Below are 144179 nucleotides of genomic sequence, written 5' to 3' on the forward strand. Positions count from 1 at the left end.
GTCAGCCCTGTGTAGATGTGACACATTGTGGATGAGAAGAGGAACAAGCTGAGGAAGTACAAATGGTCACATGTGCAAAATTTTCCTCTCCTGCTAGTGAAAGGTCTAATTTACGAATTCTGTAAATCCTTCTGACTGTGGAAAGATTTGGCCGTACAGAAAGGTTCCCCACTGTTGCCTAGGCTATAGGGAATCTTTGTAACGGGTTAGATAGTCAAGGGGATTTGCAGAGATAAAGTCAGCATTGCACCCCTATGTGGTTTCTGTCACAAGATGCCTCTTATTTCTTTCTGAAAACAATTCCTAAGCATTCCTAGTAAACCTTTCTTTTAGTAACTAAAAAAAAGAGTCATTATTTTGTACAAGCTCTAATACTTTTTTTTTTTTAAATCACAACTCTCATTTCAGACAGGTTTTGCTTTTCTTGCTGTAAGCACGCAGAGAGAGACTAGTTTTCTTTTGGAGAGGTGTATGATTTAAATTTCTATCTTGATAGTTTCTACACTTGAAGGCTCTGATGTTGTGTGTATCCGTAAGCTATTTGTATGCCCTGGTGTATGCTTTGTCTGGAAATTAACAGAGGGCTCATTCAGGAATAAAGAAGAAAAATTGAGGAACAGTTCTATAGCAGTGATTTGCAGAAGCAATTGCCCCAGTTATTATTAGAGTGTAATGAATCTCCTTAAAAATCATTGCAAATAATTTACAGTTAGATTTAGGAGCAGCTCTGGCAACAGTCACTCTCAGTCACAAGGGTGTAGTTGGATATTGGCTAGGGCTGAATATTTGAGGTTGTTTACATACATGGGCTGGTAGGGGACCCTGGCTATTGGCCAGAGACTCATAATACGACATCTCCCACACAGCGGTATCAAGGTCACTGGAGTATTCACCCTGGGTCATTAGCAGGCATGTAGAATGAGCTTCTGAAGATGCCCCAGGGAGACAAGGCATAGGTTCTTAGCCTCAGCTTTGTGTAAATGGTTGCCTCTGCATTCTATCAGTTATAACTGTCCTCAAGTGAGTTCTGGATTCAAGGAGAAAGGACAGAGTTGACATGTTTTGATGGAAAGCATCAAAGGAAATTTTACTTGCTAGGCACATTCTTGCAAATGACCAGAGTCCATAGGGAATTAGACTACCTTTTCCATAATACTCAGTTTCTATCTTATTTTCCATGACTTTTTTTTTCTATCCAGTACTGAAGATATAATAGTTATCTCTTTATAATTATTTATTACATGGTATATACCGTTAAGCGACATCAAAAATCAATATTTGCAAATCAATATAAATAAATTTGCAAATCAAATAAACAGTTGAGATATACTGATTTGTAATTTATACATTATGTGCCCATCCATGGTGCCCACCCTCAGGAAACTCATGATGTAAGCAAGACAGCCATGCATTTTAAGTAGTTTTACGTGTGTGTGCATGCAACTTGCAAAATTAATGACTATCCTGGGCAAGAACAATGTTGTAGAAATTGGAAGGTGGTAGTTATTTTCGAGACTAGAGGAAGGAGGGTGAGGAGAGAATTTAAGGGCTGAAACACACACACACACACACACACACACACACACACACACACACACACACACACACACACACACCATTTAGAACCAGGTATTTGACATGGAGAAGGAAAATGTAGAGTTATGTTACACAACTTTTGGCTTTTTGTGATCTGTCTAGAGCTCTCCAGGCAGGGAGTGGATGTTAATAGACAGTATTTGACAAGAAAAGCAAGATTCAAAGTCTTATGAAACTATGAAGTGTTTCAAATGGACAGAAAAATGTCTTCATGTCTGGTTTTTGTTTGCCTTGTTAGTAAACCACAGAATATGTGATGAAACAAGTGAAATATCTGAAGTGAAGGCTGAGCAACTCAGGAGGCATTTCTCTTTTCATTTATTCATCTATGCCTCCAGTAGTTTACTACTCAGTAAACTCCTTCCACATTTCAGACACATGTTAAACATGGAAGATGAATTAATTACCATTACATATTGTATCAACCTTGCTTTTTTGGAACATAGTTTTATTTTGTATAAATAGGCTGAACTTGAAAAGAAAATGATTAGTATTCAACTCAATTTTGTAGTATTCACTGCTAAAAAAGAAGCTGATAGGCCTTCCACAGTGTCAAGGAATGTCAAACTCAAACATGCTAAGAATTACATACCAGAACCACAAGTTCAGTCTGATATTAGTGCTGATATTAGTGCTTGGACCACTGAGTCTGTTGTGGTCAGGATAGAATTTTGACTTTGGATAATAGTGCAAAGATCAGAAAGATAAGTAGTGTACATTATTAGTAACAGTCATGACAAGTCAACTAGCTGTTACTAGACTGCTGTAATTTTCTCCCTTAACACAAAATTTCACTAGGACTGTTCACTATGAGCAGAACTTCATGTTTTCCAAGAGATAAATCTCACTGTATAAAGAAATTATCAATGTCATACTCCCTATTACATACTCATTTATGTTCTTCTGATCTATCTAGTACGATCTCTCCTTTTGTAACAGATCTATCTAATCTAGTTTCAGAAGTATATTTTAACATTGTGTGCTTGTTCACAATTCACTGTATTCACTCATATTGTCTTAAAAATGAATATTCAGCTGGGCACCGTGGCTCACACCTATAATCCTAGCTACTCAGGAGGCTGAGATCTGAGGATCACGGTTCAAAGCCAGCCCAGGCACATAAGGACCTGAGACTTTTATCTCCAATTAATCTTTAGAAAATAGGAAGTGGGGCTTGGCTCAAGGGTAGATTAGTAGCCTTGAGCTGAAGAGTTCAGGGACAATGCCCAGGCCCAGGGTTGGGCGGTAGCCTTGAACTGAAGAGCTCAAAGACAGGGCCCAGGCTGAGTTCAAGCCCATGACCCGCAAAAAACAACAAAAAAAGACTATTAAAATCATTTTTTACTTGTAAGTCCTATGACAATTTTTTTAAAGGTTGGGTAGGTATGGAAAAAATGGAATTCACCCATTTATAAAAGAAAAAATACATCAGACTGTGGTGTAGTTCTGGCTTCTTTTTGTTTCTCTCTAAATACAACTCTTGTAACACTTATCTCAAAGTATCTATTTGTGGTGTTTAGGTCAAGTTGTTACCTGTTGGACATTAGGAGGAGAGGATCTTTTGCTGATGGAAGTTATATCTTAATATGACTCTTAGAGCAGCCTCATTCTACTCAAATCTTTAAAGTGCCATTCTGTAAACAAGGTAGTATAGAACAAATTCAGGTCTGAGAATAGTGGTTGTTTCGTTTTTGTTTTTGGTTTTGGTTTTCTTGGTGACAGTCCTGGACTTGAGCTAAGGGCCTGAGCACTGTCCTTGAACTTTCTCAAGGCTGGAGCTTTACCACTTGGGTCTCAGCATGACTTCTGGTTTTTGTCTGTGTATGTGGTAACAAGGAATTGAACCTGGGTCTTTGTGCATGCTAGGCAAGCACTCTACCACTAGACTATAAACTCCCAGCCCTCAGGTCTGCCAATGTTAAGGCAACTCTTATTTCCTGTGTAAAACGTCATTTAAGCTGGTCAAAATGGGATTTGTTGTCACTTGTATTCTAAATCTTTTGTAGAATGAAGGAGAAAAACAATAGATATGAATGAAAATTACATTTAGAATGTACTTCACAGGTTTGGTGAAGAAAGATTTGACAAAACAACCCTGTGGATAAATTGTTTATTTGTTTCGCAAAAATTAGAACAATAGTGTTGTCTTCCAGAAATTATAATACAAATTTATGCTTAGAATGTAATTCACAGGGTTGGTGAAGAAAGATTTGACAAAACAACCCTGTGGATAAATTGTTGTTTATTTGTTTGGCAAAAATTAGAACAACAGTGTTGTCTTCCAGAAATTATGATACAAATTGCATCAAGGGATTCTTTGTCTTCTGAGCCATGGAATGCTATTTACTGAAACACATAAGCAGTTGGATCAGACTTTTGTAAAGGATCACTTTCAAGAAAGCCAAGTCATGAGTTTCTTGTAGAAGGTCTATTTTGAACAAGGATAAGGAGGCAGGCCATTTATTGCTTTTTTCCCCCCCTTTTGAAAGAGGAATAATCTTTTAAGACTAATTTCTATCAGCTGCAAAATTCTAGACATTTTGTCAAAAATCAGTATTTTATCATCATGAGAACGTTACCTTAAGAACAAACAGCCTCTGCTCCAAGGTCCTCAGGAGAGATTTCTAGCCAACTTCATGTAGGCAAAAATAACACTTAAAATTTAAAGCTGGAGATATAGAAAGCAGCAAGAATGAACTACAAACACATGTAACACCAGGTATGTGGATTATTACTGATGAGAAAAGGTAAACATAAAAGAGAACAAATTTCCTATATAGACTTTTTGTGCCAGACCTGGGCTTGAGCTCACGGCCTGAGCCCTGTCCTTGGACTTTCTCAAGGCTAGAGCTCTACCATTTTAGCCACAGCACCACTTCTGGCTTTTTTCTATGTATGTGGTACATAGGAATTGAACCTGGGTCTTCTTGCATGCTAGGCAAGCACTCTACCACTAGGCCAAACTCCCGGACACCTATATAGACTTTTAAAGTTCAGGACAATGTGATCTATCATATCAGACATGAGGAAACTGGCAACATTGAGATACAGACAGAATGACTAGTAGTTGGCTGGGAATGTTCTGGTTATTTTTAATTTTAATTTCATGTTTATTTGTTTTTCGTGTATATCTGTTGGCTGCTGAGAATAATATTCTGTTGCTTTTGGGTAGAACATTCTTAAGTCAATTTGTTGTTTAAGGGTTATTGATTTTTTTGGGAGTGGAGGGGCACAGCGAATCTGAATGGCCTATTGGTGAGAGTGGGGTACTAAAGTTACCTAATATTATTTCATTGTAATATATCTGAACCTTTATGTTCAATAGTGCTTATTTTAGGCTTCATGGTTTCCCTCATCCGTAATAATTAGTATGCATCTAGGATTCTCCTAGCAGAGGATCACAATAGCTCAAAAATTTTGTACTAAGGTCATATAGGATGAGACTAAATGAAATGAACTCTAGGATATGGAAACAAGAGGTTTATCCTTGTGATTGTTGTTCTGGATGGACTGTGTGAAGTTATTTCTTTTCTCTTTTTTTCCCCTTATGGTTTATCTCATGCTGTTACTGTATCTGACTTTGTTACCTGGTATGTTGTATATATATTTATTTGTTTATTTGAAATAGGCTAGGGGAAAAACAAGATAATTGGGAAGGGTTGGGGGACAGAAAGTGGGACAAAAACATGAGAAGGGGTATCAGTGTTCAAGAAGTAATGTACCCACTACCTGACAAATGTAACTGTAAACCCTTTATACATCACCATGACAATAAAATACAATAATAAAAAAAGTTAGGTGCACTGCTATTTGGTGCAAATGCCTTTATAATCATTATGTTGTCACCGTCGCCGCCTTCTTCTTTTTCTCCCTTTCCTCCTCCTCCTCCTCCTCCTCCTCCTTCTTGTTCTTCTCCTCCTCCTTCTCCTCCTTCTCCTCCTCCTCCTCCTTCATCTTCCTCCTCCTCTTCCTCCCACTCCCCCTCCTCATTCTCCTCCTCCTTCTTCTTTGTGGGTGTCATGGAGCTCTTCAGCACAAGGCTACCACCCTACCCTTTAGCCAAGCCCCACTTCCCTTTTCTAGGTCTTTTTGTGCCTGGCCTGGCTCTGAATCTTGATCCTCAGATCTCAGCCTCCAGAGTAGCTAGGATTACAGGTGAGAGCCACCACGCCCGGCTCATTATGTCTTCTTGATGCAGTTCTTTTTATCAAAAGGTTATGATCTTATTTGCCTTTCTTGATTAATTTTGGCTTGAAGCCTATTTTGTTATATATAAGCACACTTGTATCTGCTTGCTTCCGTATTTCATGAGCATGGAATGACATTTTCTATACTTTCATAGATGACAGAGTGATCAGCTTACATTGATTGATTGCTACTATTTGCAGCTGATCTGATCCTATACTTAAAAGACTCTAAGGATTCTACCTACAATTTCTAGATCTGAGAAACACCTTCAACAATCAGGATATAATATAACATATACAAAACCCCAGCACCTTTTCTGTATACCAACAACAAACATGAAAGAGAAATCTAAGATCAATTTCACTTCCAGTAACCTTAAAAAATACCTTAGAATAAACTTAGCCAAGGTGGTGAATTTACAAAGGAAATTTAAGAAGGTACTAGGAAACAGAAAGACCTCCCATGGCTGTAATGCTGAAAGAAATGTAGATTCTGTGTGATCTTCAACAAAATCCCAATGTCATAAATAAACTTTACATAAATAGTTTAACCTTAAAATTAACATGGAAACACAACAGACCCCAAATAGTCAAGATAATTTTGAGCAAAAACAATGCTAGATGGATCAAAGTACTGGACCTCACATTATATTACAGAGAAAATAGTGATAAAACGAGTCTGGTGTTGGCACTAAAATACACACACATGCACGCGTGCACGCGCGCACACAGACACAATGGAGCAGAATAGAAGACTCAGAAATAAATGAACACAACTTCAGCTAATTGATTAAAAAACAAAGAAGCACAAAACGCACTTTTTTGGGGGAAAAAGACATCCTCTTCAACAAATGCTTCTGGAAAAACTTAACATTTACATGTAGAAGAGTAAAACTAGATTCCTATCTCTCACGCTATGCTAATATCAACTAAAAGCAGATCAAGGATAAAACAGAAGACCTGAAACTTTGAAACTAATACAAGCAAGTATAAAACATTAGAAGCTATTGCCAACAAGCAGAAACTTCCTGAATAAAATTCTAATAGTAAGTATTGACAGATGGAATTGCCTCAAACTAAAGAGCTTCTATATAGCGAAGGAAATAGTAGACTGAGGAGACAACCTACAGAATGGATGAAAATCTTTTCCAGCTGGACATCTGAAAAGGATTTAATGGCCAGAGTGTATAGGGAGCTCAAAAAACAAAAAAACTAAACCACCAAAAGAATCAACAACTGAAATAATGGGCAACTGAACTGAGCATATAAATCTCCAAAGAAGTACAAATGCTCAGTACATACCCAAAGAAATGAACAGTCCTGTTCATAAAGGAAATAGAAATAAAAACACTGAGATTGTATCTCACTCCAGTTTGTGTCATCATCAAGAATCCAACAGCATCAATTGGCAAGCATGCAGGGGGGAAAGGAGAAATGAACCCTTATATGTGGTTGGTGGGAACTAGTCCAGCAACTACGGCAATCTCTTATTTCCTAAAACAAACCAACAGACAAAACCCTAAAACTACTGACTGATTCAGGAATACCACACTCTGCCATTTTTCCCATGGGAATTGTAAACTGACCCTGAAAGGGTATCTTAGAAAAGGTGTAAAGTGACATTAGAGCTCTTGCTTGAAGCTGGCCTTTATATTGAGAAGAAGTCTAGGCTCCATCTGGCATAGTTCTACCACTTTCAAGGTGAAGGACACTGAGATCCAGATGTCATATGGTTTGCCAAGAGATAATGCCAGGAGAAAGGACAGAACTAGCCTTGGGCTCTCCTGTGTTTTTTTTTTTTTAATTCTACCAATGGGAGACAAGGGGAATGTCTAATTTCCCCAGGGTGTTCCTAGATTACCAGACCGTGCCAGGAGCCTCCCTTCTTTCTGTGGCACATTCTCACAAAGAAAGAAGGCTGACCTCCTAGTGGTTTTGGAATCTTGCCTTAATGTTCTCTGTGCCCACTCAAAGCTCTCTTTTAGAAACAGTTCTTTTCTCAGAACATTTCACAAGGAACAAAAGTACATGAATTGGCATGGAGTGGCAATCAGCAATCAGCTCCCTATTCATCCAAGCAGGTGACCAGGGGCACTAGGTGCTGGGTGACAAAGGTGACACACAGTTCCAGCGAGGCCTGGCCTCACCATTCCTGGCCCTTAGGAGCTGAGCACAATTCTTTCTCCTGAGGGTGCCAATCCCCAGATGTCGCTGAGATGATGCCTGTCGCTCTCTCTACGGTAAAGGGGGAGCAGCAAAGGTAAAGGAGGAATCAAAGAACCTAAACCTTATGAGGAAGAAGAGCTGCTATGCCCGACTCCCCACTGTTTTATCTTTTCCTTTCATTCTGCACCTCCACAGCAGATCTGCCGCCGCTTATCTACCTGATTGCAATCTGATGGTGCCCTCTGGAGGCCAGGGTAGGGAACTGCGTGACTCAGTTTTACAGCTACAACTGCAACTCCTAGCCCCTCTTTCCCCATCTTCCAGAGTTCCCTTTTCAGAAAACATCCCTTGTCTGTTCTGCCTATTCTCTAATATATATAAATATATATACACATATATACATTTTCTTTTTGAATTGTCAGGATAATGTATAGAGGGGTTACAGTTACATTTGTCAGGTTACAGGTGCATTACTTCTCACATGTTGATACTCCTTCTCACGCTTTTGTCCCCATTTTCCTCCCCCCGCCACTCCAGTCATCTTGTTTTCTCCCTTCCCTTTCCTATTTCAAATAAACAAATAAACTTATATACAATATATCAGGTAACAAAGTCAGGTAACAATATGAGAAAAAAGTAACAATATGAGGTTAACCACAAGGGCAAAAGAAGAAAAGAGAAATAACATAGTACATTAAGAACAACAATCACACAAGATGAAGCTCTTGTTTCCATAAATTATATACACACTTTCTTATATGAACACACACTAGGAAAGCACCCAGAGGCACACAAACAACCCCAACTCTACATCTAACAGTCCACTGAACTCTGCACTCTGCCTCTACCCCTAATTCCATTTTAAATCAGCCTGATGGTAACCCGACTCCTCTCCCATTAATCCTATTCCTAGCCCGACCCTAACACTAGCCCTTCCTCTAAATCTAATCCTAGTAAAACCTCTAACCTACTCTTATCACCTTAATGTTCCCCTTTCCCTTCCCCTCCCTTTCACCCTCTCCTCCGGTGGAGTGGGGCTTCTCCTGGTTCTAGGTGGTGCAGGTTTTGAGAGAATGAGAACATGTTTGATTGGAGGGTAACTTCCTTGAGGAAGTAGTGGGGTTTTGCAGGAGATGCAGGCTCAGGAGAACCTGCCTGTTTGTAGGAGGGAGAGTGCTTTGTGTGCAGAAATGGCTTTCATAGGAAGAACAAGGCTTGCTAGGAGGAGGAAGGTTCCTAGAAGGAAGAGCAGAACCCTGCAAAGATCGGGGGCTTTGAAGGAAGATGGAGGCTTTGGGAGGTGATACAGGGCTTTGCAGGAGTTGCAAAGCCATTTTGTTGCTCAGTGGAGCTCAGTGGGAGGAGAGGAGCTTTGTATTGAAGGCAAGAATGGAGGGGGAGGGGGAATTCATAGGAAGGGTACACAGGGATGAGCAAGGCTTTGGAGGAGGACTTTGTAAGACAGCAGGATTTGTGAGGAGAATCAAAAAGGAAGAGGCTTTCTAAAGCAGTACGGGGGTTTGCAGGGAGAGTGGGCATTTGTAGGATATAGATTTGTAATGAGGGCACAGTTTAAAGAACTAGGGTTGGTGTAGCTGTGCACTTCTTTCGAGACAGCAATTTTAGGGTAGCTATTCGGACATCTTCAACTCCGTGGCCAGGATCTAGATGCTCAGTAAGGTTTTACACAGCTTCCAAAAAGTTCTAACTGTAAATTCCCTAGCTATATGCATTGTTTTTTCTTACCAAGCTCCAAGTGAGAGAGGTGATCAGGGCTAAGCCTGGGCTGACAAAACCTTTTTTCTTTTTTTGTCAGTTGTGGGGCTTAAACTCTGGGCCTGGGAGGCCGTCTGAGCGATTCAGCTCAAGGGTAGCACCCTACTTCTGGGCCTGGGCGTTGTCCCTGAGCTCTTCAGCTCAAGGCTACCATCCTACCCCTGGGGCCTCAGTGCCACTTCCCATTTTCTAGTGGTTAATTGGAGATAAGGGTCTCATGGACTTTATTGCCTGGGCTGGCTTTGAACCTTGATCCTCACATCTCAGCCTCCTGAATAGCTAGGATTATAAGCCTGAGCAGTCATGCCCAGCATGACAAAAAACATTTTTTAAGTGTGATTCCTGTTTTCCTGCTTAGGACAGGGTTTTACCATTTCCTCCAGTTTTTTTCGCAGTAGATCATGTTCTGTTCTGGCCGATGACATGTGAAGAAGATTGTGTGCTACATCAGAGAGCATTTGCCTACAAGGAAAGTACCCATTCTGCAGCAAGCTTGGGGAAAGTGCAGGTAGGAAATAGGAAAGTGAGTCCTGCTGGACTGCATTGCACAGAAGGGCCTACCTTCAGGGCCCACCAATATTGTAACAGGATAGACTCATTACAACCTTCCACACAGGCCTTAGAGGTCCTGCTTTAGCAAGTGGGTATGCAGTATGTAATAAAACAAAGTCAAGTCCTTTAATGGTTGAAGGAAATGTCAATCAATTCATCTGGGCCTTTCTCTGGTCTTTGCTTTGTGAAGATCCTTTGGGTTTGATTAATCTAATACAATCAGAAATTCTTCTACTCTGTGTGTGTGTGTGCACGTGTGTGTGTCTGTGTCTGTGTGCACATATTTACCTAAGGTGTTCATTGAGAGGTAGTCTATCATCTCAGAACCGAATAGCTCAAGACTCTATATATCAAATATTCAATAAAACTTGCTACGAGAATACTACTTCAAGGAGACATTGTAAACTCCCATTACAATGTCAGGTTATTAATATTAAATAAATAACAAAGAACGAATTATGCAATCAATTTTAATAACAAAGATACTATTTTTAACATGGTCAAATATACATGGCTAAGCCCAGATTAAAAAAAATGTATCTAGCCCAACAGTGCAATCATACAGCTTTGTACAGAACATTCCATAGATCAAAAGAAAATACATTTGAGCACAAAAATAAAACATATGTAAAGAGAATCTCTAAGCAGCATTTTATTTCTGCAAAACAGACATACATTTTGTACTGATTAAATATCTACAAGTGCTTTCCTTTACAAAAATACATATATTCTTAATAGACTAAGTCATTAACAATGACCTGGGAATTCTTTCACTTCAATTTGAATGATTTATAAGCTAAGTTTTACAACCACAAAAAGGTTTTTATTTGTATTAAGATGTTACCACTTTTGACAAAAAGCTTAAAATATTTTGTATTTCAAAGTAAAACTAGCGACATAACTTTACAACACAGTCTATCATAGCTTTATGTATTAGGAGGGCTACTCTTTGTTAGAATGACCACTGGTATGCCATGTTGCCAGATTCAGGAAGGCAGCAAAACACTGGCACTTTCTCCGTAGCTCTCTGTGGTGGACCACACCTGCATTAAGGACACTTAGACCCCCATCCCTATTCTAAAAAGACAGAGCAAAAGAAAACTGCCCCCAAATAATGGTACGCTGATACTACCGCATTTTAATGTGTAGAACTCCTGCTCCAGTAGACTGATGAAAAGCTAATTACATAAATGATCGGGTTACTATCTCTATGTTATTCTAGATTAGTTTCTTATTCTACAAAGCTCTATAAGATCAAAGAAAACTATACTCAGTTTTTCACATGTATCTGTTTCACTTCATTTTAGATTTAAAGATAAATTTCAAAGAGTATTTCTGAAAAAATCAGTCTCCCAGTTTCAAATCATAGGAAAAGGGGGCGGAAAATCATAGAAAATGACTATACAGACACATCTGCATGAATATTTAAAGAAATTATTTTAAAGTTAACTTTAAAATTTCCCGAAGAGGAAGTGCTCAAGCATTTTAATTTTATTTGAACAAAACAACGACAGTAAGTAAACAAACTGTGAAAACTGTTACAGGAGGAGAGTCACTTCGGAATTACTAGAAATTAACGTTGCTTTTAAAAAGCCAAAAATAAGAAACTTCTGTACCAAGTACATTTTAATGATCTTTCAAACTCATGTTTTCCATGAAGATATACTGAACTAGGTCTATCAAGTCAGTCCAGAAACGCCTGCATGTTTGTGCTTCAAAAGGGCTTCTGAGCCATTAGTGTATTAAATATCTTTTAATTGTTCCAAAAACCACATCTAAGATACATGCTGTACCTTAAAATAATGATAACAGCAGTTTAGATATTTCGTGTTTCAAATCTAGATAAGATTTGGCAAATTCACCGTTTTGAAATTCCTACCACCAGCCAGCATCTCACTGTTAATGAAGTTTAGTTTCTTAGAAAACCCCCTATGATAGACCAGAGTGATGGGCTGAGTATGTAGCCACTGACAGAGTACTTGTTTGACCTGGGTATGCAATACAGTGCACTGCCATTTCTATCCTGTGTGAAGAGGCTCACCCATGACCTGCCTATCAGACAGACTTTGGGACAAAGATTTAATTAACCTTAGTAGTGGCTAAGACTTTCACATAATAGGACATCTCTCTTGATCTTGTTTTGTGATCCAGTCTGTCAAATGTTTTTGGCTCTAGGGCTAAATTCTAATAACAATAAAGTCACTAAAAAGAAACAAATCAGAGTTATTTCTTAGGAAAAAAAATCCCTACGACAATTTTGCTTTGGAATATAGAAAAAGCACTTAATGTAAATCCTTGCAAATGGGTTACGTTCTACACAAGGAAGAAGCATGGTAGCATGTTCATCAAAGTCTCTCTGCAATAAAACGTCTCATATTATTAAGAACACAGGATCTAAGTATAATTTATTTTATACTGCCTCCAGAGAATAAAAAAACTTCGTAAAAATTAAAATCTCAACTCTGATTTTGTTTAAAAATATGTGCTTTGCCAATTTTTTGTTTAGTTGCTTTATTTCTTTCTCTTTCTCATATTTGAGGATTTCCTAAGACTTATCAGATGGTGCGGAAACAGTGAACATGTTTGAGAGGAAATGTGTTCTGGGGACTGCAAGGAAAACCTCACTTCAAAGTCTTTCTTTGGTGATATTTTAGCAAACAATTAAGGTTTTTGCCTAGCTAAACATTAAGTTGTCATCTAAAAATTTACAACCGCTAAACTGTTAAAACTGTCTTTCTGACATGGTTATTAGTTTACAGTAAAATGTCTTTGGTGATTATCTATGTTCTTATGAAAATCTTTTAAAAAGAGATCACTCTAACCTGCAAGTGCTTATTTAGATACGCAACCATTCCTAAGTGATAGGTGCAGATAACTCAAAAATTTGTGTAGGAAGTCTAAAACAGAAATGCACTTTGCAATGAGGCACTTCTTTTAAATATCCAATAAAACTAAACACTTTTTACAATATTATACGACATACATTTTTCTCAAAGAATCTGTTTAAATTTAGGTAACATTTGAGTGTATAATATAGTTGAGCAAACTCATTACATTGATAAAATGTGGCACATTCCTGTAGGACAGATGTTCAATGAATAAAGAAATAATATTTAAAAACTGTTCAGAGACAATACCTAAGTTACTCAAATCCCATATTGAACATCATCTCATCAGTAAATCTTTAATTTCCTCTTACTGCTTAAGAAGTGTCTTGTTAAATTAGAGAAAGGCCTTGTCTAATTTTCCTATTAATTAGTGTGATTACTTCAGTTTAAAGTGATATGTAAAAACCATAGGCATTCTTATATCCAAGATTTCTTCACCCTTTTATATCTGAGTTTTGAAAAAGATAAAACAGATAAAATCTTTTATGGACATAAAGTTCCTTCATTTTATTTCTTAAGAAACAGTAGATGAAAGAATTGCTTAATTTTATGCTTATTTCTGATTTTACAGATTTAGATAATTATAGGTTCCTTATATGAAGAAGGTTTTTTTTAGCATTATATACTTAAAAAGCTAATCATAAAAGGTATCTATACATTTTCTCTATACTAGCTTCTTATAAATTCTGTACCTGATGTGAAGGATAATTGGGTGGGAATTTAGTGTAGGACTGCAGACAGAAAGCAGTCCCATTCTGAGAAACTCACAGTTGACATAACAGGTCAGTCACTTCAACGAATCTATGCTTCTGGTAGCAATACCACATTGGTCAGAACAATCGCAAATAGTGAACCTTGCCCAGTGATGACTGATACCTTTATTTGTCAGCTTTTCATGTATTTTGGCACATATTCCATTGCACTTCAATAAAATGTTACTAGCATTAAATAAAGGAAATTTATTTCAAACTCTCCTTAATTTCGAACTATTTCCTACATTTTCCCTTGGATAGTAGTGAAGTTACATATGATTGGGCAAATAGGCTAAATTTCAAGTAATCTTACATGCAAAACTCATTTATGTCCACAAGCTTTGGCAAGGTACTGGTAAAGGAGCCAGGAATCCAAAATGAACTTAGTTTTTAAAGTGTACTCTTAATATGTTTTGGGTTCAGTTAATTAAAATTAACTTCCATATGTAGAACACAATTTTATGTGATAGAGACAAAATGATAATAATTTAAATTCTTGGGAATGTCTACAAACTAGGTTTAACAGCAAAATAATTGAGTTTTAAAGAGCTAATGAAATTTGCCTTTAAAATTTTGGTTGTGAGCCCTTTCAAGAACACATAATTTAACAAAGTGAGGTTCAGATTGCACTGCCATATCCTTCACAGAAATCAGAATAGAGAACTGCAACCTTTTTCTGAATTGAAAAAAAAGAAAAGATCTTCCTAAAATTTCAGCCTTTTACATTACAAAATACATCAAGACTGAGCTGCATATGTATGTTTTACAATGTTTTATTTCTATGAAGCATCTTGAAATTCAAAAGGCATTAATCTGTGATACATTTTACTAGAGAATGTAGCACAGTGCCATGTATACAGTTGTCATTGTGCTCATGTCAGATTTCTAACGTAAACAATTTTTCCTCATTTCCAAGATTCTTTTCTAAGCTTCAGAGGTTAACTTGTTTCAAAGCAATTGATAGAACAATTTTCAAAGAGGGCTTTGAAAACAACTATACATTTTAAGAGGTTTAAAATGAAGTTTTTCATATGATTGAAAATAATAAGACTTTGGCTTGCAGACTAATTTCAAAATGCATGGAAGACAACAAAATCAAGGACATTATCATAGCTCTGATATTTAATGAAGCCATATGTAAAACAACAATCCCACTTTCCCCTGATTACTACAGTATCTAAAATAAAGTACTACCAAACCATTAATTTGGGTTAGTATATTCATCTACTATGCTGCATTTATTCTGTTTTATGCATATGGTTTGGAAATGTGATAAGTAACAAGTTTAATCTACAACTGCTTTGAGACTTTTGAAATCCACAAAATAGCTAATGTTATCTGCTCTAAAAATCCTAATATTTGAAAAACCCTTATACATCACCCTCTGCATGCCACAAGGACACACACCTAAGGCCAACTTAAAAACAAGGTATTCGTTAAGTGACAGCAACAGTGTAACGACACACCCATAAAACAGGCTGTACAGTGAGGTGCATGGAAACAGCACCCGCTTGTCATAAGGCATTAATGAAAGATTAACCTTTCCTACAATATAATCAGCTGCCAACATTTCAAATGGTTGTGAATCTAGTGTCAAGTGTACAAGAAGTCACACCCCATTTTCTACCCGGAGGGCTCACAGGCCTTCCTTGTGCAATTAGTAGACTACACACAGAGAAGCTTAGAATGTGTACAATAATGATGTGATCTAAGGAATAACTGGGATTCTTCACGAAAAGAACTTGAACACTTAAGAATGAACTACTTCTTTTTTTACATGAAAAGCTTACCAAGAATAGGACAGTGGCTCAGAAACCACTTTTCTTAATGTATTTCCATACAAAATATTTTCCAGATATAATTAGGTTCCTGTACAGTTCCTTTATTCTATTTAAACAAGAATTAATAAAATAGTTAAGTATGTGAAAAGTGCAACACCACAAAGATTGAGCCATTTCACTAGTGGAACTCAACATTAGAACAATCTTGGAACGGGCAAAGCAAAATATTCAGAAGGCTGAATTACGGCTGCACATCTGTCCAATTTCAGCCATGACTGACACACTGTGAGACAACAAAGTATCTTATGCAGATGGTTCAGTAGCAGAATGGCACTTGGTTTGCATTTAATAGAAACACGAATGCAACTGACAACTTACACAGACAATGGCCTTATTTGCATGCCGAAAATCTGATTGTGTCCCTCCAGTCCACACGCCTGTTTTTCACTGTGCAATCTGTTGACGAGTAAACAAATAGTGCAGTATTCATTTCGGTGAAATCTAGGCCCCTTGGTCTAACCGAAATCAATTCTTGGTCGATACTGCAATACCATAGGGTATGACTACAAAATAAAGACAGACAGTGAGTAAGACCGTGTTCACATAAAAACAATGCAATTTACATACAGAAGACATTAAGAATTTGAGGTTCCAATTTATAATATTCCCAGGTACTAGTAATGATCTTGACAGTTTAAAAGATTTAAGGTGTCATTTAAAAATAAAAGGTATTATTTTTTTCTTGAATCACTCAAGTTTTCACTAATATGAAATAGAGGTCAAGTTCAAAAGTCTACAGACTTCAAGCACTGAGAGATGTATGTGATCAGTACCAGTACATTCAGGGGAGGGGTTATGGGGAGGAAACCACAAGATATCTGCACTCCTTTCAGGCTTAACAAGAGAACTGCTGACATTCATGGGGGACCTATTTGCAAATCTGTGAAACTGGAGTCTGCACAGTGCTTACAATTTGTTTTTGCATTTAAAATTTATTTCAATGGTGTTTTAAGGAAGTATTAAAATACAAGTAACTGTTACATGAAATGGTTAGGCCCTTGCCTCTTTTCAAGAGGCGGTTGATATCATTAAATGTTGAGATCCCTTGTATCGCATAATTAAAAGGTCCATATCATCACTGATTTTGGAGGAAAAGGTATCATAGATGCACTACTATGTGCTACTGAGTTCTTTATGAACTTAGGAGGAAAGAGCTTTCTGCAGGTCTGTCACATGACCTCTGCATCTGTTTTGATTTCTGCTTTCCTTCTTCTATACAGGCCACATATCAGTCAGAAAGGGTCTGGAGAAGCAATGATTTTCCTTTGCTTAAAGCTGCAGGTTCTCCTTTTAAAATCGATTTTGAAGAGCTTTTCTGGCATTAAAAAAAAGGCTGAGCTCTTCCCCTGATGTTACTGAGTTGCATGAAAGCTCCAGTGTGTTCAAGATTTGGCTTTGCTCCTGCACAGAGCAAGTTATGACTTCTGGAACTATAATAAATGTAAATACTGCTTTACAAAAGGGGCTGAAGATCATACCTTGCTTGAACATGATGGCCTAGCAGCTGGAGTTCACAAAGCTGCTGGAGCCTTAGACAAGTATCAAGATCACCCTCCCTCCCTGGTTCTAAGCTCAGGCTTCACGCTTGCTTTGCTAGTGTCAGCTGGTGGTCTGCTATCCTAAGCCAGGTCTCCAGCTCAGTTTTTTTTTCCTGGTACTAATGAACTTCTTTGCGTTGGCTTCAAACTGTTGATTCTTGTGGTCCAAGTCTTCTGAGGAGCTAGGATTACAGGTGTGAGCCGCTGGAACAGGCCCAAGGTCATCTTTGTGTTCATAATGGAATGGTCATGAGCCTATGTATGTCAAATGGAGGCCTTTTGCTGAGTCTGAATTAATAAAGTTTGATGATAAGAGGAAATGAGTGGCTTATGTAGACTTTTGCAGAGCTGATTGAGAAAAAACTCTTTGAAGTGTTGCAGCTATGTAATGTTTAAGGATTATGGCAAAATCATTCAGGCCTAGGATGTCATCAAAGAGTAGGTAAAATACATAAAATAAACATAAAAATTTGGCTCATTTAAAATGGGCAGGCAGGCTGGTGACCTACATCTGTAATCCTAACTAACTCAAGGGGTTGAGATCTGAGGACTGTGGTTCAAAGTGAGCATACGCAGGAAAGTCTGTGAGTCTCATCTCCAATTAACTATCAAAAAAGCCTGAAGTGCAGCTATGACTCAAGTGGTAGAGCACTAGCCTTGGGTACAAAAGCTCCGGGACAGAGCCAGGTTCTGAATTCAAGCCCCAGACCAGCAAAACTAACAAGAAAAAAGAAAGGGGAAGGGGCTCAGATAGCCACTGACTAATATATCTTAAGTGCAGGTGAATGCAAACATTTAGTAGGGTGAATTTCCAGTTCTTTCATATAGTTAAAAGGGGCAGACTGAAATTCTAAAATCTTGAACTTACACACTGAGCAGACTCAATGTTTCAGCTCAGAACATGACTGGAAGGTAGGAATAATGACATGCTAGGTCAACTTTGCCACTACCTGTTTTCTAAGGGCTACAGGGCCCCTCCCCCCAAAAAAGACTTTATCTCAAGAGTTCCATTATCTTAATTTATTCTGGTTTTAATTTTATTAATTTCATTTTACTCCAGCAGAATCAGGTTATCTAGAAGTGAGGTACATACAAATGAAACTTTGCATTTTATAATACTCTCTGGGTATTTGTGAAGCTCAGTGATCTGAGACCACTAACATACCTATAACTTAACATAACTTCACCAGTTATCATTCCAGCCCTCTCCAACCCACATATGATCTGACAATCTTTCTTTCAAGCTTTGCTTCATGTTCCTCATGATTGGACTTGTATACTTTCTGCAACTAAGCAACTTATTTATGCTAGAAAATATAAATCACATACATGGAAGTATCTACCTCCCATTACATACATAAAAAGAGGGAAGTCAAATGACTTGGTTGTCACTGGCTGGAATTTTCTGTTTTTGACTAGGATAATTTGACATAGATAATTATCTCTGTTTCTTCTATATGTACTTATGTTTAATTTTACTGAAATGTGGCAGAACACTGAAAACTCTTAAGATATACTTCAAGTTTTAGTTACTTTCTGAAGTAAAGGAACAGCATTTACTATAATGGAATACGCATATTATTATCTCTGCATTAAGTAAATGGACCTATGTTTCATAGAGTTTCTTTGTCCTCAAAAATCTCATTATGTAATAAAAACTAAGGATAGATATTTCAAAGTATAAAATTCAAATATGACAACTGTAGGAGATATTAAAAATATCTTGTGTTTCATTTGTTTTCCAGAGTCTCACATTAACCTTCTATCTCTACCTTTAGAATAGTTGAAGCACAGGCATTACCTTCATACCCAGGCCCTTCTAACACTTTTATTTACACAGTGAAAAAGAACAGGATTCGTGCTAACACAATGCTTGGAAAATAATTTGTCCACTTGAAATTACAGAGATGTATTTCCACACCTTTTAATGCACTGTTGAATGATGATGTATTTTTTTGTAATAGATAATGTCAATTTTACGCAATAGAAAGGTAATAGGTTACACACACACACACACACACACACACACACACACACACACACACACATATATATATATAGTTTTTGAATTTCCATACACATGTTTTTTGTTTGTTTTTTGCCAGTCCTGGGCTTGAGCTCAGGGCCTGAGCACTGTCCTTAGACTTTCTCAAGGCTAGAGCTCTACCACTTTAGCCTCACCACCACTTTTGGCTTTTTTCTATGTATATGGTACCGAGGAATCGAACCCAGGTCATCGTGCATGCTAGGCAAGCATTCTACCACTAGGCCAAACTCCCGGCACCTCACATACAAGTTTTTTAATGGCTGCATATTATGTTCTTAAATGAACTGTATGTAACTATCTTTTTGCAGCCTACTTGAATTTACTCTATTTTTTATAAATTGATGTTGATCAGTGATCAAGAGACACTACTAGTTCAAGCAGCAGACTCCTTTATAACAGTTTTTAAGTAAACACTGCTGCACTGACTGTCAGAAAATATTCTCTTCTTTTATATGAGTGCCTGCTACTCTAGTGCCTTGTCAGTAATGAGTACTATTATCACACTCCCCCTTAACTTGGCAACTTAGTAAAGAAAAATAGTATTTTATTTCTTTTTTTCAGTTTTGGTTTCTAAAGACATTAAACATTTATATATGCTCATTAGCTAATTGCATCTCCCTTTTAATGGGGGGGAGAGGTAACTTGCCTGGTCATGTGTTGTTCATTATTCTGTGCAAAGTTAGGCTTGTCTGATAGATTTAGATAAATTCCTCGTTTTAACATCAACCTAACATATACTGCAAATATTTACTTAGGAGATTCTTACGTGGTACTAATCAATATGAACCATTAATTCAGTCTTTTCCATTAAATGTGAAATACCACACCCACTACAAAATCAGTTCCTCAACTGTATATTCTTCTTGATCTTTTATGATTTCATTTTCAATATACACTACTTTAAACCAACAGAAACTTGTACTGATGTATAATGTGAGGCACTGGTTGGTTCTCTTGCCACAGTTTTAGTACAATTCATGAAAACAAGCTCAGAATTGCCTTTTTTATGGTGTCTACCACCCCCGGCCTCCTTGCCTTTCTCCAACTCACCGCTGAGGGCCTCTGCAGAATTGTTTTCTTGAGTACCCTATAACCATACATTCACATGGCTACATCTCTCACTTCCTTCTGACCAAAATCCACCATACCCACCATATCCAAGAGGAAAGACTTCCTTTGGCTACCTTATAAAATATTTACCTCCTTCAAATTTTCTTCCAATAGTAACGTTTACTTGTCTGATTTTGTCTGCTACAGAGTGTAAATTCCACAAGATAAAAGACTTACACTTATTTTTATTTTTACTTCTATAACCCTTGGACTAGAAAGATGGACCAGTACTTGTTAAATGAATTTTACTCCATTAATATATTATCTTTATAGACTCATATATACATTAGAGGTATTTCTACTAGAGGTACCAGTAAGCTATTCTTTATCCTCATATGTCTCCACTTAAAGTTTGTCTCTGATATATATGTGTGTGTGTGTGTGTGTGTGTATTGTCAGTCATGGGGCTTGAACTCTGGGCACTGTCCCCGAGCTCTTCAGCTCAAGGCTATCTTTCTACCACTTGAGCCACAGCGCCACTTACGGTTTTCTGGCAGTTAATTGGAGATACGAGTCTCATGGACTTTTTGTGCCTGGGCTGGCTTTGAACTGTGATCCTCAGATCTGAGCCTCCTGAGTAGCTACAATTACAAGCATGAGCCACCAGCACCCGGCTAGTCCCTGATTTCTAACTATAATAATACAGCTTTGATACATGTACCCACTTATCAAAACTTTAAAAATGCCTTTACTGATGATCTTTAGAATGACTTTTTTCAAGTCAAACAAGAATCTAGTAAACATGTGTTTGGATTTACAATAAACTAAATAATCAAGAGAATTAACATCACTATACTTTTCAATATACTATTTAAAATTTTCTTATGTATGAAACAGAATTTTGCACATACACCATATGTTTGTTCTTAGGAAATATGTGCTAAAATAACTGGTCAGTTTTCCTGATATGTTATCTATTTTTAAATAGCTTCACAAAAAAAACCCCCAACCTAGATACATATAAAGAGCATAATAAAAGTAGGAGCTAGCAAGAGGAAGAAAGGGAAAAGGAGGCAGAAAAAGTGGTGAAATGTTAAATAATCCAGGTAAAAATTATTTCTTGAAATAATTGCTTCAACCTTTTTATTGTTGTTGTTCCAAAAAAGCTCCAAAATAACAAGATGTTAGAAAAAAATCAGTACTCAACACTGAATTTTATCAAGTGCCTTTTCAGAATTGAGTGGTGGTTTTTATTGGGTGTGAATAAAATGTGGGGCTATGTCTGTCTGTCTGTCTGCCTGCACGCCAGTCTATCTGTCTACCTAACAACCAACCTTCTTATTCATGCACAAAATTAAGCCATTCTTCCGTTTCTGATAAAAATTCTGGTAGGTCTTGTTTTGTTGTTACTATTATTATTTGTTGTTGTCTGAGAATAGGACTTGAACTTGCTATCTGATGTATGCTTTTGCTTACTGGCTGGTACTCTCTATGTCACATCTCCAACCCCTGTTATTCTTTTAGTATGTTAGTATATTACTAATCATCTTTCATTTACATCCCAATGAAATTTAGTACTAGTTTTTAGTTAAGAATCTCTTAGTTTTTTCTATCATACTTAAATTATCTATGTGAAATGAATTTGGAAGAATTTTAAGTGCTAAGTCACTTTTCTTACAAGACTATTATCCATAAAAATTGTTGAAAACAAAAAAGGAAATTAGGGTAAATTTGAAATTTTGTCTTTATCCAGTTGTTCTTTAATATTAGGATCAGCATTTAAGAACATTTTTATTTCACTATCCACAAATACATGGGTTTATCAGTACGATTCACCAATCCATAAACCAGGCATGAAGCTTACATAAGCTGTACAGAACTACTACTGCTTACCCTCTGCCCTTATCTGTGTAATACAAGGAGAATGATATTCTTTCCTAAATGATCTTCTCTTGGGCTTTGTAGTTCTTAGTTTACTCTGTTTCAAAGAAACTAAGACTTAAAGAATATATATCAAAATATATTCATTTTAATGATACATTCTCATATGACCAAAATATTGAAAGAAATTTTAGACAAACTGGTAACTTTTTTTATTAATTAGCTGAAGTCTTCTTTTAATTCTAAAGTAGATTAATTTTATCTGAACCTACAAACTACAACACTCAAGTTTACTAGTTCACAATTTCTTACTGGTTACAAGGAAACAGGACAAGGACTGTCTCAATTTCTGGAATAAGAACAATGGATGAGGGGCTGGGAGTTTGGCCTAGCGGTAGAGTGCTTGCCTAGCATGCATGAAGACCGGGGTTCAATTCCTCAGTACCACATACATAGAAAAAGCCAGAAGTAGTGTTGTGGCTCAGGTGGTAGAGCAATAGTATTGAGGAAAGCCCTAGGACTGGCAAAAACAAAACAAAACAAAATAAAAAACAAACAAAAACAAAAATAAGAACAAACAAAAAACCCACAATAAACAATGGATGGCAGGGGTGGGGATCTATTTTTTTTTTCTGCCAAGAGCCATCTGGAAATTTATAACATGATTCAAAAGCCATGCAAAATAATCAAAACAGGCAGAGCCATTCAACAAGAAGCTTACTGAGAAGTCTGGTGACTGTCCAGTTACACAGAAAATGATCCACAAGCTTTATACTGTGTATGTACAGCCTACAGAGTTTATAGATCATTTCTGTACCCAACAAAATCCGTACTATACTGTACTTATCCCAACTTTCCAAACAATAATGTACTTTTATTAGATAAAACTTACTTTAGACATACATGCAGGTTTTCCTGGTATATCACTAAGTAGTTCTTTTTAAGTGGCAACCCAAGTCAAGCACTTAGGGCTCACAATTTATCTCCTGCTGCTCCTTCCAGCTAACTAATCATGTTCTTCATCTGACACTGCTGGAGGAGAGACTTACATGAAAAGTATTTACACAAAGAAGATAACCTAATCCAATACGGCTCGGAGGTTTCTCTGGGACTGAAATCAGCAATTACTGTAAGTTCTTTAGTAATGGACTTAACACATCTAAGTTCATTATTAACTCAGTACAATTAATTAGTCAATTCAGGAGAACTATTGGGGAAAAAATAAAACCGACATTAATTTTACAGAGTGACATGCCTGCAGAACTGGAGTCTGGGGTGAGCGCAATCCCTGCAGGTCTGGGGATGGGCATATGTTCCGTCGTGAGTGCCTCTTACCTGATACAAAGGGCCATCCTGAGAGCAGACTTGCGAAGCTGAGCAGTTCACACACCGAAACTGCGGAGGAGATGAACTCATCAGATAAGAGGCATCCACAACTGGACACATATTTAAAATAGTTTAACGTCAAACATAAGAGTTAACATGATTAATTTTAAGAAACATTTTGAGAAAATGGTAGGGTTTTTTTGGGGGGGGGAAATAGATTGGTTGAATGAATTTTAGCATCTAGCTATGGGTTTTTTAATGTTCTGCATACACCAAAATAGTGGCTTGCCCTTTCCACTTCCTTGTCAAATATCACTTCCCAGGAAATCTTCACCTCTTTGTGCACTGGGACACCTGTTTCTCTTATCCCTTCCTGAGGTCAATTTCTCCTATGTTTTTCTCCAGATTACCTATGAAAGAGGACTTATTGTTCAAGATTAGAGCTCTGGGCAGGCATAAAATTCACTCAACAAACTATAAGGGATCCATTTTCCATTTTAAATTATGTTCTTGATATTGCTCAGATTCAATTTTTAGTCTCCATATTGATTTATTAATAGCATTACATAATAAATCCCTGGAATCTATTACATAGTCATATAATTTTATTAGTTAAGGCCCAGCACTAGGAAATGGTAGCTATTCCATGAGTATTTTATGAGTAAGTCAATGAAGAAATATATGTTAACACTACTAGGAAGTTTCATTTGTAAATTAACTGCCTTTTAACAATTAAACTACTCACATTAAAAAAAAATCAACCCTAATCCTGATTTTTAAAATAAGCCGGACACTTGTTGATTTAATTATAATGAAACAACAAAATATATTTTAAGTTTTTTTTCACACTCTTCAAACTGGAACAACAATGAAAAATTAAATGCATAAAAAGTGAGCTGTGACTATTTACCATAGCAAAGATATGGAACCAACCCAGATGCCCCTCAGTTGATGAGTGGATCAACAAGATGTGGTATTTATACACAATGGAATTCTATGCTGCTGTCAGAAAGAACAACACTGCCCCATTTGTAAGGAAATGGAAAGACTTAGAAAAAAATCACATTAAGTAAGGCAGACCCCAAGGAACATATGCTCAATGGTTTCCCTCATTTGTCATAATCAGTAGAAACCTTGGGCTCTCCTAGCAGAGATTTAAAATAGAGCAAAACCTAGATACATAAGGCCATATAGTATGACGCTAAATGAAAGGACCTCCAGGATATAAAAACAAAAGCCATATAATGAGTGATTATTGTCCTTAGTGTACTGTCATCTCTTTGCTGTCCCTTGGTTATCTCATATTGTTACAATATTTCATCTTGTTATCTTTGTTATCTTGTTATATATTGTATATATGTTTTTTTTTTTTTTTTTTTTTTTTGCCAGTCCTGGGCTTGAGCTCAGGGCCTGAGCACTGTCCTTGGACTTTCTCAAGGCTAGAACTCTACCACTTGAGCCTCAGCACCACTTCCAGCTTTTTCTATATATGTGGTACCAAGGAATTGAACCCGGGTCTTCGTGCATGCTAGGCAAGCACTTTAACCACTAGGCCAAACTCCCGGCCCTATTGTATATATGTTTGTTTATTTGAAATAGGATAGGGAAGGGGGGAAATCAAGATGAGGGGTGGGGGTAGGGGGAGGGAAATGAGGACTAAGATATGAGAAAGGGTATCAAGTATGTGAAGCAATGTACCTTCTATCTCCTATTAATTACAATAAAAATATATGGGAAAAAAGTGAGCTGTGAATTAACCAGGAAATTTCTAAATTACCAGAGTAGAGTTTAAAAGATATATGTTGAAACAGTATACTGTATTTCCTTTTTATCCAAAATACTTCAGCATTTTTGTCTAGAAGTTAGTCCTTGATTTTTTTTTTTCTTTTTTAGTGGCCATGGGGCTTGAACTCTGGGCCTGAGTGCTGTCCCTGAGCTCTTCAGTTCAAGGCTACCGCCCTATCCCTGAGCCACAGCCCCACATTCTTCTGAGGCTGGGCTGGCTTTGAATCTTGTTCCTGAGATTTCAGCCTCCTGAGTAGCTAGGATTACAGGCGTTGAGCCACTGCGCCTGACTTAGTCCCTGATTTTTGTGGCCAGTGCTCATCCACAAGCCATAAGCCATGCCCAGCACTGATGCCTTTCAGTGACTTTTCCCACTCTTTGAAGAGTCCCTCATCTCTGGCCCATCAGAGTTGGCCTAACTATAAAGTTGCAGTAAACATTCAATAGGAATACAGAAATAAGAAGGAAAGAGATAATCCTTCCTTTCTTCCTTCTTTTCTTTTTCTAATAATCTCCTTAAAGTCAGTCAAGAGTCCTTTCCAAAGTGGGATATGGTTTATTTTGCAATCCTACAGCCTCATTAGGTATCTGAACAAGTCATATAATTGTCATTAGTGACTGACTATGTCTCCTAAAACTCTGTTATTCAAAGATCATATGCATTGCATCTCTGGGAAATTTGCTAGAAATACAGACTGATGGGCTTATGAAGACCTACTGAGTCAGAATTTTATTTTACCAAAATTCCCACATGATTTGTATTTGCATTGAAGTTTAAGAAATAGTTTTTTCCTTTTTCTTTTCTTTTTTTTTATTTTATTTTTGGTTAGGCTTCAACTCAAGGACTGGGCTCTGTCCCTAAGCATTTTTTGCTCAAGGCTAGTGCTCTACCACTTTCAGCCACAGACCTACTTCCAGTTTTCTGGTGGTTAACTGGAGATGAGCATCTCATAAATTTTTCTGCCTTGGCTGGCTTGGAACAGTAATCCTCAAATCTCAGCCTTTTCAGTAGTCAGGATTACAGGTGTGAACCACTAGCCTCTGGTGAGAAATAATAGTGTGTGTGTGTGTGTGTGCTTTGTCGGTCATGGGGCTTGAACTCTGGGCCTGCAAGCTGAGCTCTTCAGCTCAAGGCTACCATCCTACCCCTTGAGCCACAAAGCTACTTCCAGTTTTCTAGTGGTTAACTGGAGCTAAGAGTCTCATGGATTTTAATGCCTGGGCTGGTTTTGAACTGCAATCCTCAGATCTCAGCCTCCTGAGTAGCTAGGACTACAGGTGTGAGCCACCATGCCAGGTGAGAAATACTACTGTTAAAGTAAGTTTTCTTCCCCCTCTTACTAATAAGCAGTAAGTCAATAACAACTTTGAGCTTAAGAATAGTGAAATGGCAATAGTTACAAACTAAAAAAAAGTCTTATTGTTTTGATTCCTAAAAATATAAACATTTTTTCAATATTGTACTCTGATTAAGACTCAGGCCCAGATAGGGCAGGGGACACATAGACAAGTAGCCAAGCCTACAGTGGCACTAGCCTAGGATAAAAGAAATCAGTGACACAGAAGCTAGATGGCACAGTACAGATGCTTCAATACTTGAGAAGTAGGAGCAAATAATTCCCCTGGGACTCTCAAATAGGAAAAGGAAAGATCTAAATAAGGAACAGCTTTTTCTGAGGTGAAAAGACTCACAGGGTAGCGGTGGTACCCAAAACAATGAGTAGAGAAAACTGCGGGTTGACTCAGTCATAGTTGGAGTGTGGAACACAAGACAGTGCACAGAACTGAGTAGTAGGAAAAACTGGAAAGAGCTTGGTCCCAGTCCAGTGCTCACCTTGTCCTCTCACATGAGGTTTTCAATCCCTTTACCTCTCTTCCCTGAGTGGATTTCCTTTCACACAGTACCTAGACCCTGCTATCCTTCACATCTCAGCCTAAGGATCACTTTTCTGAGGCACTTTCCATGACCTTTATGAATGAGCCAAAACATAACTGATGCTTTATTGAGATTATTATAATCATTCCTGCTATGTCAGATCTTTGAATGACTATACTTGGTTTAGATCTTTTCCTTATAATAATATAACTCATAAAGCATTTCCTCTATCCTGTTTGCTACTAGTATGTACCACACCATTATTACTAGTATTTAACATAACATTAAAATGTTTAGCACAAGTTTCAGACATCCTTTTATCCAAAAAATATACTTCATGTTTATACTGGATATAAATATACCCCAAAGTCAATGATCTCATAAGTGAAAGTACAGAAACATACATTTATATCAACTTACTGCTGCAGCAGTAGAGTATCTTATAACATAACCAAAAAAAACTTTGTATCCTTTGCTATGGTGCTTAGTAACCCTGGTTTCATGTTGGAATCATGTGCTCAACTTAAAAAACTGTTTCCAGTAGGTTCTCATTCCTTGAGGCTTGCCTGGAGTACAATGATTAAGGCCAATAGCTTTTTTCGGTAACTGACTCCATCGGCCACTTTCCAAAGACACCATGGTGATGGGTGATGGAGTCAGTTGAATAAAGATTCGACTAAAACTTTAACACTCCAATAAGGTCGAACTGAGAGTTTAATAGATTGTCATTTTCTAACATTTTTTATTGATTACATATCAGGAATTATCACCTTAAAAAGTCAGGGTAATTCCAGATAACTAACATGACAGCTTCATACATTAAGACATTAAGTTAATTTCTTCAAGAAAACACATAACCTACTTTATTAATTAATGCCTTCATTGTTCTAAAACAGTAATGCCACTGTGATCAATGTTTTTATACTATGTTCCATGGGATTAAAAAAAATTGAGACAGAGACAACGATATAGCTCAATGACTACCCTAGGCACTGGTTTTGGTTCCTAGCACCACAATAAAAGAAAAATAATAAAAGTATATAAGAAAAAAAAGAAAAACTGCAAAGATACCAATTCTAAGCCAAAGCAACCTATAAATATAGTGCTACACAATCATGATCCCATTCAAAAACTCATCTGAAAGTAGACGCGTCAGCTCATCCAGGGAGGCTAAGGTGTTAGGATTGTGAGTTCAAGGCTAGCCTGAGGTGCATAGTAAGACCTTCTCTCTCTCAAAAAAAAGAACAACAATACTAAATCAACCAATCTCAAACAACCAAAAATGAATCTAGAAGAATGGGTGAAAATAGCCAGTTAATAATATTTTTTTCCTCAATAGTCATTAAGACACATTATGACTCAACTGAAAAGGCACAAATATTTCTTCATAAGAAATGTTAATTAGGCTGGGAGTTTGGCCTAGTGGTTAAAGTGTTTGCCTAGCATGCATGAAGACCCGGGTTCGATTCCTCGGTACCACATACATAGAAAAAAGCCGGAAGTGGTGCTGAGGCTCAAGTGGTAGAGCTCTAGCCTTGAGAAAGTCCAAGGACAGTGCTCAGGCCCTGAGCTCAAGCCCAGGACTAGCAAAAAAAAAAAAAAAAAGAAATGTTAATTAATGTTAATTTATGCAACTTATCCTTCCCCAAATGGACAATAGCAGAATTACACAGGATTTTGTATGAACAAATGTTCATAAAAGCTATATAATATATAATGCATGTATATACGATATTTGTAGATAATAGTGACACCTCAAAACCTTGAGATAAAGTGTAGAACAACAAATTATATTTCAGATTACAAGGACACTAGGACAAATTAGAGTTACTGTTGTGAATATATGTGAAAATAAATCTATCTCAAGTGGGTTAAACTATTTAATATAACAATTACTAGAGGAAATAAAAATACTAGAGATAGTCATAAATTTAGGAAACAAACCAGCCCAAGCCCAGGCAGTTAGCTTACAGGCAGACATTCTAGTCTCTTGTTGGCAACAGATGGCAAAGGTGGGAAAGGGATGTGATCACACAAATACGCTAAGACTTGCTTATCAAAGAAGATTGTTTTATTACTACTGCTGCAATTGTCCATGTCAAGCCTCAGCCAGAACCATGCAATATAATAATCTGTACTTACTTGAACCTGAGCCAGAATTTTAAAAAATAATGAAAAACTGAGATTCAAATGAATAAAATTGTCTTTAGGGTGTATTTTGTGTTATTATTTTTAAGCAGAAAATTTCCACTAAATCTATTTTTTTTTGGTCAATTGTGGGGTTTGAACTCCACGCCTGGGCACTGTGCCTGAACTCCTTTTGCTCAAGACTAGCACTCTACCACTTTGGGCTACCACTTCTGGTTTTCTGATGGTAAACTGGAGATGTATCATGGACTTTCTTGCCTAGCCTGGCTTTGAATCACAATTTTCAGATCTTAACTTTCTGAGTACCTAGGATTACAGAAGAGAGGTACCAATGTCTGGCTTAAATCTAATGTTGAAATAAAGAGTGAATATTTGTTTTGGACAGGCTCTAGCCACTAGAGATTCATGAGTAAACAAGTAAAATTTTAGTTCGGGGATATGTAACTCAGAGGCATACTGTGTTATAAAATATGAAATACTGTGGAAAACAGAGAGGCAAAAAAAGGAATTAAGGATACTGTTGGGAATGGGGTCGTAATTTTAAGGGACATCAGAGGCTTTCTGGAGAAGATAACACAGAAGCAAAATTACTTAAGTGAAGGGGGTATAGCCAGCCAGCTGGATGAATAATTCAGGGAAGGTAGTCCAGGCAAGGCACACTTGAGAAAGCTTCATGGCCACGATGGCTGGAGACATGAGCCAAAGGGGAGGAGAGAGAAGAAAGAGAAGGGGAAAGAGAGGGAGAGAAGAGAGAGAAGGAAGAAAGACAGGGGAGAGAGAAGAGAAAGGGGAGAGAGGAAGAGAGGGAGGGAGAGGGAGGAGGAGAATGAGGGGTGAGAGGGGGAGAGGGGGGGAGGAAGGGGGAAAAGGAGGGGGAAGGACAGACAGAGACAGAGACAGACAGAGGAGAGAGAGAGGAAAAACAGACTGTGTGTTATATGTATGATACCAGGTCTTATGCTTTCATTCAGCTTTCTTGCTCAGAGCTGGTGCTCTACCAATCGAGCCATTCCTCTAGTCCAGAATTTTTCTGGTTAATTTAAGGGATGGAGTCTCCCAGACTTTCTGCCCAGGCTGGTCCTCCAGGTCTCAGCCTCCAAGTTGGCAGGACTTCTAGCTTCTAGCTAAGTGACACTGAACTCTACTGAGATTGGGCAGAGGAGTAACAAGCCTTCTGGCTGTGGAGCAAAGCACGGAGAGCAGCTGAGGAAGGATGCACCTAACAGGGAGACTTTCTGGGTGTCTAGGCCCAGAGCAGCAAGATTGTGATGACAGCACTTGGATCTTCTCTTCTTTTTCTCCCACGCCCCTTCCTTTCCTTTTTCTGTCTCCCCTTCCCCTTCTGGTGGTACCCAGGATCTTATCCTGGGTTTATGAGGCAGGTGCTCTGTCACTTGAGCCATGCCCCCAGCCTGGGGCAACCAATCTCAACACACTGAGACTAGGAAGACTGGCCCAAATAGGACATCTAAAACACAGAGGTGCCAGGCCAAAAGAGAAACAAAGAATAGATGAATGGTTCATTTTACACTTACATTCAAGGTAAGAGGTGGTAAGTTTTCTTAGTACACATTCCATTTGAGCATAAGATCTATAATGAACTTACAATTACTGAGTCAGTTTTTGAACTAATGAAGTATTTTCCCCCAAGAAAATTAAAATTGTTCAAAAATGTGATCAGAAAAGCAAGCTAGTGACAGGTGAGTTAACTGGTAGTCTATTAAAGAAATACTCTATGAACTAGGACTTCAGTGGTTTGACAGTAAAATGACAAGGTGGGCAAATTTTCAGCAGGGACCTGGAGAAAGATAGGTGAATCCTGGCAGGCGTCAGAGTGATGACTCTGTTCATCTCTTGAATCTTTAGGCAAAACTACTCAATGATTTCCCATGAAACACACTGAAATGCTATCAAAGAAAGCTAGAATTACATTCACTACAATGCTAATCTTTACATGAAATATTATAATATCTACTTTCCCATCAAGTTTAATCTCTGAAATTTGTACTTGGTACCTGAAATATTTTGGTTGTAAAGATTAAATAAGAGTGATATATGTATATATACACATATATACATATATATATCCCATAGTAAACTATAAAATACAGCATGTGGTTATTTACCAAATACAAGTGTGTGTGTGTGCGTGCGCGTGTGTGTATGTGTGTGTGTGTGTGTCATAAGGATTGAACTCAGGACTTAGTCCTGGAGCCACTTTGTGCTCCAGGCTAGAACTTTACTAATGGAGCAACAGAGCTACTTCTAGCTTTTTCTGAGTGGTTTATTGGAGATAAAATCTGACAGACTTTCCTGCCCAGGCTTGCTTCAAACTGTAGTTCTCAGACCTCAGTCTCCTTAGTAGCTAGAATTACAGGCATGAGCTATCAGCATTGGTGGACAATTATATTAAGGAACAAAAGTCCTAAAAAGTGATTTGATGAAATCTTCTGGAAATACAACTAGCTGGTGACAGAAACTAGAACACAACTTTTCCTTCCTGGTATTGCTAGGGACTAAAGCCTTTAGCCTCACAAGTAAGCCTTTACTCACAGAAGACTCACACGAGGAAAAACTGAAGTGTTAGGTACCCCATTATTATTATATACATCAGAACATTTCTTCTGAAAAACAAATATTTTACCACTGAATGAAATAAAATTTTGTGACTTTAAAACAGTTTTATAAATGTTTACATTCAGTGCAAGTATGTTTTTGAACTACTGGCAGCCCTCATACTACTCATATTCAGTACTATGTATTGGTGTGAGAGGTAATATTTTTGAATTTCATGTGGTATTTCAATCAATGTACACTTCCAAGACATGCTAAAAATGTTTACTGAACAGGAGCATTAAATTACTCAAGATTTTGTGTGGATATGTATCACTGAAGTTTAACTCTTCCTATAAGAAATAAGCCAATTAAAAAAAAAACTTCGTGTTTAAACTATGACCCATTGCACCATAAAAACCATAGAATCCTAAGTCTAATAAAGTAAACTCACAAGTTCTCTAGTTTGAATTTCTAGTAAAATTTATTCATGCACTCAGATCATGAGGAAAAATTTTGGAAGCATTCCTACAGTATTCTTTTCTCTTGCACATGTAAATCAGATAATACCTGTGTCTCAACTTTCTCTAACATGCCAGGCACCTAAGTCAGGTATGAACAACTTCAGGTTAGCAGGGCTAGAGATACAGTGCACAGTAAAAAAAAAATTCTGTTTTTAAAGTTTTTTTCTTTTGAATACTTTCTCCTATGTTGCTAGAACTAATAATCAATTCTGCATCAGAAACTCCTGTTAACTTCACTTACCCTTCGGCCTAATTTTACATTTTACACCTTCCGATGTAAAAGAGGTACCTAAAAAAAAGATGATCCTTAGTCTAGCTTATCTGTCTCCTCTGTCACAGCCCCAAATAAGAATTCTACTTACCATTAGTGATATTAATCAGGGGAGAACTTAGTGTCCCCCACCTCCATTCCATAGTCTTTTAAATTTCTATTAGTTACGGGACTTTAAAAAGATGCGTTATCTTCTCTGTCTTGATGTTGACAGGATCCTGAACATACTTTGATAGACTTCAAATTTACCTTTACAAAAACAAAACCATACTTACTGGACTAACTGTACATGGACCAATTTTCAGGGTACTATAAGAAACCAGGGATCCAATTTCTTTTCCTAGGCATGTTAGCTTTATGTTGTTGTTAATAGTTGTTTTATATATGTATATCTGTACACATATACATACACATATATAATTAGCACAAATAAGTGGTACATATGTAATTATATTCAAATAATGTCATAGTGTACAAATAAATATACACATAAGTAAATAAAAAAGGCAATTTACGTTTTCTCCTCTCAGTCGCCATCTTGTCATATAGATGAATTCCATAGTATGATCTTTTCCCATAATTTCACCATTGCACAGAACATCCAACTTAAAAAAAAGTTATATTAATATAAGTAATTTCAAATTCATTGGTATCTTAGCATTTTTTCCAAAATTCAAAAAATCTAAATGGTTACAACAATATAAGTATTTTTCATTACTCTAAAATACTGCTGGAAGTATGTTTCTTTTTGCATAGATTAACAATTTAGAATTAAGTAACGTGAAGCATTGTCCCACATACATTTCAAGTTCATCTACTTAACGTATAAACACAATATCTACCTTTTTAGTCCATGTCTTAGTACAGCTTTCTCAACCATAATTCTGGGACTGCTTCTTAGTTATTACTGACTATAGTAAAATCACAATTCCTCACAGTTCTTCTGGCTTCTAAATTTGCTTCTGAATTTATCCGTCAGAATTCTTTTGAATTCCTAATATGGAATTTTTCTCATTAGTTTGAATGCAGAGAGAATAATGAATATGAATGTGGTGGTTTATGCAGCCTTTGAGAGACACACATGAGGATGTTCAGTAGTTACTAGTAGCTAAGCTGACCTTATGAGGATGAACAGGTCTGTGTATTCTAGGCTAAGTGGTCTCTCTAGATTGCTTGTGTGGTAATGTGCTCAATATTTTCAGGACCTTCTTAACTTGAAAGGAACCTCAAAAAAGTTGTACTTCTAAATATCACTTTGCTCTTGGTCATGAGAACCAAACAAATCTTTAAGAAGGCCACAGATACTTTGGTTACAATTCACTAATTTGACAAAACATTTTTAATAAGTTCTATAAGTAAAATATCCAGCTATTCAAAGTAAATGATAAAATTTCATTTCAAGTTTGGAGAAAGGAAAAAAAAGTAAGTTTTAAGTTATTCTGGATCTGGCCAACAGATTAGAGTCTTAAACTTTTTTTTTTTTTTTTGCCAGTCCTGGGCTTGGGCTCAGGGCTTAAGCATTGTCCTTGGACTTTCTCAAGGCTAGCATTCTACCACTTGAGCCTCAGCACCACTTCCGGCTTTTTGCTATGTATGTGGGATACCGAGGAATCGAAGCTAGGTCTTCGTGCATGCTAGGCTACGCAAGCACTCTACTACTAGGCCAAACTCCCGGCCCCCGAGAGTCAACTGTATCAGGCATATGAAACTAAATTATTTATCTTCTAATGAATTATGTTGCATTTGAACTTCAAAACATTTCTCAGATATTATTTTAATAACTCTTAAAAGCAGTGAGTAACTTCTTTTTTCTTTATCTTACCTATACATTCACAAGCAAAGAAGCAAGGGTACTTATTTACTTACACTGAGCTTTGATACTTTTCACAATTTTTTCCTCATATAAACAAGATGATTAGGAAGGGGTGAGGGGAGGGAAAGTGGGAGAAAAACATGAGAAGGGGTATCAATGTTCAAGAAGTAATGTACTCTCTACCTGCCGAATGTAACTGTAGCCCATTTATATGTTATCCCCGACAATAAAATACAATTAAAAAATATGTTGATGTCTTTTGGGTCTTTTAAAATTTGTAGGTACAAATGGTAACAAAGAAGTTCAACCTAGACTAATTAGTCATCTGAGAGTTTCTTTGTACAGAAAACTAGTCCTGGATTTGCTTTTTCAGATGTTATTAAACCCAAGGGGATTGAAGTGGACAGTAACACAAGTTTTAAGTTTGCCATCTGGGTAGGTAAGAAATGACAGACACATTTTATCATTATTATCACTAGTTTCTTCACTAGGATCATAAACCTTTCTTGAAATGTTTTTGTTATGATCAATATCAGAGCAATTTGCTTCTCCAATAAATAAAATGGAAAACTGCATTTGTGTAGATGACCTAAGGCTTTCCCTAGGGCCAAAAACCATACTTTTTGTACAAATGGAACTATATATGAACTACCTATGCATTTTGAAGACATCTATATAGAATTGGTAATAATTAGCTGAGCGCTGGTGGCTCATGCCTGTCATCCTAACTACTCAGGAGGATGAGATCTGAGGATCACGGTTTGAAGCCAGCCCAGGCAGAACAGTCCATGAAACTCTTATCTCTATTAACCACTCAAAAACTGGAAGTAGAGCTGTGGCTCAAAGTGGAAGAGCTCTAGCCATGAGAAAAAGAGCTCAGGGACAGTGCCCGGGCCCGGAGTTCAAACCTATGAACAGCAGCAACAATAACAACAACAACAAAACTGGTAATAATTGTATGTATGTGGAGACATAACACAATGAAACCTTTTACTCTGTACAACTGAAACATGCTAATAAATTAAGAAATTAGTAACTGACATCAAAAGTCTCATATAAAAATGATATATTCTAAGGCATATTGGCATTAAAACAGAGAATCTATCTTGGATATTTGTTTTAGGGGTACTATTAAGTTCTTCAAATAGTTCTTTTAACTAAAACATCAAATGTACTAATATCATGACTTTCTCAGGATAGATTAAGAAATCCATATAAGGATTACCTTAAACTTACAATATTAACATGAAAACAGTCTGTACACATCTAATTTATACTCCATTTTCACTGCTTGTTGACAATTTTATTTCAGATCATAATTATCAAAATGATCATTTAGATACTATTTAACTTACCTCATAAGAACTTGGAAGTTTTAGTTTCAAACTTAGAAATTTTTTAATAGTTCCCACAGTTACACGTGTAGAACATCGAATAAATTTCTTCATTAGACCCTAAGTAAAATAAAAATAAAAGATCTTAGTTGTGTGTGTGTGGGTTTTTTTTTTTTTGGCCAGTCCTAGGGCTTGAACTCAGAGTCTAAGTTTTTCTTGGGTTTTTCTCAAGGGTAGCACTCTACCACTTGAGCCCAGCACCACTATTGGCTTTTTCTGTGAATGTTGTACCAAGGAATCAAACTCAGAGCTTCCTGCAAGCTAGGCAAGCACTCTACCAATAAGCCATGCTCCTGACCCCAAGGATCTTAGTTTTAATTAAACCTTAGATATTATTTCCACTATCATTATGAGTATTTTCAAAATATAAGACTATATCAACTTATAGAGTTTTAGTACCTATAAGTGAAAATCTCCCTAATGACTGGAAAATTAATGGCATTTTTCAAGACATATTATCATGTATCTTAGGAAAACCTTGAGAATCTGTCTATGTCTAAGACACTGTCATAAAACATACCATGAGGTTACGAATAATACAAGAAAAGTGACAAAATGCATACATAAGTTATTATACACGATCACTTCTGCAATCTTTAGGGAATATTTTCTAAAACATGATGCCGTAACTACTGAATAATTTGGCAAGAGTAATAATTTCAAGCAGGATTCGGAGGAGCCCTAGGCTACAATGGAGAGAAGCCACTTAGTCCACAACGAGCCTCAGCAACCAAAACTTATGCAGTGTGTACTTTATGTGAGGGAAAATAATGCTCCTGAACTGGACTGTAGCAGCACTTCTTTCTCTGTAAGAAAACAAAGTTCTGTGTGCCCCGATGTGAAAAATGTGGAGAGGTACTAATTTACTCTTCAAGTTTGGATATCACTGTACTAAAATACAAGAGTTAATTCAGAATGAATGAAAAATGAAATTGATGATGAACACTGATATTGGCGAACCAACATGTGAAACAAAATTACATTCAACAACCTGAAATAAAACAAAAACTCCAACAGAATGTTAAATTTAGTAAACTAACCTAACCTTCTTAAGAACAGGAAGTGAAAAGTAGAACTAGTTAATGTTCATTTCCTTGGAAATAGTATTTTCTCACAAAAATTAACAGAAACAAATCTGGATACTTAGTCACAATTCAAATGGTGAATTAAAAGAAAAAAGGTTAAGTTACTTCTAGTTTGGCACTGGTGGCTCACACTTGTAGTTCCTGGCTACTCAGAAAGCTGAGATCTAAGGATCATGGTTCAAAGACAGCATAGGCAGAAAAATCCAGCTGTGGCCACAGTGTTAACACTAGCCTTAAGCAAAGAAAAAAAAAAGCTCAGGGACAGCTCCTAGTCCCTGAGTTCAAGTCCCAGGACCCCAGGACTGGCACGGACAGATAAAATAGTTATACTTAAAAAGCTGGGCCTGGTCCTATCGACCTGCAATCCTAACTGCTTGGGAGGTAGAGATCAAAGGGTTATGGTATGTGGCTAGTCCTGGCAAAAAGGTCATGAGCTCTCTCAATCCGGGCAGAGTAGTCTGCACCTGCTATTACAGCTTCAAGGGAGACTGAAATCAGGAGGATCATGGTTCCAACCAGAGTAAAATGGCTCATAATATTTTATCACAAAAATAACAGAGCAAAACAGGCTGGAGGGACGGCTTTCCCCCAATGAAATGTTACATTTACAGGAAAATCATACTCTATAATTTCAAACGGAAGGGAAATATTCAAGACTGCATGAAGACAAAGGTCCACTTTCCCTCTTATCTGGTCATATATACCAACTACCCTAACTAAGCTTTCCTATCTATTTTCTTCCTGCTCCAGACAGCTTATAAAGTTCATCATGGGACTGTTTGCTTGCTTGTTCCAGTACTCAGGAGGCTGAGATAGAAGACTGTAAGTATGAGGAAGCTTGAGCTACATAAGAAGACATTATTTCATAAATAAATAAATATATAAATAAATTCAGTACTTTCATACTAGAAATCATGTGGAGAAATGAACCTCACATATATTTATTAAAAGATCTTCAGCCTTTTAAAATATCGATTTAACTTTTATTCCATGATCACAGATCATATATTAGAGAATAACCACAATATCTATTAAAAAGCAGCTCCTCAAAGTGGGCAAGGAGAAACAGTTAACACAAAATCTGAGCAAAATAACTTATGAAAATGGAGAGATGGAGTACCATAACATACAAAACAACAGATGAGTATGCAGAGTTTTCAGTTCTTCAAAGGTGAGTACAAGACTTTATTTACATGTTTTGTCCAACTAAACCACCTTAAGAAAATCAGTTATCTTACTGTATTAATACTTTTTGTTGGTGTGTGTAAAAGGTTCTTGAATGATACCTGTTTCCTTTTTTTCTTACTAACTATATCATTAGCATGCTCACATATATTCTTGGTTGCAAGATACTGGAAGAACTTAATCTGAATTGAAATAGCATTTTTTTCATTTCCTAATAGGTAGAAAGCCACCATTAAAGTACCAAAGACCAAAGAAAATTAGTAGGTGAGAGTAGTGTGTGTCAAAGAGTCTAATAAAAGATACTGATAAAGATGTGGCCAAAAGGGACACTACAACACTGTTGATGGGAATGCAAACTTGTTCAACTGCTGTGGAAAGCAGTATGGTGCTTCCCCCCAAAGAGTAAACATAGAGTTCCTCTAAGACACAGCAATCCCACTTCTAGACATTTACCTAAATGACCACGAATGAGGCAGCACTAAAGCCACCAGCACAACCATGTTCATTGTAGCACTGTTTACATAGCCAAGATATGGACCCGGATGGATTAAGAAAATGTGATATATGGGCTGGGAGTTTGGCCTAGTGGTAAGAGTGCTTGCCTAGCATCCAAAAAGACCCGGGTTTGATTCCTCGGTACCACATACATAGAAAAAGCTGGAAGTGGTACTGTGGCTCAAGTGGTAGAGCTTCAGTCTTGAGAAAGCCCAAGGACAATGCTCAGGCCCTGAATTCAAGCCCCAAGACTGGCACAAAAAAAGAAAATGTGGTATATATAAATTGTGGAATTCCATGCTTCCATCAGAACAAATGATATTGCACCATCTGTAAAGAAATGGAAAGGCTTGGAAAAAAAAAAAACATTAAGTAAGCTAGACCCAAAGAAACAGGTTGCATGGTTTCCTTCATTTGTAATAATGAGAATGTGCCCGTAATTTATAAGTAAACACACTGGATGTTAAAAGAAAAAAAAAAAGCACACTTGGACATGGTAAGTCATACAGGACTCTCGATAGTCACACAGTGGACCAAAGGAGGATATTCTTTGGAAAGGATCACAAGGGTTTGATAGCTATAGGCATAGGATCGTATAAAATGATGTTTATAGAAATGAACTCCAAGAAACGGAAACAAGAGATTTTGTTATTTTGTTTTTTGTTTCTTTTTGTTTTCTTGTCACATTTTTTTTATTTCTGTAATTTTGTTTTATATATAAGTTTATCTGAGGGAGAAATGGTGTGACAGAAATGGTATGACAAAAGGTAAACAAATAGAAGAGTGATATTTATTAGACATGATACTGAAAATGAACATTACATCAAGGGGAAAGTATGTATGGAGGGAAAAACTAGGATAAAATGAGGGAAGAGGTGACATTGTTCAAAAAGAAATGTCCTAATTACCTGACTTATGTAACTATAACCCTCTGTACATAACTGTTACAGTAAGATTAAAAAGAATACAATTCATAGAAAGAAAGACGGTAACAGGATTAGAAATGGAGAAACTATAAAAAGTAACAGAGAGCCTTTAAGGAACTTGAAAATTTGTAATACTTTGCACTTTACTTCTAAATCAGTTGATTGTAATATTCATAAACATATTAGCCATGATTTTTACTGAATTGCAAACAAAAGTAAAGCCATGAAATATAACATTTAAAGCTTAAAGGGTTAGGTTAGAGTCATTGCTTCACATGACATTACTTGAGTTGAAAAAAGGAAAAACCAATGTATGTGAACTCCAAGCAAGAATATAAAAGGAGAAATGTAGCTGTGATGTTCCATACTAGCCACTAGATGGTAGGATTGGACAAGGATGCTTGGGAATTGGGGTGGGAGGAGACCAAACAAATGCCAAGAATGACATTCTATTAGATTTGTTAATAAAAGTTTTAGAAAGACAACATTTCACAACACCATAAGAAAATTCAATAAAGTAGCAAAGATTTACTAATAAACTGGTATATAAAAAACACTTACCTTTACTACATTGTCCCCTGATTGTCCATTATTTCGTAAACAATCTAGACAGATAGCAATCTGTGGGTCACTTCTATGGTAGTCTTTATCATCTTGATTTTCATCACCTTCTTCATCTGCTTTTGGTTTGTCAAGTTTTGAAGTATCATCTGTACAATTTAAACAAAATGGAGATGTAACGCAAAGTTTAAAGTTAAGCAAAATACATTACTTACCAAAACATAATAAACTTGGAGAATACGTCCTCAAAGATTTAAGAATAACTTAAAATTTTAGTATTTTAACTACTTTAACTAGGCAATGAAAGTATTTTTGAAAAAATATCCATCAAAAACTTAACATTAAGATAAGGATGCCCACTTTCTTCACTCCTCTTTAATATAGTATTAGAATTCCTAGTCAGAGCAATAAGACAAGAAGCAAGCATCAAAGGGATCCAAATAGGGAAAGAAAAAGTGAAACTATCCCTCTTTATAGATGACATAATTCTGCATTTAAAGAACCCTGTAGACTCCACTCCCAAGCTGCTTGAGCTGATTCAAAACTTTGGCAAGGGAGCAGGGTATAAAATTAACCCTCAAAAATCAACTGCCTTCCTATATGCCAACAATGAGAGGAATGAGGCAGCAGTCAGGGTAGCAACTCCTTTTGTGATAGCCTCAAAGAAAATAAAGTATCTAGGAATTAACCTAAGTAAGAATGTAAAAGACCTTTTTGATGAAAACTTTAAAACTCTGAAAAAGGAAATTAAAGCAGATCTGGGGAAATGGAAAAACCTCCCATGCTCCTGGATTGGAAGAATTAACATCATGAAAATGGCAACCTTGCCAAGGGCTATCTACAAATTCAACGCAATACCCAATTCTTTAAAGAAATACAAGAGACAATCCAAAATTTCATATAGAATAATAAAAGACCCCGTATAGCAAAACCAATTCTCAGCAGAAAGAACAGCGCAGGAGGAATACCAGACTTTGGACTCTATTACAGAGCTATAGTAACCAAAACAGCTTGGTACTGGCACAAGAATAGGCCTGAGGATCAATGGAATAGAACTGAAGACCCAGAAATCAACCCACAGACCTATGGCCACCTAATCTTTGATAAGGGAGCAAAAAAAAAATAGAATGGAAGAAAGACAGCCTCTTCAACAAATGGTGCTGGCAGAACTAGTTAAGCAGAAAACTAAAAGTTGGATTCTTCTTTGTCACCGTGCACCAGGATTAACTCCAAATGGATCAAAGACCTCGAGGTAAAAGCAGAGACACTGAAAACTTTACAAGAAGGAATAGGAGATACACTAGGCCTCCTTGGCACAGGTTGAAACTTTCTTAATAAGGATCTAGGAACACAACAAATCAGAGAAAGTCTGGGTAAGTGGGACTGCATTAAACTGCAGAGCTTCTGTATGGCAGAGGACATAGCTAGCTAACTAGAAAGCCTACAGAGTGGGAGAAGATCTCCACTAACCATACAACAGACAAAGGCCTCATACCTAAAATATATCAACAGCTCAAAAAATTGGATCACCCCAAAACTTATCTCCAAAGATACAACCATCCAATTAAACGATGGGCCAAAGACTTAAAGAGAGTCTTCTCTTTAAGAAATAAGAATGGCTTATAGACACATGAAGAAATGCTCAACATCTCTGGCCATAAAAGAAATGCAAATCAAAATAACTCTAAGATTCCACCTTACTCCAGTTAGAATGGCAATGATAAAGAAATCTACTAACAACAGATGCTGGAGGGGATGTGGCCAGGAGGGATCACTACTACACTGTTGGTGGGAGTGTCAACTCGTTCACTCACTATGGAAAGCAGTATGGCGGTTCCTCAAAAGATTAAACATAGAGATCTCCTATGACCCAGCAATTCCACTACTTGGCATTTACCCAATTGTCCAGAAACAAGGACATTCTAAATGCACTAACACAACTATGTTCATTGCAGCACTATTTACCATAGCAAAGATATGGAACCAACCCAGATGCCACTAAGTTGATGAGTGGATCAACAAGATGTGGTATTTATACACAATGGAATTCTATGCTGCTATCAGAAAGAATGACATTGCCCCATTTGTAAGGAAATGGAAAGACTTAGAAAAAATCATATTAAGTAGGCCAGAACCCAAGGAACATAGGCTCAACGGTTTCCCTCCTTTGTCATAACCAGTAGAAACCTTGGGTCTTCTAGCAGAGATTTACAATAGAGCAAAACCTAGATACATAAGGCCAGATAGTATGATGCTAAATGAAAGGACCTCCAGGATATAGAAACAAAAGCCATATAATGAGTAATGATTGTTGTCCTTAATGTACTATGTTATTTCTCATCTCTTTTGCTATCCCTTGGTTATCTCATATTGTTACAGCATTTTACCTTGTTATCTGATATATTGTATATATGTTTACCTGGTAATTTGAAATAGGATAGGGAAGGGGGAAAACAAGATGAGGGGCAGGGGTGGGGGGAGGGAAATGGGGACCAAAATATGATAAACGGTATCAATGTTTGTGAAGTAATGTACCTTCTATCTGGTGAATATAATGTAACCCTTCCATTAATTACAATAAAAATTATATGAAAAAAACTTAACATTACCTATGATTTCTAGGTTTATTGGGGGCATCCAAGGGAATGATTCTAGATTAATTATATTTGTTCACAAAAATGAATGCAATTACAGATTACAAAGAAGGCAGCCAGCAAAGATACCATCAAATGCAGTAATATAATTTTTGTTCTCAAATTTAAAACCAAGTAACTCACTGTTTAGATTATAAAATATTCTCTTTATATTTTGAAAATTTCAAATTATTAAAGATACATAAAACCAGGTAGAGAAAATGGGACTTAACTGGTAATTTATTAATTTATATGCATGTTACTAATGCAACATTACTAATGTAACAATTATAAAATATTATGTTTCAAATTATAATTAATTGCATTTATGTAGCTATGGAATATATTATAACTACATTTAAGAATGATGACATATTTTATAGTAAAAACAAAGATTTTTTAACATGTTACCAGTGGCCTATAAACAACGCAATTTATTTATTGACTGATATGATCATTTACTTATTTCATACCATTAACCATGTGTTAGATATGCTTTCTGCCAGGCCTGAGGGGACAATAATGCAACTGCCTTCTCTCATGGTGGTTATTAGAGTACAGGATAAATAAGCTGCTGTGTAAATACTCACATACACATGTATATATACATGTCTGGAGAGGTAAAGTGAACTGTACAGAAGATGCAATGAACTCAGGTTTGGGGAGGTGAAGCAGATTCTGAGAGGTTTTTCAGATGGATGATCTTCAAGCTACTTCTTGAAAGAATCAGAGCTAGGCTGGTATGACACTGTACATCCTCTCCCTCCAGTGAAGACCTTTGGAGAGGGGAGGCAGGCTCCTTCTTCTCCATGTTCCTCCCTTTCCTCTCCACAGTCCCAGAGAACTCATTTACAGAAAAGCTGCCCTTACCCAAACTTCTAGCTCCAACTCCCCGAAAAGATCCAGATTCTCTACCCAAACTAAAGACCAAAATACCCAAAGTCTATTAAAGTGGAAGCAATGAGAAAAGGAAGATAAAATACACAAACCAGTTATAAGCCCTTCATAAGTCAATCTATGATACAAAAGAATAACACAAAAAAACCATAGACTAATTTCTGATGACAATTCCTATGCTCCTGGACTCTTGAACATTTTTATATTAAAAACTGAAACATTTAATTAACTTTCTATTTTCTGTATTTTACTATAGCACTGCTGTCTAGTTTTAATGTTAACTTAATTAAAACAAGCCTTCAAGTTAAGTCATTTTAGCTTCTTTGCCATGTTGTTTCTTAACATCCATGCTATTTTTAATATACTACAACACAATGGGCAAATAAGGCAGCTAGAATTAGGCCTTATTCTAGTCATGAAAACTATTCTCATCTTCCCTCCCCACTTAGGAAACAGTCTAGTTAAATCTCATGAAGCCACAATCCCCATTTTATAGCATTTTCTTATCCATCTTGATGTTTATTTTACTTGCCCATTCTGTAATCGTACAAGAAAACTAAGGGTGTTATAAGTCTGTAAGGATACATACATGTACTTGAAGTTCTCATTAGAGTTTGAGTGAAAATAATTAAAAAATGTGAAAACAAAACAGAAAAGTATACCATTTAAGATACCTCTTTATGTGGATAATGTAGATACTTAAATTCATTTCTTAGTCAATAATGTTGGCTAAATTATTTTAAATAACCTGGTACCCAGAGGAATTTAGACACTTGACACAGGTGATGGGAAAATACCAATAAGCACATAAAGCTTTTTTTTTTTAAAAATATCCTGAATAGGTAAGTCCATCTAAGCTTAAATCTATGAGAAACTTCATTCTGACTACCAGAGCACAGCAAAATCCCCTGATCTGGATTTCAGACACATTTTGCTTCTCTTTCCTAATAAAATGAAATTATAAAATAAATAAGAACTCTCTTTAGTTGCAAGCTAAGACTTTTTAATGTGAGATTACTTTTTCTCTCCAGATACTATTACCTATATATACCTAGTCAGCGATAATTACCCATTCAGTTTTTTCTTTTCTCACCCTAAAGTCCAATTCCCTCTTTCCAATTACTCTCAACATGGAATACCTTCAAATTTACATAGATTTAGATAAACTCTTAAGGGGGTACATGAGTTTTACGTAGGTAAAGTTGTGACTTTGAAGACATCAACCAAAAGCCAACCAATTTGACATACTGTCAGACATAGACATAGAAAGTTACCTTGTCCATTTTCTTGAGGTTTATTTTTCTTCCAAAATTCAGATTCGCGCTCAAGTTCTTCTAATTAAACAATAAAAAAAGAGTTTAAAATCCACAGATTTTTTAAAAATTAGAAATATTTCTTAAAGTACAGAAATTTAGAATCTAAAGAATAACTTACGTTCTCTTAGTCCAGGTACCAGTTTAAATATAATTTCCTCCAAGGTATTATCCAACCTTCAGGGGTGGGGGAAGGAGAGAAATACTAACAATGAAGATACCAAAATGTAACATGCAAACGGTTTGAGCTTTCTACAGTGTACTTATTACGAAACAGAGAACACACATGATTTTGCACACCTACTACACCAAACCCTTCAGCATCCCAGCCTTTCCCAGTGAAGAATGAACATCTGGTCTCACTTCCACCTTTGTGGGAACATGCCTTTGTTGTTGTGATTAGAGGTGGAGTGAAGAATGCTGGGAAGTTCCAACCCTGAAACTATAAGCTGAGGTCCTGTGCAATTTGTAGATCAAAAGAATGTTGTACAGGTGACTGTGTGCTTAGTTCTGAGCCTGAGTCTCAGGAGGCATCCCGGGCTTTTGTTTTCTCTTTTGCCTCCAGAATCTGTAAGCAGAACCAACCCCAGGATGAGAGGAATGCCACACTGCCCTGCTGAGGATCAGTCCCATTCTTAGATGAGTCACTCCTCACACACGACTGAATCCAGGCAAGAGCAGCAAAGCAGCCTCCTGGATAATGGACGGTACAGCTAACTACAGTTGCAAGGATGAGGCCAGCCCAGCTGAGAACCAACTGCTAAGCCAGGCAGTGGTAAGAGAGAATGCGTACTTCTCAAGAATTAATTTATGGGTTATGTTATGCAGCCTAACATAACGAATGATATACCCCCCTTCAAATTCTCTACTACAGCTCTGATCTCTAGTCCTCTTTTTGGACCATCTTGCCATTCTATCTTCCTGGTTCTCTTTTCCTTCTGTGTCAACCATCCCTCCTCTCCAATCCCCTCCCCTTTCCTCCTTCCCTTCCTTCCTTCTTTCTTCCTTTCTTTCTGGGGCTTGAACTCTGTGCCTTGGCACTGTCCCTGAGCTCTTCAGCTCAAGGTAGTGCTCTACCACTTGAGCCACAGCACCACTTCCACTTGTCCAGTAGATAATTGAGATAAGAATCTCATAGACTTTTGTGCCAGGACTGACTGGCTTTGAACTGTGATCCTCAGACCTCAGTCTCCAGAGTAGGTAGGATTACAGACATGAGCCACCCATGCCCAGCTTTTATTTTTAACTTTTAATAAAATACTTAAGTGAAATCAAAGTTTTTAAAATGAAATATCTTAAAATTCATAAGATCTAAAATATCTGAATGAAAACATCAGAAAATAGTATGTTGCATACCAAAGAATTAGGAGCATATAAAATGAGTCTAAATTAGACAAGCTTTAAAATACATTTTCTTACCTCAACATTTCTAATGGATTTGTTTCATGAACTTGGTTGCCACACCTTGGGCAGTCATTGCTATCTTCAAAGTGTTGGACAATGCAAGTCTTACAGACTAAAAAGAAACAATAGACTAGGTTAAAATGCATCACTAAACTATCACTGATGCTTAACATTTAACTGTAACCAGAGATAGGCCTTAAAAATGATCTACTTTAGAAGAATACTGTCGGAATCAAATTTTATGGAACCTTAAAATTACTCAAATAAAACTCAACTGAAATGAAAGTCTATTGTTGCTAAATAAATATAAAAAGCATACAGCCAAGAGTCTGGCCTAGTGATAGAGTGCTTGCCTAGCATGCACAAAGACCAGGGTTCGATTCCTCCGTACCACATATATAGAAAAAGCTGGAAGTAGTTCAGTAGCTCAACTGGCAGAGTGCTAATTCTTGAGAAAGTCCAAGGACAGTGCTCAGGCCCTGAGTTCAAGCCCCAGGACTGGTTAAAAAAAAAAAAAAGCATTTTACTTTATTAATACTTTCACAAACTAATTATCACTCTATACTCCTTTTGAAAAGTGGAAACATTTACATAAAAAAGGCATTTTTCTCATTCAGAGAAGACAGAAAAAAGTAAACGCTGTTAAGTTAGCTTTACTTTCTGCTGAGGATTTATTTGGACACAATATAAATGGTTCTTAATGAAATTTGGAAGGGCTGGAGGTGTAGCTCAGCCTTACTGAGAATACAGACCTGCCCTCTGGGACTGAGGCACTGGGTTCAATACCAGTGTGAGTGGGGAAAGGAGGGGAATAAGAAATTTCAGTATTTGGGGGAGACTTTTACTAGTGAGCAATGTACTTCTGGGATGAAGTGGGAGAAAACGTGGAATTCTTGGCCCTTCTGTACTCAAAGGTAAAAACATTTCACATAATTCCATAATTTCCACAAGGTATGGGTAATGGTTATCTAGCTGGACAAAAGTATAAGAGGTCGACTGGAAGCATGACTGAAAAGCTGAGTTTAATATTTGAACTCTGGGCCTAGGTGTTGTCTCTGAGTTCTTCAGTTCAAGGTTACCACCCTACCTCTCTGGAGCCACAGCACCACTTCTGGTTTTCCAGTAGTTAATTGGAGATAAGAGTCTCATGGTCTTCAGTGCCAAGATCCTCAGATCTCAGCCTTCTGAGTAGCTAGGATTACAGGCGTGAGCCACTGTGCCCGGCCGAGTTTAATATTTTAAAGAAAGATCACAAACACAGATAATGGAATTATGATTGGTGAATCTGGTGCCATAAACCTATATAATCCCACATTTTCTCAAGTAACATGAATCTCTCTGGTTACAAATCTCTTCCATTTTTCCCCCATGATCTATTATGCCAATTTTTTTTGTTCCTCAGCATTACACACATAGCACTTAACCATATATAACTGCAACCCAATTTCCTATCCTGATACCCATTCCTTTATTACTATGTGTAATCTGTCATTTTCTCTGCATATAGATTTGTTACTTATCTTCTTCTACCACTGCCTTCTATAGAGCTCCTCTTCCTCCCCTCAAGCCCACACTATTTAAAAAGTGAAAGTGTATCTAACTTGGTCAAGAGCAAACACTAGGTTCCCTACCACTGGAGGTAGGTATGAAAAGTCAAAATGCATCTCAAAGAGCAAAAATGGTCAGAGAATCTAAAATTACCAGGTATGTAATTTCAGAATCACTGTGTAGACACAGAAAATAACACCTTAGCATTTCTTTCACTTATGGATACAATGGTTCCATAACATGTACTGAATGTCAGGCATTGTACTAGGAATGCAGAGGTGCACTTCCTTGTGTATTCTATCTAGAAAGACAAGCAGATAATTTTAATTAATGACAGATGATATCTTTATGCCATCTGCACCCCACAAGGTTAGAGCCAGAGTCCTGGGGTCTAGCAGCTACTAGGCAGAGTGGCCAAGGTAGGCCTCCCTAAGATGGTGATGTGGGCAGGTATTCTATTGGATGAGTTCCCTTGAGCATTTGAACATAGCTATTTAGGATGATACCCTTCTGGCTGTTCTCCTAAAGTTGTAGTGAACAACAGAAACAGAAAAAAAAACAACAAAACAAAACCAACCCTGTTTAAAAGCTTAGTTGTGAAATTACCCCCAGTGTTCTTGAATGAATAATGATCCTGCCTCCCTAATCTTTTACCCCCCAAGGGTTTCTAAATGTCTCTTTTCCCCAGTGCTGGGGGGGGGTAACCCAGGACTCTGCCCATCACATGCCAGGCAAGCACTCACTATGGGCTATATCCCTGGTCATTTAAATGTCTTTATAAAAGTCAAAATATAAATTTTCAGAGAGTTGCCTTGTTAAGTCAAGCTGAAGTAGAAAACAAAGAAGCTACTTCCTTTAGAAACTTGCTGGTATCTGCTCTTTTTCTAGGTACATTAGATAAGTCTATGAACTTTGGAAAACTTGGGAAAGAAGCAAAAAAGTACAGACAAGAACAAGAGTGAAGGGGCTTGACAAAGTTGGATCCTGACAGGAGCTCTGAGCCTTCTGGTTCCAAAGCTTTACTACACTCAGTGGATCCATTAACCTCTAGTTTTCTACTAGCCTTGACCAAACAAAGAGGTACATATGTCACCAGAAAATCCTCATGTAGGTCAGCTAAAGCACTAAGTGCAGGACTCTATCCTCCCAGGAGTAAAGGTGCTAATTGAGATTGCCTGATAAAACAGATGTAAGGCTCAAACATCAAAGCTTTAGTAATTGTTACAGACCAAAACAGGATCACTACCCAGAACAATGACAGAGAATATTAATGTACATCCTAGATCAAGTGTCATGCCTCATGCCTGTAATACCAGCCACCTGGTCAGCAGATATTAGAAGTATTACAGCTTGAAACCAGCCTGCACAGAAGGTTAGTGAGACCCCATTCCATCGCATCCAAACAAGCCAAATGTTTACCAAGTACCAAGTCCTAAGTTCAAACCTTAGTACTATAAAAACCATTTTCATAGCAACATTTGGTATACAGTATATTATTCCACTTTTGAAGATGAAAAAGAAAAGGTTTCTGTATGTCTGGTCACCTGTCTAGCTGGTGAGTGGCAGTACAAAAACATTTATTAAATCAAAGGTTTCTGAAAAGAAAGTTTTTAAAGTGTTTTTCAGGAGTTCAGGTACAAACTAGTTTTTACTACTTCTTTTTTCCCTGTACTGATGGTCAAACTAAAAATATACAAGGTCTTACATATGCTAGGAAAGTGCTCTCAACTTGAGCTATGCTCCTAAACCCCTTTTTGGTATTTTGTTTTGATGCTACCTTTGCCTGGGCTGGCCTCCCTCTCAGTCCTAAACCACGCACTGTAATTCTAGCTATTCAGGAGGCTGAGATTTAAGAATCAATGCCTAGCCTAGGCAGATAAATCCCAGAGACTTTTATCTACAATTAACTAGCAAGAATCTGGAAGTAGAAATGTGAAAATGGTGGAACTAACTTTATAGCCATATATGAAAACAGAACTGTTTTAAGAAGCTGGGAAGGAAGATGAGGGAGAGAGATGAGTTTCGTTGGAGTGTATCATATGTATGAATGGAAATATCACAATTAACTCTACCTGGCAACTAACATGTGCTAATTTAAAAAGAACCCTTTTTCACTAATAGGAAACTGACCTTTGAGTCTTAGTTTATAATCTAAAATCTATCTTAGTGGTATAGCAATTAAAAAATGAATAGCAACATCTCTAAATGTTCAGCTGCTATACTGCTTAACTCAATTCTCTTAGTGATATTAAAAATCCCTAGTGTACGTTTGGCTATGTATGGAAACAGACTAGAGTCCCCATTCTCATCCTTCACTCTAGAGATAAGATGCCACAGCCACATGAAACACCTGGTTCAGAAATGGAATTAGGCTCCCCAACCACATCCCCAGTTATGAAACCACTTAAATAACCAGTGCTAACATTTCTATAGCAGTAACCAAACATGAGGTCTGTTACCAGCCCTCTTTGGTAAATGAAGAACACAAACTCAGTGTGCTGGATTTGAGAAGGAGCTGCATAGCTGCCAGGCTAGGCTTAAAATTGAAGTCACTTTGCAATGTACATTGGAATGGATAACATTAAGCCCCTTGTATCAAAGATTTCACATATATATTGTGATGCTAGAGACTGAACCCAAGGCCTCATGCATAGAAGATAAATGCTCTGAGCTGTATCTCCAGCTCAAGACTTCATTTCTTTTAACTGATCTTTAGCTCGTCACAAACTAAAATGAAGTTTACTTCTTAGATCTGAACAAGGTCATTATACAAATTAATAGATAAATGACCACTGTGTCATCTAAAGTAGTTTTTTCCACCTCAAATTTAGAAACAGGGCTGGGCAGGGCATGGTGGCTCACGCCTGTAATCATAGCTACTCAGGAGGCTGAAATCTGAGGATTAAGGTTCAAAGCCAGCCTGGGCACAAAAGGACTTATCTCCAATTAACCTCTAGAAAATGGCTCAAGGGTAGGACGGTAGCCTTGAGCTGCAGAGTTCAGGGACAGCGCCCAGGCCCAGAGTTCAAGCCCCATGACCCCCTCCCCCCACACACACAAAAATTAGAAACAGGCATCACAATTACCATTGAGTTTGTAAAGAACCAGCTTTGCAGGTCCTCTCTACACCCACTAAATCACAATATCTAGGAGATAAGCACCAGGACTCTAACTCTGCAGAGTCCTCTCACTGATTTGGCCAAAAGATGATTGGGAAACACAGGCCAGGGGGAGGCCAGGAGTTGGTCAGAAAGTATCTTTGTGGCTAGCACCTGTTATGTTTCTCCATTCCAGGATTTGTATCTCTGATAAAACATAACCAGAAGTCATATTTTATTATTAACAACAGGAAATCAGTGTCGCAGGATAAGATAAAAGCAAAAAAAATGTGACCAATGTACCTACATAGCAGATTTTGTATGAGAAGCTATGACAGTTTAGCATGGCTATTCTAATCTGGTGACAGACTGCCTGTACCTGAACCAAACTTTGCCATTAGGCTTATTATTCATTCTGTGCCTCTATGTGTAAGGGATATAACAAAGGTATTTACCTTACAAGGTTCTTATGGAAATTATATGAGACAATACATGTGACAATTACCACGTATAGTGTCTGTTATTATTATAAATTATATTGCTGGTTGAGCATAAAATCACCATAAGGAAAATCAACATAAGGTATTGAATGGCATTGTGATGTGATTAGTTTGATACAATTATCTTAAATAGTAGAAAATCTTGTTAATGGAACTTGAAATGTTTATTGCTGTTGGTATTAATTCCCAGCAGCTATTTCCACATCTGTGATGGACTTGTAGTTCAAGTATGATGTTTTGTTTTGCCTCAATGGGATCTGCCTATCTTTGTATATAGATACTTCTTTTCCTTATTTGAAATAGAGTTGGTGGGTTTGTAACCAACCTGACCAGCACTTCTCCATTAGGCATTCTTCATCTTTAATCTAACTACGACATAGCTCTCCTTGTCTAGAAACTAGCATATTGTCTCTTTCTGATCACTGAATAAACCTGTTCTGAGGCGCTGTTATGTATGGATTTGGTAGGTGTACAATCAAAGCACTATCCCACTTCAGTACTGTAAAGTTCTTGGGGACTGTTTGGCAACAGGTGCAAGGCCATCTGTTGTTGCTATCTTGAATGTACCAGCCCACACTCATTTCTTATGCGGCACAGAGACAGAGTATCTCAACTGTGAAAGTACAAAAGAATCTACACAGGATTCTCTTTTTGAGCACCAATTCTGATGATACTGATAATAAAACAGTAGCAGTTGCGCAGGTCCTTTGCACTGGCATCCATTAATAATGCTGCCTACTACATGACCAAAGGTGGCTTTCTTTGTTAAAGTCATCTAGTTGAGTTGGTTTTATCTGTTGACTTAGAAGCATGGTTTGTTTGGGTTTTTTCCCCCCATCCTTTCTTACTCATCATGCATGACATTTTTTTTCTTGGCAATACTGGGGCTTGAATTCAGGGTCTCTTGCTTACTAAGCAGGTACAATCACTTGAGGAGCCACATCCTCAGTTTCTTTTTGCTTTGGTTTTCAGGTACGTCCTCAGGCTTTTGCCCAGAGCTAACATCCAGACAGTAACTGTTTTACTTAAGGATTTCTGCATAGTTAGAATCATAGGCTGTGCCTGGCTTACTGGCTGAGACTGCGATTTGTATTTTTATTTTTTGCTATGCTGGAGACCAAACTAAGGATCTTGCACATACTAGGCAAGACTTCCACCATGGAGCTATATCCCTACACTCCCTACACTTTTATTTTTTTTTTGCCAGTCATGAACTCAAGGCCTAAGCACTGTTCTTGGACATTTTTTCGCAAGGCCAGAGCTCTACCACGGGAGCCACAGCAACACTTTCAGCTTTTTTCTATGTATGTGGTACCAAGGAATTGAACCTGGGTCTTCGTGCACCCTACTCTTTACGTACCATTCTTGACAATATTCATTCTGTATCATCAGTCTATATCATTTCTGCCTTGAAAGCTTTACCTAGTAAGTTTTTTTCCCCCCAGTCCTGGGCCTTGATCTCAGGGCCTGAGCATTGTCCTTGGGCTTTTCCTCAAGGCTAGTGCTCTACCACTTGAGCCACAGCACCACTTTTGGCTTTTCTATGTATGTGGTACCAAGGAATTGAACCCCGGTCTTCGTGCATGCTACTAGGCAAGCACTCTACCATTAGGCCAAACTCCCGGCCCACCTAGTAAGTTTTATAAGTAAGCTGTGATCATGTACAAAAGAAATATTATCATTATATATTATATATGAAACTAACATTTATTTTTAAAATTCCAGAATAGCTGTAATCTGCTTCTGTGACTGCATTCTCTATTTTATTAATGAAAATCTAATCTCTTATGCTGTTATACATGTAACAATATAAAGCAGCATCATTTTAATTGAGTAGAATGTTGAATAATAACATAATTATTGTATTATTTTGGCGTGGACAAATAGTCTTTAAAATAGAGGTTTATGAATAAGACAGACCTTGGATTTAAGCATGATCTGGGGAAGATTACATTGAGCAAGCAGGAAGATGCTGATATCTTTGAAGGGTGCCTAGTGTGATAAAAGTAGGAGGTGGTAGGACCTCGGAGATACAAAATGAAAAGTTGTGTGCAATTTTGTCATGTATTTTGTTTTTCTCCCAGTGATACTTTTGTGCAATGAAAAAGTGAATACACCTATCTTTTCCCTTAAAAAAAATACTGGGGCACCAGTGGCTCACGCCTATAATCCTAGCTACTCAGGAGGCTGAGATCTGAGGATTGTGGCACAAAGCCAGCCCAGGCAGGAAAGTACATAAGACTCTTATCTCCAATTGACCACCAGAAAACCAGAGTGGTGTCATGTCTCAAAGTAGTAGAGCACTAGCCTTGAGCAAAAAGAGCTAAGGAACAGCACTCAGGCCCTGAGTTCAAGGCCCATGACCAAAAAGAGGTTTGGGTGAGGAGCCTAGTGGGAGGTACTTGGGTGGGGAGGGGAGTGGTTTGGGGGGAAGGAGTGGGCAACTGCCCTTGATCTGTTGGTAGTTTTACCTAACAAGACAGTTTAATAGGACCAATCTCTCCCCCTCCCCTTGTTTGATTTAAGATATGACTTTCTGCTCCTACATATATTTAGCTATGGTAAGAAGTTGTCTGCAGGTATCACTAAAGGCCAAACCAATGGGAACACTCCATCTTGAACTTTGAACCTGTAGAATGATGAGCTAAGCAAATGTCTTTTCTTTGTGAGTAACTGTTCTAAGGCATTTCATTGTAACACTGAAAAGCTGGAGTAAAATGGTCTCTCTTCTTTGGTCTTACTAGCTCAGTTCAACTAGAATCTCAAAGCTGGATACTGTAGAAGAAAAACATGCAACCATGGTGGTCTCTCACCTTAAATTCATGACCATGAACCTCATGAAGTGGGTTTTTCATCTGCAAGGCAGTCACACTCAATGCCCCCAAGTCCATTATTCTCCTTGCCAGTACTTCTCCTCTCTCCTCCAACCCCCATCAAATCCTCCTCCATCCTCACTCTCCACTGAAGACCTCACTCGCTATTTTACTGAAAAAAGGAAAAAAGAAAAAATACTGAATCAAAGAGAGCGTGCACCAACACACCTGTTTACCTGCCAGAATCTATACTTTGTGTTTCCTGCCTATGGAAGTTTTCAGAATTATTATACCTATCTCAAGTAAATCTCTGTCTTGCCCACTATTTCCTTATCATGGTCTACACCTAAGTACCTACTAAAGATTCTTTTTAGCACTCAGCATAGTTTCCTTAGTGTAAGACAAACACATTTGTGGACTTCACTTCTAATGTCAGCTGCTACTCCATTACTTCATTTTCCTTGGCAGTAAAGTTCCTTGAAAGAGTCACCTATACTTTACTAAAATTCCTTTCTTCCCACTTTTTTTTAACCCTTTGCCTTTATTAAGGTTAAAGGCAGTGTTCTGGATATAGCTCAGTGGTAGAAAATTTGTCTTGCATCTGTGAGGTTCTGGGTTCAATCTCCAGTACTATTACTGCCCCTCCCCAATAAGTTAAATTCTTATATATTCATATGAAAATGGTGAAAACTAGGAAATTAAAAAATTTGCCAGATTTCCTCATCTATCCAGACATTCACCCTGCTATTCCACAGAAACTTGGCTAGCTAGAGAGACGGAAAGGATGACACAGACCTTCTACATTCAGACTTTCCAGTAGCATATGTTGATATTTATGGTTTCTCAGGCCAAAAATCTTAACTTGACTCCTTTATGTTTTCATGATCCACAAACTACAAAATGTAACACTGCTTTCAGGAAATGGCGATTTTACCACACTACCACTACCACCTTGATGAAGTCATATTTATCGTAATGGGCTCCTAAAAGGTCTATTTCCAAGAGTAGTCCGTTCTTTTCAAACGTAAGTAGAACCATGTCATGCCTCTCCTCAAAACTGTACTTGAAATGAGTCATTTCTTTCAGAAATTAAGTCAAAATCCTAAAATGTTTCTGTAAGACTTGTGCACTATGTTTTGGGCTGCATACCCATCCCCAATACTAATACTTCCCAGCCCTCTCCTTTACTCTCTTTCTGTACTGACATAAGGACCTCCAGGCCATTTCTCAGACACATTCCTGCCTTAGTCTTTCTTCCCCCTGAAACACTCTTCCCTCAGATATCTGATTGGCTAACTTCTTGGCCTCAAGTCTGTTCAAATGTCACTCACAGAGGCCTTTAACACAGGCTTACTAAAAATTGTAGCACCAATTTCCCTTTCCCAGCTTAACTTTCCCTCTTCCTACAGTATTTATCACTCCAATACATGCCAAGACCATGTTTCCAGAGCCTAGAACAAGACCTGAAAGAGGAAATGTTCAGTAAATATTTATGGCTCCCTTTAGTATTCATAACAAGAAAGGATAAGTACGTTTTTTTTTATTATTATCTACCGTGTGTTGGGTACTATTCTAGACACAATCTTTGAGTTTGGCAGGCTTAAAGAACAGCAAGTCAGAAGGTTATCACTACAGGTCCTCAACACTAGAGATCTTCAATCAAGGTAAGAATAAAATGTGAGATGGAGATGGTAAGGAGTGTTTGGACTAGTTGTTTGGAAGAGCCAAAAAGAAGTGGTTACTACTGGAATGGGAATGCTAAAAGGAGCCAAGTCTGAAAGTATAAACTGTTAGTTGAAGAGACACTAAAATTTTGTCTAGTCCAGAATGGTGTTCTTGAACTTTGGTCTATCACAGAATCTCCTGGAAGGCTGGTTTAGCCGATTTCTGTACTTCTCCCCAGAGATTCTGATTCTATAGATTTATGAGGAAGCCCAACAATTTCTACTTCAGGAAGTTCCCAGGTTCCCCAGTGATGCTGTTACTGATGGGTGATGCTAATCTGAGACTATAACTTAAATAGCCTGAACCTTAAACATTAAATACCAAATAGTCACAAGCTCTCAGTACCTTAATGAAGTAGTCATTGTGTTAATATCTGTTCAATTACAACAAATGGTAGTACATATATTTTGCCATTTTATGATTATGTCTACATACAGCTACATAAAATCACCAAGCCTCCTAATCTTAAAATCAATTATATTTAACAACTAACCATTCTTTTCCTGGATAATTTAAAAAACAAAGCAATATGTTTTTCAAGGAATTTATTTTTAGTTAAGGGATAACTGTTATAATAATGTCTGAAAGGACAGAAAAAAGAACATTTTCCTTTCTGTACCACAGAATTATGTCTGTAAACACTTTTTTTCTTTTTAAAGAAAAGAATCACCTTATTCCTAAAGGGACCTATTTAAAAAATGTTTAAGAAATGATGGGAGTTTGGCCTAGTGGTAGAGTGCTTGCCTAGCATGCATGAAGACCAGGGTTTGAAAAAAGCCTGATGTGATGCTGAGGCTCAAGTGGTAGAGCTCTAGTCTTGAGAAAACCCAAGGATAGTGCTCAGGCTCTGAGCCCAAACCCAGGACTGGCAAAAAAAAAAAAAGTTTAAGAACTAATTGCATTGCCTTCATCACATCTAAGCTACCAGGACAAATCTCATAGGTTCAGAAATTTCTTAGGACCTGGGACAAGAGAAAAAGCACCCTAAATCCAGGACCACTAGCCCCTAGTCCCTAGAAGTTCATCCTATCCTTTCTAAGACACAGGCACCTAAGTAGATTCTAGAAGACAGGCTTTCTAAATTCCTAATTCTTATCCAACACTGCCTACATATCTTTCAAATTACCACTATGTTTGAATATCTGAAAGCAATAAAATAATCAATGAGCCATTTATTTCTTATGAAAGTTTTTATTGAATATTCCCATACTAGATAGTAAAGAGACATGTAATCCAAATTTGTGTGGGAAGCAAATTTATAGCACATCTTGAAAGGAATGAGTTTTAAAGGCTATGTAGCTGCTTAGCAGGGCCTACAGGAAGAGAAGTTCAGGTCTTGTAAACAGTTGAACATGTTGCTTCTGATGTACATGTTAAATGGTGGGGAAGGAGAAGATAGGCAGAAACCAATCACAATGAAGTAGCTTTAATTTATCTTAAGGGCAACAGGGTACCTTTAGGAAAGTTTTCAGCTATCTGAAAAGTGAGAGTGATAAACCCTATAATCTGTTTTTAATTACTGCCACAGGTTAAAAATGTGCTACAGTGGCTCAGGGAAAAATAAATAGAATCTGAAATAGTAATGGGGATAGAACTCGAGGAGCAAATGTGAGAAATACCAAAGAGAGAGAGAGAATACAGGATTCTGATGAGAGTCTGTTATGAAGGTAAAGAAAAGTCAGGATTTTCCATGGAGCAAATTTCTAGCTTAAACAACTACATTCCATTTATTCACTCTTAAATATGTTGAGTTTCAAGTATGTTCAAGACATCCAATTGAATATCCAGTAGGATTCTGAGGCCAATAAGGAAAGTCTAAGCCATAAATAAAGATTTCAGAGATAACAGCATAGCACCAGAGTAGAAAAGTTCACATGGACAAAAAAAAAGATACTCCCAAGTAAAACACATATTAGAATTTCTTCTTGGTTTATAAGAAATATTCTTGATAGAATACAAGTTATAAGTTTACATTATTTACATTACTCAACTTTCAGTGACTAGAAAAGTACTTGAAATGTAATTATTTATTCCAAAGATAATTTTCGGTGAATATCTTTTCCTGAAATTAAAATTGCCTAACCATGGTTAAAGTGGGTATAATTAATCAAGCATTAATTAATTGCTTACAACTAAAATTTATTTATATTTTAAATTTTTAGTCTTGAAACTTTATTAAATGCCTTGGCTTAGATGTGGTAGTAGTAAGTGACATCTGAGTCTAGTTAATGTGTAGTTTCATAACCCCCTTTTTTAAATCTTTTTTTTCAGGAGCCTAGAATAAAGATGCTATGCCATTTGAGCCTACTCTTTCCTACTGAAGACCTTGGTTTGCCCTGTTCCCTTTCTCCCACATAACTGCAAAGCTTTAGGCAGACTTCCTGTTCATTCTGTGGCCTTTTGTCCTATGGCCATAGGACAGCCAGGCAGTGTTAGCTCTAGAATTTCTATATGGAGGAATACAGGTAGTGGCTGTCTATCTGGCTAGAGGAAAAGAGGTAAGAATTTTAGAAGCATTCTTTTGCATTCCACTCAACTTCAATATCTTAACACTTAACTACTATTATAGCAAACTGTTTTATTATGTCTAGTATACTTATTAGCATCTAAATTTATATATTTCTTAATATTATTAATCTTTCTTCACTTGATTAGATAATTCAAAGGGCAGATTCTATGTCTACATTGGTCATTAACAATACGGCTTCACTTATATGTTACTCACTTGAACAGTAGGAACAAAATCCTTATATGTAGATAAATGCTCACTTTTTCTTTACTTGATTCATTCTTTATTTGGGGTACCATAAGACTATTAGTCTTGGTATAATTATTTTAATATTCTTTTTATAAAGCTAAGTCAAGATATAAAAATAGCCAGGTACCCATGGCTCTTGACTACAATCCTAGTTCTCAGGAGGCTGAGATCTGAGGATAGGGGTTTGAAATGAGCCAGGACAGGATAGTCCATGAGAGTCTTATCTCCAACTAGCCATCAGAAAACCAGAAGTGGTACTGTGGCTCAAATAGCAGAACTCTAGCCTTAAGTACAAAAGCTCAAGGAGGGCACCAAGACCCTGAGTTCAAGCCCTATGACAGACCAAAAAAAAATTATACATACTATCAAGTAAATCCACATAATTTCTTAATCCTTGCCTTTCCTCCTTGGCCATCTCGATTTTATACCCATCCTAAATCATAGTACCACTATATCTGTCCTGTATTATATATGATAACACATGAGAAAATCTAGAGCATCCCCACATGTTAAAGACTCATCAGATGGTGAAAAAATGTCTCTCATTATCATTTATGCTATCAATACAAAAACAGTTACACTTGCAAGAGAAATAGTCCCCCCCACATAGTCTCAATATAAATAAAATCACAAAGTACAATACAAATCCAAGAGCCTGAGAGTTGGGCTAAATACTTCAACCCAGCATTTACTGTTTCGATTCTCTGCTGATGATAAGGGTCACATTTCTGATTTAACATTTTATTTTAACCACAGTCCTGCCATGTTCATTCCCTCTCAGTGAATGGTAAATGGGTTCCCAGTTGCTGAAAGATAGGAGTTTTTTCAGGCCAGAATAACTTGTGGTAAATTGTCATTTACTTCTTTAGGCTTTACATCGCTATTGAGAACATAAAAATAATCTTTTCTTATAAGTGGATTTTATGTACATCTAGAACTCTTTGTTTCTCTTTCTGAAGAGGTGACATTTAATTTGGTGTTTCAGTATTTTTCTTCAGAAGGACACATACTAAATTTTTACTACATAGAAACAAGGCAGTCTGTGCTTTCTAACATCTTTCAGAGTTGGTAGTTTTTGCTAGAGATCCAAATATCAAGATAATGCTCAAATTTTAAAGCAGTAAAACAGAAAAGAATGTGGATCATGTCCAGGTCCCAAGCTTAAGTATAGTGGGTATACAGAAGAATAGGCTGAAGTCTCCAGTCTTTCACATTGGCTCTGTCCCCCAAATACCTACAGCAGAATCACTCTTCACCACCTCCATCTCATGTTTTACTACCTTGGAGGAGGACTGTGTTCTTCCATCTGAACTATAATGACAGCCTTCTAACTGACCTGCTGTTCCTTAAGCCTGGCAAGCAGATTCCTACCTCAAAGGTTATATCTAGAACAGCACCCAACACATAGTAGGTAATCAATCAATGTGTGAATGACAACTGATTATTAACTGTTCACTTTAATAAGAGAAGGCAATGACAGAGTATTCATTCAAAATGTTTCACATTATTGCCCCTAAAATATATCCATCATTACTGGGATAGCTCTTCTGAAATGTGTATGGCCAGACATTCCCATAAAATGTGGCATAAGCATAAACCCAGGTAGGGTTCCAAGCACAATTTTTTTCTAAATTGTGGTAAAGTATATGCAACATAAATGTTTCCACTTTAACCACTTCTCATTCAACTTTATACCCTAGTTTAAAGCCGCTGGCATACAGTAGTATATCACTTCGGCTTAGGGAGAATAACTGAAAAATTTACAAAGTAAATAAAAACTCCACGTTATATTAGAAAGAGCAGGGGGTTTGGTGTCATTCCATTAGGTGGGAGATGAAGGCAGAGTTAAACTCTTAGTTTCCATACCCATAAAATGAAGACAGGAAACAAAAAATTGGTGTAATTCTGACACAGAGTCTAGAAAAACATCTCCTCCATTTCCAATGTGGCAGGTAAGAATGAAATTTGTTAGGAGTTAATTAGATATGATAATACTGGAACAATGATTCTCATACCTGAACATGCTTCAGAATCACTAGGCAGGCTCTTTTAAAAACAGACTCCTTGGGCCGGGAGTTTGGCCTAGTGGTAGAGTGCTTGCCTAGCATGCATGAAGACCCAGGTTCGATTCCTCGGTACCACATACATAGAAAAAAGCCGGAAGTGGTGCTGAGGCTCAAGTGGTAGAGCTCTAGCCTTGAGAAAGTCCAAGGACAGTGCTCAAGCCCTTAGCCCAAGCCCAGGACTGGCAAAAAAAAAAAAAAAAAAAAAAAAAAAAAACCAGACTCCTGCACTCACCAGCAGTAAGTCTAAGGTGAGACTGATACTCTTCATTCTAATAAGTTCCAAGAAGATGTCAGAAACTGGTGTTATGTTTGGGTTATCAGTGAGTTAAATAAAGTATGTACATCCTTTGTAACAAAGCTTCTGAGAACATTAATTCCTTTAATATAAAATTTTAAATTAAGAAACCAGAAATAGCACATGCTTTTACAAAGTATAACTGGTAACTTGCTTTTTTTTTTTTTTTTGCGGGTCATGGGGCTTAAACTTTGGCAGGGTGCTGTCCCTGAGCTCTTCAGCTCTAGACTACCACCCTACCCTTAAGCCATGTCCCACTCCCATTTTCTAGAGGTTAACTGGAGATAAGAGTCTCAAGTTCTTTTGTGCCCAGGCTGGCTTGAACCTAGATCCTCAGATCTCACCCTCCTGAGTAGCTAGGACTATAGGCATGAGCCACCATGCCAATCTTTTTAAGATTTTAAAAAATTTTACAAGAGCCATGTAATGTGTGATTCTTGTTCTTAATGTACTATATTATTTCTGTCCCTTGGTTATCTCATATTGTTACAGTATCTTACCTTGTTATCTGATATATTGTATATATGTTTGTTTATTTGAAATAGGATAGGGAAGGGGAAAACAAGATGAGGGGGGGGGAAGAGGAGGGAAATGGGGATAAAAACATGAGAAAGGGTAGCAATGTTTGTGAAGTAATGTACCTTCTCTCTCTGGTGAATATAATGTAACCCTTCTATTAATTACAATAAAAATATATTAAAAATTTTTACAGTTTGATTTTTAAAAATCAACTATGTATTGAGCTTTAAGTAACAGAGAAGTTTCATGCTACTGCTGTCCCAATGACAAAGGCTCTAAATACTAATTCAAAGATAAGACTAATTCTTAAAATATTCTTTACATTTATGTGTGTGCCATTACTGAGGCCAGAACTCAGGGCGGGGGTGCTTGTCTCTTAGCCTTTACATTCAAGGATGGCACTGTATCACTTGAGGCACAGTTTCACTTCTGGATTTTTGGTGGTTAATTGGAGATTAAAAAGTCCCACAGACTTTCCTGCCTGTATTCAGTCCTCCTAAGTAGCTAGGATTATAAGGGTGAGTCTCTGGTGCCTGGCAGAATACTCTTTTTAGTCAAAATTGAGAAGGAAAAATGAGACATAACAATTTACAGGAATAAATACAGGTACAATTTTTGCTGAGTGGGTGTCATACAAAAGTACGAAACAGAGTACTTACAGGTATGGAGGCATTCTGTCACTGTGGTTGGCTTGATAAGATACCCTTTGCAGATATAGCAGGTAATGTAAGGATTGAAATCTTTCACCAAGTGTTTCCTTTGGGTAGCCATTCGAGGTTAGCTGGCTTTAGTAGTTCAAAGAGTGGTAGGTACTAAGTGGATGAAAGTCTTGTCCCAGGAGACGATGTGGTATTCCCAATATGATGTCTTGAGGCATGAGAACAAACATCCAGATTTATCATGAAATCACTAATCATCACTCCTTTTGGTGGTTCTGCTCTTCCATATCTGTTCCACAAATCTTTTTTAAAAGATGAGAGATAACATGTCAAATTCTTCAGACTGGATAATATCATTAGATGAACAACAAATAAGGTATGGCCCAAATTGGGTGACTAAAGCATATCTTTTTACTGTATAATTAACTTGCAAGCCTGCTATAACAACAATAAGGAGCCTTAGCAATGGGTTCCACACTAAAGACAGGCCAGCGCTATCAATCCCAGTTTGCTCTCCTTACTGATGCATTTTAACTATCCCCATGATCACTCCATTAGGAATTCCAACAGAAGTTAAAAAACAAAACAAAACAAAACTGAAACCTGAAGCATTATCTTTCCTTCCCAGCAAAACACTCCTATTTTTGTTCTGTACTCTATATAGTTAACAGTTAAATCAAGATGTTATTTTCCACTTCGTGCATATTACCTCTCCACCTACAATCTATAACATAGTCTACCAGGTTTATTTTCAAATAATGCCAGTGTCTCCTCCTTACAAACAGAAAACCTTCCCCAATTTGTCAGCCTTCCAAGTAAGTTAAAACTCTACACAGAGGATGACCTTAACACATCTTTCCTTCTTCAAGTGAATGGAGAGAATCTCTAACCTTTTATTATTAGCTCTCCTCTCCAGCAAGCCCCTCCTCTCCTACCCACCCTTCAGAACCCTTCTCCAATGCTATCCTCCATACCCAGCTCCTCCCTCCTCCTTCTACAACTTTGCACTCTATTACATTTTCTTTTCATTTTGATTTATAGTTATAGCCACTCTGTATATCTCTTCTATTAGAATGAAAAATCCTCAATAGAAACTGGTCTTAATAAATATATAATCTAGGCAGTGTTATTTTCTGCTTTTTTTTCTTTGTCTTTTTAAGCTGCAAAATGAAAAAAAAAAAAAAGACCAGCTCCTACAGTGGTGGGGATTACATGAGACAATATATACACAGGGCTAGCACATAACACTGAGTAAATATCATTTTTCCCACAGCTTTTAGCACAGGCCATACACATATCTGTATATACATACACATGTGTGTGGGTATGTACATATGTGTGTGTGTATATATATATATATATATATTTATTTATTTCTAGAGTTTCTTACAAAGGAGGTTTCCTCTCAGAAAAACACAGCATGAAAGGGCTGGTGTCACCAAGTTCCTATCTTAACGATGAACTCTTAGCCAAGTATAAGGTAACCGGAAAAGTAAAAAGCATCATTCCATCAACACATACCCACTGTGCTGGGCTCTGCACGGAAACATCCTATCCCTCTCGGGAAACCGTGTGGAGGGAGGGACGAAAAGTAGAAGGAACCGGGACGTCAGGGCCCTGGGCTCTGCATGACCTTCAGCGCAGCCCTCGCTAGGGCTCCTCAAGTCCCTGCCTGTCCCATGGGCTTTGCCACGAAGCTCCCAAGTCAGAGAAAGTCCCCGGAAAGAGGAAAGGGCAGGGTCGGGCCAGGCGGTGCTCCGATCCCGGGGCAGAGCTCAGGGTGGCCCAGCCGGCCAGGGAACTTTCTGGGTGCACTGATCCACCGGTTCGCCCGCTCCGCAGGTGCTCGGGCTGGGCGGGCCCCGGGAACCCCGGTTCGGGCCCGGGCGGCGCAGCGCGGGGCAGGACGAGCCGCCCCTCTCCCTGCCCTCCCCGCCCTCCCCACCCCGGGAGGAGGGCACGGCCGAACCCCTGTACTCCCGCCCTCACCCCCCACCCCCAGTCAGTCCCCAGGCTGGTGGGGCCCCAGCAGGTGTCTAGAGGCGCAGCTCCCACCCAGGGCGCACACTTGGGCGGGGAGCTCGGGGGAGCTGGGGGCCGAGTCCCGGATCCTCCCCGGCCCTCCCAGTACCTACCCAGCGGCCACAACCGCCGCTCCTAGCCCGCCAGCGCGCCGGCTGCCCCAGGAAGGAAAGTGAAAGAGAAACAGCGCCCGCCGCGGCCTGGCCGGTCCCCTAGCCCGGTCCGCCCTCCCCCTGCCGGCGGGGGCGCGCCGCTCCACTCCACCGGGCCACTGGGCTCGGCCCGATAGGGCGCGCCGGGCCTCGGGGGCCCAGGGCCGGTGCCGCCTCCAAGGGCAACTCCACCCCCTTCAAAACGGCCAGCCCGAAGGAGGGGAGGCCCCGCCCAGCGCAGGCCCCTCCCAGCGCAGGCCCCGCCCCCGCCCCGCCCTCAGGCCGCGCCCCGCCCCGCCCCCTAGCTTCTTGCAGGTGGCCAGGCCCTGGAGCTGCTACTTCTCTGAGTCGTACATTTGGTCAATTTTTTTTTTTTTTGCCAGTCCTGGGCTTGAGCTCAGGGCCTGAGCACTGTCCTTGGACTTTCTCAAGGCTAGAGCTCTACCACTTGAGCCTCAGCACCACTTCTGGCTTTTTGCTATGTATGTGGGGTACCGAGGAATCGAACCCGGGTCTTCATCCATACTAGGCAAGCGTTCTACCACTAGGCCAAACTGCCGGCCCACATTTGGTCAAATTTTATCTCAGTTTTTTCTTATCCAGGTCACCACCTCCTCCCACTTGTTGTTTTCGTCACAACAATGACTGGAATGTTTTTCCAATGTGGACTCCGAGTCATCCTGGGTAAGTTACTTCTGCATCTTTCTCAAATCAGTCCCCACCCAGCAGCAGACATCTCTTGAATTATACTGAATTTGGAAAAACAAAAACCCAACAACAACCAAAAATCCTCTAGCTAACTCATTGCCGTAGGGTGAGTCCAGTCCTGGTGACCATTACCAACTAAAAACAAACAGGAATACTGTGAGGATAGGGGTGGTAATAGGGAGAGGTTCTAAACAAATACCACCAGTGCTCTTTCTAGTGAACTTTGGAGCTTTACATGAGACCATACACTGCAGAAAGACTCAATTTATAGACCTGCAGTCAAGGAGTTCTCATTCAATCCTAGCCAACTATGTTCCACAAACACAAATTTCTACTACAACCACGACTGTGCAAAGTACAAATCAGACCTGGTCTTTACTTCTTAGAAGACTGCAATCTAGTAATCAATGTAGTCTTTGCTAATGAAACAAATTTGAAAGAAGCATTCAAAAAAGAGTTGCTGAGGGCAGCTTTCAATGTTGCCAGAGCGAGAGTGGCTGCAGAATTCACAGTTCATACAAAGCATTTGTTTTTCTTCATACTGACAAAAGTCACCTTCTAGCTAGGGTGACAGATTGTGAAGATAACTCTAGTGGTGAGTCAACAAAACTAACCACTACTGCATTCATGATGGCTACGTCTACACAGGTATCCAGGGATATAATGCCAAATTAAAAGGCACCAAAAGTAGATCAAACCAGTTTTAAAAACTATTTTATAATAATTAAGCTTATATAAAGTACATATAGTAAAACAAATGATCATTTTAACATCACAGCAGGAACAATACATTTTCTAAAAACAGCTTTAAATGAGCAAATTTATAGCCCCTTGAAGAATCATTTTGCAATACTATTATATATGTTAGTTTTCAAACTGGGATTGACTTCAGTAAGACATAGTCATCACAGTAAGAAAAAGAAAACAAGTTAAATAACTTTTATACTGAAAGGAGATAGATTCATGTCTTGTTACTATCTACATGAAAAGACATGGTTATTTTACATGTCAATGTGATAAGTGAGACCAATTTCTAGTGTACTTAAAACATTCAGTGGAGATCTAACTTTATACATTGCAACATATACAAAATAAAATGACTTGGTATGCTTCTCTTTCGTGTCTGAATCCATTTGAAATGTGTTTTTAAAGAATAACAGTTCATGAAATCTAAGAGGGAATGAGTGTTATTGGTAATGATAGGTGGAGGAATGACAGGAAAGTAGCTGTTAGGACATATGTTTCTATGGAGGAAAGGATTATAAATAGGCTACAGAGCAGCACCTGAGACTGTAGATGAAGGTGGTGCTGCATGGTATGTGTATATATGTATGCATGCATGCTTGCATGTGTGTACATATGTTTATCATGAAATGTTCTGTGACATTTCCTCTCTTTAGCAACCACTTTACTTTTTCCATGTCAATGAATAAAAATGTACATACACACACACACATAAAAAATAGCACATAAAACCCTCAAACATCTGTTCAATTAAGAAAATAACAAAAGCAACAGAGAGAGGAACTACAAAAGGACAACTTCCCTGAGATATTCAGGCAAGGAACTTTCAGCAGCACCGGCCTTCCCCAACCCCCTGTCTCTATCTCTTCATGGTGGTTGCTCCTCTATCTGTTGGTTCTGCCAATCAGAGTAAGAAATAAACCTTGGAAGTCTCAGTATGAGAGGTGGCTTTGAAAATAGACCTCAAGCATTGTAGGACTTCGATGCAAGCCAAGGCCTGGATAACTGGATGTGGAAGACCAGGTAAAAGAAAAAGGAATGGGGGAAAGAAACACAGTTGGAGTCCTCGTATCAATAATCTATCTTAGCCTTCTCATTTACAGATGTAGAAACCAAGACTGTGAATAGCAAATTTCTAATCACAGAGCTGAATTTGGTGGAGCCAATATCAAGGCAAACATGTCAGTTTAGCTTAATTTACACCTGTCCCACTAAGAGCACACATTTAAGAAAGGTCTGGTTAAAAAAAAAAAACTACAACAGCAGCAACAAAACAGTAACAGAAACAAATGGAGGAGAAGGGGAGAAAAGGGAAGAACAGATAACAGAAGGGGATTGCCTGGATGGTACACAGATGTGATTGTCACTGGTGATTCCCTATTAAAAAAAGCATAACCCCAAAGTAACATTTTGTTTCATTTGATTGTTAGCCCAGGGACTCTTCTAGGGAACTACAAATAGTTCTTAATTGGAACTATTCAGAGTTAATCTGTATATCTAACCAATGCTTCTATTGTTTTATGTTTTATGTCTAGATTTTTATTTCATTTAAGGATGGACAAGTAGTTCTATGCTGAAAAGCTCATTTTCCTTAACAAATTTATAATCAATTAATTGATTTTTTTCAATTAATTGATTTTTATTGTATAATTTTCTTGTTAAAATAAGGTGTTCATATTTCCAAGAAATGTTAAATAAGATAGCTTTTTATGATAAATTATTTTATACACCAAAATATGCTGATTAATCCTTTAAAATGGAGAATTTTTTTGCCAGTACCTGGATTTGAACTCAGAGCCTTAATTACCTTGACTGTGGCTTTACCAGTTGAGCTACACTACCATCCTAAGATTTTGCTGGTTGTTTTGGAGATGGAGTCCTACAGATTTTTTTCTGTCTAGGATGGCTCTGAATCACGATCCTATGGATCTTAATATCCTGAGTAGCTAGGATTATAGGCATGAATCCTTAGAATGGAACACCTTAACAGATATATTACTCTCCATAATTGGAAAGTCTCCTTGCAAAGATAACAGAAAAATAGTTAAATTTAACATTCCTACTATACTCAAGTGGGGTGTGTGTGTGTGTGTGTGTGTGTGTGTGTGTGTGTGTGTGTGTGTGTGTGTGTGTGTGTGTGTGTGTGTGTGTGTGTGGTTTTCTGCCAATCCTGGGGCTTGAACTCAGGGCTTGAGCACTGTCCTTGGGCTTTCTCAAGGCTGGCATTCTACGACTTGAGCCACTACACCACTTTTGTTTTTGTATGTAGTACTGAGGAATCAAACCCAGGTCTTCGTGCATGCTAGGCAAGCACTCTACCACTAGGCCAAACTCCAGGCCCAAGTGTTTTTATTTTATAAGCACATATAACTCAAAATCAATGCCTGTCTGAAATCAGTGATGGTGGAACTGAGGAGGGAGACAGTCAATTTAAGGCTTCATCACCTTTGATCCACATCTCTATTTCTCTGACTCTACTCATCTCTTACAATCTAGTAATTTTCAAGGACTTCCTCTTCTACATGTCTCTTGAGTATTCAGATCACTATCAACTCTACCTTCATTACTCACTGGACTATTAAGAAGTCTCTTCTCTGCCAAACCATCTCCCATAGCACACACAGAGGTCTCCTTCTAACTGTAATTCTGACCAGGTTGTTTCCCTGGTTTGATTATGCTGTTTGTCTGATTTTTAAACCAAAATTATTGTTCTTAAGATAATGCCCAAACACTTCATAAGGCCATTCCAGATCCTGTCAATTCTATGTAGCTACTTATTTGAATTCTAAGATCCAACTATTAAAGCAACACCAACAACAACAAACCAAAACAACCTCACTATAATTCCCTCTAGCTAAACAGAAGGGTCTTCCTTGAAATGGATATCCAGAAAAAAAACCATTTACACTTCCCTATCCAGGCTAAATCTAGCCAACCTTTATTATTCTTTGGTATCAGCTGACTCAAAGGTCAACTCCCTAGACACTTCAAACTTGCTAAGGAGCATTCTCTTTAGACACAAACCATATAGATACCTGACAAGTTCTTGTTCTCTAGAGCACCTTTCTCTGTCTTAAGAGTCTCTGATTTAATAGTCTGAACTTACTAGAATGTGAACCCCGAGGACCTGTCAGCTGACTATGCATCCCTAGTGGAGTCGACAGCATATGGTAAACATATGAATAAACATTTACTGAAAACCTGAATAATTAATTGCACAAGACAGATGCTGTATATTCTTGTGTTTCTTCTTGGGAGCATCTTTTCAAAGGATATGTAAAAGTATAATATCCTATCCTCTAGGACTATTAATTAAAATCACTCCAGTGAATACAGACTTATCCCCAAGAAACAATCTTAGAGAGATATAACAAGTTTACTAATAAAGTATTAAATGGAACATGACCAAGTGGTTAGACCCCAAACGAAAGCGGCACCATAGGTAGTTTAAAAAAAAATCGGGCCTATGTGCTTTCCCTGCCAGTTACAAAGACTACAAGGTACAATCCCCAAAGTAAAAAGCCAGAAAGAAAGAGAAATTAAGTCAATATATTAGCAATGAAGACAGAGAAATAGATGAGGTATAGAGACAAGGTTAGTCTGGGTAAGACTATGAAACTAGATAAATACCTAAGTGCTTTTATCTGTGTGTTTTGTTGGTTGTGGGGTTTGAACTCTGGGCCTGGGCACTGTTTCTTCAGCTCAAGGCTAGGGCTCTATCACTTGAGTCACAGCACCACTTCTTCCTAAGTTAGTATCTAGCTAGAGCAAATTTCTATCATATTAGAATGACAGAAAGGAATCCCAATAGGCACAAAGTATAAGAGAGAGCTGGATGTATTTCAATCATTAAGACTTCTTGAAATATTTACAAAACTATAACTGTTGCCGAGCCAGATTAAATTCTCAAGGATCAAACTAATATTAAGCAAATGGCTTCAAGGCAAAAACCAGGAAGAATCCATCAAATCTGAGAGTAAATCACTCTAAGTAAGGGGGCATTGTGAAACTTTAGAAACATAAACAGCCAAATACCAAAAAAATTTTTAAAAATGGAGAAAATGTCCTGATTTTATAGATAGTTGAGGTTCAGAAGAAAAGACACCAGGTCTAGAGCCAGAAGAAACTGGTTCTTGGCAGGAAAAGAAATTACATTACCCTCAGCTTTATTTTTCTCTAATAAAAAATGGGCACTATATCATCACTCCCGTAAAACTAAGAATATACAGGGTAAATTCTCTCTTTATGTTTATGTGTTGTAATAAACATGCAGTAAGACAACAGGTGAGAATTTTCATTTTGGGAGAGGTAGTATTGGGGATTGAATAAAAAAGGACTTCAAATCATGATCTTTTTGTCTCCAATTCCCAACACAAGACATGTCTTTCACATTGTAAGCTATGAAATAGCACTGTAAGAAATCTAAGGTATAGGAGTAATTTTGCAAACACCAGAAGTTGAATAGCACCTAATAATGCCATTACAAAGGTTCAACAATGTTTGGACATTGTAATATATTAAAAAATGTTTATGGAATGAATACTTCGAGCCAGTATAATGAATTAGTACACACTAAAAATGCAATGGTCAGCAAGTACCCCTTTCTCTAATTTCCACATTTATCAAATTCCAAATTTAAAAATGAAGGGGGAAACCAAGATATTTTGGTAAATTCAAGTTGTACAAAGGAAATCAGTTCTTAGAAGATTAAAAAATTAAACTCGTAATAATTGCACTGAAGTAGTACATAAAAATTATTAAGTCCCCTTTAATGAGGGGGTTACAGAATTTTTTCCATTAAAATATGTTTTCCATGCTGGATTCTAATTAATACGTCCTCAGTTATCTGTTCCCAGTACTACAGGGAATTGCAGCATCCTTAGTCCAAAGAGAGAAAGGCTAAAGGTTTTAGTTATTAGTTGACACTTTAGCAGTGTATTTACAGTAATTCCTTGCTGGCTGAGAGGTGGAGAGATAAAGAGAGGAAGCTGACAGTGTTAGAGAAGGGTAAGACCTTTCCCTTCTACTTTCTAATTCTAATTTGAGCCTCCTCACAAAAGAAAAAAAAGCTGAAAATAAAAAAGGTAAACTATTGTACTTACTCTATCTTCAACTATTTAAGCAGGTAAGGACTAGTGCACTCATGGACTTTTCCCGGGTTTGTGGCAAACCAAAGAGAAAACTGCCTTAATGAATGCAAGGAAACATCAACTAGACATTTCTAATTCTTGACCTTCAGGGTGATAAGCCTTACACAAATCTTAGAAGCTGTTACCGGCCCTCATTAGTTCAAGTGGAAAGAAACTGCATCTGTCTTAAAGCTTACTTCTGTTGAAAAGGGGTTATCTCAGCTGACTTGAAAAGATCCTTCCAATTATAAAACATTTGATACCTGATGGATGAGGTAAAAAAGTATGATCATTAAAGCATTTTAAGTTAGATAACAGAAAAAATATAAGATGACTGTGAAGAAAAGCAGTAACAGCATAAACTTTACAAGGGAAAACGTTGGTCTTAACTGCTAACTACTAGAACCAAATCTAAAACATAACAGGTTGTGGTTCAATGTTTGTTGAATGGATCGATAAGTGAATAAACAAGTAGATATAGTGTGTTTGTCTTTCCATGTAAGGCTGCTCACGTTCAAATTTGGACACAATCTCTACTGGCTTAATGTTCTGGTGTAAGCAACCAATCTCTGTCTCTGTTTCTCACCATTTAAATGGCCACAGTAAAGAACATAATCACACAGGCACATTTAATGATAATTAAATAAGATAACCTAACGTTTACTATATATTAGAGCCACAAGGCACTTTCTGAATTAACTTTAAGAATCTCTTATCTATACTCTTCCATAGTATGAAATATTAAGACATAATTTAAGACTTGATGATAAACAAATAATTAGACCAAATACCTTCACATAACTACGTGCTTGCTTTTATGATGCCTTAGACAAAAGCTAATTGTTTAATTCTGCTTCAAGGTATTGGTTTTTTACCCTATAGAAATGTGAAAATAAGGTTGCTTTCTATGAGGTAAATGAGTGAAACATGAAAGCAATGAATTAAATTGGTCATATGAAGATGAAATTAGAAAACATGTTCACAGAAAGCAAATATTCAAAACTCCACTGGAATGACTTGGGTTTAGTTTAGGTAGGGTGGACTGGCAGAAACATGGTACATTTAGTAAACCTAAACATAATCAATTATATCTATTCTGTCTAGAAAAAGTTAATATAAACAGAAAAAGAATGATTAGCATGGACTACAAAAAGAGCAATTTAAAGAGCAGTATCCTGGCTACATGTTAGCAATGCTGGCTAGCACTGGGAATACTGGTTTGAGCTAGTAACCAAAGAAGTGTGTTTTGATGCAACTCAAGATCCATTTATTAGATGAAATTATCAGCCACCATTTTAAGCTCTGGTTCTACAAAGTTACTTTCTGTTTTTGTTGTTATTGTTGATAAAGTTTATTTCATATTGTAATGTATAGAGGGTTACAGTTATATTCACCAGGTAGTAGGTGCATTACTTCTCACACATTGACACCCCTTGTACAAAGTTACTTTCTGGGTTACAATTTGCCTTCTCTATACATATACATTGGAAGCAAATACTCTGAACTGAAAAATTATTATTCTGTGGCTATTTCACTATGAATTTAATTTTTTTCCTTTTAAAAATAGATAAAAGAAAATCTCCAGCCAATAGTGAGATCCCTCCGGAAGTTACTTCACAAAGTGACTTGAAATACAAAATGGCTTTAGATTTGGGATACAAAATCCCTAAGGGTCCTTTTACATACTCAATTATATCATTGTCTAATCAAGAAGTAATATCTAGAGCAGGCACTGGCAAATTTTATCTCAAAGAATATATGGTAAATATTTTACACTTTAAGTGTCAAATAGTTTCTATGGCAACTACTTAACTCTGACCAAGGAGGGATAAAACTACCCAGGGAAGGGTGGAAAACAAGATGAGGGTTGGAGGTGGGGGGAGGGAAATGGGGACCAAGACATGAGAAAAGGTATCAATATTTGTGAAGTAATGCACGTTCTATCTGGTGACTATAATGTAACCCCTTTATTAATTACAATAAAATATATGGAAAAAACAAAAAGAAAAAGAAAAAAAGAATTTGCACACTAATGAATAGCCATATTCCAAGAAAATTTCATTGGAAGAGCTTCTGAGAAGTTTCATAGCTTAATATTGAATGGTATCCTGCTCCTCCTCCTCATCAAACAGTCTAGGGACTCAGAAAAATTTTGTGATTATTATTTTTTTTTTGCCAGTCCTGGGGCTTGAACTCAGGGCACTGTCCTTGGGCTTTGTCAAGGTTAGCATTCTACCACATCGGCACTTCCAGCTTTTTTCAATGTATATGATACTGAGGATACCAGGGCTTTGTGCATGCTAGGCAAGCCCTCTACCACTAAGCCATGTTCCTGGCCCAAATTTTGTGTTTTTGAGACAGGGTTTCATGGTGTGACTTAGGTTTGTCTCAAACTCATGATCTTCCTTGCCTCAGTGTTACCTAAAGTGTTGGCTGTAGGGATGTGCTACAGTACCTGGCTAGAAAATACTCTAATTCTGTTTTATAAAAGATTACAGTAATTTGACCTTTCTCCTACATCACCATGGAGGAAGGCTTTTAAGAAAGAGAAAAGGAATGTTAAATAAAAACTTTAGTCGAAGAGCAGGCATGGTCGCACACTTGTGACTTCCAGACACTACATAGTCCTTGTGATATTTAAAGAGAATGTATTTCCCCATTCTATCTAGAATTCCCAGGTGCTGACCTCAGAGAAAGAAAGGCTTCAAGCTATCAGCTATCTGCTTGCATACTTACGGAGAGTGCTGTAAGCTGACCTGACCTCAGGAAGTCATGCTGGAGTGTGTTATCTGTGAACTCCAGCCTCACCATGGCCAGCTTCAGCAGCCTGGATCCTGGCCCTGAAGAACAGGGTGGTGAGAGCCCACCATCCCATCACCTTTGAAACACAGCAGCTGCAACAAGAGAGGGCACATTTGAAAATAAGAACACTCCAGCTGTGGCACCAGCTCTGGTTTGATTAGCTTAAGGCAAAGGAGGTGTGCTTTTATTTAGATGATGCCCAACAAGAATATTTAAGATGTAGATAGATACTTGCAATATCCATCTTTTCAGATTTGTGTGTGTGTGTGTGTGTGCGCGCGTGTGTATGTATGTGTGTGCATGTACATACGCACCAGTCCTGGGGCTTGAACTCAGGGCCTGAGCACTGTCCTTGAGGTTTTTTTTTTTTCCTTTCAAAGATAGTGCTGTAACACTTGAGCTACAGCTCTACATCCAGCTTTTTTGTGTGTTCAATTGGAGATAAAAGTCTCACTAACTTTCCTGCACCAGCTGGCTTGAAACTAGGATACTTACATCTCAATCTCCTGAATAACTAGGATTACAGGCTTGAACCATTGGAATAGGCTCCTTTTGGGGATTTTTGTTTTCTTTTAAGGTGGCTATAATATGCAAATCAAGAAGAATCTGTAAACAGGGGGAAAGGATTTCAAGGCACTTACCATAACAGTCACCAAGACTGAGGCCCACTGAGGCCCATGTAGTACCTATATTTTTGTTGAATTGTAAAAAAGGATACGTTGACATCAGATCATTTAAATATTAAAATAACTGTCAAAGGCATTAACAGAAGCAAATATATGTACTCTGAAAGCTTTAAGAACTGTTGATGCTGATTTGAACTTACAATGATACTTCACTTTCTAAAAATGTTAGAAGGATGGTGCTTATCACAAGTACTGCCAGGAAGTTTAGTGGAATTAGATGATTATAAATTGGTAGGTCACAGTATTTTCTGAAATAATTTTTTAATCCTTTTTAACCCATGAAGTCAGAGGTTTTAACTTGAACACCAATTTTTACTAGAAATGACTTTCTGTAGTCATAAACTAAACTTATAAACACAAGCATGAGTTCTTGCATGAAATCTTTTTGCTTTGGATAGGGTTGGAATTCAGCCTCACACTCACTAAAAGTACTCTACCATTGAGACATATCTCCAGCCTAAATGAAGTCTTTGGGTCAACTAAGACATCTCATGTTAAAAGTATCCAACAATAAATAAGCCATTTACAAAACCAACTAGTAAAATTCTGCTTTTAAAAGTTGGCATTTATGGAAGTGGTGCTGAAGAGCAAAGGGACAATGCCCAGGCCCAGAGTTCAAATCCCATGACCACCACCAACAACAAAATGTTGGCATTTATAATATTCATGCTTGATAACCATGTAAACAATTCATTTTTTATATTTTGTTTAGTAATGTCATCATTTTAATGTGCCACTTTAAATGTTAAGTATCGTCTATTAAGTACTGCATACATTCATTCTAAACACCTGTTATGAGTTGAACTGTGTGCCCCCTGAAAGAAACCTTGAAGTCCTAAAATCCGGTATGAGTAAATGTGATTTTATTTGGGAAAAGAGTCTTTAAAGGTGTAATAAAGTTAAGATGAAGTCACACTGGAGTACTTGGACATTTAATTAGAAAGCTGATAGAATGAGATGTACTCAGTTGCCATCTTTTCTTGTTTTGGATCATCCATTCAATAAAGATCTCCCATTCTCTAATGCATGTTAAACACTTCTGGGTTCTGTGATGGATGCTGACACTTCTTCTAGGTTTTTGGAGGATCTTCTGAGAATTTTTAGTGTCACAAAGAATGAGATATTCTACCCTTCAATGAGTGAACGGATAAAATGTGCCCTCTTGTTTTCTATTAGCCAAAGATTTCATGTCTTTTTCATCGATTATAAAGAAATATGGAAATGTGAGCTAGAATATGAAATATTTGGTTTTGTTTAAGGGTAGCTCATGGAAGGGAGAAGGAGGAACCAAACAGCAGAAAGCAGGTGTGATTTAATTGGTACCAGGTGTCTAGCACTAGAGGCACTGAATAGCCTCTCTGCTCTTCACAGGGCTGGGCATTCAGCCATGGGCGAGCCCTAGAATACTATGATGGTGGACTGAAAAGACTAGAAGTTCCGTGGTCCTTGCTTCTATAGCAACAACTGGGCCTCTATGGGACAATGATCTCTTACAAGTTTAAGCCAATTATACTAGAAACCTTCAGGTGACATCTTCCAGCAAAGAGAGTTTAAAGGTATCCACTTGCTTAAGCAGCTTACCAGATATTAGGTTAGGTTTTAGAGGAGGTATTTTCCTTATGTTGCTATATTAAACACCCCTCTATTAGACATACATTATTGAGGGAGGGAGAATAAAATTCTAACTACTGTTATATTAACAAGTGAGCTTTCTAAGTATGTGCTGTGATCAAGGGAACAAATAACCAAAGCTATAGTGCTCTCTCACACAGATATGGGCTATAGCAGCAGGTAGATTCTTTCACTGAGAGAAAGAAATCTAGACTCTCTTTTTGGGATGCAAAGAATGAGCAGCTAAGAGAGAGCACTGAGATCTAAGAAACTAGGAGTCACTTATGTCAGAAACTGACCAATCTTTATAGAAATCTGCTGCTATTAATAGCTATCTTATTTAATTCCAAGAAACAGCAAAGAACACAAATGGTAGAGATCAAAGGAAGGAAATAAACAAAAAGTGAAAGCACTCATTTTGGAAATCTTTCAAATTCTGTGAATTGAACTGACATGTATAAATTCCTTCCACATTCATTCCTTTTCCAGTTCCTACTTGTGGCCAATGAACTACATGGCCATCATTTTATATTAGCAAATGTCCTCTGATTTCTCATGTATTCTCTAATCCTTTTTCTAGGGGAGTCCCTCAGTTATAAAGTTTCTTTCTTCTATAAGGAAAAAACATTATCAATTCTTAACAGATTGATACAAAAAGAAAATACATGTCCAATGACAGATGGGAAAATGAAATTGTCAGAAAAATAAACTAAACAAGGTTATTGAGCAATAAAAAATAACATGAATATTTGCAATTTCTATGAATGTAATGTTTACAAATTACAAATGACCAGAGTACTGACAATAATCTGTCGAAAAATGAGTTTTAAAGAGCAATTATTCAACAAAGCGATACTGAAATCTGAAAATGGCAGTTACCTCATATTCCCAGAACAAAAAGAACAAACTTCCTTTTCCTTCTCCTTGTCCTCCTCCTCATTCTTTTTCTTCTTCTCCCTAAGCTTGGCAGTACTGGGGTTTGAACTTAGGGCCTCACACTGACAAGGCAGTTGCTTTTATCACATGAACTATGTCCTCATTCCCAAACTTGAGGAGTAGTTTACTTTTCCTAACTTTCCTAAATATCAATAAAGTTGGGTCTGACTAATGAAGAACAAGTGGTAGATTCATATCCATTACTGAGAATGTCTCTATTTCCATAACCACAGATGCCAGAAGCTGAAGCCACCTTCCTCAAAGTCAAAATTTCAAGACAAATGTAAAATCAAGCGAGAATGTGGATCCTAGCAATTCTACTTCCTGGGGATCAAGCAGGTGAAGTGTGCCTCTTTCTCACAGTGCCACAGGAGCTCATGAATTTGCAAAAGATCATTCTCTGCCATGCTAATGAGGTAACTCTTATAGGAATACAAAAAAGCAAAAAAAATCCACATCTTTTTTTCCCTTTATTAACGTTGATTTTTACATCATATTTTAAATGACAGGTTTAACAAATGAGTGTTCAAGAAGGGAATCTCTATTTACAATCACTGGGACTTAGTATTTAGAACGTAATCAAAATTAGGCTAAGGGTTTGTATGTCATAGAAACATTAATTTTAGAAAATAAAACATTATGTCTATAGAGTCATAGGTTTTTATATCTATATAGTTATGTTTATATTTCCATTACCATGTCCATAGCATTGGGTATGCAGATATAGAGTCCTCGCTCTTGTACTCTTTGGATTTAATAGCCACATATTAAGGATACCATGCGCCTGGAGGTTTCTTAAAGAACTGAAAATAGACCTTCCCTATGATCCCGCCATACCACTTCTGGGCATCTACCCTGGACATCATAACCCAAGATATGATAAGGACATCTGCTCAACTATGTTCATCTCTGCACTATTCACAATAGCCAGGCGATGGAAACAATCCAGATGCCCTACTGCAGATGAATGGATACAGAAAATGTGGTATATATACACAATGGAATTCTACATAGCCAACAGACAAGATAAAATAATGGCATTTTCAGGGAAGTGGATGAATCTAGAGCTAATCATGTTGAGTGAGACAAGTCAAGACCTAAGGAACAAAAATTAACATCTTTAAGGTCAGCCAAGAGTATCAAGTGGCTTTGATACTTTCAACTGCAATCCATGGGCCATCAGCCTTATGAGGGAACTTGACAGAAGGAAGAATCTAGGGCCCAAAGATCTTCATGTGCAATTACAATTCGAGAAATACTCTGAATAGACAAAATATGATTCCTCTATGCATCAAGGATGTGTCTCCCTCATTTGGAGAAAAATCTTAGGGGTCAGTGAAGTTACACAGGCTGATTATAGTATAATATAATTATTACAATGAATGAGAGCAACTGATTATATGATACACTTAAAGAAAATAATCCTCAGTCAATATTGAAAAGCAAGCAATCAGGCAAACAAACACATGGGAAAGAGAAGCATCTTCTCTTCAATAGGATGCCAACTCATGTAAGGAATGAGTTACATAATCCATCATTTTGCCAGGATATTGTTTAATTGATTCAGGCAATGATTTCCAGGGATCCTAAGACCAGGAGTTTAAAAAGTTGTTAGGGGAAAGACAAACCCTTTTTTTTTCCTTTAAAAGCTCACTCTCTCCTTTTTTTTTTAAACAGCATGATAGGCCATGTTCTCAGCACTGAAACAAGGCAGGGAACAAGACAGAATCATTACTCCCTACCAGCTTACATTCTAATAGAAGAATACAGGCAGTAGTCAAAATAAGTTAAGTCCGACAGTACTAACAGCTATCAAGGAAAATAAAGCTCAGAGAAACTTCAGGGCAATGGTATTTAAAACAAGGAGGTTAGAGAAAGACTCTACGCTAGTGACATTTAACAAAGACTTAAATGAAGCCAGGAACTCAACCGTACAGGTAGATAACTAATGAAAGAGTGTACCAACAAATGCAAAGCATGTGTAAAGGCACCAATGCAGGATCTGATAGGCTACAGTGGACAGAGTCAAGGGATGAACATAAGGGATAAAATGCAAGATCATGCAGCCACTACTTCAGGGCCATTATCAAGACTTCATCATTTACTCACACAAGCTGATCACTGTGTCTACCTTTTCTATCTATTCAACATTGTTTCTCCAGACAGATTAGCAGTCCCATAACTAGAAGACTGTCCTGGGGAAATGTAGCCAAGGTTGCTCCGGAGAGACATTCCATTCTGATGTCCCCCAGACATCTCGGATAAGTGAAGCATTAGTTATACACACACTTTTTTTTTCTTGTCCATCATGGCAGGTAGTAGAGCTATTTATATAATGGCAGATAGAAAGCATAGAAAGGACATATAGGAAGGGGCCAGGGAAAAATACAGTCCCAAGTACACATCCCAGAAATCTACCTCCTCCAGCCATATTATAGCTCCACGTTTACCTTTCACTACCTTCCAATAGTAATCTACCAGGGGATTAACTCAATAGATCTGAGACTTTATGATCTAATAGTCTCTGGAAATGTCTTCATATATAAATACACACACACACACACACACACACACACACACACACACACACACACACACACACACACAAACATCCTGGAAGTCTATTTTGCTAATCACCTAAGTATTTTGGGTTTTTTTCTTTCTTTCTTTTCATTTTTGTACCTTATTTGGTGGGGATTGAACTCAGGGCTACATGTTTCCTAAGCAGATACTCTGCCACTTGTGATATTCCTTTTTGTATCAGGTGTTTTCCAAGTACTGTCTTGCTTTTGTGTTCAGGCTGCTGTAGGCTGTGGTCCGCCTGTGTGCTTCCCTATATCACTGGGGATGACAGGGACATGACTCTGTACCCAGCCATTGCACCTCCCTAGTACCTAGGCTAACTGTAAGGAGCACAGTGCTCAGCTATTGTTTAAGGAGTCTTGTGAACATTCATGCCTGGGATAGCCTTGAACCATGAATCCCTGTTCTGTGCTTTCAAAGCAGCTAGGTTTACGGGTTTGAGCCAATATACTCAGCTTCTCTAAGCAAGCTGGAAATAAAAATTAACCACAAGTCTACCCTTTGCCAACTTCACAATGTAACATGGGGTTTTAAAACATAACATTCTACCAGCATCCCCCACAAAGAGTTATGTCCATTTCCCAATGCAAAAGGTTTAGGACCCCTTGCCAAGACTTATTATAGTCCTAATAATTCCAACACTGTTCCAGTTTCAGTCCACAGTTTCCTTTGGGACTCACAGCAAACTCAGCTGTGAGTTTCTATAAAATAAAACAAGAAAGTGACATTCTTTTAAGATACAATAGTAGGGAGTAAACATTCCATTCCAAAAGGAGAGATGGAAAAATAGCAAGGAAAGATCAAATTAAAGCACATCCTGTAATTCTATATCCAGCATCCAAGGGCACACTATGGTGACATGATGTGAGCTCCAATTGTCTGGGGAAGCACTGCCCCTATGGTCTTGCTATTTGCAACTCCCAAGGCTTCTCTCTCATTGACAGTCTCAGAGTCTCAATGGCTTTACTCGTTGACAGTGGGTTTTTATTTTTTTCTCAGCAGATATTTCATATTCCTGCTATCTTCCAACATCCTGGGATCACCACTCTATCTGTGGCTTAACTTTCACAGTATTTCATACACTGCCTTCTTTGAGGCTCTTTGCAAAAGATATATGATCTTGCTATAGATTGTGTGGCCTCCTAGGCCTTCCTTTGAAATCTTGGTGGAACCCTCCATGGCCCCTTCACTCCTAAATTCTGCATATCAAGAAAACCAGTAGCAAGTGAATGACATCAAGTTCTGCCACCAGGCCTGCTTGGATCATGACTGCAGTGGCTTATGAGAGCCTGAGCAGTTGAACACAGAAAACAGTTTCCTAGATGGCGCTCAGAGAGCAGAATATATCAGCCTCCTCAGTGGAATGGCTTCCAAATGAGTTTACAATGTATATACTGGAGTCTGGGATAGGAGATGTCTGGCCAATTCTGGAGATGCTCTCAAGATTTCTTTCTTGGGTCTTAGTGTATATTTCTCAGCTTCTTTTTAAGGGTGTTAATCTCTTTAACACTTCCACATCCACAACTTCCACCTAGCTGCCTTTCTGGCTAAACAGCATGCTATGCAAGTCATTCTACTCTGCTTTAATTTTTTTTTCCTTTTTGCTCCTGAATATCATTATAAACCTGGCTTAAAGAAGTCAGTGATATCAAATACCACAGCCTGAATACTAGATGGTCTTCAAATTTTCTCTGCCAAGTTAATTTTTCCATTGCTTTTGAATTCGGCCTCTCTCAAAGTTTGAGGATATGGTTAAAAGGTAGGCAAATTCTTTGTCATAATGTAGTACGGAGGACCTCTAGTCCAGTTCCTAATGAGAGTCCACGTTCCCAAGTGAAACCTGCATCCCTGCAGACATTGTCATCACTACTGGAATTGCCCAATAAGCCCTGCTTACAGCATGTAGGGCTTTCTAGCCTGCTTCCCTAACTCTTTCACATTCTACCTGAAAATCGGTTCCTGAGGCTTATTAACTACATAGTCAGATCTGTTCAGAACAGGGCCCCCACTGCTCTGTACTAATTTTCACTATTAGGACTTTTGGGCAGTTGCTGTGATGAAATACCTGACAAAAGCAATTTAAAGGAGAAAGGACTCATTTTGGAAAGTGGTTAACATGGTGTCCAGGAAGCAGAGAAAAGGGGATTCCTGCTGGCTTTCTCTTTTTTTCTATCTTGGCCCACAGTCCATTGAAAGGCACATGTAGTCTGGGTAGTTCTTTCCGCTTAGTTAATACTCTCGGGAAATGGCTACAAAGACACAATCACAGATGTACGTTACTAATCTAACTATCTTCAAATGTGATCCAGTTGATGAACACAATGATTTCCCTCATTTGTAATAATTAGTACAAACCTTGGACTCTCCTACCAGAGGATTACGATAGCTCAAAACCTAGATACATTAGGCCATATAAGAGGAGGCTAAATGAAAGATGGAAACAAGAGCCATATAATATGGGATTGTTGTTCTTAATGTACTATGTTATTTCTCATTTCTTTTGTTGTTCCTTGGTTATAATCATATTGTTACAGCATCTTACCTTGTTATCTGGTATACTGTATATACGTTTATTTGTTTATTTGAAATAGGAAAGGGAAGAGGGAAAACAAGATGAGGGGAAGGCGTGGGGGGAGGGAAATGGGGACAAAAATATGAAAAGGAGTATCAATGTGTGTGAAGTAATACACCCTCTATCTGGCGAATATAACTGCAACCCTTGCATTGATTACAATAAAAAATTTTAAAAAATTAAAAAGAAAAAAATAAGAGAAATAAAAAAGTAACCACCACATAATTGCACAAATTAAAGTTCCAAATAAAAGTTATATTAACTAACACTAATATAACATTATTTTGGAAATGTATCTCTTACTGAAATCATTATGTTCTCAAAAAATAAGCAACCTAAAATAAGCAGGTTAAAACTCTGAATTACCTATACTTGTTTACAGAATGCCTACCTTAAATTAATATAAGATCTACTCCAGTTTCAAAATCAAACAGAATGCAAACAAAACATGTTAGAGAAAGCAGGAAACCATAAGAAAGCAATAGTTTTTAGGAAGAGAAAAAAGATGATTTTTTTTTGTGGGTCCTGGGGCTTGAACTCTGGGCCTGGGCACTGTTCCTAAGCTCTTCAGCTCAAGGCTACCATCCTATCCCTGGAGCCACAGCCCCACTTCCCATTTTTTAGTGATTAATTGGAGATAAGAGTCTCATGTTCTTTAGTGCCTGGACTGGCTTTGAACCGTGATCCTCAGATCTCAGCCTCCTGAGTAGCTAGGATTATAAGCATGAGCCATCGCACCCAGAAAAAAAAAGATGACTTTTATACAAATATATATTGAATACGTGTAAAAATTTTATTTGGTTCATGAAGAATCCAGAAAGATGGCCATTTGGTTCAGTGAAGCACAGTAACAATCAATGTAAGACAAAATAGTGACATTAGATTGCTAATTTCGTTATAAAACCAGTCAATGTCCTATATGGCAATGAAACAAACTTTTTTATTTTTATTGTAATTAATAGAAGGGTTACATTATATTCACCAGATAGAAGGTGCATTACTTCACAAACATTGATACCCTTTCTCATGTTTTGTCCCCATTTCCTTCCCCTTACCCCCACTCCTCATCTTGTTTTCCCCCTTCCCTATCCTATTTGAAATAACCAGATAAACATATATACAATGTATCAGATAACAAGGTAAAATGCTGTAACAATATGAGATAACCAAGAGACAGCAAAAGAGATGAGCGATAACACAGTATATTAAGGACAACAATCACTTATTATATGGCTTTTGTTTCTATATCCTAGAGGTCCTTTCATTTAGCCTCATCATATATGGCCTTTTGTATCTAGGTTTTGTGCTACTGTAAATCTCTGCTAGGAGAGCCCAAGGTTTCTGATTATGACAAATGAGAGAAACCGTTGAGCCTATGTTCCTTTGAGTCTGGCTTATTTCACTTAATATGATTTTTTCTAAGTCTTTCAATTTTCTTACAAATGGGGCAATGCCGTTCTTTCTGACAGCAGCATAGAATTCCATTGTGTATAAATACCATTTCTTGCTGATCCACTCATCACTTGAGGGGCATCTGGGTTGGTTCCATATCTTTGCTATGGTAAATAGTGTTGCAATGAACATCGTTGTGCTGGTGGATTTAGTATGTCCTTGTTTCTGGACGATTGGGTAAATGCCAATTGCTGGGTCATAGGGGAGGTCTAGGTTTACTCTTTTGAGGAGCTGCCATACTGCTTTCCATAGTGGTTGAACGAGTTTGCACTCCCACCAACAATGTAGTAGTGATCCCTCCTGGCCACATCCCCACCAGCATCTGTTGTTATTAGATTTCTTTATCATGGCCATTCTAACTGGAGTGAGGTGGAATCTTAGAGCGGTTTTGATTTGCATGAAACAATAACTTTTGCAGAATATTTTCTCTATCTCACAGAAATCATTTCCAAAGTTCATATCTACAAATTAACATCTAGCTTTACAGAAGTAGGTCTCAATGAACAGAACAATACAGTGGGCTACACAAAGGCATACTGTCCTAAAGAATTCTATAATCTTCGGCTAGGTGTGTCTGAAAATGTGCCTGGATAACAATTATCCTTATGCCTCATTCTCAGGGCTAGACAAATTTCCAAAACATTTTATTTTTTAGTTTTATATATTTTATTGTAATTAATAGAAGGTTTACATTATATTCATAAGATAGAAGGTGCATTACTTCACATACATTGATACCCTTTCTCATGTCTTGGTCCCCATTTCCCTCCCCCCAGCCATATCCCTCATCTCCAAAACATTTTAATATGCAACAAAATCCTGGCAACATGAAACTCTCATAATAGGCTATTACCCTTAAAATGCTTACTTTAGTGCCAGCTTGTAGATCAAGGCTGAATATCCCCCACCTCAACAAAGCTGTGAAATCACTGGATTGCTATTGTTGTTTGCTTTCTTGCCTTTTGGGGGGGGGAAGACAGTTGGTCTCTATTCTGCACCAAAAAATTTTGCTGCCTAATCTGTGTTTAGTCATTTCCACCAACACATTTCCTTACTGTTTTTCTTCCTTTGCAAAGAATTCATTCATATAAACACTCATCATGCCAACTTTTACAGCAAAGCATGACCTAATTCCTTCAATATATATGCATCTGGAAGTTTTGAGCCATTGTTCAATATTAGGTATTACATAGTATCCTTTGTCCCAATATTACTTCATATTTAGAATCAGTAAATTAATAATCTCTATTAACTGAATCCAATTAAGTAACAAAACAGGAACTTTCCAAAGACTTCAAAGGAGTCAGATACCTGGACGTGGGTCTTAAATCCAGATTGTTTTGCTTCACAGTTCATAGGTTTAATCATTATGTTATATTAATAAAGACAGAAAAACTAAACTACAAGGAACAGTGCCATTAAGTGCAATCACCATTAATTACACCAACCACCACCACCATCATCATCATCACTGTATGTACCATTTTTATATGAGGTATTATTCTATGTAAAAAACGTATGAGAAGCTAATTTGTTTCTCATCATAATCCTATTAGGTTAAATATTACTATTATTCTCAATTTATAGAAGCAGAAGTTGAAACAGAGAGGGCAAATACTCTTGCCCAAAGTCACAATGATAGTAAGATGAAAGGCTGGGATGCAGCCTGGGCAGCCCAGCGTGTCAAGAAATCCCCCCCTGTTACTCCTCACAATTCCTTAAGTACCGTGAGTGTCAACTGTCCTAACTCTCCAGAGTTGGAGAGTATCACATTAAAGCATATAACCATAACTAAATTCTCAGTGGTACAATTAAAAAAATCACCAAGAACAGTTTAAAAGTTTTCACTCAGCCTTGTTAAGAAGGCAAAAAAGTAAACTTAAGCAAAAAAAAAAAGTATACTTCAGTAAAATTTCACCCAAGATGGATTTCTTTAAAAACACCCTTCTATAGAAAATTGTTTTTGTTCTTGCATTCTTGGGGTTTATCAGAGTACTCTTGAGACTGTGGGTGGTTAAAGGAGAGGAGAGGATCCTGGATCTCCACCTCACTTTCAAATCAGTATTTCTATTTATATATTTTACACATTGGGTTTCCCCAGAAGTGTCCTCTTGACAAGAGTCAGGCTCTTATGAGAGTTTCATCTATGTAGGGAGCCCTTTACACCAGTGTGTGTCTTCCCCATCACTTGCCAGCCGCTAGGGAGCTCATCTTCAAGCATTTCTCCTTTTTCTTCATGAATTTTCTGTTTACCTAAGCCCCAGCCATCCCCTTGCCTAACTGCCTCTATTCTCCTCTGTCAACAATAATCACCACCATAACTGTATACAGAACTCCTACATGGAGGCTCTGGATTAAAGGTTTTTATCTCAATGGCTTCAGGGAGTGTTCTCAACTTTCCTGAATTAGGTTTTACTACTTACCCATTCTACAGAAGAGGAAACCTAAGGTTTAGTTTGCCCACTGTTTAATCATCAGCAGGCAGTGGAGATAGGATGAAAAACTAGTTATCTGATGCCAATCTTGTTTCAATTTCCACCAAGAATTTATTCAATAAACAATATCTTATTGAGCTTAGGGTCTTGTTCTTACTACTCTGGCCCTTTATCACTTGAGCTATACTATACTCCTAGCCCTTTTTGCTTTAACATTTTTTTCAGAAAAGGTCTGTTATTTTTTGCCCAGGTTGTCCTCAAATTACAATCCACTGGGATTATTGGTAACCGCCATTACACTCAGTTTCAAGATTTAATCTCTTCAAATTTTTTTTTGATGTGACAGAGGGAGAAATGGGAATATAGTGTAAACATATGTGGAGATGTAACAATGAAATCTTTACCTTATAAAACTCATATAAACTAATAATTTTAATCGGTGGTACTGGGGTTTGAATTTAAGTTTTCACAATTGCTAGCCAGGTGCTCTACTGCTAAGCTATACCGCCAGTCCTTTTTGCTGTTGTTGTTTTATCTTTGAGATAACCTTTCCTGCCTAGGTTGGACTAGAGTTGTGATCCTTTCAGACTTAGCCTCCTGTGGAACTGTGATGACAGGAGCATGCTACCATGCCCAACTACTGGCTGAAGAGTCTTATTGGTATGACTTCACGTTATAATCCTTCTAATCTCAGCCTCTCCAGTAGCTAGTATTACAGGCATGAGCCATAGGTACCTGGCAAGACTCAACTGAAAAGGAAAAAAAAAATGAGAAACACTTTTCCTTCTGTAACAATCCTTACAGCAGTTCCTACACACTTATGTATGTTGTACACAGCTCCTACTGCATCATCTGACCATGCTAAAGCAAAAGCCCACTAAAGCTCTTGGTCTTGCAGGCATGTATGTATGCATGGTCTTCCAATTAGATTGTCTCTCATGAAAGGATCACCTCTGCTGCTCCGTCTATATCCCTACTCTCTCTAAGTAGAAATATTTAGGGCTAAGAATAGGGCAAGGCCCAATAACTGATGTAAAGAACATTGGCCAGTATATCCTAAGCCAGTAAACTTGGGCTACCCATGTTTAGTTTGGGGCAGTCTTCTTTCTGTTCCCTCAATGGCTCACCTCTCCTTGCTGAAAGGAAGCTTTCTTAGACACTTGGGACTTTTACCTTGGCTCTGGGAAGGGGATGAGCCCACTCATAGAGTGAGGAAAAATGTAAATGGGCAGTAGATAAGATAAGGTCCTAGTTTTCTTGCACTTTGGTTAAGACACCCCTAAAGTATGTAGCAAAGTTCCTGGAGTTTCTGAAAGACTGAGCTCTATTCACAAAACCCTTAGTAGTTCATACAAATGTAGTACTCCTCCTTTTCTTTTCCTTTCTTCTCTCCATCCTTCCTTTTAATAAAATCTAACATACACCGTTATTCATTCAGTTACTTCTGCCTTAAGTCTTGGGATGAGTGCTGAATGAATAATTATGTAACACAGAAGATGCTGCAGGCATGACCTCCACATAACTTCAGGTCCATACAACTTCTTATATTTGCTAGAATGCCTCTGGCCTCTGCAGTAACAATGTCAGCTACAGAAATCCTCTTTGCCTGAGGTCCTTTTTGTCAAGATGGTCAGCATGCAATAACTGAAAGGCTGGGGAATAAAGACCTGGCCATCTCAGCTGATGTTAAGACAATTCTAAAGGATTATTAAAGCTCCACGTGTCTTCATGAGGCTGACCCTGTGGGGTCAACTCTTCCTCTGCTCCCTAGGTTTCCTGGCCATCCTCTGCTACACAAAAATATCATCTCAGAATCTTCCCAGGAAATCCAAACTCTGACAAGTATATTTTACACTCTGTTTATGAATGCTACCAAGTCCACATACTATGGTACTTTACCTGTGGAAACAGGAACTCTCTTTTGATGTTGCAAGACCAAGATGTGAGAGAGCCAGAAAAAGAAATTAAGGATCTAATAAAATGGGGATGAGGCAGGTACCGGCCAATTGTATATGAGATGCAGTTTCAGTTTCTGAACAAAACAAGCAAAACATAAAAGGTCAGCACAGCCAGTGAAACTGAAAGCTGAGAAGACAGATGTGGTAACTACAGAAGATGAGGAAAGAGAAACATATTAGAAAGAAAACAACAGTGGCCTTGCTGAAAGAAAGAAGCAGACTGAACAGACTGTACCCAGCCAAAAACCATGGAGCAAAATCAGCCATCTGAAAGAGGGTCTACTATCCCAAGAAACTACATGCAATACACCCAAGCAAGTCCACAATCTGGAAGAAGGGAAAACAAATAGCATACTGGGAATTCCCACAAAGTAAGCTCAAGATTGAATCAATGCTACTGCAGAAGACAGGGAGATTCCCACGGTATTTCCACTGGGCAGGACCTTTACTGAGAACTTTCCCAGCAAATGAAAGCCAGACACAGCTCCTACAGCTATGCCTCCTAGAGAAAAGCTAGAGGTGCTCAGCTCTGTCCAAGGTTATTCCCAACAGAGCTTCCAGTCATCTCTTCTGCTAAGCTTTCACTTCCAGGAGAATAGGAGTGCTTAAAGTGAGGTAAGGAGGGTGATTGAAATTTAAGACAGCTCATGAGAAGAGGCACTATAGAGAAGATGTACCTGAGAAAGACCAAAAGGCTGTCAGAAGGCTCTGTAGGAAGGATTACAGGGATCTGAAAAAAAAAAAAAAGTAGAGAGAAAGGGAAGTACCATGGAGCAGGAACAGGAGGATGTCCAAAGTTGTTTCAACCAGGAGGCAAGTGCAGCTGAGGATGAGAGGGGCTAGATCATATAGGAAGGACCTTTCTGGGCTTCTACTTGTAGTAGAGGAGAAGCCATGGAAATATGACTGAGTAGAATGATATGATCTAACATTCCTGTTCCTTTCCTCAGGATGGATATTTTCCTCCACAGTATTTACATGTTGTTACATATGTTTATTTATTATCTACCCCTTAGGGTCAGAACTAAAATGATTTATGCTTTCAGCACAAAAAAGAAGTAGGAAAAAATCACTGAACTATAATAAAACAAAATGAAGATACGTTGATACTGGAGGGAGGGGAAAGGAGGCAGTGTGTGTAGGGGGAGTGGAAGCTGCATGGCAGAGGAGCAGTAAAGGACCGTGGTTCTGCTTCTCTGAATGCAATGCTCTCTCCCTTGCCAACATCAGACCTTTCACCAGTAAATTCAGAAGCCCTGCGAACTTACACCAGTCCAAACTCCCTGAATCTCCCTTATTTCACTGTAAAAATAGGCTATTTACAAATCATACCTTCCAGAGGTTAGCGACTAGACTACCTTCACTGCCTCTGCCCAATACCTGGATCTCTGGGGCCTCAGTGACCCTCAGCACTCACTGCCATGAAGACACTGCCTGTGGAACTCTCGTTTTCTGCAGGTATATATTGCTGCAGCCCTCCTTGTAAAGTAATACTCATGGAGAGGTCACATGGAGAGGGCTGTGGCCAGAACCCTGGGTGTCTCAGATCAGCATGAACCATTCTTCAGATGATTCAGCTCCCAGCTTTGAGCCTACGTTGTGGATAGGTTAATGGCAACAGGCCAAACAATCCAGCGGATGCCGGATTTTCTACTCAAGAAACTGCAGGAAATAACAAATAATTATTATTTTAAGTTACTAAATTTTAGGATGGCTTGTCACTCAGGATCAGACGATCAATCAGACCGCTGTCACTGATACACTCCTGTCTACTTCTAAAGGAAACATATCCAATTTTTCTGATTTAAAAGAAGTAAAACCAGGAGTGGTGGTGCACCCCCGTAATTCTAACCACTTAGGAAGAGGCAAACGTATCCCAGGCCAATTGAACATGAGATACTGTCTGAAATAAACTAAAAGCAAAAGGACTGGGGTCCTTCCGCAAAAGCTCAAGTGTTGGATATGATGTCAACCATTAGTATCACTAGAGAAAAGAGTGTTTCTATTTCTTGGATATGGCACAAGGAACCTGGAAATTTCCACTTCCCCACAGATTGTGCCTCTTGAAGGGAGGGGCTGTAGCTTGTCATCTAGTGATTCATCCCCATCTCCCTTCACTCCACCTACCCACCTTATCCTCTCTGCTCTCTCAATGATTGCCATAATAAACTATCCTCTCTCCTCTTAAATGGCCCTACTCATGTTCTATACCATTAAAATATTTCCCAAGAAATTCTCCACGTGTCTTTTGCTCTCTAGTAGATAATTACCATTAGCATACACATACAACCTAATTCTGTCTTAAGAATAATGGATTCTGAGCTGGGTGGTGGTGGCTCATGTCTATAATCCTAGCTATTCAGGAGGCTGAAATCTGAGGATCACTGTTCAAAGCCAGCAGGGGCACAAAAGCCCATGAGACTCTTTTTTTTTTTCCTTTTTTTTATTGTAATTAGTAAAAGGGTTACATGATATTTGCCAGATAGAAGGTGCATTAATTCACATACATTGATACCCTTTCACATGTCTTGGTACCCATTACCCTCCCCCCCCACACCCCCCACCCGTCTTGGTTTTCCCCCCTTCCCTATCAAATTTCAAATAACCAAATACAAATAAATTCAATATATCAGATAACAAAGTGAGATAACCAAGGGACAGCAAATGAGATGAGAGACATCGTAGTACATTAAAGGACAACAATCATTCGTTATATAAGCCCATGAGACTCTTATCTCTAATTAACCACCAGCAAACTGGAAGTGGTGCTGTGGCTCAAAGTGGTAGAGTGCTAATCTAGAGCTGAAGAGCTCAGGGACAGCATGTAGGTCCAGAGTTCAAGCCCCAGGATCAGAAAAAAAAAAAGAATAATGGATTCTACTTTTCTGATAGATGTCTTTGTCTTTGTTCTCATTTGCAGCTATTTTTTTCCTTAGTATCACCTTACTCTTCATCTTACCTAGTCTAATGACAACATCTTCACATCCAACCACCCTCTCTCTCTTGATGAGCTTTCTTCGTGTGCCATCAGAATATCCCTCTCCCCCTTCTCTATTTCCTCCAGTCCTCCAGTCCTTTGGTTTACAATGCTCCAAATACTTTAATATTTCCTTCTTTCTGCCTGACCTCTTGATATTGGTGCCAAAGGCTTATTCCTGGTCCTCTTCTTCTTTCTACTCATGCTACTAGTGAGCTCACTTAGTCCCTGAATTTAATTGATACCTTAATAGTTTCAAATTCCAGAACCCTCTCACTTGCCTCTAGACTATTTTATACAACTGTTTGCTCTCTAAATCTTCCCACTATGTCTGCTATAATTAATTACCACAGGCTCAGTGGCATACGATCACACAAATTTATTACTTTATAGTTCTGTAGGTTAAATAAGAATTTTCCTGGGCTAAAATTGTCTATCTTCTATTCTTTTTTTCTTTTCTTTTCTGTTTGCCAGTCCTGGGCTTGACCTCAGGGCCTGAGCACTGTCCTTGGACTTTCTCAAGGCTAGAGCTCTACCACTTCAGCCTCAGCACCACTTCTGGCTTTTTTTCTATGTATGTGGTACCAAGGAATCGAACCTGAGTCTTCATGCATGCTAGGCAAGCACTCTACCACTAGGCCAAACTCCTGGCCCTCTATGTTCTATTTTTGGGGCTTCAGGATGAAAATCATGTTCTTATCATGCATATCCATATTTCTTGGCCCATGTAATCCTTCTTCCATCTTCAAAATCACAATGTCATATCTCTCTGACCATTCTTTTCATAGTTACATTTGGTTCAGACTGCCATGGGAAAGACATTCTAGTTGTAGGGATTCATGGAGATAGGTTGAAGGAAAATGTTATCTCAAAGTAAACTTCACAACATTTGTCAAGTCCCTCATGCCAGCTAAGATGACATGATAGGTTATAGGGACTGGAATGTAGACATCTCTGGGGGCCACTCTTCTGCCTACTACATTTTATTATTGTCAGGTCCGCCTGAACGAAATGACTTCTTCCCTTGGCTCTCTCCCCCTGCACCCTGGAAATCCCCACCCAGCACCTGTAATCCTGGCAACTGGCATGCCTGGGGACAGTGGGAGGTCCCCACTGAGGTATTTCCCCATCCTCTGAGATCACATCCACTTCCGCTGTGCCTATGCCCCTACCCCTATATAATCACTCACTTCCCACCCTAAGCTCTCTTGCTCACCCGACTCCATCTTGGGCAGCAGGAGTCTGCTCTTTCCTCATGCAATAAACCCTCTTCTCCTGAACTGCGTGGAGTTTCCTTTCAGCAGACCTTACAATTATTATTATTTTTTAGTCAGTTGTGGGCCTTGAATTCAGGGCCTGGGCACTGTTCCTGAGCTCTTTTGCTTAAGGCTGTACTCTTTTAAGTGCTTAGTTGGAGGTAAGAGTCTTATGGGTACTTTTCTGCCCAGGTTGGCTTGGAACCATGATTCTCAGATCTCAGCCTCTTGAGTAGCTAGGATTACAGGCGTGAGGCACCAGCACCTCACCTGGCTACTACATTCTACATCCACAGGTGATGTCTAACAGAGGAAACATCTTATACTCAAATGGGCCTCCAGTTCTTCCACCACAGATACATCCACGTGCAGCCTCCTGCATCTTAGCTGACAAAGAACTCCATCCTTTCAGGTAACAGTACTGATCCCATAAATCATCCAACCTCCCAGTGATATGACATTCTGGCTATCAACTATTGTACTACATTTCTACTACCTCTATAGCCTTTAAGACGTTTCTTTAATGAGATGATCTTCTACTTCAAAGGGCTGGATCTAGTGCAGATGTGCACACATAGGGAGATATTTCTTACCAGCCACAAGGCTTGTCTCTACTAGAGCAAGATGTTTCACTTCAGATGGAAGATTCTGGATAGGCAACAATCCCCAAACATTACTGCCATACATCTTGTATCCTCAGAATGATTTTCAGAGGGCTGTTTGGAACATAACTGCACAAAGGACAAGCTTACCATACAACACATCATGACATCAAAGGGCCCAATGGGTAAGAAGTGAAGGTGTCTAACTAGATTGCCTACATGTTAATAGAGAAAAATAACTACCAACACAAGGATCTTGACAAAAACCTGTATTCACAGACATGGATTTGTTGCCAGCAGAAAGGCAAAAGGAAAGGACAGCATATTTTAAGAGAAGATAAATTATTTTGAATGAGGCTCTCACACAAACACAAAAGACAGCAGGATGTGAAGTGAAATACTTTCTAAATTTAGCAAATCACCACCTTCTGGGTTTTTTTTTTAATACCTACAAATGAAAAACAGCACAATAATTCAGATCCATATTTAAAACTGAAGCAAGTACTCATGTGTTGGGTATTTCTTAAGACTGTCTTCCATTCATTTGTGAGCAGCTGGCATCTCAAAAAAAATCACAAAATTGGTTTATTAAGGCAATATACACAGAGTGACTTATTCAATAAGAAAGCATCACAGTTACACAGAAGGAGAAAATAAGTCTATTTTTAGGACTACCAATCAACTTCCCTCACCATGGTTACGGGCTATGTCTCATAACTTTCTAGAATCACAGATGATTCAAAATGACCTTGATAGTAATTTAGAACAAATGTCACCTTTTATACACAGAGGAAGGAAAGCTTAGAGATGTAGGGCAGACTTCTGACATCACAAACCTTTAGTAAAACATCTAAGACTCCAGTCTTAAATTTCCTCATACCTAAAGAATAATTTAGGGGCTGGAGTTTGGCCTAGTGGTAGAGTGCTTGCCTAGCATGCATGAAGCCCTGGGTTCGATTCCTCAGTACCACATACATAGAAAAAGCTGGAAATGATGTGGTAGTTCGAGTGGTAGAGCTCTATCCTTAGGAAAGCCTAAAGACAGTGTTCAGGAGCTGAGTTGAAGCCCCAGGACTGGCAAAATAAAAAGAAAGACTAATGTAGTTATTATTTTTTATTTATTTTAAAAACTGGTGTTTGAACTTGGGGCTTTATGCTTGGTAGGCAGGCAATCTATTATACAAGTCATACCTTTTGGATTGTTTGTCCCCCTTTTTCGGTTCTTTTTTTCATGTATTTTTTATTGTAATTAATAGAAGGGTTACATTATATTCGCCAGATAGAAGGTGCATTACTTCACATACATTGATACCCTTTCTCATGTCTTGGTCCCCATTTCCCTCCCCCCACCCCCGCCCCTCATCTTGTTTTCCCCCCTTCCCTGTCCAATTTCAAATAACCAAATACAAATATATCCAATATATCAGATAACAAAGTGAGATACTGTAACAATATGAGATAACCAAGGGACAGCAAAAGAGATGAGAGATAACATAGTACATTAAGGACAACAATCACTCATTTTATGGCTTTTGTTTCTATATCCTGGAGGTCCTTTCGTTTAGCGTCATACTGTATGTTTGTCCCCTTTTTTGCTTCAGTTATTTTTTGGATGGGGTCTCACATTTTTGTCTAGAATTGGCCTTGGACTATAACCCTTTTATCTATGGCCTCTTGTGTAGCTGGGATTATGAGTAATGAATCACCACACTAGGATTATTTGCTGAGATGAAATCTGTCTTTTTGTCCAGGCTGGACTCAAACTGCAATCATCCTCATTTCTGCCTCCCAAATAGGTGGGATTACAAATATAATCTTATAATCCCTGCCTTATACATTGAAATCTTAAATTCCAGTGTGATATCAGGAGAAGTCTTTGGTTCCTTTTGTGGAAGAGAACCAGGACAGCCAGCTAGTTCCTTCTCGTGAATTCTAGAAACCAGACAGCTACTGCTCATGAGATACCAATTTTCCCATGCCTCAGTCTTGGCCTTGTCAGTCTCCAGAAGTATGAGAGATAAGTTTATAGTCTCTTCAGTTATGGCATTTTGTTATAGTTTCCTGCATAAGCTATCACAGTTCTTTAGCCTGTATGTAATTTTTTCATCAGTTAACTTTTCCATGTGTTTCCATACGACTGAAGAAAACCTTTTAAACCACATTTTTTTTTTTTTGGTCAGCATTGAACTTGAACTCTGGGCCTCAGTGTTGTCCCTGAGCTCTTCAGCTCAAGGCTACCGACCTACTCCTTGAGCCACAGTGCTACTTCCAGTTTTCTGGCGGTTAACTGGAGATGAGTCTGATGGACTTTAGTGGCCAGGCTGGCTTTGAATGCGATCCTCAGATCTCAGCCACTGGGCCAAGCAAAAATGTGCTATTTTTTTTGCCAGTCCTGGGACTTGAACTCAGGGCCTGAGCACTGTCCTTGGGCTTTCTCAAGACTAGGAGTCTGCCACTGGAGCTATAGAATCACTTCTGGCTTTTATATGTGGCACCGAGGAATCAAACCCAGGTCTTCATGCATGTTAGGTAAGCGCTCTACCACTAGGCCAAACTCCCAGCCTCAAACCACTCTTTTATAGTTAGTTATGCCTTCAATGCAACTTGAGAATGTAGGTTTATTCTGTACTGGTCTGCGTGTTTCTTCAGTCTTTAATCCACATTAGAAGGCCCATCTAAAAGATGATAAATCATGTACATTTTGTATGCCTCTATGAAGTTTGTTATTACAGATAACTAATGATTATGAAGTGTTTTTTATCATTTAAATTACCCCTTTTATTGTATGGTCCTAAGTCTTAAACTCAAGGCCTGTCCCTTGGAGCTTTTTTGCTCAAGTCTAGTACTCTACCACTTGGGTCATACTTTTGAACTATGATCCTCAGATCTCATTTTCCTGAGCAGTGAATAGCTAAGATTACAGTCATGACCCATCAGTTGCCAGCTCCCTTCCATTTTTATATAAATGGGTAACTCTACACACACACACACACACATATATATATATATATACACATGTGCATATACATGTATATATATCTACATGTGTTGGCATATATATGTATATATGTGTATATATACATATATGTGCAAAGTTGGAACAATCATTATTAACTTGACATCTGGTAAGAGTATATCAGTATAAAAATGGGTAAAACATGATTTTTTGGTCATTTATTACTACACAGAATTGACTTTGAACCCTCCAACCCAACAAGTGGCTACGAAGTAGACAAAATAATCGTAAAGAAATAAAATCAAAAGCCTATTTTAAGACTGAATAGTGGAAGATAAAGGGGAGAATTTACTCTTAATCTTCTGACTTCACAGTTTATCATCTCTAAGAAGTTATTAACATAATTTTAATATATGAAACATTTTTGTTTCCAAAATCACCTTTGTGACTATATTAAATCAATTAACATTTGAACTCAAGCCTATGATTTTTGAGTAGATCTAATCATTAATCTATCATAAGATTAATGCTAAGTTATCCAAGTTTTTTTTTTCTTTAAGGACAGGCACTCTAAATTTTTCTAGATTATTGTCAATGGAAAAGAAATCTGGCTACCCAGAAACTTCATAAGTAATTATCTTTCTATGTAAAATATGCAGAACAATATTAAGGAGTAAAGTTCTGAGGAGTCCAGAAAGCATTCCCATTGACCTCTCATTCACAAAACAGAAAACAGAAGAGTCTCTTGAATAAAAAGACATCAAATTCTCATTCATTCATCATTTCCTCCATCAGATGACACCTGAATTCTCTATGAAAACATCGTTTTTCTTCCTATCTGTGGTCCACTGATAGTCACCTGAACCTCACCTTTGGTAACCTAGAAATCAAAAGGAAACCCTAGGAAGTGGCACAGGTATACTATCATCAGAAAAATTATCTAAGGGGCGCCCTAGATTGCTACAAAATCCACACCTGAACACGTTTACCTACAAGTCACAGTGAAAGTGTGCCTACCTTGTAGCCATGTTCTTAACTCTATTTGCAAGCTAAGATCAAGTCTGACATATCAATGTGTCAATCATATCTGTGTATATACACATTATGACTCAGACCTACAATTAAATCACAATCAGTGAAGACCGGTTTCAGATACTGGTATTTTTTTTTTTTTAGGCTCACAGATGATTCTAACATGAACCAGGGTTGAGAACCAACCATTAGTTAGACTTCTCTAAGTATTATGGTCTTCAAGCCAGCAGTCGCCCCTGAGCACATGACAGTCACCTCTGAGAACAACTGAATCTGAACCGGCAAATTTATGCTACTCCCAGGGACTAATGTGCACCATCATATGTGTGAAGCACTAAGGTCGTGAATGAAGTGAGCAAACTCTAAGACTTAATGAGAAGGACCAAACCCTCATTGTAAACATCATTCACACTCTATGCTGAACATGGTAACACATGTCTATAATCCCAATACTTGGGGGACTGCAGAAGGGAAAATCCAAGTCTGAGTTCAGACTGTCTCAAAAAAAGTTGTATAAAATATATGGCAATCTTCCCAAACCCAGCTAGAATGCTAGAGTTCAGTCTTAGCACTATATGAAGCAGGGCCCTGTCTCAAGGTGAACTCACTTCGAGCGGATCACTTAAATATATGATTCATTTGGCAGATCAATTTACAGAAGCAGAGAATGGAACTTGGAAAAGATGCTATTTTTCCTTAAATATAGTTCAATTTTTTAATTTAATAAAGCTTTCCTCTGATGTCTAAAGTATTTATTTCATCTATGCAACTAACTTTCTCTCTTTCAAGCATACAAAGGCTCTGAAGTCTGAATTCTAATAAGGCTTCTAACCTGGGGAAACTATATACAGTAAGTCTTCTCTTTACTCATAGATATAACTCAAATGATTTTGACTAAATGTGGTTTAAAAAAAGGCAATGTTGCTACTCAGGAGGCTGATATGTGAGGATCAAGATTCAAAGACAGCCTGGGCACAAAAGGACCTGAGACTTATCTCCAATTAACCCCTAGAAAATGGGAAGTGGGGCTTGGCTTAAGGGCAGGGTGGTGGCCTTGAGCTGAAAAGCTCAGGGACAGTGCCCAGGCCCGAGTTCAAGCCCCATGACCCACAAAAAAAGAAAGAAAGAAAGAAAGAGAGAAAGAAAGAAAGAAAGAAAGGCAACATTGTAATAATCTTTTTTAAAAAATCAAGAAACTTCCAAAATAAAAAAATTAAACTTCCATGTGCATTTGACAGTTAGTTGTGTTTAAATTGCTATGTGATTATTTAGGTGTTCTTTGCCCTTAATTTTGTGAAAATATGCCTCCCCCAAAGAATGGTAAAACTTAATGTGCCTAAGTTAAGTGATAAAATAAAAATTTTATCTTTGCTGAAAGGAAGTATATCTTTAGCAGAAGTTAGCATCATTATGGGGGAAATAAATCAAACATTTCAGTACAGAACTGAACTCTATGTTTCCTGAGAATTTGTAGGTTTTCCCCCATTACAGTATCCTTAGAACTGCATACCTGTAGAGATACTAAGGATCCGCTATAGTACTACATTTTGCCATCTCTTGTTTGCTACTCACTTGTCTAAGAATTCTGTACTAGAGAATAGCTCACTAATGAGCTATGAAAATTGCTGGTGACTTTAGTTATAAACTGCAATTGCTGCCAGTGATGAATACCACTCTTGGACCACAGCTAGGAAAGTCAGAAGGAAAACCAAGGAGAGACAGAAGAACCAGAGGGGAATCTGATACTACAGTTGATGTGCCTGAAGAGGCAGCAATAAAACAAAAATTCACTTGAACTTGAGTTCTAAAATTACCCCATAGGAATTTAAAGATAAGGTCATCAAATTTAAGTAGTTTCTGCAGAACAAAAAGAAATATTGGCTCTGTAATAGGCATCGGCATTACTTAGTGGTCATCTGAATGACTTCTCCCTTCTTTCCTCCTGTTCTCCTGACTTGAAAGATACCACATCAGTTCACATTGATCAGGACAGAGGAGATCTGGCTTGAAACAGAAACAGTAAGGATAGGATGGGATGAGTACAAAAGAGATTTAGGAAGCAGAAACAAAGATGTTTCAATACTACTTAGCGAAGGAGCTAGCCTGTACTGTATCAGGAGCCTCAGGGAACTTTCTAAAATGACTGATTCCCTGGAACCCACCAAAGCCAAGTAAGTCAGAACTTTGGAGCCAGGCAGTGATTTGAAGTTGCAAAAAGCTCCTCCAAAGATTCTGAGACAGAATCTTTATTGTGAAGAATTCTAACTTCAAAGCTATAAGGTTTCTTAACTTAAAAAAATTTATTTTAATATCAGAGTGATAGAGGGGTTACAATTACATTCATAAGGTAGTGAGTACGTTACTTCTTCAACACTATTACACCTTCCCATGTTTGTCCCCCACCTTCTCTCCACTGTTTCTTAACTTTTAATAATGCGTAGTTCTAAGGAACTAATACATGTAACTTTCTTCCAATTCACTTATTACACTGAATTATTTTTCTCTCCATGATTTTATTTTTATCTAAATAACAGATCAAAATTATTTTAAAAACCAGAAGTGTACTATTAGGCTTAATATTTTTTTTTGCCAGTCCTGGGCCTTGAACTCAGGGCCTGGGCAACTGTCCTTGGGCTTTTCTCAAGGCTAGAGCTCTACCACTTGAGCCACAGCACCATTTCTGGCTTTTTTCTATGTATGTGGTACTGAAGAATCTAACCTGGGCCTTCCTTCATGGCAAGCACTCTACCTCTAGGCCAAACTCCCAGCCTGGCTTAAGAGCTTGAAATAGTAATACCCTGTGCCTCAGTTTAAACAGTAATACCCTGTGCCTCACTTTCCATTCATGCTCAAAAGCAAATGACACAGAAACATTTTAGGTACTGCTTTTGATATTTAATTTTATATTCATAAATTACAGTATGTTCTGAGTTATATAATCATAAAAACTTAATATATTTATAAATGTATGATTATAAACCAGCTTATTAATCTAAAATAGTCATGTTAATGTTTCTTTTTTCCCCAGTCTCCACTTCAGTCAAGTACAACCCATGGTCAATATTTACTGTGAGCATTTTGGTACTAATTTACCAATTGTTATTCAAATATTTCCGAAACAGCTGGTAAATAACTTATAGTAAGCCTCTCCCAATCCCTCTTCCAGACCCTCTGATTTACCATTCCACACAATCCAGAAAACAAACAGTTAACATCTAATCCTGCAAGGAACCTTGAGGACCTGCTTCCCATGGCAGAAGACCTATGTTCTGACTTGTCATTGTCTAGGCTACCTGTTAAATGTTCTGAATGCTTCCCCTAGGTGTGATCATGTGATTACATCTTTGCCATATGAATGCATGAAAGTGACATATGTTATTTCCAAGCTTAGTCTGAAACCTTTACCCTGTTTTTCTCTTTTCTGTTCTTATGAGCTACAACATAGATGCTGACTGCCATGCTTTAACTATAAGGATTAAGTCAACGACCTAAGGACAGCAGGGGAGTAAGAAGCAGAAATCTCAGCTTCTTGAATAACTATGTAGAACAGACACCTCAACATGCTTAAGTCCCTTCCTGGGAACCGATACATGAGATAATAATACATTATTTTCTAAAGTCACAGCCTAGGGGTTGGGGGAAGCAAATTGTCTATTACGACAGCATGGTTTTACAATCTAACTAGCACATTAATATGATTATGACCTATGTTAATATCATCTGTTGAGAAACTTGCGTTTTCTTTTCTTGTGCAATTCCTTTTTCCCATTTGCCAGGTTTTTATGAATTCGTAATTCATCCCAAATGCTTCAAATGAACTAGAAAATCCCTTTGAAGAATTATTTTAATGTTTTTTTTCTTTTTGAGGTCAGTACAAGGGGGGAGAGGTTTGAAGTCAGGGCCTTGAGCTTGCCAGGAAGAGAATATTTTATACTCTGTTAAAGATACGGAATTATCTACTTGATTTTTTTCACTTGGATACTTGGAAACTTCTTGTAGGCTTCCCTTCCTGGAGTCATCCTCCTCCCTGTTCCTATCTGGACTGGCTTTCTCTGGAGCGACGCTTCTATTTACTGTCATTCTAGAATTTTGTTTCTTTTTTTCCCTAAGTCTGACTACCTGTTTCTGGAATTCCATGTACTGTTCTTTGTTGGTTTATGCCCACATTTTGATTTTTAAAAATGGCATCCAATAGGTGGTGTGAAATGATGCAGGGAGAATAAAGTTTTAGATCTTTCATGCTTTCATAATGATTTTGTTCTTTCTCCCATACAATAGTTCAATATTAAAGATTGAATGCTATTTTCCTCTGAATTCTGAAGGAATGAATCCATTAATCTTAGAACTCCAATGTTATTTAGAAATGTAATAACATTCTACTTTCCAATCTTTTTGCATGTGACCCATCTTTTCTGTAAGATTTAGTATATTTACATATCCCTTAGCACATTGAAATTTTATAGGGACATGATTTCTATATTGGTTATCTTTTGGGGCTAATCCTCAAATGAATGTCAGAGTTCTGGAAAATTTTCATTTATTTTTTTCTTTGATAATTTCTCCCCCTCTCTTTTGTAGTCTCTGAAATTTATACAAGGATGGTAACATATGTGTTAATAATCCCTTAATTCTATTTCTTCTGTTCTGTTTTCCATCTCTTTTGTTTCTTACTTTTATTTCCTCACCTGTACAATAAATTATTTTCTACCCTTCCTTCCTACCTTTTAATGTTCTATTTAGCAGTACTGGGGATTGAACCCAAGGACTTAAATTTGCTAGGCAAGAGATCTACCATTTGAACCATGGCCCCAGACATTGAAAGAAATTATTTTATGTAGGATCTCAGTAACTTTGCCTGGGCTGCTATGAACTCCTGCTCTGCCTCCCAACTAGCTAAAACTACAGGTATAAGCTATTATTCTCAGATTACCTTTTTATTTTTAATTACTATTATCTGTTTTGTATTCCCTATGATTTTTTATGGTCTTTGTTACTATATTTCTTCTTTTTTTTGCCAATCATAGAGCTTGAACTCAGGGCCTGGGCACTATTCTTTCACACTTTTTGCTCAAGACTAGCACTCTGCCACTTGAGCCACAGCATCACTTTCAGCTTCTTTTGTGTTTGTGGTATTGAGGAATCAAATCCAGGGCTTCCTGATCACGAGGCAAACACCCCACCACTAGGATATGCTACTGGCCCTGTGTTAGTATTTTACAGAAGGAATCTTTTCTCATCTATTTACACATTAGTTTTAGGCATGCTGGCTGCTTTTATCATTTTCTCCTCCTTGCACTTTTGCTTTTTCTACAATTTCTTTTCTTTCTTCTTTCTTTCATCTTATTCTGCCTTGTTGAAGGCTTCCTTCATATGTTTCCTATCTATTCGGTATTTGTGTTTTACAAACAGGACACTAAAATTCTGCTTTGAGTTTCAACTTCATGAGGGAAGAGAGGCATATGGCGGTTGATTGACTAATGGGTTTAATTTAGGAAAAAATAGCAATTAGCCTTTTTCCCCCCATGATAGCACATCCAATATCACTATCTACAGATTTTTCCTTTACGACTGCTCATGGTACCCACATAATAGGCATGTTATTTACCTGGCTATCCTTGAAACAGTGGTGAAGAATATAGGGCCTTACTCTTTTATATTTCATTACTTTCATTTGACCATTCCAACCTTCTCTGGCATTTTCCAAAGCCAGAACCTTGCATTTATTTTATTTCTCCAGAGGGGGGAAAATCTTGTTTCTGGATTTAATCTGGGTACATAGGAGTGAAGTTCTAGTTTCTTTTCAGACTTTCAACCTGTCCTTCATTTTAAAGCTTATGCTCAGTTTTAAGCCTCTAATTTACAGCCTTTCTGGGATTCTAGAGGATAAACTATTTCTTCCCAGTTTTCACTATAGACCCAATTAAAGACTCCACTATGTCAGTTATCCCTGATTTAGTCTACTTGATTTTCATCCTCTAAAACACTTCTAACACTGCTCACTTAACTATTTCTTCTTCTCAAGTTCACCATTATTACATGGTGTGTGTTATACTTTGGGTCTAGAGTGTCCCCCCAAAGTCTCATGTGCTAAGGGCTTGGTTGGCATCTGTGGTCTTATTGAAAGTTGGTAGACACTTTAGGAAATTAAAATTGAATGTCCTTCAGTGGTATAATGGGATGAAGGCCTGTTTCATCTCTCTGTCTGTTTCCTGGAAACCACAAGGTGAGGGGCTTTTCTCTACCACACACAGCTTGCCACAATGTTCTGCCTTGTCACTGGCCCAAACACAACAGGTCCAAGTGATCCTGGACTAAAACATCTGACGTGGAAAGCCAAAATAAATCTTTCCAAAGTCTTTTTTCAGTTGTTTATCAGGTATTTGTCATCCTGATGCAAAATTGACCCCCAGTATTTCAGGGGATGCTGGCAGTAAACATGCTTAGGCTACCAAAAGAATTTTTTTTGCAACGTGAAATTTCACTTTCATCCAAAGTATACAAACTGAACATGCTTAGCCTGGAGATTTCAATATTTAAAGATGAAAACCCAGCCCTATACACTGGAGTCCCAGCAATGAGATTAAAGTTTAAGAATGATTAGAATGATTACTATTGTACCTTTGATAATTCCAACTGAAAGGATCACACATTCTGGATCTGCCAAAACTTAAGAACTGCCTTTTGCTTATTCATGACATAAATAAAATCAAGTATCTAACAGAAGAAATGATCCCTCATGGGGTGGGGATTAACTGGTATGGTCTTTGAGCTAGACGGTAGTTACATAGATTATCACTTTTTACAATCCACTGAATTAGAAATTTTTATATTTCTTTTTTTTCCTTTTTTTGCATTTTTTATTGTAATTAGTAAAAGGGTTACATGATATTTGCCAGATAGAAGGTGCATTAATTCACATACATTGATACCCTTTCACATGTCTTGGTACCCATTTCCCTCCCCCCCCCACACCCCCCACCCATCTTGGTTTTCCCCCCTTCCTTATCAAATTTCAAATAACCAAATACAAATAAATTCAATATATCAGATAACAAAGTGAAATACTATAACAATATGAGATAACCAAGGGACAGCAAAGGAGATGAGAGACAACATAGTACATTAAGGACAACAATCATTCGTTATATGGCTTTTGTTTCAATATCCTGGAGGTCCTTTCAATTAGCTTCATACTATATGGCCTTATGTATCAAGGGTTTGCTCTATTGCAGATCTCTGCTAGTAGAGCCCAAGGTTTCTACTGATTATGACAAATGAGGGAAACCATTGAGCCTAAGTTCCTTTGAGTCTGGCTTACTTCACTTAATATGATTTTTTCTAAGTCTTTCCAAGAAATTTTTATATTTCAAAAGTATTCTGTGTATATGTATGTGTTTAATACTTTACAATAAGAACTTTAAAAGAAAAAGTAAAAAAAAGAGAAATAGATGAGATAGAGATTTCCAAGAGACATAAATCTTGCTCAGTCAGAACTATTAAGTGGTCTGATATGGACAAAGTAGCAAAGTTGCCACAATTCATTTAAAAAGCTTCAACCAAAGACTGGAGGCCAAGGTAAAAGTGATTAAATATAAGAGAGAAGAGACAATATTAATGGATTTCAATGTGAGAGTCCAAATCAACGTTCAATCAAAAAAAAAAAGAAATAAAAAAACCCACCTCGTTGTTCTTTATTCAAATGATTTTATTTACAATGAAAATTCTTAAATTTTACAGCTGATACTGCATTCTTTAATGTTACCCCACTGATGGCTTAACACTGTTTATTAGCAAGGAGCTTTGACATCAGTTCCTAAGGACACAGGATTAAAATATTATTTGCTCTCATGCTACAGATGAGAAAACAGTGGGAAGGTAGCTCAGTGGTAGAGTGGCTGCCTACCTATACGCTGAAAAAAAAAAAAAGTAACAGAATCAGGGCTAATTCCAAGTCTAGTTCAAGGCTTCTTAAGTCTTTTCTACGTAATGTCAAAATAGGACATTTTCCCAAACTTCTAAGTTCAGAAGTAGGATCTCAAGTCTGATGGCCTTTGTCATGACATCTGTGAGTTTCCTGAGATTCTCTGTAAGGAAGGATACAGCTACTAACTACTAAGGACCAAGGTCCTACTGTTGTAAGTCATTTCACTCATAATAGAGTGCTCCCTGCCACAGAGATTAAGCTCAAATACAATCCAGAAAGTTGCAGTCAATAACCTCATATTCAAAGGGAACCAGAACCTCTTTTTCACACAAATGGTACCCAAAGGAGGGATAATGTTCTATCTGTTCTTGGCATCTTCTCCTGCACTAGATTCTTCCTATTAGAGGTCAATCAATTTACTCAGTTGGGAGTGACTGAATTTGTTTCAGGGTTGCAGTTCTCAAATGGATGCACCAAAGACACTACACATTGACACCTGGCTTCTTTCTTTTCTCTCTACCTATACAGTAAAAGACAGAAACCTGGGAAAGGATTTCTGGTGTACCATCCCTCAAACTTCTAAACTATAGAGTAGGGTGAAGATGGGAAATGCATCAGATCATTTGGGGCTTTATATCAACCTTCCAATCTAACTTCCATTAGTACAATATCTCTACTCAGTTTAGCTACTGATTCTTAGCTTTTTTTGATGGGTCCTCCTCAATGCTGCTTTCACCCATCTTTAGTTGGAAATCAGAGCACATTGACACTCCTCAGCCGACCTTTGTGTCACACACACTGTGTGGGCAAGCTGCGTGTTGAGTAAGCCTTTCAAGCTTCTGTTCATTGCGTATATACTTTAAATGCTGCTCTAGTCAGACATACCAAGTGGAGTCCAGGATCTCAGTTCTGGACAGTGTCAACACTACCACACTTTTCTGTGACCTTGTACATATCTTATATTTCTAGGAAGTGATTTAAAGACTTTACACAGCTTTCTCATCTTTTCAATGAACTTAATTTCCTTATCTTTTCACTTCCTTATCCTTAATCATGCCAGTTCCATGGACTAAACACTTAGAAAGGCTTTAATATGTATACGATACAAATTTAAAAAGAAAATAGATGCTAACATTGGTAATATTCATTTTAGTATTTTGACATCATGGTTCTTGAAGACCAATGACCTTCAGCCTCCAATGCCTTGGCTTTCTTCATTGTCCTCAAATTCACCTACACTTTGCAATTTCATCAACACTCAGAGCCTTCAGAATTGTAAACACTCTGAAATTCCTCATGTCCTTTGTTATTATTCTCAGAATGCCCCTTCCTAATATTTCTATTTCTCCTTTCCCTTGATATTTGCAGCAGTATTGGTATAGTCATTACACATTCAAATCCCATACCCCCCATTTGTTCTCCAAGCCCATTCTCCTTTTGTTACTCTTTAGTATTGAATAACATTCCATTGTCTGAATGGATATACCACAGTTCATTTGTTCTGAAGGATATCTTAGTTGCTTTCAAGTTTTGGTAGTGAGGAATAAAGCGATCAAACACTACTGCTCAAGTTTTGTTGTGACCATGTTTCTAACTCCTTTGGGAAAATATCAGGAATGCATTTGCTTAAATGCATGATATAAATATGCTTATTTTTGTTAGGAAGTTTGTTTCCTTTTGTAAGAAACCACTTAACTGTCTTCTAAAATGTCTGTGCCATTTAACATTCCTACTAGGAATTAATGAAAGTTCCTCTTGCTCTGTATCCTCCCCAGAACTTGGCACTGCGTTCTAGATTTTGCATATTCAAGTCGCAGTATATGAGAGCAGCTTTGTTTTGATTTTATTGTTTTCTGATGTTCTTTGACACCTGCATGTCTTTGGTGAAGTGTCTGTTCAAGTCTTTGACCCAGTTTCTAGCCAACTTGTTTTTAATTGAGTTGTGAGATTCTAAAATATTTGTTGTAAAATTGTAAAATATCACCAAGACATGAGAAGGGGTATCAATGTATGTGAAGTAATGCACCCCCTATCTGGTGAATATAATGTAACCCTTCTATGAATTACAATAAAAATATATGGAAAAAAATTGTAAAATATCCAAATATTTTACAAAAAACTGTATATTTTGTGAACATTGTCTCCCAGGCTGTGCTCACACTTTTGCAGGGAAGATTTAAAAAATTAATAATCCAAGTAAGATTGAATCATGCCTCAGTTGTTCTATGTAAAAAGTCATCATGAAACTCAAAGTTGTTTACATATTTTCTTGTGCTGTCTCCTGGGAATTTTTAGTTTTGGGGGAGTAGTATAAGGTTTGTATCTAGAACTTTTTTTTTCACACAGTATGTAGTTGTTCTCTCTTTTTGCTGAAAAGACTTTTCCCCAATACATGCCTTTGTTCCTTTGACAGAGATCAGTTGACGATCTTTGGATGGGACCTCTAGAGTTCTAGGATCTCTATTGTGTTCCTTTGTTCTAGCTGCTTAATCCTTTGCCAGTACAATATTGTCTTGATTACTTTATCTTTATTGTAAGTTGTAAAGTTAGATAGTATCAGTCTTCTAACTTTGTTCTTCAATATTGTGTTTTCCAGATATAGTGACTCACACCTGCACTTCACCACTTAGGAGGCAGAGACAACAGCATCAGGAAGGCCAGCTTGGACTGCATAGTAAGTTCCAAAGAAGTCTGGACTAGATCCTATCTCAACAACAGCAACAACAACAAAAATAGTGTTGGCTACGCTGTCTGCAACATTACTATCTAAAATTTTATATTAGTAAATTTCTACAAAAATAGCTCTGTGGAAGTTTCTTTGACATTTTATAAATCAAACTGGGAAGTTGTGACAATAACTGAGTATTCCTAGCCATAAATATGAAATCCTTTTCATTTTTCTCTTTGATTTTTCATCAGTTTTATAAACATTTTATTACATTTATACCCAAGTAATTTCTTTTTAGGTGTTAAATACAAATTTTATTATATTGTTAATTTCAAATTTCACTCATTCATTTCTGGTTAAACAGAAAAGCAATTGATTGTTGAGTCTCTAGATGTTCAAGGGATATGTGAGGTACAAACCGGATATGATTTTACTCTTTGGGAATTCATTCACTCATGACAGATCTATAGCTCCTCACCTCTGGGTGTTCTGGCTAATTCAGAGACTTCCATAAAGATAAGCTCCAGAGTAGAAGTCAATCCTTCTTAGTTTACTGCCAACCCTCAACCTTGAAAAACTTCAGTGAGTCTCAATTCCCTCAGGAAAGGGATTGGGAAAAAGAAAAGCACTGTGAATTCTTCTCTGAGCTCACCTGCGTCACTACAGCTACTATTACAGAAAACAAAAACACTGGAGCCAATAGTCAGTGGCTCAGGCCTACAATCCTATCTACTCAGTAGGCTGAGATCTGAGAATCACCATTCAGAGCCAGCCGGGGTAGACAAATCCAACAAACCCTTATCTCCAATTAGACAGCTAAAAGCTAAAGTGGAGATACGTATGGCTCAAATGGTAAGAGATTCAGCTGAAGGAAAAGGTGGGGCCTGGAGCTGAAGTCCCAGGTATACACACAAGAGAGAGGGGAGAGGATCTGGAGAATGTCTATTCTTCTTTAGCAGTAACTTGGTCAGTACTGAGATCTGTAAGTTTGACCATAAGATGAAGCTGACCAATATGCCTATGACATTTACAATTTATGATAAATATCAAAGTTGAGCCTCTAATGGAATGTCAAACATTACATTCAAGTCCTTCTTTCATCACATTCCTTATAGCTATATACGATGTTTAAAATATTACCCAGTGTGGTATGGTATATGCCTGTAATCCCAGCATTTAGTAGCTGAGGAGTTAAGAGGCCAGCCTAGGCTATACAGTGAGCTTCTGGCCAGTCTGGGCTATCTAGTGAGATTTTTGTTTCAAAATAACAAGAGAAATTTCAAATACAATATTGAACAATTTTATCTATTGCTCTGTGGTTACCAACATTAATAAGAGTAACAGCTTCTGCAGAAAACATTTAAATTATATTTAGTGCTTCCTACTATGGAGTTTTCCATACTACATTAAATTTGAAGTTGGTCTAAAGGTAGTAAGTGGAAGAGTCATAGAAATATCAGTATCTCAAATTAACTTGAAGAATTTCAGTTTTCTGATACCACTTCAATATTTCACTTTTTTAAGTAGCAGATTTTTTTTTAATCCACTACCTAGGGACTGGGAGTTTGGTCTAGTGGTATAGTGCTTGCCTAGCATGCATGAAGATCTGGGTTCAATTCCCCGACAACATGAAAAAGCTGGAAGTGGTGCTGTGGCTCAAGTGGTAGGGTTCTACCCTTGAGAAACCTCAAGGACAGTGCTCAGGCCCTGAGCTCAAGCCCAGGGATGACAAAAATAAATAAATCCACTAATGTACACAGCAGTGTATTTTATTTTGATCAGACTCTGCAAGCCTTCGGCTTCTTTAGCATAGGCTACTTGAACCCATCTTGTGCACAGGAAGAAAAAAGAAATCAACCAACAGAAAATTAGAAAGATACTATCTTGGTAACTTGCCCACTGAAGGCATGGCATTTCAACTGTTAAAGACAGTGATATCCAGCAGGGGGGGAAAAGTTTATTCATTCACTAGTCAACAAGTAGGGTGCCTACAACATGCCAGAGGCTCTTCCAGAAGCTAGGGGTTTAAAGCATTGAGCAGATAGGAAACCCCAACTCTGCAATGGGGCATACTTTCTTATAGGAAAGACCTAAATAAGATAATATTAAGTCGAGATTGAATGCTATGAAGAAAGTAAAGTATGCTATGGAGTGGCTTCAGGCAGGAAAGCTCAAGAGGTAAACTGATCACATTTGAGGTCAACCAGAAACAATGAGAACATTTTACTCTTAATCCCACAACTGTGAGGTGAGATGTGAATGAGTCAAGTTCGTGTTTAAGAATGATCACAGGCAACTGGTTGGGTGGGGACCGTATGGAAAAATTGGGAGAGAGCGAGGGAAGGGGTGATATTATCCCCAAAGAAATGTACTCATTTCCTGACTCACCTGACTCATTACTACTCTGTACATCACCTTTGTAATAACAATTTTTAAAAAGATACAGGGAGAAAAAAGTGAGAATTCATGAATGGAAATCTGGATTTCTTTTAAAATCTATGCTTTGCATTAAAGACAAACCTCTAATAACCCCTAATCTTATAAGACTTTTTTTTCCCTAAGGAACCACATACTAATATCCACTTGATTTTTACATTTTGCTAATTATTTCCTAGCCACTTTAAGTAGACGCGTTCAAGGGAAAGATTCCTTCAAAAGTCTGACACCTCCCTCACTTGACTCCATCCAAATTCTGAATGAGACAGACTGGACGCAGCCTTGCAGCCAATCAGCGCTCCTTCCACCAACTCATTAACACAGCCAGGTGGAATGTTGTAACCCTTCTTTAAAAATAAATAAATAAATAACCAGGGGCGGGGGAGCGGGGGAGGGGGTCAAGGTGGGAAACCTCAGCTCACACATTGAAAGTTACAGTGGAAGAAGGGGAGATAAACTCCCTAGCCTTTTGGCCAGGAACTCATCCCCACCGCTCCAAGTGTCACCACTGAAGAAGGGCGGCCCAGCCTGGGTCCGAGGCACCCGGCGAGGGTGCGCGGGTGTGTGTCCTCCCCGCATGAATCACCCGAGCCCCGTCCGCGGGGCGACGATGATTCATTCACCGCCCCGGAGCTCACCCGCCACACGTTCCCCGGGTTGTACTACGAACGGCCGCAGCTTCCTTAATATTAAACAAATGTTTCAAAGTACAGACGCCTAGAGTCAGAGACGCTGGAGCCGAGCGAGATGGCAGAGGGAGAAACAGCAGGGGTTGACCGCCCCCTGGAGTGTTCTCGGGGTTTGGGGGTGGTGTGCGGTGGGGGGGGATGCCCACCTCGATGGCCCCCTACCCCACTCCACACCGCCCGGGCACGCCGGCAGGCGGGGCCCGCGGGGCGGCGGAGGGCGCACAGGTGGGTCTCCCGCCCACCCCACCCCACCCCCGGCGCCCGGCCCTGTCTCCTGCGGGCCCTCGGCCGCCCGCGGAAGGCCGACGCGCCCTCGCCGATGTGCCTCCCGCTCGCTCCTTTCCTCTCCGTTGACATCTTATATAATAACCCGAGCTAATCAAAACGGAAGCGACGCGCGCTACCAGAGCCGATCTGCCGGCCAGGAGCAGATGCTCACGCCCCAAGCCTGCGAGGATCCCCCCTCCGTCCACTCCCCCCCCCCCCGAAATAAACGAACTAGGCGCCGGGACGCGCGGCTCCCGGGAGGGGGAAGGGCCCGAGCGCCGCCTCGACTCGTCCCTTCCACCCGCCGAGGCGCTAGCTTTGGCCGGTCCCCACCAGGAAGCCGCGAGCGTCACAAACTGCGTCAGCTCCTTCAAACACAGTGCACCGTCTCCCTCCAGCCCCGAGAGCCACCGCTCGGGTGTCGGGGCCGCGGCCCGAGCAGGGAGGCGTCCCTCTAGGGAGGAGAAAGTTCCTCCGAGGCCCTCCCCGTGCCCGCCACAGCGCCCGGCCCCGCTGCGCCGCTAGCCTCGGTCCTCCGCGCGCCTCCGGCCCGTACCAATGTCAGGTTCAGCAACTTGTGATCCCCATCCAAGCCTCCAGCGCGGCGCGGCCACCCCCCCCCCCCCTCCAGCCCGCCAGGCTCGCCGGCCGGGCGTCCGGGGCCTCCCTGGCTCCCTTCCCACCCATAGGCCAGCGGAAAACAGTCATGCCAGAAACTTCCTCCGGCCTCGCGGGGCCGAGCCGCCGCCGCCTTGGTCCCCCGCGCGCATCGCCCTTACCTTGCTCTGGAGAGGCCACGATCCGGGCGGGCCGCGCGGGGCGCGTGGTGCGTGAGCGCGCGCGCGTGGGGCGGTAGGTGAGGGAGGCCGTGCCGGCGGGGGCGGGGCGGCGGGGTGCGAGCGGCGCGGGGTGGAGGGCAGGGCAGGGCCGGCCCCGCGGGCGGGCGGGCGGGCGCGAGGCGAGCGGAGCCGGCGGCGGCAGCGGTGGTTGTTGGTGGCGGCGGCGGCGGCGGTAGCGGCGGCGGCGGCGGGCGCGGGGCGAGCGCGCCAAGTGGGCGGAGGAGTTGCCGTGGGTTTGTTTACGCATTGCTGCCCGGCTCGGGGCACAGCCCGCACTCCCTGATTGGACACAAACTGGGGCACAGCCTCTCGCCGCCGTCGGCCAGGCCTCCTCTAGCAGCCGCCGCGCAGCTCCCTGGAGCGCCTGCCGGGCAGGGGCCCCTGGCGATAGCTAGGCCTGGAGGGGACGCGCGAGACGCCCCGTCGAGAGAGTCCGGCATGGAGCCAGGCATTCGCTCTGGGTTCGCAGTCGCCCACCTGTAGTGGTCCGACCTTGGCAAGGAGAAACTCGAAACTTGTCAGGCTGGAGACATCCTACCATTGAACTGCAAAAGCCATCCCCTGTCACACATACACACACACACACACACACACACACACACGCACGCACACGCACCTTGCCCATCAATAGGTTAGAAAAGGCAGCTCGGATATTCATATTCTCCCTTGGTCAAGGCGAGGCTTTCTACATAAGCTGCCATAGCGCGTGTAGCATCCCTTTCCTACCTCGTGCTTGTCTTCTTAGCACTCAACGTTGTCCTCCCAGCAATGACCTGCCCACTGTTTTTGTGCCAGTACTCAAGTTTGAACTCCGGGTGTGGGAGCGGTCTCAGCTTTTTCCGCTCAAGGCTAGTGCTTTACTACTTAGTGGCACAACTCCACTTCCAACTTTTGCCACTCTGATGCTGAAAATCCTCCTTTGAGTCGTTATGGCCTCAAGCGCCGACGCTTTAAGTTTCATAGACTACCCCCCTCCCTTCATTTTTCAAGCCTTTTGCCAACTGCCTGTCACCTCAAAGCTCCTGTCTACAAACAACACTTCCCTCACATGTCTGTGTCTTTTTCACACTCTTCCCGTTGGAGCCCAGCTCTGTTCTTTGCTAGAAAAATCAGAACACAGCCTTCCCTGCACCTGTAAAACCCTCACTAGACTCAGCTCCTGTACCCTCTTCCACCATTTCTTCAGGACTCTGGAGTGGAATTGTTAAGAAGAGGGGCTTGGATTTGAACCTGGCTTAAGTCACAGATGGGAAAAAGGAAAACTGTTCCAGAACAATACTGCCTTGTCTCTCAGTGTCTGACACTCTGTTGGGACTGGAGCAATACAAGAGTTTCTGTTAAGAGTCTGTCCTGATAAAGACCATAAACCTCACCTTGCCCAAAGGAAACATTTCCAAAGAGCTGGGCATGCCCTCCATTTTTCCTTTTCCTTATCTCTTTACTCCCTGACACACTATGTGCCTTGACTCATCATAGATACTTAGCCCTGGCTGAGAGAAATAAAACTGAATTCTACATGTTCCTTAAGGCTCAAAATGATCAAAGTGAATATAGTAAGTCATGAAGGAATAGACATGATTTCAGTCATTTTACTGATAATTATCGAGGATTAGATCCCATGAGTCCTGGCAGCTAGTGTGGATTTGCCACTTGATCAAACAGTATTTCTAATCCAACCTTGGGATGGACCCTTGACTCGTGAGATAGCTGGATTTGTTTCTGTGTATAAATATGTTGCCTGTATTCTCACCGGGAAAGTGTCTTTGAACTAGGGAGGTGAATCCAAGCGAAAGTAAAGTTTTCTTTAGCAGATAATTCAACAGGGATTATTTAATGCCAGCAATTAGTTACAAATGTGTTGAAAGAACTGGAAGTGCAGGTCAGGGTGAGGCAATCTTGAGATTAGTAACTGCTAGAAGCATCTCCTCCCCCAGGGGCTGAAGGGACAAAGAGAGGAAGCTGCCAGAGTCTCAAAAGGCTTATCCAGTGGGAACTGGAAACATGAAGGAAGCAGAGCTTCTCCTGGAGACTCCTTTTAAATCAGGGGCTAGTTGAGAGATTCTTGGCTGCCTCCTTCCTCCCACCCTCCAGGGCTTTCTGGTTGTAGAGAGCAAGAGAAGCTAGTGGACAAGAGACCCAGGGAATGTGTCTACACTCTGGCAATAAATGTTACACCAGAGAAAGGAGAAATCGTTTGAATGCATACTATCGAGTGACTGACATCCTGGTGATGGGTGTAGCCCCCAGTGGCTTCTGGGACTGCTCTTCAAGGTCCAGTTCTGCAGCACAGCCAACACTTTTCTTCCTAAATCCCAGAACTGCCTTTGTCTTTCTTTTTCCCAGGTGCCTTTTCTCCTGCTAGTCTTTTATTCTTCATCATTCATCACGATTCTCTACATTTCCTTTTTTCTTCTGTCTCATCAGGCTTCTGGTGAGAGTTCTGATGAAATCTTTCTTCCTCGCTGATATGCAGCCTACCATCTTCTCCTTATAATCTACAAGGCATACAGAGGGCAAGCAGAAGAGGGTTTGGAGATAACTTTCCTAAGCGCATTAATACCATTTGCAAGGGTTCCATTCTGAAGATCTAATCACTTACTAATGGTAACCTATCTCCCTACACCATCACATTGGGATTAGGATTTCAAAAGGTGAAAGTTGAAGCTTCACAGACATTCAGCTCATTATCAGTATGAAACACAGTGCCTAGTACTATAGTCAGTACTCAGTAAACAGAAGTAGATAGTCCACCCTGAGGCATTCCTGCCATCATTTCACCATGTGAGAATATGCTGCTCCTCTACCTTGCTCTTTAAAGTTCTCTATTTTAATCTTCCCTGATCCAGTGCCTTTGCGTTTCCTGATATCTAGCTCTGTTTTCCCTCACCAGCCTCAGCAGTCATGACATACTGTGAAGTTCCAGAGGGAGGTCAGGAACATGAAAAAAAAATAGCTATAGACATGTATTTCGTTGTCAACCATATAGTTTAAACATTCTAATATAGTAAAAATTTTACTATTAATTTGAATTCCAGAGGACCAATACCATTGAGAATCTGAATTATCATTTACTATTCAGTCAAGGGTCAAACATACCAACCTAAAATTTTAGTAGGTCCGTAGTGTACTCAAAAGGGGACCAAGAAAAAGCCTTCTTAAGTTTAGGGTGTCTAATCCATCAACAAAATCATGCTAAGATGACCTTTTCCCCATTTCCCTTGTTTTCTTAATCTCAAATCTGACACTTTACCAGTTGAACTCCAGTTCAAACTCCCCTAATTCTATGATCTTCATACAGCCTGTTCTCTCTGTTCTGTATGCATCTTAAGACAATGAACCTCAGTGGACCTCTTAAACTCAAAAACCTACCTGAGTATCTATGGTAAGACTGGTTCCCAGGTGTTGTTGAAATGACTGACTTGAGCAATGCCATGAATTGGAAGGCGTCCCTTCTTCCTGCCCTTTCAAATCTTTATCTCCTCAGTTGACTGTCCATAGCTAGTTTTCATCCTGTTATATTCTCCATAGATCATGGCAACAGCTGAATGTAGAATAAATGCAATTTACAATAAAGAGCACATTCAAAGAGATTTATTTTAGTGGTAAAAATCAAAGCAGTATTTAAGAGGGTCAGGAAGATCTTTTTTTTTTTTTTGAGCACCTAGGCTTTCCTAACATTTCACAGTTCACCGCATAAACCAAAGCTTTCTGCTCCAACAAATAAAGCCCATTTGACTGTCATCATTACATATGTTGCTTTAGAGTTTTTAGGCTAATTTGTAGGCAGCCTTGGTTCTACATATAGCTAAATTAATTATCCCACTCAGGTCATTCCTTAAAAGGCACACTTACTGAATTTCTTAAAAAATACAATTGTCCCACTTTTCACTTCTATCTCAAAGCCAAATTTATAATCCATTCCCTTAATCTCTAAAACTCTACCATCCAAATTAATCCATGGGATTAATTCTAGATTATCTATTTGATTTGTGAATGAGGAAACAGTGGTACTAGCCAAGAAATGTTAAGGGTAGAATCTTGAGTTCTGAAATAACTTATTCAATGCTCCATCTACTTATCATGTGTCTTTAAAACATACCTGATGGTGGAGCCCCATTCCCAACTCCTTGGCTTCCCATTCTGTTGGGACCATTTTGTGTTAAAATGGATAATCTTTAATCTTTCCTTCTCTTTAGACTTTTACTTACAACTCCATTTTGTCTTTTAAATCTGAACTAGATCATAATTCAGAGCAGTTTCACTTTACAGCTGCGTTGCTACAATAGGTTGTTAATGGTTTCACTATCTCCAACCCCCACCATACAAAATGAACCTAGCAGAACCATCTTAATGCAACTTGACATTTTATAGTTATAATAAAACAGTGCCATTTTGCTATATAAAATGAAATCTAGGGCCCGGGAGTTTGGCCTAGCCGTTAAAGTGCTTGCCTAGCATGCACAAAGACCCGGGTTCGATTCCTCGGTATCCCACATACACAACCAAGCTGGAAGTGGCAGAGACGAGACTGCAACAAGCGACAGAGAGCGAAAGCAAGCAAGCGGAGCCCAACCGAGTGGTGGCCGGAGCGAGCGGGGCCGGAGCGAGCGGGGCCTGAGCGAGCGGGGCCAGGAGCGTGCGGGGCCGGAGCGAGCGGGGCCAGAAAGAGAAGGGGGCCAAAAAAAAAAAATGAAATCTAACATACTCTTAAACTATCAATAAAATATGAGTTTATAAGCCTTTTCAGTTCTGAAATGTATAGTGGTAGCTGACTGCATGACCTTGGGCACATTTCACTTTCATGCACTGGAATGCCCTCAATATAAACTGAGATGATATTAATGTACATGTGTCTACCTCAAGATAGTTTAAAAATTAAATGGGATAATAAATGTGAAGTGCTTATATTTATATATATTTAGTACTGAGGCTTGAACTCAGAACCTCTCACTGTTGCTTGGCTTTTACACTCAAGGCAGATGCTCTACTCCTTAAGCCACACTTTCATTTCTGACTTTTGGCTGATCAATTGGAGATAAGAGTCTGAAGGACTTTTCTGCTCTGGGAAAATAGACTTTCTTTTTATCTCTGTTTGTTTTACTATCACAGACATTTCAAGCTCAAAAAACAGTTTAGGAAAGGAAATCTCCCCAGTGGCTTCCCAGAAAATAGTTCTTCTGGTCTCTACTACTGTGTTCCATTTCCTTCCCTTAGGCATGTTTTGCAACACAATCATCAAAAAAAATTCTTCTGGTTTAACTGTCGTCTGTCCTTTGATGATGTGAAAAATAAACCCAAATGCTCTTTTCCTGGTTTTGAAGTCCGTTTTCAGGTGTTCCATGAGTTCTTCCCTGACCCACTATATTTCTGCATTGTATGGGACACACCATGCCTTTTCTGCTCCTGTGCTTCCTTCAAGTATGTGTGTGTGTGCCTTTCTCCCCAAGCATCTGGTTATTTATGTTTGAACATCTGGTCTTTTTGATTCATAGCAGAAATTGACCTTGGCCTTCTAATAATGAGATTTTTATAGATCCTAGAATCATAAAATGTTAATGCCGGAAGGACATTTGTAGATAACAGAGGCCAACAGATTCCTTTTACAGTGAGGAACCATGATCCAGAGAAGCCAAATGTCAGAAGCAAAACTCTGATAGCTAACCTTTGGCAAGAGGAAGCTACAACCATATCCACGACTTCTGTTTCATGTGTTTACTGAGTTAGATCAGGATACCTGGAAATATTCACATGAGGAATCCACAAGGTGTCTGCCAAGATGTTTTAAGGTTTCCTACTAGTGGGATTCCTAAAACATTTTTCAGGAGGCAAAGAACAATATGAATTCCATGATTGAAAAAAGATTCACACACAATGAGACGTGCAATAGAGAGCTGTGACTATATCCCTTAATGACCATTGTTCTGTTACAGTGATACCATGAACAGTGCCTGGGGCACAGTAAATTCTCAACAGTGTTGATGACAGTGGTGGTTAATGATGATCAGAGTCTCATACTATTGTGCTCTCAATCTTTTCCTATTATTTTGTTCTCTATAAGCCTAGCTATTTCTGAGTTTCAAGTCTTCTAGGAGTCTGACACATCAAGTTTAGGGGTCTTTATAAAGGTCTGGAAGGGTATTCAACAGCTATCTTCTCTGGCAATGATGATGGTGATAACTTTGAATGGTTGCAGATCCCCTCCCAAGCCCATAGACATATGTTAAAACCTTTCTAAACTTGAAGAAGTGTATTCCCAAAACTTAAGCAGCTGTTGTACAAATGAAGCATATTTTAGCCAGATAGTTTGGAAAATCCTAGATAAAATAAAGTTAAATGATTTAGGATTGATTTCTACAATATAATGACTTCCCTAAACATACTTGACCATAAAATCAGCTATTAGCTGGACACCTTTCTAATGGTGTTAGGATTGGTGTAACATGGAACAAACTTAGAAATGCTAAATATTATTTGGGTTTCAATTAGGTGAAAGAACATACTCGATTTGTTCTAAAACTATCTTTCCAACTGATGAGATACCTTTACCTAAAACAGAACCCTCCCCCCACCACCCACACACCACTACACATACTGGTGTAACTGTTAAAGATGTGTTTCTTTTCCATGTCCTTTCAAGACTTGGGTGCTCTTCTTTCTTAGCCTGAATTTGTTCAGACAGAAAATCATTGGTGATATGTGAGTTGCTGAATTCCTATTATCTCACAATCATTTCAGCTACTCTAATCACAAAGTTTTCAAGGTATAGAGTAAAAAAAAGTTAATTATATCAATTCAAACTAACTTTTGTTGAGTGTGCACTGGGGACTATATATTGTGTTAACTGCTTTACATGCAACACGCTATGTTGTTCTCACTGCAACTCTGTGTAGCAGGCAGGCATTATTGATATTTTCATGTTCCATACAAAAAAAACTTGAAAATTTAAATAATTGTGCCCAAGAAGGTTCCACACCAAGAGATAGGGTCGGTAGTGGCAGGATTGGAACTGGCACCAGAACCTATATTTAAGCCTTAACCATTACCTAGCATTGCTACTTCGGTGTTGGTTCTAGTTTGCACCCTCTTCAACCAGCATTCTGTCAGAACAAAGGCCACTTGGTCCAAGTTGAATAGTTAGGCATAGCACCTGGCACAACATCACCAGTGTTCATTTGAAAGAGTGAGGTTAAAAAGTTGTCCAAACCTACCTAGGTCAAACATGGTATTTTTTTCATCAATGTGCCAGGTGAGCTCATGCTCCTTCTCCTTGCAAATCACCCCCATTTGGCTTTTGAGCATATTGTCCATTCTTCATTCATCCTATCCTCACCCAAACAGGCAATGGTCCAGACCTCTAACTAGCAGATGCTTTCGAAAGCTCCCTTGTTGTCCTGGCTAATTTTATTGGCATGATTTGGATATGCTCTTGACCTTTGGGAACACTTTCAGGCCTCTCCACTTAAGACAAAAAAAAAAAAAATTGCAACAAGCAAATGAAAACAAACAAAAAGTCACCCAGCCCTAGGGGTGGGGTAAGGTGGAGCTGGGGGGTTGGTCTCCTGGTCTCTCCGGTTGCCAGGCAACGTCTTTGACCTCACCAGTCTCCTATGCTCAGGGAGCCAGGCAATGAGCAGCGCCAGTCAGACCTGCAGGCTAGCTATCAAAGGGCGTTTATGAGATAAACGTGACGGCCTTCCCAGCTGGGGGCGCTTGGATCTGTAGTGGAGAGTGGAGGTTATGCCCCAGACTCCCAGCCAAGAATGACCCAAGCCCCAGTGAGTTGCTGGGTCGTGGGTGGCTGGAGGCTGCCTGGCCAAGGCTTGGGCAGCTGCGTCTCCGGGTGTGACCTCGGGTCTCTGCGGCGGTCAGGCCCAAGGGCGGCCACGGCGCCCAGGCCAGCGGGACCTGGTTCTCCTCACCGGGGTTTCCTCTGAACCTCCTCCTCATCATGTGGGATCCAAATGTCGCGGGTGAGAACTCCCACCGGAACGCCCGCATGTCCCCGTACCCGGGCTCCCAGGTGGAGAGGTACTGCGTCCCCAACGAGAAAGTGAGCTGGCTGGTGGAGTGGAGGGACTACAGCCCGGTGGAGTACACCGCCAACGCCGTCCTCGCGCGGCCCCAGTGGGCCGATCCCCAGCTGGGAGAAAGAAACTTCTGTCCTCGATTCAACGAGAAGGATGGCGACGTGGAGAGGAGGAGCCGCGAAGGCTTCTACGAGGTGAAGAACGGCCGACCGAGGAATCCGGTGGGCAGGACGGGGATGACCGGCCGTGGGCTTTTGGGGCGCTGGGGCCCCAATCATTCGGTGGATCCCATCGTCACCAGGTGGAAGAGGGACAGCATGGGAAACACGGTGATCCACCCCGTGTCGAGGAAGAACATCCTGCAGTTCGTGGCCATCAAGAGGAAGGACTGCGGGAAATGGACGATCCCGGGGGCCGTGATGAACCCGGTGGAGACCAGCAGCAGCCTGCGCAAAGAATTCGGCGAGGAGGCCTTGAACGCCCTGCGCAAATCCCGGGCCGAAAGGCAGATGCTGGAGAAGCAGCTGCACAGCCTCTTCAGCCAGGAGCAGTTCGTCATCTACAAGGGCTACGTGGACGACCCCCGCAACACCGACAACGCGTGGATGGAGACGGAGGCCGTCAACTTCCACGACGACACCGGGGAGGTAACCTGCCATCTCTGCCTCAAGGCTGGCGACGACTCCAAGGAGGTGAAGTGGGTGGACATCTTCGACACGCTCAAGCATTACGCCAGCCACTGGCAGTTCATTCAGTTTGTGGCCGAGAAGCGAGGCGCCCACTGGAAGGAAGAACAGTACCTGGGGTGTCAGGGATAGAGCTTGGGGGACCGGGGGTGTCATGGAAGCCAAAGGAACCGGGGTGGCTACAGAAACACATGGTTTGGGACGCACTCTGCTGAACAGCTCTCCAACCGCGCACGTCGGGGGAACCTTCCTCTGGGTGTAGAATATTAGACGAATATGGAAGAAGGGGGTCACAAACGTTCTGGCTTTCCAATTAAAGAAGAATATCATCCCGTGTTGTGTATGTCGCATACATGGTCTCAAACGATTTCTACCCTGAAACATGTGTGGGTTAAAAACCCAAAGATGTCATCCTGACGCCGTCACTTCTCATCCAGTTGGTTGGTTGTTGGTCCTGACGTGTTGGCTAGGTGACCTCACTAAGTGTAAAAAAAAAAATCTGCATGTTGGGTGAGGGTAACGTTTTAGGTTTTTTTTTTTTTTTCCTTTTCAAATTTAGCCACAGGTGGTGGTTTTTTTTTTTTTCTTTCTGTTTGTTAACCTGTGAGCACAGAAGCTGTCTGGTTATTCTCACTTTTAGTACCTTCAGCTTTATGAGAAACTGTCCATCTCTATTTTTAGTCTGTACAGATCAAGTATTAGCCAGACCAAAAGAAAATATACAGCAATAAAATAAGCCGGTCTTCTGTTTATCAGAACTGTTTCTTTCTGAAGAGAATGGACTAAATCAGGACATGGGTTTCTTCTTATCTCAGAAAAAGGTGCCCCCACAGCAGATTACTGTCATGAAGTTTATAAATACGTAATTTGAGCCTAAGGAAAATACTGTTTATTCCGACTTTTTAACTATAATAGTAAGAATAATAATCAGAAGTCCAAATAGAGGAAATTGCAAATGTGGAGATGTCAGGTTTCCCTCTCTTAGCAGCAATGATGGATCTCCAATAGCATCAGATAGGCTTCCAATATTTTTTTTAAATCACCTAAACCAAGGTACTTAATTTTATTTGTAACATATGGAAAAATAACTTAAACCTCTGCAATGACCCTTCTGTGACTACGGGAAAAGATTAGTAGAGCTAGTTGCTGGTGGCTCACTTCTATAATCCTAGCTACTCCGGAGGCTGAGATCTGAGGATTTGGGTTTGAAGCCAGTCCAGACAAGAAAGCCCATGACTCCAATTAGTCACCAAAAAGTCAGAAGTGAAAAGTGTGACTCAAATGGTAGAACACTAGCTTGAACAATACAGCTCAGAGACAGTACTTGGACCCTGAGTTCAAGCACATTAAAAAAAAAAGACTTTTCAGATCAGAATATGATCTGAAAATGTGAAAATATGATCTTTTTTTCAGATCAGTACTATATGAGCTATCTGTCAGTACTTTATGTATGGTCATTTATTGCTAAGGCTCTGTAAAGAAGGCACAAACATTATTCATAGTTTTCCATGCTCAGGAAAAATACTCCTTTTACTCATGTATTCTATCACTAGGATATAAGCATTTGTCATATATATTAGTCTCATCTCATCTCTAACTTTTGCAGATAAAATGTTTTTATTTGAATAATTGAGGCACCTTCAGGCTTACATTTTTTAAATATACACTTCTAAAAAATAATCTGAACATTATATAATAATTGAAAAAAACAAAAAGTAATGAAATTATAAAAAATTTAATATATTCACTATAGAATTCTTCCCTCACACCCCTCTGCCCCCAGAAAACAATTCCTTTTTCTACTCTTCCCTGGAAAATAGCATCAAAATCCACCCTGTTGGACAAGAAAATATAGAATTACTCAGGATTCTTTTCTTTCCCTCAGCTACCACATCTAGTCCATCTAGAGAATTCAGTTGGTTCTCCAGCACACAATAGTCAGAATCATTCCTTGCTTTCTATCTTTATTGGCCACCGTAATCAAATTTGCTCCTGTAGACTACTGCATATACCTCACAGACCTCCTCCGGTCACTACTGTACTCCATCATGTCATTTCTCACACAAAAAAACGAAGTTACATTTTAAAGTCCCATACATTACAATCCATCCCTCTTAAAGCCATATAGCTGCTTTCCTTTGTACATGAAACATTAAACTCCTTGACCTGTTCTGCAAGATGCACCAGTCTGACCAAATAATATTCCACTTGGACTATGCTGGCTTTATTATCTTTTTCCCCTTTGGCACACTTCATACTTGCTTTTGCCCCAGAGCTTTTGCTTTGATTTTCCTTGCCTAAATTGTCTATTCCCTTTACAATGTTGGCTCCTTGCATTGTTCTAGTTTCATTCAAATAACACTTTCTGAAAGATAGTTTTTGTAATCAGCTAATGTAAAGCAGCCCACCCAGATTCCTCTTACTTCCTTATCCAGTTTTATTTGCTACATACTACTTAGCACCAGATGATATTATTGTGCATATTTTCTGTCTACCTTATAAGAAAGCCTATAAGAGTAAGGAATTTTTTTGTCTTGCAGACTATTGCTCCTAAATCAAAATAGCATCTGGCTTGCTAACAAATTATTTTTGGAAAATAAATGCTCTTAAAACTTTTCAGTATTTTCTGTTAAAAATTGTAAATATGATCACATTACACTTAGCCTATTTTTTTTGTAAACTTTTTAGGGTCAGGAGTTTGGCTTAGTGGTAGAGTGCTTGCCTAGCATGAAGACCCCAGGTTTGATTCTTCGGTACCACGTACATAGAAAAGGCCAGAAGTGGCGCTCAAGTGGCAGAGCTCTATCCTTGAGAAAGCCTAAGGATAGTGCCCAGGCCCTGAGTTCAAGCCCCATGACTGGCTAACAAAAATAACTTTCTATTTTGAAGTAATTTCAAAATTTAAAATAGTATACAAAATACTTGCATACTCCTTCACCTAGCTTCACCTAAGGTTGACAAAGGACAATTCTTGAAACCAGAAAAGCAACGTTGATATAATTAATGCTTTTCACTAAAAAGTAGTCAATAGAATTTATTCAGTCCAGTCCTTCTACTAATGTCTTTTCTGAGGCCCAAAGATTCTATATCATTTAACTCTATATCTCACTTAACCACCATGTTTTACTTGCTCCAGTCTTTCACAATCTTGAATTTTCGATTAGAATGTATCACAATTTGCAAGGGTTGGTAGTCATACATGAAGATTACCTTCATAGGAAAAGCTAACAGTTGCATTGCCCTTTTACATCCAAGAGCCCTTTCAGTACTTAAGGAGGTTCAGTTATTCCTAAAGTTCATCCAATGAAGATGATTTTTCTGAGTAGATTGAGATTAGATATTTTTTTATTTTTTTATTTTTTGCCAATCCTAGGCTTGGGCTCAGGGCTTGAGCACTGTCCTTGGACTTTCTCAAGGCTGGCACTCTACCACTTGAGCCTCAGCACCACTTCTGACTTTTTGCTATGTATGTGGTACCGAGGAATCGAACCCCGGTCTTCATGCATGCTAGGCAAGCACTCTACCACTAGGCCAAACTCCCGGCCCCGAGATTAGATATTTTTGCCAAGACTATTATAGACATATTACTAGGTTGGATTTTCAACTTGCAAAAAAATTTTTCAGTGCAATTGCTTCTCAATAGTAAGTATTTTAAAATTGTCATTGAACTGGTTAAACGTCCAACCACCTTGAACTTTGATTTGGTGGTGGTGGTTTGCGGGATTGAATCCAAGGCCTCATGCTCATTCATTACTTGGGTACTCTTGTCATTCGATGTGCTCCTGCACATTTTTGTTTGACTTAATGCTAGGGATAGCGTCTCGTTTTTTCTAGGATTATCCTGGGTGATGACATTTCTATTTATGCTTCTCAGCTTCTCATATAGCTTGTATGGTAGATACATGCCATCATACCCAGCATTCTTGCTAACTTTTTTTCTCAGGCTGTCCTTAAACCATAATTCTTCCTCTTACTTATCCTGAGTAGCTGGGATTTATTGACATAAACCACCTTGCTCAGTCACTACTTTGTACTCTTTTTGAGCAGGATTTTATAAGTATGTGCACATACAATTGAGTATATGCATTTATAACTCTCCTAATCTTGGTGGCCATGAGGCTAATATTCAATAGTTGTTTCTCGCCATTATTTTTTCTTTGCCTTCCAGTACCTATGAGCTATTGAATTGTGTTATCTTCCTGAATTGGCTGCTTATTATATAGTGACTTAGACAACAAATACTGAATTCTTTCCCAGGTTTAAAGACGGATAGGTATGTGTTTGAAAGGTAGTTTTTCTGGTCATAACTGGGTTCATTTACATCTGAGAGCTGGTTATTGGCAGGATGACCTGTTGATCTTTGCTTGGATGAAGAAAAGCTTCCCTGTGCCACATATTTCTCATGCTCTGTCATGCTAATTCAGGTTTCTTATGGCAATGGCAGAGGAACAAAGGTCAAGTGCAAACATGCAAAAGTTCTTGAGTCTACTACACTTGGGTCCCAGGCACAAGATCACTTCCCACTTCCTACTGAAAAAAAAAGGCAAGTCAAAAGTTCAACCCAGATGCCGTAGGTGTAAAAAGACTCCACCTCCTTAGTGAGAGACAATAGGAAACTACCTGGCAAAGGTTGTGGGTGCAGATGGGTAAAGAATTGGAGCCGTTTGTACACACAATCATCAGTGGTTCCCTTTCACCCTATCAACTTGATTAAGATATACTTCACACACCACACAAGTTGCTTATTTAAAGTGTACAATTCAATGATTTTTAAAGAGTTGTATAACAAATGGCACAGTCATTTTTAGAATGTTTCATCACCCCATAAAGAAGCCTGGGTCTCATGCATAGTCATTTCCTTTGCAAACCTGATGCCATCTCTTGGGGTTTAAGTTGCAACAATAGGGTTTGGAGGATCATATACATTCACAATATAACAGATATTTATGCATTTATGGGATAATCTGTGTCTCTTGTTCTCCTTCTATGCACTTTGAATGCCCTGAATATTATTTTGAAACAAATCTGTATTTTAGAAAAATTAATGGGAAGCACTGAATTTAATGAAAATTAATTGTATTTCTCATCAGAAGAAGTTGTTTCATCAAAAGAGTATTCTTTTACTACTATTTCTGGAATATGAGGGCCTTTTATTTTTTTAGGTTGCTTTTGGGAGATAAGATATTATAGTTACTTGCAATTTAATAAAGGAAAATTCTTTTATGGCTTCTCAGTTTGGAATGATGTCAGATTGTGCTAGGAAGACTGTAGGAAGAATCTTATATTTAAGGTTTATGTAATCTTGGGGGTTTTAATGTTATCTTAGATTCTAACGTAGCATAGATTCACAGTTTTATGACAGAGAGGTACTGTTTCTCAAGTCCATCTCTTTGCTTGAGTCTGATTTACTTAATAATGCACCAAAACATGAGCAGTAAAAATTTATCTACTTTTTGTTTTGATTTCAAACTCAAGATCTTTGTGCTTCAACTTTGCAAGTGCTATAATTGTAGGCATACACCACTATGCTGGGCCCACATTTTTTCTTGAATCTTGAAGGCATTAACAAAGATTTTCCACTTTATTTAAATTTTATTGACAGGTAGGCTAACCATTTGCCCTGGTTTGTTCAGAACTGTCCTGGACTGTCCTGTCCTACGTCAGCAAAGCCCAGGACAGTCACTCCACCAATATTGTTGGGGAAAAAATGGTGCCAAGTATTTGCCAGGATTAGAGCTCTAGAGCATAGCAAAACACACATTGTCCTTACTTTGATGGGTCTTAAAACTAAGCTATCCACATTATGTGGAAATGCAGCCAAGATAAATGAGCAGACCAAGAAGACATTGGGCTTTGGTAATGTGTGTGCAAGTACATGTGTGTGTACACACAACCACCCCCCCTCCACACACTCTGATATGGGGCTTGAACTCAAGGGTTGGTCCCTACCCCTTAGCCATTTTACTCAAAGCTAGTATTCTACCACGTGAGCCACAACTCCATTTCAGCTTTTTCTTGGTGGTGGTGGTGGTGGTCATTTATAGAAAAGGAGGAAGAGGAGGAGGAAAAAGAGGGGGAGGAGGAAAAAGAGGGGAAGGAAGAAAAAAGAGGGAAGAACTAAAAAAGAAGATATAGGAAGAGGAGCAGAGGAAAGAGAAGTGACTGTATTAAAATAGAAAAAAAATCATTGAATTTAAAATTGCAGCTACTTCTGAGTAGCATAGCATTGGGAAGTATTAATAATTGGTATATAATTTGAAGTTTTTTCTAGTATTAATTTAAAGAATTTATTAACATTGATTTTACATATTTCAAATGACGTGTTTAACAAACAAGTAAGAAGGGAATCTCTATAATTTGAAGTTTTTAAGAGCACATGTTACTCTGACAATTGAGAAGTTATCAGTAAAGCATAGAGTGGATTAAGGTGCGACCTCGTCTGAACATTCCCCTTAACAATGCTAGAATAATCAGTCTTGATCCGTCAAGCCTCTGTGGGACTGACAGCCCTGGGCCTGGATCAATTAGTGATGGGACTTTGCAGCTGATGGTTGGATCTTACAATGATGTCATACATAACAAAGATTATTCATGACTTCTGTGATCAGCATGACTCTAGGAAGACAGACAATTTGCTGTGAAAGGAAAAAAAAACTTGTCAACACATGCATGATAATGGCTCTAGTTAATTTTGCTACCTTTTTCCATAGTCTGGGGAGCTTGTATCAGGGTCCTCTCCAAAGAGGACAAAGCAGGAGAGATAAGTTATCTTCAGAGCTTAAAAGTAATGGTAATTGGTAATCAAGTGCTTTCGCAAACCTGAGAAACTGAATAAAAACATTGCCCAGCTTGTGGGACTTCTTTCTTGGTGCCAATAAGGATGACCAAGTCCAGCCAGCCCTAATGGTTCTAACAGGCATGGCCACAGCAGGTCTCAGATATCTACTGGAAGAAATACTGCAGAATATCACTGAAGGACCTGCCAGAAGGGACCATCCTATGAGGTATAGGGGGTCAAATGGGCCCTGCAGGGGTAGAAGGACACATTTCTTTTCACTGGTTACCTGAGACCCCCATCTCTTCCAAGAGTGACAGAGCTCAGAAAAACACTCCTTGTCCAGCATGACAGAGAACCACAAGCGCAGTTATCTCCAAGAATGCAGCTGTGGTGGTTATTGTCTTCTCCCCTCTCCAAACACTGCCTGCTTGGTTGACTGAACTCCTGGAGGTCAGAGCACATCATCCTGTGTCCTGTCCACTGTATTGTCTTCCATAACACTACATCTCCATATTTATAGCTACTGAATTCAATGATGAGTCTGAGCTGCTTGTTATAAGGAGGAAAGCTACAAAACCAGTCCAAGGGACTTAGCCAAAAAAGAAGGGTCTATTACATTGGAGTGATTGTTCTTGAACCTGTACAAATGTGGAGTTCAGGATAACAAAAAAAAATTTTAATCCTTAAACCTGTAAAGAAATAATTTCATTTTGTTCTGAGTGTTGATCAGTAATTGACACAAAAAGTAATTATGGGTGAACTATTACACAGATGATCATTTGATTGAACTCAGAATCCAAAAGGAGGAGGAAATAAGAAAAAAAACAAAGACACTTAACTTTAAAAGAGAAAATAAGACTAAAATAATAGGGCCAAATTAGTGCCAGTAGTTATATTAAAAAACACAAAGGGGATCTGAAAACTTTAAAAATACTTCAGTGAGAAATGACTGTCACCACTTTTACAAATTAGATAATGGAGGAAAAATTATTTGTTCACTTGAGTAGAAAAAGAAGTTTTTGAAGGCAAGAGAGTTTCAAGAGGAAAAGTTGATTACAGAAATGACAGAAACAAGGAAAGCATATAACTTCTCTCATATCAAGCTTAGATCAGAAATTAGAATTTTTTAATGCATAGAACAAAAGAAGGCTATTTCAGTGTGAATCATCTTAGAGTGACAAATGTAAATCACCTGAGCTTCAAGAATAAAACATGCTGAATGAAGCGTACACTAGATGAGAAATTTGTTCTGTGAGGAGAAATCATGGCTGAAAAAAGCCCTTGGGAATTCATTCTCAAGGAGTTACATGTGTTCACATCACATTTGGATCCAAACTGTAACAGCAACAAAGTATGAGTATGTAAAAGAAAATATAACTTTTCTATTATCATCTTCATACCATCATCTATATCTACCCATCATTTATCATCTCTCATCTACCTATTATCATGGGTGAGGGCGGGGGTAAGAGGTTGTGAGTATCATGTGACTCCACATGTTTGACCTACCCATTAGTCAGTACTCCGAGACTGAGTAATTCTGTGGCAAGCTATTTTGTGGCTGCTGGAGCATATGACTGCTTTTTATTCCTAGGCCTCCAGGATAACTCAGTCTCCAGTAGAGACTTTATCAAGAAACAATCTTTACTATCACCTTTGAAGGTAAAAGGAGCAACAGAATGTTTTCATTAAGACTCAGTAGTAACTGTCTCACAAATCCCTATAGTGAGATGAAGGCTCATGGAATATGTAGGCTTTTCCTACACCTAGAACTGGCAGTCTGTTAAACTGAGTCATCTAATTTACCTTGTAATGGAGTCTTCAGCTCCCTCTCCACTGCCAGAGATGGGCTTGAACTCCTTAGTGCTTTTCTTCTGAGGGGTTTCTTCTGAGGGGTTTCTGTTTTTTCTGCTTCCTCTCTATCTCCCTTGTGGTTCCTGGTTTTCTTTCTCTTTCTCTTTTCATAATACAGCCTTTTCTGTGTTACTAGAGTCTTTACTTTCAGAGTGAAAATGGTAGATGCTTCTAATCTGTCATCTTGCCTCTCTTCATAGATATAACACACTTTTAAAACAATTAACACCAATGTTTCTCAAACATCCATTAAATAAAAGAGAAGGAATGCTTCCAGGCTTATCTACTGAATACAACAAAGATAACTAGGTCAATTTCCTGGATGAATATTTGCAAACTGCATCCAGTGACATATTAAACACTAGGGTCAAATTGTTTTCAGAGATGCAAAGAAGGCTTAATATGCAAATCAGTAAATATAATATCACAGTGAAACAGAACAGACAAAAAATACCCAATCATGCAGAAATGCAGAAAAAGCATTTGAGAAAATATAACGTCCCTGCATGATAAAAGCCTAAAAGAAACTAAGAACAGACTAACCTTGTTTCAACAGAATAAAAGCTATGTACATTAAATCTATAGCCAACAGCACACTTACTGGGGGGAATACTGAAACCATTTCCTCTAATGTTAAGAAAGACATGCTATACAGAATAGGAAAAAGTCTTTGCTCTTTATCTGACAAAGGACTAAGATCCAGAATATATAAGAGCTCAAAAAATTTAATCACCCAAAGAACATGTAGTCAATTAAAAAGGCAAATTAATTGGGCAGGCACTTCTCAAAAGTAGAAATACAAATGGCCAAAAATACAGGAAGAAATGGCCAATGTCCTCAGCCACCAGCGAAAAACCAATTAAGAAGCCATATTATCCCAGTCAGAATGGTGGTCATCAGGAAAACAACACAACAAATGCTGATGAGGATATGGACAAAAAAGAACCCTCACAAGTGTTGTTTCAGATGCAAATTAGTCCAGCTGCTATGGAAATCAGTATAGAGGTTCTTCAAAAATCTAAAGCTAGACCTACCATATCATTCTGATCTAATACTCATAAGTATATACTCAAAGGCATCAGAGCCCGCATGTTGTAGATAATAGCATTCCTGTATTTGGGACTGGATTGTGACTAGCACTATTCACAATAACCAAGCTACGCATTCAGTATTGATGACCACCAATAGGCGGAAAAATACATTGGGATATATATATGTGCAAGAGAGTATTTTATTGTTGTTGTTGTTGTTATTGTTGCCAGTCATAGGGCTTGAACTCATGGCCTGGGCATTGTCCTTGAGCTTTCTCAAGGCTAGTGCTCTACCTCTTGAGCCACAGAACCACCTCCAGCTCTTTCTGTGTATGTGCTACCAAGGTATCGTACTCAGTCCTTTGTGCATGCTAGGAAAGCACTCTACTAGTAGGCTACATTCCTAGCCCCAGAGAGTTTTCTTAAGCCATAAAGAAGAATGAAATGATATCATTTACAGGAAAAGGAATGGCACTTGGCATCGTCATGTTAAGTCAGATAAGCTATACGAAGGAAGAACAACATTACATTTTTCTCCCATATATGAGAATTGAAGGAAGAAAGTCAGTATGAGTTTGAGAAGGAGTGAGGGAGGCTAAGCGAGAGTGATGGAAAAGGTGAGTCTGAGCAAGGTGCATTGTATGCATATGTGGCCATATCAAAATGGCATGGCTTGTACAACTAATTGATGATGATAAACATGAGGGGGAGGAATGAAAACAAGAAACCAGGAAGGGTATTATTAAGGAAGCAGAAGGATGTCTGGGAGAATGGGGCAGGAGTAAAGGGGGAGGGCAGGGGATCAAAGTACTTTGAATGTATATAGGCAAATGCCATAATGAACCCAATTATTTTTGTTCAATTAGTACATGAGAGTAGAAAGAAAAGTCTTTCTGCATTTAGAAACTGTTCTGTTCTCCATGAGGAATACAAGTTTCTGAAAGCTAGAATTTTTGTCATCGGCAACAAATTATGTCAGTTTTATTTCGTTAAAATAATAGGCTTAATCCATTAATTTGGAAGAAAATGTCTGCCAAGTCCTATACCCATATTTTGTCTGTCAGTCATTCAAGTAAAACTGGTGTTGTGTGAAAAAGGCAAGGAGTGTAGTTCAACAATTCAGCTGCATGCATTTCCTCAAGACAACCATATTGATAGTGTGGCATATGTGATGTATGTGGAGTTTTTGTTTTGTCCATGAAGATATAAAAAAAAAACAAACATGTTCTCAAGGATCAAATCATAGTGAAATTTATAATCTTTTCTGATTCATCAAGGACACTCTTTTTTCCCATATATTTTTATTGTAATTAATAGAATGGTTATATTATATTCACCAGATAGAAGGTGCATTACCTCACATACATTGATACCCTTTCTCATGTCTTGGTCCCCACTTCCCTCCCCACACCCCTACCCCTCATCTTGTTTTCCCCCCTTCCCTATCCAATTTCAAATAACCAAATACAAATATATCCAGTATATCAGATAACAAGGTGAAAATTGTAACAATATGAGATAACCAAGGGACAGCAAAAGAGATGAGAGATAACAGTACATTAAGGACAACAATCACAACTCATTTTTTGTTTCTGTATCTTGGAGGTCCTTTCATTTAGCGTTGTACAATACGGCCTTATGTATCTAGGTTTTGTTCTATTGTAAATCTCTGCTAGGAGAGACCAAGGTTTCTACCGATTATGACAAATGAGGGAAACCATTGAGCCTATGTTCTTTTGAGTCTGGCTTACTTCACTTAATATGATCTTTTCTAAGTCTTTCCATTTCCTTACAAATGGGGCAATGTCGCTCTTTCTGACAGCAGCATAGAATTCCATTGTGTATAAATACCACATCTTGTTGATTCATCAAGGACACTCTTAAGTGAAAGTAGCTTATAACACAAAACAAAAGAACAAAAAAAGGATGAGTGGACAATACAAAGAACTTATGACTACCAGTAACAAGGAACCAGCAGTCTCTGGCACTGCCGCTTTTATATTGCCTTTGCTGAGCAAGCACAGTGACCAATGCAAGTGACTCTTTAGTATTATTATGAAAATAATTTTTACCTTGCTGACCCCTTGAGTCTAAGGACTTCAAGGATTGCAGGCTGTGCTTTGAGACCTGAGAACATTGCTTAGACAGACCCCTGAATACATTACTTCACCTAAACTAGACAGGAAAACTCTGAACCTTATCAGCCTAGCCTAGGAAATTAAACAAAAATCTTTCCTAAAACTTAAATATCTGCTTTTTTGCCAGTCCTGAGCCTTGAACTCAGGGCTTGAGCACTGTCCTTGGGCTTTCTCGAGGTTAGAGCTCTACCATTGGAGCCACAGCACCATTTCCAGCTTTTTTCTATATATGTGATTCTGAGGAATCAAACCTGGGTCTTCATGCTTGCTAGGCAAGCATTCTTACCACTAGGCCAAACTCCCGGCATCTCTGCTTTTTTAAAAAATGAGTCTTCTGTGACTGAAATAGCTTTCTTTGCATCTAAGAAAGATTATTTGGAAAAGAGTAACAAACATATTCAGGGTTGGAGGATCTACCTATGAGAGAAGGAAGAGTTAGAATACTTGCTGTGGGAAGATAGGACATTTGTGTAACATTTAAAAGTCATGATGTCATTGGATTGGTATTTATCAAGCACTTGGAGAGTTTTATGTGTTGTATAATGAAGTATATATCCAAGTCCCTGCTCCTATAAGAACTACTGTATAGTTGGCAAGGCATACTATATGGCAAGAAAAAGGCCAATCACAATTCAAGCTTGAAATGGAGACGTAAGGTAATATCAGAATTTGTTGCAAGATAACATATGATCCAAAGTGGTGCCAAGAGCCATGAGGATGGTGATGTTTTGTGTGAGTCTCACCAGTCCTAGCAGTGATTTAAAACTGTATGCCACTAGAAGCCTCTCCCTATCTCCTACCCCATCCAACCACCAGTGAGATCTCAGTCCAACACCACAGAAATTTTCTCTTGGCTGATATGACAGACTAATTTATGGAGCTCTTGTACTTGATATTACTCAACTTTTCTTGGTGACCCTGACCTGTAGAGAATTTGCAGGTAGGTCTCTGCTCCAGAGTCTGCCTGAAGAAACAATCTTTTTCTTGGCTTATTTGAAAGCCTAGACATTTAAACGGAGAGGATTATGCTAGATAGCATGTATGGAGAAGAAGCTGAGAGGAAGCAAAGGGGGTAGGGGAGAGGGAAGAAGAGGAAGAGGCAGAGATAGGGCTGGAATTGGGGAGGAAAATTTTTAGGGAAGTAGTAGGGGTCTGGCTGGACTGGTTATGAGCCTTGGAAGAAGACTTCTTGTACTTAAAAAATTAATCAAGTATATATGAAGTGGTTCCTATACAGTACATGTGGAGAGAACCCTGGTGATGAGTTTAATTGCTGCTTTGAGAATCTACTTTAAAGAAAAATCTGCTTTTTGAATTACCCACTATAGATGCCTTTACACTCTATCTAGCTAGAAAGCTTTTATTTAATCTTGCATTATATACCACCATGTCTTCATGTTCTTCATGTTGAGCATAAAGGGAAACCAAGCCAAACTTTGGTTTATAGAAAGACACTTGCCTCAGTGAAAGGAAGACCTTCAAGCTGTAGAATGACACATAGCAAAACCAGCCTGAAGCTAGGTGTGGTGGCACACATCTATAACACAGTACTGGAGAGGTAGAGGCAAGAGGATTGAGAGTTCAAGGCCACCCTGAGGACTTACCTGGCAAGTTGAAGGCAAGCTTGAGCAACATAGAGAGATGCTGTATTAAAAGTCCAAACACAATTAAATCCAAACAAAAAGTTAGAAACTCTTGGCAAGTATTAAACTGGACACTTGACTTATTTGCCAGTGTTATAGAAAAATGTTTTGTGTCAGGCTTCCCTGGATTGGCCATAAATTGCAGAGAGAGAGAGAAGAAAGGGATAAGGAGTGAAGGGGAGAGCAGAAAAAAATGAATCGAGATAGGAATAAGAAAAAGATGCTGTTTTCCAGTGAATATATAAACTTCTTATAGACTATAATATTTTATGGTCTTCTCCCAGCTCTCCTGGGGTTTGTAGACCTGCTTATCACCCTGGCTGTAGAGCTAGGAGGCTTTCTCCTGCAGGCTGACTCCATTCACTAGCTCTGCTAATGGTTTGTTTGGCTCCCACCTGACACTTATAGAATATAAAGGGATTTTTCTATGAAACTAGGATTAATTGATTTCTTGGGCATGTTATGCCATGGGTGAGGCTGATAAGAAAGATATTTTTCCCCCATTGAAGAGAGGTAAGGTGTAGCCATTTGGTTCAAAAACAATGGTAAAAGAGAAATGGAGTCATTTTTTAATGTAGTGATAATATTAGAGGTAGATAATGCTAGAATTATTGCACATACATACTGGGGAAGATGTAAAATAATGCTCAGAATAGTATTGTCCCTACTATTTTTAATTGGAGAAACCTAAAGTATAATCACAGTAAATTTTATAAATAAACCAATATATTTTTCACACAACAGGACACTCCATAGAAGTGATGTGAAAAACTGTAGCTACATACAACATGGATAAATTTCACAATAATATTGAGTGTTAGAGTCAAGTCATACAATGACTTATTTCATGTGAAATTGGACAGATGGGGGAAAGTAAGCAACATATATTTAGAACAATCAATTCCTGTGCTACAATTATGAAAAGGGAATAATTAGTATTAGAAAAGAGGAAGGAGCTGGCTGTGAAGTCACATTTAAGGAATTTCTAAGATAGTGGAATGTCACACTCTAAAAATGTTTAATTTTAATTATTTTATTACATATTAACTATATTCTTATATAATAAAATTATAATTTAGAAAAATAATCTGATTGACAGAGAAAGGCTGGATAAGTGGGACTGTATTAAACTGCAGAGCTTTTGTATGGCAAAGGACAAAGGAAGCCTACAGAATGGGAGAAGATCTTCACCAACCACAAAACGGATAAAGGCCTCATATCTAAAATATATCAACAGCTCAAAAAATTGAATCACCCCAAAACTAATCTCCAAAGAAACAACCATCCCATTAAAAGATGGGCCAAAGACTTAAAGAGAGTCTTCTCTGAAGAAGAAACAAAAATGGCCTATAGACACATGAAGAAATGCTTGACATCTCTGGTCATAAAAGAAATGCAAATCAAAACAACTCTAAGATTCCACCTCACTCCAGTTAGAATGGCCAGGATCAAGAAAACTAGTAACAACAGATGTTGGAGGGGATGTGGCCAGGAGGGATCACTACTACACTGTTGGTGGGAGTGCAAACTTGTTCAACCACTATGGAAAGCAGTATGGCAGTTCCTCAAAAGACTAAACATAGAGCTCCCCTATGACCCAGCAATTCCACTACTTGGCATTTACCCAATTGTCCAGAAACAAGGACACACTAAACCCACTAGCACAATGATGTTCATTGCAGCACTATTTACCGTAGCAAAGATATGGAACCAACCCAGATGCCCCTCAGTTGATGAGTGGATCAACAAGATGTGGTATTTGTACACAATGCAATTCTATGCTGCTGTCAGAAAAAATGACATCGCCCCATTTGTTAGGAAGTAGAAAGACTTCGAAAAAATCATATTAAGTGAAATAAGCCAGACTCAAAGGAACATAGGCTCAATGGTTTTCCTCATTTGTCATAATCAATAGAAACCTTAGGGTTTCATAGCAGATATTTGCAATAGAGCCAAAAACCTAGATAAATAAGGCCATATGGTATGACGCTAAATGAAAGGACTTCTAGGATATAGAAACAAAAGCCATATAATGAGTGATTGTTGTCCTTAATGTACTACTATGTTATCTCTCATCTTTTCCCTTGATTATCTCATATTGTTACAGTATCTTACTTTGTTATCTGATATATTGGATATATTTGTATTTGGTTATTTGAAATTGGATAGGGAAGGGGGGAAAACAAGATGAGGGGTGGGAGTGGGGAGGAGGGAAAATGGGGACCAAGACATGAGAAAGGGTATCAATGTATATGAATTAATGTACCTTCTATCTGGCAAATATAATGTAACCCTTCTATTAATTACAATAAAAATATATGAAAAAAGAAGAGAGAAAGAAAACAAGAAAAAATAAAAATAATCTGATTGATAAATTAATACTCTCTCCTTTCTCTTGGCTAAGTACTTATCACGAAAATTGGAGAGACATTTTATTCTATTTCCTTTCCAGCAGGTTGTTTCCAAAGATGGCACTTTTGAAATGTGACCTTGATGTGTTTCTTGCCAAGAGCAAGAATGAATTTCCTCTTACCTGGATTCTGGATTGATTCTATGACTTGTTTTGGTCAACAGAATGTGTTGGAAATGGCACTGTGCAAACTATGAGCCTGGGTCTCAAAAAAAAAAACACAACAGGAAATCCTTGAAGGAAGGTGATACAGAAGGAAGCTGTCATGGACCAGAGGCCCAGCTGTCCGTGAGCCAGCCCCTAGCCTATGAACCTGCTGCACACAGCCAGGGAGTTATCCAAAGCTCAGCAGAAGAGCCATCTAGCCAACTTCCAAAGTCATGCATTTTAACAAATTATTGTACGAAGTTCGAAGAGGTGAGCTAATCAGTGGTGTGTCATGGGCATGGTCCCCTAGTGATTGATGCAATTGTTCCCTACAAACACACAGAAAGACAGCAAGTGGCCAGTGTCAGACAGACCGGGGAGAGAATCAGCACTGGACAGAGGCATTCCACTGCAGAAGAGCCAGTCATCACAAGAGCAACTACATGGAGTTACATCTGACTAGTTTCCTACATTTTCCATGTGTTATGCAAAGGCCAAGGGTTTCTATATGAATCCATTAAATGGAAGTGTTCACTAATGACTTAGACAACTCTAGCTTCGGGATGTGTAGACTTCAGGCAGATGTATTTTAGAAAATGAAAGAAAATATTTCTTATATATGAGAGACATAAGCAATCCCCATTTCATACACCAACATTGTATCTGGAATTATCTTGTTCCTCTCCTACTTTTCCAATAGTACTGCCTGCCTACTTCTCCTTTAGGAATGCTGCCAGAATCTGAATATATCCGACAGTGCAATGAAGAGGTATAGCTACTAGGAGCACAAATCTGAAGTTATTATCAAGCCTGATGGTGCAAAGGTTGAAACCAGGTACCAGGTCTCAGGGAGCAAATGAGAACACTGTCTGGAAGAAAGTAATGAAACTGTAGCTTTTGTAGACCCTGCTAATATTCACCTTACCTTGACCAAGTCTGATCGATGCCAGAGAACAAAGGAGCATGATAAAGCAGACAGGGAGCAGAGTGGTAAAGAAAAGAGAGGGATAGTTTTAGGCCATATAATGTGAAGCTAATTGAAAGGACCTCCAGGATATTGAAACAAAAGCCATATAATGAATGATTGTTGTCGTTAATGTACTATGTTGTCTCTCATCTCCTTTGCTATCCCTTGGTTATCTCATATTGGTATAGTATCTCACTTTGTCATCTGATATATTGAATTTATTTGTATTTGGATATTTGAAATTTGATAGGGAAGGGGGGAAAACCAAGATGGGTGGGGGGTGTGGGGGGGAGGGAAATGGGTACCAAGACATGTGAAAGGGTATCAATGTATGTGAATTAATGCACCTTCTATCTGGCAAATATCATGTAACCCTTTTACTAATTACAATAAAAAAAGAAAAAAAAAAAGAAAAGAGAGGGGATCTGTAGAAGCAAGTGGCTGGTACCAGCCCAGAGCAGCTTTCAATATGACTTTACATTTTCCTCTGACAGTGATAATCTATCTCCTACCTGCAAGAACAGAGAATGGAGGATGGAGGTGGTAGCTGGTGGATGCTAAGATGAATTCAACTAATTGATGGGTGTGAAAATTCCCTAAGAAATATTGTAAGGAAGTGGGAAGAACTCTGAGCCACCAGAGCAGTAAGACTTTATCACTGTGACATATAAAACGTTTGTGTAAGTAGAGAAAGAACTCTGAGAGCTCTTTACAAATAGCCTTTGGTTTTATGTTCACATGTAATTACTAAAGAATTCAATCTTGTAAATATCCATTTCTTTTTGAATAGCTCGATATTTTCAGAATAAAGATATATCCTACAGTCAGTTTATATCTGGCTCTTTTCATTTGCCATTATGTTGTGACTGTTTTCCTGAGTCACTAGATACCATGTGGAAAGTATTGCCTCCCCATCCATGATCCAAGAGACAGATTGTCCCTTTATCACATGACCTTGCTCATTTCCAGACCCTTTTTTAGTATGGACCAGAAGATGGCCAAAGGCCAGGACCAGAAGTCCAATCACAAGAGTCTCCCTTGAGATTTTAGCATGAGGTGAACATCTGGTTTGTAGTTTCCTTTTTTTTTATTTCTGTATTCCTGGAAAGACAATTATATCATCAAAAGGATCTGAAACATTGATGATCTTGATGCTTGCTGCCAAGTCACTCTTTAGGAAAGTTGTAGAATGGATACCTCTTCTCGTACTTGGTTGCAATCCCCCTTTCAATTTGCTTTAGGAAGGACATGCTTATTTATTTCAGAGGTCATCCATCTAATAAAATGAGGCAATGAAAGCCCACGAGGCACCTTACTCAGGTGGCTTGCTTCCCTGTATCGATACATTTACATTTACACACAAACATACCATTAATGGGGCCCAAGGTGTTTTTAGGGTCAGCTTCAATAGGTTACCATTGGTCCGAGGTTAGTAGGAAATATTATGGCACTAAGAAGAAAGAAATGGAGATAGTAACCATATTCAAGTTGATATAGATCTTTTTCTGTCTATGTATATATAGATATATGCAAGTGTGTTAGTATGTTTCTGCTTTATTTCTATAGACTATATAAAAATAATTTAACACATTATGTGTAGCTATTTACTTATGGTTATATGTCCCACAAGTGGACATATCCATATGCTTTGGTTGAGAGGTAGACAGGTTTTGATAAGGATGATCGAATGGTGAGAGAGAAAACTGACAGTGACTATGCCAGCAAGTATCCATTAATTCAATCCCACCCCACTCCCCAAAGACTTGGAGGAATCAAATAGGCAGTCTACTTCTTTGAAAGAATTAACACAATGGGGATATTTAAAAAATCTTTTTTTCCCATTTGGTAGCTGGAATAAAGAAAAATGTTGAGCTATTAGAGAGGGAACAGCATTCTTTAGGGGACAAGGTCAGTGACGTGAACTGCCTCATTTATGACTAATGTAGAGGGAGATAAAGGTTTTCTAAATGCTGACCCTGGGTTCAGACAGCTAGAGCCCACAGACTGTTGAGCTAAGGATGATCTTTGTATTTTTAAATTGTTGCAAAAGATTTTAGAGTGTGTGAAAGTTTTCGAACATTCCCAGCTTCAGTATTCACAGATTAAGTAACTGGGCAGTTGAGTAGTTGTGTAGAGACTGAGTGGCCCACAAAGTCTAATATATGTATAATGAATTTATCATTATATCCTTGACAGAAAAACTCGCCTATCTATCCTATGATAGAAAAATCACTTCCATTTCTTGAGCACTTACTGAATGCCAGGCACTGGAGGAGTCACTTTACGTGCAGGTTCTCACTTACTTTTCATAGTCCTTCCTAGAAAGTATTATGTATATCCGTCATTCACATCTTATAACTAAGAAATCTGAGGCTTTTAAGGAATTTTCTATATTTGATGAAATTTCAAAGCTAGGAGTTTGTCCCTAGTCAGGAATTTAATAAGGGTTTGATAATGTTATTAGGAAATTATACTATAGTTATTAGTAATAATGAAGTATCCAAATGACTTATTTTTGTCCCAAATCTGATAATTTTACATTTAGTTAAAAAATGTCATTGCCTTGTTTCTCAGACATATATGTGAACCTTCTCTCTCTCTCTCTCTCTCTCTCTCTCTCTCTCTCTCTCTCTCTCTCTCTCTCTCTCTCTCTCTCTCTCTCTCTCTCTCACACACACACACACACACACACACACACACATATATCTTCAAGAACTTTTTGTCTTAAGATTAAGCTTTTCTTCACCATTTCTCGTTAGTATGGTAGTTTTCTCTCTCCTTTTAGGGTAGCTGTTCCCTTTGATTCACTGTGATTTAAATTTCTTCCAACTGTTGTGGCAGTTCTTTCTCTCTTTCTCCTTCCTTGAGCTCATCTCCATTTCTGATCTCTCTGTAAAACTCGAAGAGTTTTCTGTCCCTGGCAAAAGGAAGTCTTTCAGCATCATGAAATTTGACATGCCTATACACGGTGAGTGGGGCAACAGAATGACACCATCAGTTTTTGACATTTAGATGTCTTTTAGCCATTTAGCTTTGTGAACTCTGATTTTCTGTCATCAGAGACTCTCAAAGGTGAAAACTTTATAAATCATTTAAACCAATTTCATGGCTATTGTTAGAAACTCTTCCGGTACATCCTTGGCAGATGGATACTTCCAGGGACCGAGGACAGTTGTCTTCAAGTCAATCTATTCCTTTGTGAGGAAGCAGATTATTACACACTTCTTTTTAATGCCAAATTGAGTTTGCTACTCTGTTATTCTACTCACTTCTCTCAGGATTGAATACAAGTCTGCTTATTCCCTGGGATAATCATTTATGCAGCTGCAGGCTATAGTCACATCTCCCAAACCATCCCTTCCATTTCTCCACATGAATGATCTCATGGCAGTCCAAGCATCTGTTCTTGGAGACATTCATTGCATTATCACCATCTCATTTAGGGCACCTAGAGTAGCACGGGACAAACGGAACTTGACCTAGTCTGTCCAGAACTAAAGTCTGTGAATTTGGCAGTTAGTAAAAGAATGGTTTACAGATTAGGATTAGAAAATAGGGCAAAACTTGGAGAGATATCAATGATTTAATGAATATCCTACTACCAATCATAAGAGAGGTATGATCCTAAAGTAATCTGAAATATATGAAAAATAGATTATTTCTCCAAATACAAAGAATTTCAGACTACATAAAGTGACATTTATCTTAAAAGCCAAGGGAATGCAAAATCCAGTCAAATATTCAATTTGGCTAAGTTAGAGACATCTGTGAGAAGAATAAAGTATAAAACTTGAGTCTAGGAAAATGGATGGTTTATCCTTTTGTCTCTGTTTCTTCCACCCCATAAACACTCTGAACTTATTAGTCATTACAATAAAAACTAATCGAGTTCAGAGTACTCTGTCAAGCTTTCTGAAGGAGAAAATGCAGACAGCTCCCCACTAAAAAACTGTGATAATTTTGTAATTTGATTCTGAGAAGGTTATTTTCACATTATATGAGAAGACAGTTTTTCAAATTGTGCAGAATAATAAAACAATTAACTCAAAGCCTTTCCAACATTAGAAGTTTAGGATTATGCAGATACATTTCAAGAAAATCAAGCCCAGATATTAATGTCTTCATAGCAAGAGACTGACACAAATTAAAGTATTTAAAAATATTTAGAGTGTTTTGATGGGCATTCTTATTAACTTTTAATAAATATGAGAATTTAACAGATATAAGATTCTAAGTAGTAAGAGGCTGGGAGTGTGGCCTAGTGGTAGAGTGCTTACTTAGCATACCTGGGTTCCATTTCTCGGTACCACATACACAGAAAAAGTTGGAAGTAGTGCTGTGGCTCAAGTGGCAGAGTGCTAGCTTCGAGTAAAAATGCTCAAGAGGAGTACCCAGGTCCTGAGTTCAAGCTCCAAGAATGGCAAAAAGAAAAAGAAAGAAAGAGAGAAAGAAAGAAAGAAAGAAAGAAAGAAAGAAAGAAAGAAAGAAAGAAAGAAAGAAAGAAAGAAAGGGGAAAAAAGGGTTCTAAGTGAAAAATCTTATTAAAAATATATACAATTAAAGAAAACTTGAATCATTATTTATACATGTTATATATGTGCACATATATGCTCTCTCTATACATGTTATTTTATAATAATTGCTTAAACGTTTGGAAAGTTTTGTTTTCACCTAGGTTAGACATACAAGAGACTTGCAAAAATATGACCATACATAAGGCTAAATGTAAGACTTGGAAGACTATATGTATTAAATTTATACATGTAATTATGTATATAAATGTTTATTAATAGAATCAAGTATTATTTCAACGTCCCTTAAAATGGTTGTTAAATTTACTAGAACTGAATAGACTTCCTAAAAGTTTAAGAACTAGGTGGGTGCCAGTGACTCCGCCTGTAATCTTACTCAGGAGACTAAGATCTGAGGATCATGGTTCAAACCCAGCCCCGCACAATCTCCAATTAGCCACCAGAAAACGGGAAGTGGCACTGTGGCTCAAGTGGTAGAGCCAGAGCCTTCAGCTGAAGAGCTCAGTGACAGTGCCCAGCCCCAGAGTCTAAGTCCCATGACTGACCAAAAAACCAAAAAACAAGAAATAGTTTAAGAAGTAAGTTTCTAAAATAGATATCTTAAAGTATTATATACTAAACATTTTTAATTAAAAAATGCTATGAATTATTTTTTCAGAAGTCATTTTACTTTATTGTTGCCAGTTTTTTCTTTTCTTTCTTTTTTTCTTTTCTTTCTTTCTTTTTTTTTTTTTTTTGGTGGGTCATGGGACTTGAATTCAGCCTGGGCCCTGTCCCAGAGCTCTTCAGCTCAAGGCTACTGCCTTACCCTTGAGCCAAGTTCCACTTTCCATTTTCTAGAAGTTAATTGGAGATAAGAGTCTTGGGTCTTTTTATGCCCGGGCTGGCTTCGAACCTTAATCCTCATATTTCAACCTCCTGAGTAGCTAGGATTACAGGTGTGAGCCACCATGACCGGCTTGCCAGCTTTTTCTGTGTAAATGGTAGGGAGGATTAGGCAAGCGCTCTGTCAGTAGACCATGCTCCCAGCCCCTCAGAAGTCATTTTAAGGCCACCCAAACAAACTTTTTATTGCCACCTTCATGGAGCTTAATCCAGAAAGGCAGAAAGATAATAAGCAACATAAATATACAAATTCCCATACTTAAGAATACTAAGAAATTCTATCATACTACCTTCCTGCTTTACAAACATAAAAAACCAGACCAAAGCTTTACAAGATTCAACCATCACACAAGTCCAAAGCTCGTGCTCAGGGCCGTTACTGTAGGTGTTTCTAAAGATGTATCCTCAAAGGAAATAGTCTTTAGCAAAGAATTTGGACTTGATGCTGGAAACATGTAGCTATGCCAGGTAAGTTCTGATCTCTGGATTGAGACTAGTCTTAGAAGAGATTCTGAGAAATCTTTGGGAACTCATTAACAATGGGCAAACATCCCCTTTTAAAACAGAGATGAAGGTAGCCACTTATGAAAGTAACAGAGCTATAGCATTGATATTGATCTCTGCAAAACTCAAGACTTGCACTCATGTTCAGAGTGCAAGTTTTAGGGTCAGACAGACTTTAAAGGAACAACTTTAAGCTCTTCTGCTTGTTAGCTGGGAGCTGTGACCTTGAGCACCTCACTTCACCTCTCTGAGCCTCTTGTTCTTCATCTGCAAATATGAACACGATTGCTTTATAGAGCTGTGGTGATGGTGCAGCGAATTTGTGTATATCAAGCACTCTGTGCAGTACAGATATAAAGTATTCAATAAACTATAATAATTACAGTTCCAATTTCTCAATATATTATTAATCAGATGATTGAGGAATCTTTAAAAAGGGAAATGATAATTGTCAATCCTTTATTCTACAAATATATGTCTCTTGAATACTCATTAAGGGTCTTTCCCAGGAACAAAAGAAGATGTAAAAGAGAATTGTGATTTATATTCTGTCTGAAAAAGGGAAAGATTTAGCTTATTCATTAACTATTCCAAATTTCCATTACTGGTTACACTATGCACAGTTCTTTCTGCTTGATCTGGCAGGGAGGTTGTAATTCTGCATTTTTGTGTGTGGCATTGCAATCTATCTGTTGCC

General features: G+C 38.6%; 1 protein-coding gene, 2 long non-coding RNA genes and 1 pseudogene across 8 annotated transcripts; 2 read left to right on the forward strand and 2 right to left on the reverse strand.

Moving 5' to 3' along the window:
- Positions 1-12162: 12162 nt before the first annotated feature.
- Positions 12163-74014, reverse strand: Pcgf5 (polycomb group ring finger 5). 4 transcript variants are annotated; one of them, XM_090346278.1, is made up of 10 exons: positions 73936-74014; positions 62445-62746; positions 46479-46575; positions 45181-45236; positions 45021-45080; positions 40217-40365; positions 35926-36024; positions 33273-33362; positions 23610-23669; positions 12163-16261 (listed from the first exon to the last, which is right to left on the reverse strand). In XM_090346278.1, exons 2-10 carry the CDS (start codon positions 62554-62556, stop codon positions 16214-16216), a joined length of 771 nt encoding a protein of 256 aa, XP_090202404.1. In that variant the 5' UTR covers positions 62557-62746; positions 73936-74014; the 3' UTR covers positions 12163-16213. The 4 variants fall into 4 exon arrangements, with proteins under 4 accessions (XP_090202404.1, XP_090202403.1, XP_090202405.1 ...); XM_090346277.1 differs by lacking the exon at positions 73936-74014 and adding an exon at positions 64580-64799; XM_090346279.1 differs by lacking the exon at positions 73936-74014 and adding an exon at positions 63966-64115.
- Positions 74015-76174: 2160 nt separating this feature from the next.
- On the forward strand, positions 76175-107724 carry LOC150054082 (uncharacterized). Of its 2 annotated transcripts, XR_016537916.1 has the most exons (4): positions 76175-76243; positions 77468-77650; positions 92764-92879; positions 107578-107724. It is a non-coding gene; the product is annotated as an uncharacterized LOC150054082 (long non-coding RNA). The 2 variants fall into 2 exon arrangements; XR_016537917.1 differs by lacking the exon at positions 92764-92879.
- A 5998-nt stretch (positions 107725-113722) lies between these two features.
- Positions 113723-119327, reverse strand: LOC150054083 (uncharacterized). Of its 2 annotated transcripts, none has more exons than XR_016537820.1 (3): positions 119233-119327; positions 117543-117686; positions 113723-114375 (listed from the first exon to the last, which is right to left on the reverse strand). It is a non-coding gene; the product is annotated as an uncharacterized LOC150054083 (long non-coding RNA). The 2 variants fall into 2 exon arrangements; XR_016537821.1 differs by lacking the exon at positions 119233-119327 and adding an exon at positions 119089-119218.
- A 159-nt stretch (positions 119328-119486) lies between these two features.
- Positions 119487-120808, forward strand: LOC150054084 (ADP-ribose pyrophosphatase pseudogene; annotated as a pseudogene).
- Positions 120809-144179: the final 23371 nt, after the last annotated feature.

The sequence above is a fragment of the Megascapheus bottae genome, chromosome 15 (genome assembly GCF_031878675.1).
Source record: "Megascapheus bottae isolate mThoBot1 chromosome 15, mThoBot2.hap1, whole genome shotgun sequence".
Taxonomy (NCBI): domain Eukaryota; kingdom Metazoa; phylum Chordata; class Mammalia; order Rodentia; family Geomyidae; genus Megascapheus; species Megascapheus bottae.

Coding starts and splice junctions, on each gene's coding strand:
- Pcgf5 (XM_090346278.1), bottom strand. CDS start 62,556: ATGGCTACCCAAAGGAAACACTTGGTGAAAGATTTCAATCCTTACATT. Junction 36,025..40,216: donor CAGGGGACAATGTAGTAAAG/GTAAGTGTTTTT, acceptor TATTTTACTTAG/GGTCTAATGAAGAAATTTAT. Junction 23,670..33,272: donor GGCGACTGAGAGGAGAAAAC/GTAAATTGCCTT, acceptor TCTCCTCCGCAG/TTTCGGTGTGTGAACTGCTC.